General features: G+C 35.4%; 1 protein-coding gene across 5 annotated transcripts; it reads right to left on the bottom strand.

Moving 5' to 3' along the window:
* Positions 1–29643: 29643 nt before the first annotated feature.
* On the bottom strand, positions 29644–117324 carry Vps51 (vacuolar protein sorting 51). 5 transcript variants are annotated; one of them, XM_089092903.1, is made up of 16 exons: positions 117304–117324; positions 97147–97291; positions 92649–92783; positions 90327–90428; positions 87419–87679; positions 70791–70861; positions 66958–67066; positions 64602–64699; positions 61835–62041; positions 58092–58320; positions 55477–55707; positions 48477–48620; positions 45992–46173; positions 42561–42732; positions 40446–40558; positions 29644–29898 (listed from the first exon to the last, which is right to left on the bottom strand). In XM_089092903.1, the coding sequence occupies exons 2-16, from the start codon at positions 97276–97278 to the stop codon at positions 29787–29789; spliced, it is 2298 nt and encodes a 765-aa protein (XP_088949029.1). In that variant the 5' UTR covers positions 97279–97291; positions 117304–117324; the 3' UTR covers positions 29644–29786. The 5 variants fall into 5 exon arrangements, with proteins under 5 accessions (XP_088949029.1, XP_088949026.1, XP_088949028.1 ...); XM_089092900.1 differs by lacking the exon at positions 117304–117324 and adding an exon at positions 116923–116999; XM_089092902.1 differs by lacking the exon at positions 117304–117324 and adding an exon at positions 116947–116991.
* Between the last annotated feature and the right edge of the window lie 15525 nt (positions 117325–132849).

Here is a 132849-nt window from a genome sequence, read left to right on the forward strand (position 1 = left end):
TTTTATAAGGGTCTATGTTGTTAAATTTTGCTGAAAATTGTTTTCCAGCATACAAATAGCAGGCCAAGCTTTAAATTATTAAAAAAACGAAAAGATTTAAAGTATGATTTTCTTTTTCCATGAAAAGACTATGTCAATATAAAACGAACAGAAATTAATTAAAAAAACTGTTTCCAAAAAATAAGTTTTTTCAAAGAAAAGTAAAGAACTACATTAAACCAAAAGTGAGCAAAACTAAAATCAAATAATCTACCAAGCGTGAAACTACCACAAATCAGCATCGATAAATAAATGAAACACAAAATGAAGTGAAATTACAATAAATGGCCCAATCAAGTTCAAAACCAGCAAAAATAACACAGGTTGGGCTCAAAACCCCTATGCCTTACCAAGGTCAGAACATAATTTGCAATTCACTGACAAAAATACAAATGAATATGAATTGTCAGTTTAATATACACATACTGATATTTAGTAATCAAGATGTTAATATTATTTGATTTATTAAATTTATAAAAGTAAAAATATTTATATTTTTTCAGTAAAGTAAAAAGTATGTTCTGGCCTTGGGAAGGCACAGGGGTTTTGAGCCCAACTTATGTTAATTTCTGCTCGTTTTGAGTTTGACTCAGTTATTTATTGTTGTTTTTGTTCGTTTTGGTTTTCATTTATTTATCGATGCTGATTTGCGGTAGTTTCCCGCTTGGTAGATTATCTAGAGCTAGTATAGAAATATATCTATAGAAATGAATTACATTTTTTTTGCACAGTTTGCAGAGCACACTGAAGTTGAAGTAACCTTAAACTTTGACTTGAAACGTTATAGCTTGACCACTTCTTTCAGAAAAGAATTTCGGAGGGCTTTTCCATTTTAACGAGAAAGGAGGTTAAAGGTGCAGTTTAGTTCTTCCTATATTGTAGGGTGCCAAAAAACTGTGACGAAGGTGGAGGTTTGTCCTCCCTTATAAAATACCTCAATTCATCATAATCACTGAAGAAGCCGATGTGCAGTAGTTTGCGGCACTCCAAGGTGCAATACTTGTATCAGATCCCGCGAGTGGCAGTTTACGCTCGTCAAGTTCTGGCTGTACCGGCCACATGTGCCCCAGCTAAACGGCTTTTTAGCACGACAGGACTGATAGTGACTGCAAAAAGATCAATGGCTCCAGGCAGAGTGAACAAACTCACTTTTGTTACATCAATTGTAACTGAAGTGATGTAACTGCGGATTTAAAATTGTTTGTGTTTTTAAGCCATGGTATCTGACTTGTTTACAGTGTTTTTTCGATGTTGTTATATTTTTTTTTTTCAATTACTTTTCTTATCTATTTTATGAACAGGATATGTTTGAACTTCAAACTTTGAAATTTATAAACACATTATCCGAAATAATTAACTATAAGAAAATTACTAAAAAAGGGGTTTTATAGGATCAATGCGATGTCAAACATAAACGCAACATAGGTTTCCCTGGGTCTAGTGGCTAAAAATGAGAATTCTAGTTGGTCTGATCGACGGTGAACATAAACACTATCTGCACGGCCCAACAAAGGCCTGCTTTGTCATATTGTTCTTGTATGTTTTTAGACAACCATTTAAAAATCCTTACTAAAATCGAGGTTGAACGTGCTTGGTGAAGTGGAATTTTTATTATTATTTTTAATCAGAAAATTTGGCGCGCCGGGGCGCACCGCCGGTCTAAAATCGGCGGCGCACCACCAAAAAAATTTCGGCGCGCCTGGCGGCACGCCGCCGCCGATACTGAATCACACATTCGCCGCCGTCATTTCGGCGTGGCGCGGCTTCAGGGACTACTCATAACACTGTTGAGTTTTCCTGGTTGTATTTCTTGATTAACTGTTCTAACATTCCAGTATCCAATACGAAAACACTCGGCCGTTTTCAAGAATCCTGTCCGGGGGCGTGCATCAGTCGTCATCACAGAAGAAGAAGAAGTCAATCCAAGACTATCTGTTGCTGTTTCTTGAGTAATCAGTTTTTACGATGGCGGGTTACTAGCCCACCAACCAACCAACGAATTGGAACAAAATGGTCAGCTTAGATTAGTATAAGCAGGGGTACCGCGAGCAGGTTGCTGACCACCGCCCCCAAAGATAGTAATTAGAGTAGTTAGAGGTAGAAAATGTCTTTTTTTTTTCTTTTACGCATGGGGACTGAAGGCAAGTGAGTAGCCTAGTACATACAGTTTAAAAAAATTGTAAACAATCAGTAAGTTTCATTTAAAGGTGGAAAATTTTATACGTAATTTTGTAAGCGTATCCTGTTTTGTCTCACGGACAGGGGATTGAGTTGAAACTTCTAGGAAAGTTTTTTTTCGGGAGTGAAAGGGGTAAGAGGACTTGGAATTTTGTGCTTGGAGGAACGGAAGATATTTTTTCTTGAGTCCTTACATCACAGTATATGATTTTTTTTTCTTTTTTATTTTTGATGTTCAACGGGCTCTTCGGCTTGTCATCAACAATTGTGCTTTGTTTACTGAAATTTTATGCTTTACCAACTTCAGAGTAAATATTCGAAAGGTCATTTTTCGTGAAAGAAAGGCACTTTTTAAAATCTTATGTATAGAATTCTCATATCTGGTCATATGAATTAATAATTGACGTAATTTAACCAATTATGATGGCGAGGACAACGAGGTATAATAGAACACACAAATAATTATATTCAGTTGCAATAAAAGGGGTTAGTTTTGGACTGATCTTGTTTCTTTAATGTGATTTCCCAAATCAGCGTCTATTCAAGGTCTAGCTCTAGGACTCTGGCACTGAATGCTCTGAGTTCAAAATCTGGAATCGTGGAGTTTCAATTCTCAAGCCCAAGGAAGTGTACACCGGAAGTGTTGGAACTTCCCCCCTCCCCTATATACTGAAATAAACTCTTTTTTAAGGAATGTAGTATCCTACTAAATAATACTGATAAACACTAAAATCTAAATTTTTAGGAGAGCTATTTTGCAATCTGTAAAAAATAATGCTTCAGAAGGCTAAAGCAAGGCATGTAATCAGGAATAAATTTTAGGGTCAAGCAATTTTGCGGAACTGAAATAAAAAAATGGAAGAATTTTTTGAAAATATACGAATTACATGGAAAATCTAAAAAAATCTTGTAATTTCGGGAGGTTCAATGGCGTGCTGGGTAGGTTAAAGCACAAGAGGTTGGACACAGACCTATAAATGGAAGAAGTAGTATGTACATAATGAATTTGCGTACGCCCCCGTACATCTCCATGTTATTTGCGTACGCCCCCGTACCAAACAGGTTTTTCTGGTAGAACCTTATACTTTGCGTACGCCCCCGTACCAAACAGGTTTTTCTGGTAGAACCTTATACTTTGCGTACGCCCCCGTACCAAACAGGTTTTTCTGGTAGAACCTTACACTTTGCGTACGCCCCCATACCAAACAGGTTTTTCTGGTAGGTATTCTATTCTACAGGGCATTACACCTTTGCCAAAGAGATTTACGCAATTTAAGGACAAGTTTTTCTGACGTAGATTTCTAGTTCATGATATACAAGTTTTTTTTTAGGTTAAATCCATGGTCATTCATCTGTAAGTTGATTAGTAGGTTTTTCTTTTTTTTAAACTTGGCTAATAGGTTTTTAAACCTATTACTACGAACGCTACATGCATTCCATTTTTGGAACTAGGAACGAGATTGTGTGATGCTATAAGACTGGTTTCGTTTCATGGGTTCATTAATAGAAGGACTATGTTTTTGAAAAGGGTAATTACTTCTTTAGTTTGCGAGATTTGTGAATTTTTTGCGAAAAGGTATTTGCGTAAAGGTATTGCGATGGTTAAGAATGCCTCACGGGTAATTAAAGAATGGGATGCTTGCATCAACAATACAAAGAATATGCTCAGATACTTAAGAGATTTGACGCCTACAAGAGACATTGGTAGAAGGTATTCAATAGCTTAATTGAAAAGTAACGATAGAATGACATTGTGACTTGACCTAGCTTTACCTAGTCGATGTGTACTGTATAATACACAAGTGAAGATTTGCACAGTGTTGTCAATTTTAAATAGTTTAGAAATAAAAAAATTAACAAGAAATGGCTGAAAAGTGTTTTGAGGGAGTTGAGTTGCACGAGAGTTCAGTTACATGCGGATTCAGTTACACGGGGATTAGTTAAATGGGGTCGAGTAGCACGGATGTTCAGTTGTACAGGGTTTCGGGTATACAGGGGTTCCGTTACCTGGGGGGTTCAGGTGTACGGGGTGTCGGTTAGACAGGGGTTCAGTTACATGGGGGGTTCAGTTATTTTTTCTGATTTTGTGTGTTTTCGCAAGAAAATAACTGGTCTTTTAGCAAACTTAGCCAAAGCTACCTGAAACTCTGCATAAATATCTTCATTTTTAATCTAATTGCATAGCTACTAAAGGAACATTGAACATTTTTTCTGATTTTGTGTGACCACCCGGCGCCCCAAAGACTCCTAAGCCTCCATTATAATACTTTTTTAGGCTTTATTATATCTTTTCAGAACAAATTATTATTTTAGGGAATTATTTCAGTGAAACAGTTAGAGACATTTGAACGGTGTTGTGAGGTCCCTTACCACAACCCCAAAGGGCTCCGAGGGCCCCCCCCCCACCCCCCACGCACCCCCCCGACCGCAAAGGGTAGCTAGTCCCCCCACGGCCCCCCCGCGCCCCGATGCCTCCTGAGTCCCCCATTATAATACTTTTTAAGGCTTTATTATATCTTTTCAGAACAAATTATTATTTTAGGGAATTATTTCGGTGAAACAGTTAGAGACATTTTAAGAGATGATTTTAGAAAAGGACTTGAGGGTGAAACTCTGTGGTCGTTATAATACACAAGTTCCATTTGAACGGTGTTGTGAGGTCCCTTACCACAACCCCAAAGGGCTCCGATCCCCCCACCCCAACCCCGAAGGAAGCCCCCGGACAGCAAAGGCTCTCTGGACCCCCAAAGGACCCCCGGCGCCCCGATGCCTCCTGAGTCCCCCATTATAATACTTTTTTAGGCTTTATTATATCTTTTCAGAACAAATTATTATTTTAGCCAATTATTTCGGTGAAACAGTTAGAGACATTTTAAGAGATGTTTTTAGAAAAGGACTTGAGGGTGAAACTCTGTGGTCGTTATAATACACAAGTTCCATTTAAACAGTGGTACGAGGTCCCTTACCACAACCCCAAAGGGCTCCGAGCCCCCCCCCCCCCCCCCCCACGGACGCCCCCGGACAGCAAAGGTTCTCTGGACCCCCAAAGGACCCCCGGCGCCCCGATGCCTCCTGAGTCCCCCATTATAATACTTTTTAAGGCTTTATTATATCTTTTCAGAACAAATTATTATTTTAGGGAATTATTTCGGTGAAACAGTTAGAGACATTTTAAGAGGGTTGTGAGGTCCCTTACCACAACCCCAAAGGGCTCCGATACCCCCACACCAAACCCGAAGGAAGCCCCCGGACAGCAAAGGTTCTCTGGACCCGCAAAGGACCCCCGGCGCCCCGATGCCTCCTGAGTCCCCCATTATAATACTTTTTAAGGCTTTATTATATCTTTTCAGAACAAATTATTATTTTAGGGAATTATTTCGGTGAAACTCTGTGGTCGTTATAATACACAAGTTCCATTTGAACGGTGTTGTGAGGTCCCTTAGCACAACCCCAAAGGGCTCCGATCCCCCCACCCCAACCCCGAAGGAAGCCCCCGGACAGCAAAGGTTCTCTGGACCCCCAAAGGACCCCCGGCGCCCCGATGCCTCCTGAGTCCCCCATTATAATACTTTTTAAGGCTTTATTATATCTTTTCAGAACAATATATTATTTTAGGGAATTATTTCGGTGAAACAGTTAGAGACATTTTAAGAGATGATTTTAGAAGAGGACTTGAGGGTGAAACTCTGTGGTCGTTATAATACACAAGTTCCATTTGAACAGTGTTGTGAGGTCCCCTTACCGCAACCCCAAAGGGCTCCGATCCCCCCCCCCAACCCCCAAGGACCCCCCCGTCCACAAAGGGTCTCTAGGCACCCCAAGGGGCCCCCCGCGCCCCAAAGACTCCTGAGCCTCCATTATAATACCTTTTAAGGCTTTATTATATCTTTTCAGAACAAATTATTATTTTAGGGAATTATTTCGGTGAAACAGGCCCTCATAGGTGTTTGTTGTCTGAAACCTATAGTTTGGGATGAATAGTTTGCTATTTCAAGTTTTTCTGAGCTAAGGTTTCTTAGTATTTCATAGCTGTGTGTTGTCTGAAACTTATGATTTGAGGTATGTAATTTGCTATTTCCGACTTTTCATAACCAGATTTCTTAGTCTTTCGTAGGTGTGTGGTGTCTGAAACCTATGATTTGGGGTGTGTGGGTTGCTATTTTTTGACTTTTCTGAGCTGGATTTCTTAGCCTTTGGTAGGTGTGTGTTGACTGAAACCTATGATTTGGGAATGAGTGGTTTGCTATTTTTGACTTTTCTGAGTTAGATTTCTTAGCATTTCATAGGTGTGTGCTTTCAGAAAATTATGATTTGGGAGGTGTAGTTTGCTTTTTCGACTTTTCAGAGCTAGGATTCTTAGTCCCTCATAGGTGTTTGTTGTCTGAAACTTCTAGTTTGGGATGAGTAGTTGGATATTTCAGACTTTTCTGAGCTAAGGTTTCTTAGTATTTCGTAGGTGAAGCTTCCAAGTCAGTTTTAAGTTCACCAAGACATAAAAAATTTAAAGTTCAGTTCTAATTTTTCCATAGAAGATAGGAAAAGTTATACTATTATTGTGATTATTTTCTATGAAGATAGAAAGTTTCAATTTAATTCTAAATTTTCTTAAATTCAGTTCCAACTTTTCTCAAAGAGATGAGAAAATTTAAAGTTCAATTCAAAATTTTCTCAACGAAGTCAAGGACAGTTCAAGTTCCCTACCGAATTTTACCAAAGAACACAATTCAATTCTAATTTATCCAGAGAAAATAAAAATCTTCCACTTAAGTTCTTTATTTCACAAAGACATAAAGAAATTTAAAGTTCAATTCTAAATTTTTCAGTGGAAGATAGAAAAAGTAATACCATACTTGTGAATATTTTCAAGGACGATAAAAAGTTCTGGTTAAATGCAAAATTTTATCATAAAAGTGAAGAAGAATTCAAGTTATCATCTGAATTTTACCAAAGAACACAATTCAATTCTAATTTCACCAGAGAAAATACAAATCTTCCACTTCAGTTCTTTATTTCACAAAGACATAAAGAAATTTAGAGTTCAATTCTAAATTTTTCGGTCGAAGATAGAAAAAGTAATACAATACTTGTGAATATTTTCACGGAAGATAAAAATTTCTATTTCAATTTAAAATTTTATCAATGAAGTGAAGAAAAGTTCCAGTTCTCTACTGAATTTTACCAAAGAACACAATTCAATTCTAATTTCTCAATAGAAAACAAAAATCTTCCACTTAAGTTCTTTATTTTACAAAGACATAAAGAAATTTAGAGTTCAATTCTAAATTTTTCGATGGAAGATAGAAAAGGCAATACCATACTTGTGAATATTTTCCCGGAAAATAAAAAGTTCTAGTTCAATTCAAAATTTTCTCAACGAAGGGAAGAAGAATTCAAGTTCTCTACTGAATTTTACCAAAGAACACAATTCAATTCTAATTTCACCAGAGAAAATAAAATCTTCCACTTCTGTTCTCTATTTCAAAAAGTCATAAAGAAATTTAAAGTTCAATTCTAAATTTTTCGGTGGAAGATAGAAAAAGTAATACCATACTTGTGAATATTTTCACGGAAGATAAAAAGTTCTAGTTCGATATAAAATTTTCTCAACGAAGTGAAGAGAAGTTCAAGTTCTCTACTGAATTTTACCAAAGAACACAACTCAATTCTAATGTCACCAAAGAAAATCAAAATCTTACACTTAAGTTCTTGATTTCAAAAAGTCATAAAGAAATTTAAAGTTCAATTCTAAATTTTTCGGTGGAAGATAGAAAAAGTAATTCCATACCTGTGAATATTTTCTCGAAGAGATGAAAAATTTTAAATACTGTTCCAAATTTTTCAAAGAAGATAAAAAAGTTCAAGTTCTCTTCGGAATTTTACGAAAGAACACAATTCAATTCTAATTTCTCCAGAGAAAATAAAAATCTTCCACTTAAGTTCTTTATTTCACAAAGACATAAAGAAATTTAAAGTTCAATTCTAAATTTTTCGGTGGAAGATAGAAAAAGCAATACCATACTTGTGAATATTTTTCCGGAAGATAAAAAGTTCTAGTTCAATTCAAAATTTTCTCAACGAAGTGAAGAAGAATTCAAGTTCTCTTCTGAATTTTACCAAAGAACACAATTCAATTCTAATTTCACCAGAGAAAATAAAATCTTCCACTTCAGTTCTTTATTTCACAAAGACATAAAGAAATTTAAAGTTCAATTCTAAATTTTTCGGTGGAAGATAGAAAAAGTAATACCATACTGGTGAATATTTTCCCGGAAGATAAAAGTTCTAGTTCAATTTACAATTTTCTCATCGAAGTGAAGAAAAGTTCAATTTCTCTTCTGAATTTTACTAAAGCAAATTCTTTCTTGAATTCGCCTCCTGGATAAATAAAAAAGACATTTCATTCAAGAAATTATGACAAATTCTAAGTAAGTAACAAACTTTTTCTTGAATCCTCCTCTTGAATGCACAATACAGTTATTTCGTTTAAGAAATTACGAAAAAATTGTAAGCAAGTAACAAACTCTTTCTTGAATACACCTCGTGGATACACAATGCAGAAATTTCATTTAAGAAATTATCAGAAATTGTAAGTAAGTAGCAAATTCTTTCTCGAATTCGCCTCCTGGATCTATAAAAAAGACATTTCATTCAAGAAATTATGACAAAATTCTAAGTAAGTAACAAACTCTTTCTTGAAGTTACCTCATGGATACATAATGCAGAAATTTCATTTAAGAAATTATGAAAAAATTGTGAGCAAGTAACAAACTCTTTCCTAAAGTCACCTCGTGGATACACAATGCAGAAATTTCATTAAAGAAATTATGAAAAAAATTGTAAGTAAGTAGCAAATTCTTTCTTGAATTCACCTGCTGGATAAACAAAAAGACATTTCATTCAAGAAATTATAACAAAATTCCAAGTAAGTAACAATCTCATTATTGTTTTCACGACTTAGATACACGATGTAGAAATTTAAATCAAGAAATTATGACAAAATTCTCAGTAAGTAACAATTTCTTTCTTGAAGTAAATTCCTGGATACACAATACGGAAATTTCATTCAATCAATTATCAAAAAATTATTATAAATTGTAAGTAAGTAGCAAATTCTTTCATGAATTTGCCTCTTGGATAAACAAAAAAGTCATTTCATTCAAGAAATTATGACAAAATTCTAAATAAGTAACAAATCCTTTCTTGAAGTTACCTCATGGATACACAATGCTTTATTGTTTTCACGACTTAGATACACGATGCAGAAATTTAATTCAAGAAATTAAAAAAAAGAGAAAGTAAGTAACAAACTCTTTATTGATTTTCACCTCTTGGATACAAAAAAAAGAAGACATTTCATTCAAGAAATTATGACAAAATTCTAAGTAAGTAAAAGTGGCGCGCCACTCTAAGTGAACCTAGATCAACCCAACTTTTTGGATATCTCTCTCACTAAGACTCTGTTTGTGTGTCGTGTCTGTGTCTCGTCTCTATGTGTGTGTGTCATCACAGAGACGTTACAGAGACGACACAGAGACGTCACTTTTTTTGCACTGTGTAGGAACCAGTGGGGAATCCCCACTCGTTTGGAAAGGTGCCAAGGAAAGGCAAGCAAATAGCATGTAGTTTCAAAACGTGTTTAATCACGTGTAGAGGTCCCATAGAATGAAATTTCTGTATTGTGCATGTAAACGGCGAATTCAAGAATGAGTTTTTTACTTACTTAGAATTTTGTCATAATTTCTTGAATGAAATGTCTTTTTTTTGTATCCAAGAGATGAAAATCAATAAAGAGTTTGTTACTTACTTTCCTTTTTTTTAACTTCTTGAATTAAATTTCTACATCGTGTATCTAAGTCGTGAAAACAATAAAGCGTTGTGTATCCATGAGGTAACTTCAAGAAAGGATTTGTTACTTATTTAGAATTTTGTCATAATTTCTTGAATGAAATGACTTTTTGGCTTATCCAAGAGGCGAATTCAAGAAAGAATTTGCTACTTACTTACAATTTATGATAATTTTTTCATAATTTATTGAATGAAATTTCCGTATTGTGTATCCAAGAGTTGACTTCAAGAAAGAAATTGTTACTTACTGAGAGTTTTTTCATAATTTCTTGAATTAAATTTCTACATCGTGTATCTAAGTCGTGAAAACAATAATGAGTTTGTTACTAACTTGGAATTTTGTTATAATTTCTTGAATGAAATGTCTTTTTGTTTATCCATCAGGTAAATTCAAGAAATAATTTTCTACTTACTTACAATTTTTTCATATTTTCTTTAATGAAATTTATGCATTGTGTATCCACGATGTGACTTCATGAAAGAGTTTGTTACTTGGTCACAATTTCTTCATAATTTCTTAAATGAAATTTCTACATTGTGTATACAGGAGGTAACTTCAAGAAAGAGTTTGTTACTTACTTAGAATTTTGTCATAATTTCTTGAATGAAATGTCTTTTTTATTGATCCAGGAGGCGAATTCGAGAAAGAATTTGCTACTTACTTACAATTTTTGATAATTTCTTAAATGAAATTTCTGGATTGTGTATCCACGAGGTGTATTCAAGAAAGAGGTTGTTACTTGCTTATAATTTTTTCGTAATTTCTTAAATGAAATAACTGTATTGTGCATTCAGGAGGATGATTCAAGAAACAGTTTGTTACTTACTTAGAATTTGTCATAATTTCTTGAATGAAATGTCTTTTTTAATTATCCAGGAAGCGAATTCAAGAAAGAATTTGCTTTAGTAAAATTCAGAAGAGAAATTGAACTTTTCTTCACTTCGTTGAGAAAATTGTAAATTGAACTAGAACTTTTATCTTCTGGGAAAATATTCACAAGTATGGTATTACTTTTTCTATCTTCCACCGAAAAATTTAGAATTGAACTTTAAATTTCTTTGTCTTTGTGTAAAAAAGAACTTAAGTGGAAGATTTTTATTTTCTCTGGAGAAATTAGAATTGAATTGTGTTCTTTGGTAAAATTCCGAAGAGAACATGAACTTTTTATCTTCTGTTAAAAATTTGGAACAGTATTTTAAATTTTTCATCTCTTCGAGAAAATATTCACAGGTATGGTATTACTTTTTCTATCTTCCACCGAAAAATTTAGAATTGAACTTTAAATTTCTTTATGTCTTTGTGAAATAAAGAACTTAAGTGGAAGATTTTTATTTTCTCTGGTGAAATGAGAATTGAATTGTGTTCTTTGGTAAAATTCAGTAGAGAACTTGAACTTTTCTTCACTTCGTTGATAAAATTTTAAATTGAAATAGAACTTTTTTATCTTCCTTGAAAATATTCACAAGTATGGTATTACTTTTTCTATCTTCCACCGAAAAATTTAGAATTGAACCTTAAATTTCTTTGTCTTTGTGAAATAAAGAACTGAAGTGAAAGATTTTTATTTTCTCTGGTGAAATTAGAATTGAATTGTGTTCTTTGGTAAAATTCAGAAGAGAACTTGAATTCTTCTTCACTTCGTTGAGAAAATTTTGAATTGAACTAAAACTTTTTATCTTCCGGGAAAATATTCACAAGTATGGTATTACTTTTTCTATCTTCCATCAAAAAATTTAGAATTGAACTCTAAATTTCTTTATGTCTTTGTAAAATAAAGAACTTAAGTGGAAGATTTTTGTTTTCTCTGGAGAAATTAGAATTGAATTGTGTTCTTTGGTAAAATTCAGAAGAGAACTTGAACTTTTCTTCACTTTATTGAGAAAATTTAAAATTGAACTAGAACTTTTTTATCTTCCGTGAAAATATTCACAAGTATGGTATTACTTTTTCTATCTTCCACCTAAAAATATAGAATTGAACTCTAAATTTCTTTATGTCTTTGTGAAATAAAGAACTGAAGTGGAAGATTTTTATTTTCTCTGCTGAAATTAGAATTGAATTGTGTTCTTTGGTAGATTTCAGAAGAGAACTTGAATTCTTCTTCACTTCGTTGAGAAAATTTTAAATTGAACTAGAACTTTTTATCTTCCGAAAAAATATCCACAAGTATGGTATTACTTTTTCTATCTTCCACTGAAAAATTTAGAAATGAACTTTAAATATCTTTATGTCTTTGTGAAATAAAGAACTTAAGTGGAAGATTTTTATTTTCTCTGGATAAATTAGAATTGAATTGTGTTCTTTGGTAAAATTCAGTAGGGAACTTGAACTTTTCTTCACTTCATTGAGAAAATTTAAAATTGACCTAGAACTTTTTATCTTCTGTGAAAATATTCACAAGTATGGTATTACTTTTTCTATCTTCCACTGAAAAATTTAGAATTGAACTTTAAATTTCTTTATGTCTTTTTGAAATAAAGAACTTAAGTGGAAGATTTTTATTTTCTCTGGATAAATTATAATTGAATTGTGTTCTTTGGTAAAATTCGGAAGGGAACTTGAACTTTCCTTGACTTCGTTGAGAAAATTTTGAATTGAACTTTAAATTTTCTCATCTCTTTGAGAAAAGTTGGAACTGAATTTAAGAAAATTTAGAATTAAATTGAAACTTTCTATCTTCATAGAAAATAATCACAATAATAGTATAACTTTTCCTATCTTCTATGGAAAAATTAGAACTAAACTTTACATTTTTTATGTCTTGGTGAACTTAAAACTGACTTGGAAGCTTCACCTACGAAATACTAAGAAACCTTAGCTCAGAAAAGTCTGAAATATCCAACTACTCATCCCAAACTAGAAGTTTCAGACAACAAACACCTATGAGGGACTAAGAATCCTAGCTCTGAAAAGTCAAAAAAGCAAACTACACCTCCCAAATCATAATTTTCTGAAAGCACACACCTATGAAATGCTAATAAATCTAACTCAGAAAATTCAAAAATAGCAAACCACTCATTCCCAAATCATAGGTTTCAGTCAACACACACCTACGAAAGGCTAAGAAATCCAGCTCAGAAAAGTCAAAAAATAGCAACCCACACATCCCAAATCATAGGTTTCAGACACCACATACCTACGAAAGACTAAGAAATCTGGTTATGAAAAGTCGGAAATAGCAAATTACATACCTGAAATCATAAGTTTCAGACAACACACACCTATGAAATACTAAGAAACCTTAGCTCAGAAAAGCTTGAAATAGCAAACTATTCATCCCAAACTATAGGTTTTAGACAACAAACACCTATGAGGGCCTGTTTCACCGAAGTAATTCCCTAAAATAATAATTTGTTCTGAAAAGATATAATAAAGCCTTAAAAAGTATTATAATGGAGGCTCGGGAGTCTTTGGGGCGCCGGGGGCCCCTTTGGGAGCCTAGAGAACCTTTGAGGACCGGGGGGTCCTTCGGGGTTGGGGTGGGGTATCGGAGCCCTTTGGGGTTGCGGTAAGGAGACCTCACAACACTGTTCAAATGGAACTTGTGTATTATAACGACCACAGAGTTTCACCCTCAAGTCCTCTTCTAAAATCATCTCTTAAAATGTCTCTAACTGTTTCACCGAAATAATTCCCTAAAATAATAATTTGTTCTGAAAAGATATAATAAAGCCTTAAAAAGTATTATAATGGGGGACTCAGGAGGCATCGGGGCGCCGGGGGTCCTTTGGGGGTCCAGAGAACCTTTGCTGTCCGGGGGCTTCCTTCGGGGTGGGGGGGGGGCGATCGGAGCCCTTTGGGGTTGTGCTAAGGGACCTCACAACACCGTTCAAATGGAACTTGTGTATTATAACGACCACAGTTTCACCGAAATAATTCCCTAAAATAATAATTTGTTCTGAAAAGATATAATAAAGCCTTAAAAAGTATTATAATGGGGGACTCAGGAGGCATCGGGGCGCCGGGGGTCCTTTGAGGGTCCAGAGAACCTTTGCTGTCCGGGGGCTTCCTTCGGGGTGGGGGTGGGGGGATCGGAGCCCTTTGGGGTTGTGGTAAGGGACCTCACAAGCCTCTTAAAACGTCTCTAACTGTTTCACCGAAATAATTCCCTAAAATAATAATTTGTTCTGAAAAGATATAATAAAGCCTTAAAAAGTATTATAATGGGGGACTCAGGAGGCATCGGGGCGCCGGGGGTCCTTTGGGGGTCCAGAGAACCTTTGCTGTCCGGGGGCTTCCTTCGGGGTTGGGGTGGGGGGGGGGGGTCGGAGCCCTTTGGGGTTGTGGTAAGGGACCTCACAACACCGTTAAAATGGAACTTGTGTATTATAACGACCACAGAGTTTCGCCCTCAAGTCCTTTTCTAAAAACATCTCTTAAAATGTCTCTAACTGTTTCACCGAAATAATTACTTAAAATAATAATTTGTTCTGAAAAGATATAATAAAGCCTTAAAAAGTATTATAATGGGGGACTCAGGAGGCATCGGGGCGCCGGGGGTCCTTTGGGGGTCCAGAGAACCTTTGCTGTCCGGGGGCTTCCTTAGGGGGTGGGGGGGGGGGATCGGAGCCCTTTGGGGTTGTGCTAAGGGACCTCACAACACCGTTCAAATGTCTCTAACTGTTTCACCGAAATAATTCCCTAAAATAATAATTTGTTCTGAAAAGATATAATAAAGCCTTAAAAAGTATTATAATGGAGGCTCAGGAGTCTTTGGGGCTCCGGGTGGTCACACAAAATCAGAAAAAATGTTCAATGTCCCTTTATTAGCTATGTAATTAGATTAAAAATGAAGATATTTATGCAGAGTTTCAGGTAGCTATGGCTAAGTTTGCTAAAAGACCAGTTATTTTCTTGCGAAAACACACAAAATCAGAAAAAATAACTGAACCCCCCATGTAACAGCACCCCTGCAGCACCGCCCCCCCGTACAACTGAACCCCCATGTAACTGAACCCCTGTATAACCGAAACCCTGTACAACTGAACATCCGTGCTACTCGACCCCATTTAACTAATCCCCGTGTAACTGAATCCGCATGTAACTGAACTCTCGTGCAACTCAACTCCCTCAAAACACTTTTCAGCCATTTCTTGTTAATTTTTTTATTTCTAAACTATTTAAAATTGACAACACTGTGCAAATCATCACTTGTGTATTATACAGTACACATCGACGAGGTAAAGCTAGGTCAAGTCACAATGTCATTCTATCGTTACTTTTCAATTAAGCTATTGAATACCTTCTACCAATGTCTCTTGTAGGCGTCAAATCTATTAAGTATCTGAGCATATTCTTTGTAATGTTGATACAAGCATCCCATTCTTTAATTACCCGTGAGGCATTCTTAACCAACGCAATACCTTTACGCAAATACCTTTTCGCAAAAAAATCGCAAATCTCGTAAACTAAAGAAGTAATTACCCTTTTCAAAAACATTAGTCGTTCTATTAATGAACCCATGAAACGAAACCAGTCTGATAGCATCACACAATCTCGCTCCTAGTTCCAAAAATGGAATGCATGTAGCGTTCGTAGTAATAGGTTTAAAAACCTATTAGCCAAGTTTAAAAAAAAAAAACCTACTAATCAACTTACAGATGAATGACCATGGATTTAACCTAAAAAAAACTTGTATATCATGAACTAGAAATCTACGTCAGAAAAACTTGTCCTTAAATTGCGTAAATCTCTTTGGCAAAGGTGTAATGCCCTGTAGAATAGAATACCTACCAGAAAAACCTGTTTGGTATGGGGGCGTACGCAAAGTGTAAGGTTCTACCAGAAACACCTGTTTGGTACGGGGGCGTACGCAAAGTATAAGGTTCTACCAGAAACACCTGTATGGTACGGGGGCGTACGCAAAGTATAAGGTTCTACCAGAAAAACCTGTTTGGTACGGGGGCGTACGCAAATAACATGGAGATGTACGGGGGCGTACGCAAATTCATTATGTACATACTACTGGAAGACATAATTTTATTTCTAAACTTTTTATCTGTCAAATGAAAAAAACAACAATTTAGCTTCAATTAATCCTATGAAGCTAACATTAAAATGCTAAAAAGTCAATGTGCTTCGTAGCAAGTTTACAGAAAATCAAACAGTTCGTGGTAACAAACGTAAACAAGGAGCGGCTCGGCCCAATAGTACCCGAAACTAAAAAAAAAACTTAAGCTTGATAACAATTGACACATCAAAAGAATTGGGTTTTATGCTGATTCCAAATATATAAAATTAATTAAGTTTAATATTATCCATCAGAAGTAACGAGCCTGAGAAAATTTGCCTAACTTTTTAAAAAGGGGGAAAACACTCCCCCAAAAACCAACTGGTCTTAATGAAATGACACCATCAGATTCAGTATATCCGAGAACCTTATTGTAGAACTTTCAAGCTCTTATAAACAAAATATAGAATTTTGTATTTTTTGCAAGAAGAAAGATCACGGATGCACGTTTATTTGTTGTTGTTTTTCCCCCATAGGGGATCGCATCAAACCAATGGTCTTAGAAAATCAGGGGACGTCTCAATCGAATGAAAAAAGTTCTAATGCTCTTTTATAGTGACCAAAAAGATTGGAGGGCAACTAGCCCCCCTATCACCCACTTTTTTTCACAAAGACATCGGAAAAAAATTTTAAGATAAGCATTTGATTCAGCATAGTTGAAGTGTCCAATAAGTATGCCTTTGGGGATGACCAGATCCCACATATCCCCTGGGAAAAGGACTGTAAGTCACGCAATTTGCCCAATGTTCATATATAGAATTTGTTATTGGGAAATCTACAGACATTTTGGGGGGGGGGAATTTTTAACGAAGGGGGATTTCCTGGCATGATTTGAAAAACGGTCAGAAATTAAATAGAAAAACAAGTTTTTTCGACTATAATGAGCAACGTTAAAATTGAAAACAAACAGAAATGATTCTGTATATGAGGAGAACTTCCTCTTTGACAGAATTCTTTAAGAAAGACCGGTCAAACACAAGGGCCTATGATTTTGAGTGAGAAGTGTTTTTAAGAACTTTAAGACTTTAGTGTAATGAGCGAGGGTTGAGGAAGGGGTAGTCTCCCTCACATATAGTATATTTTCTTTTGTTTTAAGCTTTAACGTTGCTCCTTACTTTCAGTTTAAAATATCTTGTTTTTTATTTAATATAAACAAAATTCAATTCTCTGTACGAACACGAGCTTGATTGGTGAATACACCAAAAGCTAACAGCGTTTTCTTGTTTCGGCTTAAGGAGAAAAGTATTTCCTTGGTTTACGTTTTATTTTAATGAGAGAATAATTTCTGTTGACCCGCTTTTGCACTCATCCTCTGAAGTGAATCTTGGGGGTACCACAGGGTTCAGTTGTTGACCGAGTGCCGTTTTTAGTTTATGCAAATGATCCTCTTTATGTAGTAAAAAAAGCCTGTGAGTTACTGCAAACTGTGTCATTCTAGACCTTCTTACGCCAGTAATAGTGACTCCGGTTTACCATATTCAGATTCTCTTGTTTCTTTCGCTGATGGTAGTACCCTTAATTCTTCTGAGAGAAATGAAGCTGCACCTCCTCAAATTTTACAGATTCGTTAGAGTAGCCTACTTTGGGGTTTGAGGCTTATGATTGTGTCCTAAATTTTTCCAAGTTAGTTTTTTGAACATTCTCACGTGTTTCTTAGACAGAAATCAGGAAATCATTGGTTAAATAACCTCTTATTAGTAGAACTAAAGATCGTTACGTTAGATTCTTAGTTTTTTTTTTTTTTTTATGAAACGCTGTCCTTTAAACGTCATACTGATTTAATTAAAGTGAAGGCGTGCAAAAGTCTCGGTATTTCAGTTAGTTCAAACCCACTTTCCGTGTAGTCCAGGAAGTGTGTGAAAAAAAGGGTGTAACCCGGAACAAATTGCAATAGAAATGATTCTTTGACTACCCGATTCAGAAAAATGTGCTGATTCCGAATATGCAAAGCTTGCTCGTCTAGCTGTTTCACAAATACATTTTTTGTGGTTGAGGTAAATAACGAGGAGGAGAAATATGTCTTTTGCAGAAATGCGTAGAACCACGAAAAACAATATGCATATAGGGGTAATAAAGTACGCTGAATCTGAAAATGATCTCTAACTGCAAGGATAAACAATGGTTATCAGTATTTAAAGGGGAAGTATGCGGGAGGAGGGTGAATTTTCTCATCTAGTGTTAAACCACGCTGAATCTGAAAGTAACCGGTCTTAAAATTTAGATGGCAACTATCATCATGTCGATGGTTTAACTAACGATTAAAGCATCCTCGACTTTTTCAGTTATATACTATACAAATGTGATAAAAAAACGAAATATCAATATTCATAGATCTTCGTTATCTTCGGGATCATCAACTCCGAGAAACTCAGTTGTAACACAGTTCGCACAACTTGTTCCCTTGCAAGCTCCACAGGCCGAGGTGCATTTCATGCCATTTCTTTTGCAAGTGCATTGCATATTTGAGTCTCGGTAGCAATAATGGTAAGAGCTTTCTATTAAAGTGGCTGATCGAAAGTCAGTACTGGAGTCGCACCGTATCTGAAACACTGTTCGCAAACGAAGCTGAATTTGGAGTAGATACAATAAGGATCACTTGAGCTAATATCTATCATTGATATTAAGAGAATGGAGACTATCCCTGTCTAAGAACCTGACTGCGTATGAACATACAGCTCGCTCATAGCTCCCTGTCAACTAGGCAAGGGTGCAGGATAAAGTCTTGACATCTTCCATAGCAGGTCGCAATATTTTGAGGGATCCAGAATCGAGGCTTGTGGTAGCGGATCGTACAGAAGTTTATGTTGTCCTAGTGTCTGTCCGAGATACTTAATGGGAATTCAGTTCGGATATCTGTCTTTACCTAATAAACTTTCTCCTCTCAAGTACTGTTGAAGACCTCAACAGTGGCGTCACAGAAACAATTATGCCCATGCCGTGAAAAGTGCCGTTACCATCAAGGGTTCAGCCGTTGTGGTCAACGTTATCAGCTATGTGCTGCATGCAAAAAGTTCCTTCCAGTCCTTCTATGTTTATGCTGTTAGAAACTGCAGCGTTACGCTCGAAGAGCTTCGTCTCGTAATATGATGAGCTGAAACCCATAGCACTGAGCATGTCACTTAGAAAGCGGCTGCCAAACTGATGATGCAACTGGACAGCTAATCCAATCTGAAGAGGTGGTCTGATTGCCTTTGGCCGACAGGCTTGTAACATGCACTGACCTATTGACTCAACCTTCCTTTCTGTTTTGTCTCCTACGAAGAAACTGTTTAGAAAAAGTCACAAAGATGAGGGCAGGTATTTGATATTGTCTATTATCTCCCAGTTGTTTTCAGAATTAGGATGCACATCTAGTTTTTGCTTACTACGTTGGGCATCACTTTTGATTATAGCTGCAGCAGATCGGGCGAGAGCTTCTTTCTCCTGTTCCACGTCGACATTTTTTGGTTTTAAGTAATACTCGTGGAGAATGGCATGAGCTTTGGCTCTTAGCGTAATGACGTTCTGTCTGCCGTTTATCTATGCAAATACTGCGCTTTCACCAAATCTCTCTCGCATCTTCTTTTTCATGTATCTTTCACTATATCCAGAATCCTGTGAATCGCCCATGAGCTCGTTCATCATACTAACAAGATCATTTATTGTTAGTTGTTGATCATCGTTAGCCTGGATAAACTTGACAACTTTCTCGAACGCCTAGTTCTGGTTCAAGTTCTGTGGTCGACCAGATTTTTGTTTTCCAGACTCTGAAGGAATTCCGCTATACTTGTTGAGGGATATTACGTTCCGTTAGAAAGTTTGAGTGGCATGATTTGTGGTGAACTACATCAGCAGTGCGTAAATCCGCAGTGGTAGCAAGTATTCTAGTCTTCACTGCTCCTGACCAGTCATCACTTCTCTTTCCACAAACCTCTCTTAGTGTATTTTCAAAGTCTCTAGTTCTAACCCTGAAACTGTCTTCCTTCTTCTTCGTTATGTCAAAGGTAACTGGCGTAGAGCAAAAGAAACAATCGAATTTGAAGTTGAAGTTTCCAGATAAACGGGAAGATACTTACATCAGACTTCGTGTCACCTGTGACAACGATGACTAGTACTGTTCAATGGATCTCTTTTTAGTGAAGCTAGACCTGCATGACTTACGGACAGGATCCCCAATAACTGCTGTGACATCTTCACGCTTCCTTGATCGACTAGCTTCATTCACCGAGTCTGCACCTTTCTCTCCCAAAACGACCTTTCCCGACTCTTCCACTATTTCTTCTTTGCAAGTGATACAATTCATATCGACAATTTCAAATTTAAGAGTAGTTTTCTATATTCATCGTTCAACCTAAAAAGATAAATAAAAGTTTTAATTTTACGTTCAAATAAAGGTGATTTTCATACTCACCGTGATCTAGTACCCTATTCTAGACATCAATTCTGTTCTTGTACGCCTTTATATGGAAGCACAAATTTCACCTCCTCAAAACCAACCCCAACATAAAAAAAACATTTGTGAAACAGCTAGATGAGCAAACTTTGCATATTTGGAATCAGCGCATTTTTCTGAGTCGGGTAGTGAAAGAATCATTTCTATTGCAATTTGTTCCAGGTCAAACCGTTCCCTTCCTGGACTAGTGGGTTCACTTTGAAAATCTTGTTTCTTGAAAATCTCGCTTTTAGTCCAGCTCTACGCGTTTCCCACAGTCTAATAGTATGCCTGTCAACTTTTCTCTCTTTCCTGGAACCCCTTTCTAAGGTTTATATTAGAATAATAAACTCGTTCACGAAGCCTGTGGTTTGGAAGATTTACTATTACTAAATTTAGAATTTATATTGTACATCCTAAACCCAAATTCTTCAAAGTGCATGTTTTACCCTTTTTCAGCGCCATGGTCATCTCCCCAAGCCCCTCGGCATTTTAAATGCTTTGCATTTGATCACAATAGTTATCAATCTTCGTAATGTAAATCCTACTCTAATTCCTTTCAATCCATTCGCAAGGTTGGATTTGGAACTCCATGCTCTAGTTGCAATCCGTATCATTTGAAATAAGTTGCCCAAATCAGCACTCCTTTGGTGTTAAAAACAAAACTACAAACAAATTTTCGGCCTTTGCGCAGGGCTAATCTTTTTTTTTTATTTAAGTTTTTGTGTGGTTAGATCGACAGGAACGTTCCAGATTCGCTGTGTGACCAGTATTAATCATGGCCTAATCTAGCAAAATTGATGGCATAATTTCATGAAATTTCTCTCTTTCTTTTCCCACTCTTTCGTTGTTTTTGTTTTGTTGGTGTCAGTGTTTAAATAAGAACCTTACCCCTCTTTTACAGGCCCTGGAGCCTTTGTAGGTATTATAGCTATTTATTCATTGGTCCGCTCTTTTTTCACAAATACATCTTATTTTATTATTATCATCACTTTTTTTGTTTGTGAAATGGGTTATATCTTTATGTAAGTCACCTGTTTCAAGTATGTCTTTCTATCTTCTCTCCTCCCCCAGAAAATGGATGGATACATGGCAGCTTGTATATAAGAAACATGTTTGTTACCTTTAATGCACATGTCTTTCTTTTATGTATTTTATTTCTGAAATCAAATTGGGCTTGTTGGTGACCTGTTGAAATTAGAGAAGTATCCAAAATATCATCTTATTTATTTTCATATTTTTCTGTTACCATTTTTCTTCTTTTTTTTTCTTTCAACTCACTCAGTTTCTTTAATCACTTAGACTTTTTAATACTTTAAATAGTTTTAGAAACAATACTTGAAATATTTTACGGCTACTAAATTTTTCGCTGATACACCCGTGCGTTTTGTATTGTTCGTCAATATAGCTTGGTACTTTCCCTTCGATACCTCACCCAACTCGGATCCTATAATTCCCCAGTGTTTTGCAAATAGGCCCTAAGTCCACTTTTTTCCGAAAATTAGTAAAGTATATCGTTTGAAAGAGATCGAAGAGATCTATTGGTTGGTCTATCCAAAATTGGCTTATCTTTAATCCTGACCGAACCATAATTGTTTCCTAAAAGGGCGTTAAAAAGAGCGTAAGTCCCTTATCCTCTAAGTAACAAACAATTCAGCAATTTGGACATTTCCAGCGAATTCCTATCAGGAATCACTACTAAGAATCACTCTTTAGAGTTTCAAATTTCTTAAATTCTGATTTGTGAGAAAGAATTTTCATTTTCGTTTTTATTTTGCTCTCTTGTAAAATTAGGAAAAGTTGACTTAGGCCATTTCTACCAAACGCCAGGGAATTATGCTATTTGATTATTTTGTAGAATAGGGAATTCGATGATGTCAGATTAAAGTAATTTTAATACAATGCCTGCAGCTGGGTTGCTGTATTTTTATACACTAGCTTTTGTGTACAAGTATCGTAATGGGGCCTTCCAGACTCTTTACAGTAGTATTTCGCGAGGGGTTTAACTTTCATTATCATGGTACTTGGACAAGAGGATATACTGAGGCTTCTCGCCTAGTTTCACGTAGAACTGCTTTTACTGTTATATGTATAGGGGGGCTAGGTATTGGAATAGCCTTAACCCTAGTGTTAAATAATTAAATATTACCCGATTTAAATCTGAGCTAAGCATGGGGCTGTTCGGTAAGTATAACTTCGGAAAAGATGGGAATTGAATGGCAATAAAATTTATTATGGTGATTTGGAATTTTTTCTTTATTCTTTTAGGGTTATTGTTGCTTCGAGATTATGACATTATGTAATTTCGTTGATTGTGTTTTAATCATGTTTTTATTTCTTGGTACATGGTTTTACCCTCCAACTCCTTATACGAAATATTTTTGCTGTCATTTTTTTGCTTGTTAGTAGCACAACCTTGCATGCAACACTTTTGGTGTGCTACCAACTGATTTTGTTGGTATTTGTTTAAATATATTCTTATTACAAAAAAACCACGTCCTAAAGTCATATTAAGTCCTACCGGAAGTCTGTTTTATTTTACAAGCCTCTTTGTCACTTATTCGATCCTACTTATTTAGGTTTTTGGGAGGTCAAGTGAAGTAATTTATCTATCTTTCGACAAAATCATATTGTAAATTCTAATTTTGAAAAGAAAATAATCAAAATTTCGTGTTAAACTGCTTTTACTGCTATACATAGGGGGCTAAGCATTGGAAGAGACTTAACCTTAGTGTTAAAGAATTAAATATTAATCGAATTAAATCTGAGCTAAGCATGGGGCTGCTCGGTAAGTATAGCTTCGAAAAAGATGGACATTGAATGGCAATAAAATTTATTATGGTGCTTTGGAATGTTGAGAAGAAATTGAACAACCAGTAATTAATTATCATTAATGATAACTGAGTTTTGGAATATGGCTTTATGTTTTGTGTAGGAAAAACCATACTTTTGTCCCAAATTTTATAAAATAATTATAAAACTTCAGAAACTAAATTTAAAATAGTACAACGTGACCGAATCATGACCGAAGAGTAATCGGTATTTTTTAAAAAAGGCGTAAGAACGTTGAAAGCGGACAGAGCAAAAAAGCAGGCAAACTGCTCTTTTTATTTTTGCAAGAGAAAGATATACAATAAAAATTGAATATCTCTGCTTGCTTGTAAAATTATTCTAATTCTTCTTATAAGCCTTTGATAAAAAAAAGTTTAAGGTATATCTATAAAGTAAAAGTTTAATAGAATTTCTCATTAAATAATCTTACCAGCACTAATATTGACCTTTCGCGATTTTAGTTGCCGATGACCTTTGATGCATTAAATCGATATTTAAGTTGGCTCATCCTATAAAAAAGCATTTATTCCCAAAGTTAGATGTAGGCCAATATTATTAAATGGGAATTGACAGGGACGACCAATTCAGCTTATCGTATTACTAATCCTTTGACAGCTGGAGCATACTATCCTGTGTCTAATTAACAGGTGCATTTTGAACAGGTTGACAATAACGAACAAATAAGCCATACCTTTAGATATTTCTGGAAAATTTTTAATGCAAGTCGCATCATAATTTTCTGACTGTTATAGTAATGGAAAAGTTGAAAGTAAACAATGAAATCTGAGGGGCGGAATGGTAGCCTCCTTCACTTTAACAAATCCTTAATAGTTAGTAATTATTTTTAAAAGCACAAACAAATCAATTATAGCGCACTAAAAGCGTCGCTTGCAAGGGCGTGCTGCAAAAACAAATAACAGAAACCAAACATGAATAGTTCACACACAATAACACTAAACAATATCATGGATCCCGAGGCAATGGCACCCTTAAAATTGATAATAAATACAAACAACCGAATAAATAAATAAACGAATGTTTTCCAAAATGATATCATCAATTTTATTCCCGTTCAATCTCAATCTGTTTTGGGGGTATAGTTATTGAGTAGCTCTGTGCGTAAATCAGATTTAAATTGATTAATATGTAATTATTTAACACTAGATTAACACCTAGGTTAACACAAAGATTAGCACCTCTGTATATAACTAAAGCAGTAGTCGTACTTGCAACTAGGGGGGGGGGGGAGTCTCAATATCTCTATTCTTCTCCAAGTACCGTGACAATAGATTTTAAATATATTTTGTAATGGATATATTTTGAACTGGAGTCTCCCAAAAGACTCCAGTAAATAATTTCGGAGACCACACTGCCTTTTCATGACGATAAATAAAAGTTCAAATAGGGATAAAAATCCTTTTAATAGACAGTGATAGAAATTCACAAAAATACCAGATATTTCGGTCACTACATAGTGACCGAAATATCTGGTATTTTTGTGAATTTCTATCACTGTTTACTAAAAGGATTTTATCCCTTTTTGAACTTTTATTTATTGACTCCAGCAAAGTAGCCTGGAAGGCACCCATTGCAATATTTATACATAAAAGCCAGTGTATAAGAATCAAACAATTTAGCTGCAGGCATTACATCAAAATTATTATATACCGACTTCATCAAATTTCGAATCCAAAAAATGATCCAACAGCATTATTCTGTGGTACACGTATTGGGCGGGGTATCGAAGAAAAAGTACCAAGCCATACGGACAAGCAGTACAAAATATGCGGTGTATCAGAGTGAAATATAAGATCGTAAAATATATGACGGAAAAATATGCTTGAATTTACGAACAGGGAGCACTACGGACCCCATTCCTCCCTCATTAATTACCCCTTCCTACCTACCTCCCTATCCTTTACAAAGCAACATACTCCAGGTATGCTCTACCCAAAACGCCCCTCCAACCCAAAATTTTACTCCCGACCAATCAAACCATCATTACAAATGTTATTGCACCAAAACTATCCCACAATCCCCTCTTACTCATATCCCTCCCAGTCACAAGCCCCCTTGCATACCCTACCCGCTCCATGTGCCCAAGATGCTGTTGACTGGTTCTGGCCTCCATCCGTCATTTGCCAAAGCAATCCAACCTCCCTCCTCCCAGAAAGTTCCCACCCCACTTCCATTTCCCAGCACCTTCTTACCTTCCCATCTCCCCCTTTCCTCCCTACCAAAAATCCTCCCGATTCAACTACTTCTTACCCTATATCCATGAAACCCCGCCTCCGACCCATTCGTTTCACCCCGCGTACCCACCCTACCAGTGTGACTCAGGTCTGAGACCTTTCGCATTTAATAATTGTCTTGTATTAAATCCTAATTATTCGCACTTCCCGACAACTGAAAACAAGTCGCACCTTCCTCATCATGCTTCGTCTGTATCCTCGCCCTTCCTTCCACCTCCAAATCCCCAAGGTAAATCCTTCTCTTACCCTACTTCTCCGCAGCATCATAATATTAAATTGAAACCCCACCTAGGAAATTCTCAAACACATCAAGTATCCCTGTCGAGATTCCCCAATCGGTTTGTTTTTCCAAAACTTTTGTTTACTAATGCTGAAAGTCTTAATTTTGAAAAGCTTACCGAACTCGAGTTGCTTTCAAAATCAAATCTAATCGATATTATAGCTATTACAGAAGTACAGTCCCATGACCCAGGGTCTCTGCACCTGATAAATTATACGAAGTTTATTAAACTCCGTCCTTTAGACTACCCACTTGGAAAAAAAGGTGGCGGTGTTTTGTTCTTTACTAAGAGTAACCTTTACCCAAAGCTTATTCGAGTCCCTAGTTTATCCGAGTATGATGAAATCCTCTGGCTAAGTATTAGACTAAAAGTTCTTCCTTGTCCATTTAATATTATTACAATAGCTGTTTTCTATTACTCCCCAAATCAAAATATCGAGTCAAAACGTAAATTCATCAAGCAATTGCAGACAAGTGCTGATTTTGTTATTTCTAAATGCCCCAATGCTGGTCTATTTTTTGTTGGCGATGCAAATGACCTTAAAAAGGATTCTTTTTGTTCCTCACTTAAAGTTAAGAAATTTGTTAAATTACCAACGACTCGGGGAAATACCTCTCTTGATGTTATTTTAACTAATATGTATAATTTTTACAACCCTCCCTCAGCTTTGCCTCCATTAGGTGGGAGTTATCATTTTTCGATTCTTTTATCCCCCTCCTCAAATTTTAAGTATTCTTTCTCGATAACTTATGGCAGTTATCGCCCTCTTCAAAATTCTGGTCTTCTTTCTTTTGGTATGTGGCTGAATACTGAAGATTGGTCCGATGTTTATAGTTTAAAAAATCTTGATGAGAAAATGACTTTGTTCCACACAAAGCTAATCGACAAATATCAAATTTGTGCCCCTGAAAAAAAATTTAAAAAGTGCTCCAGTGATAAACTCTTTATTAACCAAACTATAAAAACACTAATTAGAACCAAATTGAAGCTTTTCAAAAATGGTAAACAAGATAAAGCCAATAAACAAAGAAAATCAATTAAAAGAGAAGTTCGCAAATTGGGAAAATCTTACTAAAAAATGAGGTCGAAGTATTGTTTACTAGTAAACCCAAAAACTGATACTCAGAGGTTAAAAATCTATGTGGCAGGAGATTTGAACAGCTTAGCTTCAATCTACCCGAGTCCCCTGATATTACTGTCAATAATCTCAATAAATTCCCCTCTTCCATTGTCCAGAGCCTTCCACCACTGTCCGACCAATTACCATCAGGAGCCCTTTCCCGTTCTTTACCCACTGTTTCCCCGTCTGAGATAGAAAGAAGAATTCAAAAACTAAGAAAGACAAGTATCTGTCCTTTGGATATCCCCTTTCCTCTTATTAGTGCCTTTGGTGATTTCTTGTCTAAGCCCTTGTCTTTCCTGTTTAACAAAATTACCGAGTCTGGGCAAATTCCTACAATTTGGAAACAGGGTTTCATAGCCCCTTTGAAAAAGAAAAACGGAAAGCCTGGTTTTGAAGGCGTTCAGCCTATAACTCTTACTCCTATTTTCTTGAAACTTTATGAAGGATTACTTGCAGATTGGCTAAAGGAAAAAATCCTACCTCTTACTGACTTGAAACAATTTGGGAACCTAAAATCCACCTCTACTTCCCATTACCTCGTTTCTCTTATTGATCACATCGGGAAAATCCTTGAAAAGCCTAATTCCTGGCTAAATTTAATTTCCATTGACCTTCAGAAAGCATTCGACCTTGTTAACCACAATATTTTAATTGATGAACTTGTTAACAAGTTCAACTTTGATCCCTTACTGGTGAATTAAGTTGCCTCCATCTTAACAAATAGATCGGAAGTTGTCAAATGGCAAAACCATAATTCAAATCCTCTCCCTGTCCATAACGGCATACCCCAAGGTACTCTCGTTGGTCCCCTCCTTATTTCAATAATGATTAACAGTTTTAGAAAGGGATTTTGTTACTGATGTAGGTTTTTTGATTACTTAACGGCCGTTGAAAATCAATTCATAATTCTAAAACTCGATCACACGAGCTTCATTAGATTCATTGGTGATAAGGTACTGCTCTTTAACATGACAGTAGACGCCTCTAAGCCCATAATAATGCCGATTTGTTTTCTCAAATCCTCGCCCTGTTTTCTTAATTCTATCCCTCCTGAAATTTCTGTGTCCTCATTTAAACTACTTGGCGTCACAATTTCTTCAAATTTAAAGTGGGATATCCACATTAAAGACATCATCCATAGAGCTAATGTGTCTATCGCCCTCCTAAATAAATTCAGCGTCCCCCCTTCCCACTCCTTATGAATTTACACGTCTTTTGTCCGCCCGCATCTAGAATATGCTTGTCCAGTTTGGCACCCTGGTATCTCTCGCGAAGAATTGGAAAAAATTGAATCAATTCAAAAAAGGGCCTTGCAAATAATTTTCAAAGAAGGCAAGGTAACATACTCTCTGCTCCTAGAAAAAGCTAGTCTGAAAACCCTTGACCGAAGACGGGTCTCGTTGTGCCTCCGTTTTGCAAAAAACACAATAATCAACCTTCGCACGGGAGGCATTTTCCCCAAACGCCACTCCCCATTCAGAATACGGCAACCGCGAACGGTTTCTGAGCCACTTCTTGTTTTATTCCTTCTTTGTTACGCTACATCCAGATACGAAAGAATTTTTGTCCCGTTCATTACGGAAAAAATGAATAAAATTTCTCAATAGTTTCTCCCCCCCCCTCTTTTTTTTGTTAGCTGATGGTACTGCCCAGGTTCATGCACTCATTTGCTTGCCCCCCCCCCCCCCCTTTTTTTTTTTTTTTTTTTTTTGACCAGTTTTTATTGTTTTTAACTCTTTTACTGATTTACTGTAGTTGAATTATTGACATTTTCTTAGTATCCCTTTTAATTTAAATGCATTTATGTCTCGCTCTAAGTTTAGTTTGACCAGTTTTTAATGCATTTATACCTCGCTCTAAGTTTAGTTTGACCAGTTTTTATCTTTTTAATTTTTTAATTGACTTTTTGCAGTTTTAATTATTGACTTTTAAATGATTGTTCATCATGGTTTTCTCTATTTTGCTGCTGCTCTTTGTATTTTTAGTGTAACAGTTTTTATCAACTCCTAAGTCTGAATTCGGCCCTGTATTGGCCTTTGATAGTTAATTTTTTGAAATAAATATCTTATCTTATCCTAAGAGAAGTATTACAAAATTAGAACGTTTAAAATGACATTTTAATTGCATTATAAAAATGAAAAAAACTGTGCCTGAAACAGTTTATTGTAAATAAAACTGCTCAAAAGAGAGTAATATTACGAAATAGGATGCTTAAACTTTTTTAACCTTATTGTCTTCTAAAAATGTTGACAAAAATGAGACTTTGTAGAGCTGTTTAACGAACAAATTTAAAAATTTTCCAATTTATTTTCTTCTTGGGACTTACACACTCACACTCTGTAGCAAACAAAATAACTTTTACTAATAGTTTTCGTGAAACAGTCACAAGAAAGTTGAAAAGAATAACAAACTTCGGGTATATATACCAGGCTATGAAAGAAAATGATTTTAGAAGATTTTTCTCCCAAAAAGGACTTTTGAAGATATAAGATTTATACCCAATGATCACCGCAAAGATATTATTCCTCTGATACTTCTTCACGGGCAGGGATACCCATTCGAGCCTGTGCCTCCCTCCCAATATTTCAAAATCATCTCCATAATTTCTGATATTATTCATATAATTTACGTGCCTGTATACTCTTTTTTGAAGCAAAAATTTAAAAATACGTTGTAGGTTAACATTTTTAATAAAAACGAAAGAAGAAAAACACCGACTTCTTCAAATAACTTTTCTCTTATAACCGGCCCACCAAAAGTAATTTCAACAGTGAACTCTGATGAGCGTATATGAAACGGAATGAAAAAAAAATGTTATGCTACTCTTTCACTGATAGATTCCACTGCTGACGGCGACAATATAGATGGGTCTATGCATCTGTTCAGTGCTGAATGCATCACATCATCAAGCATAGTACTGACAACACTGAAAAATTGAATCGGGTCAGACATCCATTTCTAAAATTTGTATGATAAATACAAACTTTTATACACGAGGAGAGGGAATAATAATAAAAAAAAAAAAAAAACAACACACAACAAAAAAAAAAAAAAAAAAAAAAAAAACATTAAAACTCAGTTTTGCTGGTCATGAGCTAAACCCTGATAGATAATAGTAAAAAAAACATTAATTACATTATACACAGTGGAATAATGTACGAATTTAACTTTGGAACATGCTTTGGTGTTTTTCACTGTAAGGGTACACCCCCACATGAAATACATAAGGGAAATTTAGTTGTCACTTTTTACAGGTTTAACTCCTTAACTTTGTTCTTTATAATAGGCTAATTAACTCTCAAATTTTGCTTTCAAATTCATTGAGGCTTAGATGTTGCTCAGTGACAAAATCAAAGACTTTTATGGTGCAACTTAGATATTCTTCAATAAATCCACAAACTCCTTCTAATACTAATATCTTAGCAACACTTGATCCATCAATTTATGCTAAATATGTTACTTATTAATTGGATTCACTTCCATTATATTTTATTAAGTGACATTTTGCTAAGTTAATTTTGTTTACAATTTTGTAAACTTTTGTATTTATAAAATTGCTATTTTATGTGCAAGTTTTTGCTTTAAAAATTAACAGAGAGAAACAAAAAAAAGGTGCATGGGTTCAGCAAACCCCAAACTTTCTAAGCATGGGGAAAGAATCTAGCAGCTGAAGCTTTTAGACGATGGATAAAAACTAAAAAGCGAGCAGAGACGGTGGGGTATTGCAGAGGTAGACAGTTTTAGTGCTTGTAAAAAAAAATTCAAAGTGACAGCTGTCACAAGCAACATCATACCAATCCATACCCTATCCGCAAACATGTCCTCATTCTTATCGTTCAGTCAAATCATTTGTTACTCTCGGGCTGGCATCTGCACTTGATAGAACTAAAGTTAGCTATCAATAGGCTTTGTGAATTTTTGCTGCTATAGCATTAGTCACTTTGCCGTGATCCTAGTGAGGTTACTCCAAAAGAATGTTCAGTAAGACAAGACCGAAAACGGCATTCGGAGACAAAACCTGCTATAAAATGAAATAAATTTTTACCTTACATACCAATGTTTCACTGGGATGAAAACCTGCTACTTTTGTTGACAGTAAAAGAAACTACGGATAGATTGACGGTGATTTATTTCTAAGAAGAGCAGGATGATGTTGGTGGCTGTCATAAAGCTGTATTGTGGAATAAGTTTAGGTCAAATAAGAGTAGTGGATGAACCGTTTCAGCACTGAGATACATACATAACATCAAATACTCAGATAAATAATGTTAGAGCATATGTTTTTAGAGCAGAATTTAAAGAAACAGCTGTTGAGCTGTAGCTGTAGCCCCTATTACAAGCTTAAAGGTTCTAGAAATGCCGTGTAGCGGGGTCAATGGGAGAGGGCAGGGGACGGGCCTAGTCTCTTTCCCCCTAGAATTCAAAAAATACCGTTTTGGGGCCTTTTCATAGAAAAAAGACCTGTGTTTTCATTGAAGAATTAAAAATAAATGACAAACTAGACCCCCTCCCCCACTAAATTAAAAAAAATATATTTTGGTCCTACCGTAAATTTTCATGAATTAACGCCCCTGATGCTAGAAGCATCGACTGAAGACGCCTTAAGAGGACCACAAGAGGTTGCCATGGATACGGAAAATGATAAAAGCACATGCTCTTAACACCGAAAAAAGTGTTGTTTTTTTATACAATGAATCCAGTCAAGGAAAAAATGAATGCCTTTTTGAGGAAATAGTAGATAAGTTTCAAATCAAAAAACAACTACATGTAACTACTTTGGATAAGTACGTTGTTTCACGATTATTCATTTTAAACTGTTGTTGCTAATGGACCAGGAGCCTACCACAGAGCAAGATGGATTACAAAAAGCACATATTGTCGGAAAACATACATGTACTGTTAACACTTTCAGGTCAGACCTCAAAAACTTTAAGGACTTCGACGATCTAACGTTTGATTTTCTCCATCTAGTTGAAGGCTTGATTAACCGTCCTTCAAAATTTTCGCTATAAGACATGGTTTTGAATCTATTTTAAATGCCTAAGTACAGGATCACGAATGAAGAAGTCAACAATGTAGTGCTGAAGACTTTTATTCACCTCCCGTGGCGCCTCATTGATATTTTAGTCCGTTGACTATTTTTGGCGATGAAAACTACAGATCTAACAGTGTGCAGCATTATCATACAATGGTTAGCATAAACATAGCAAACTCATTACTCGGAAAAAAGGATAATACCCAAAGAGAATTCCACATTTTTTATCAATCAGCATCAAGTAGTTATTCTGGCATTCACTATTCAACTAGATTTCCTTGGGAACCATCACTCAGGAACTTCAATAAAATATAGGGGATTGTCTCTGTTCCAACATTGAAAGTTCGAAAGCGTTCCACTTGAACACGTGAACGAGGTGCATCCCCAACAGAATCATTTCATGCTCTCATTACTGACAGCAGGAGCAGAAACAGTTTTTACAATAGGTCGTTCTTAGGCGCGACTGTAATCCCCCTATGTTGTAAAGACAACGGCCGCTGGCTGCTTTGCTGACAAACAGTCTCAAACAATGGAATATTCATCATTTTTGTTATTAAATTGTTATTTTTTATTGAAAAATATATTTAATATATATTTAGAAATTTTATATTTAATAATGGTTATTTTTTTGTTATTATAGTTATTATACTTGGAATACTTTTACATTTATAAAACCAACTACAATTTCCTTAGTCTTGTTTTGTTAAATCTCATTAACTACGTGACCAATCTTTAACTGAAATGATTTTAATTATATCCATTTTTGCAAAATACTTCAAACTTTACACGTGTTGAGTAGCTGGTAAACATAGTTGAATCCTGATTATTGGAAGAGGACAGTAGGAGATTAAACTTTCAAAACTTGGCATTGAGTTAGAGAGTTGTAAGTACAAAATTTAATTTTCGATTGTATGTTATTTTAGAAAATTTTTACTGTCCTAAATATTAACAAGAACTAACATGTCAGCAGCTTATACTAAAAGAACGCAAAAGGCCATAAAATGCCTAAAATAGAGTGAATGCCTAAAATGAAATTGTCATTTTATAATGAAAATACTCCCATATAAGCTATTTCTCGAAAACTAGGCGGGGGGGGGGCGTTGTGAAGCAAAAAATCTAGGAAAAATATGTCCCATGCCTGATCTTTTTGTCTATAAGATCAGATTGGCAAATGTACCAATAGGTACATCAAAAGAATCGATTTTTATGCTGATTTCAAATATATAAGTTTCATCAAGTTTAGTCTTACCCATCCAAAGTTACGCGCCTGAGAAAATTTGCCTTATTTTCAAAAAAAGGAGGAAACAACTCCTAGAATATCGTGAAAGAGCTCATTCAAACGGAAATTAAAAGTTCTAGTGCCCTTTTTAAGTGACCAAAAAAATTGGATGGCAACTTGGCCCCCTCCCACGCTTATTTTTTTCCCGAAGTCACCCAATCAAAATTTTAAGATAGCCATTTTGTTCAGCATAATCGAAAATCTAATTAATATGTCTTTGAGGATGACTTAATCCCCCACCGTTTCCCGGGGGAAGGGCTGCAAGTTATAAACTTTGCCAATTGTTTACATATAGTATTGGTTATTGGAAAGTATACAGGCGTTTTAAGGAGGAATTTTTTTCTAGTCGGAGGGTCGGGTTCGAAGTAGGGGTTACGGGGGAGGATCTTTCCATGGAGAATATTTCCTTGGGAGAAGGGACATTTCCATGAAGGAGGCGCCAGATTTCCCAGCATTATTTAAAAAACGATCAGAAATTAAATAAAAAAAAAACAATTTTTTTTCAACTGGAAGTAGCTAAGGAGCAACATTAAAAATTAAAACGAACAGAAATTATTACGTATATGAGAGGGTTCGCCCCCTAGTCAATACCTCACTCTTGACGCTGAAGTTTTCTTTAGTACTTTCAAAAGAGCTATCTATTCAATTAACCGGCCTTTGTGGTTCAGGGGTTTGTGATTCGAACAAAATTCGAACTTTAGCGTAAAGAGCGAGGTATTGACTAGGGAGCGAACTACCTTATATACGTAATAAAAACATACGAATATAGAAATTCGTTACGTAAGTTACGTCAGAACAAAATTTCGAGAAAGCCAATTAGCCAAAAAAAGGAAAATTAATTTGCGAATTTCGTTTTAATTATTCATGTACGGTGAGCCAAAATCAAAGCTGTATTAACTAAAAAACGTTCAGAAATTAACTAAAAAAAAAACAAGTTTTTAACTGAAAATAAGGAGCGACATTAAAACATAAAATGAACAGAAATTATTCCGTGTATGAAAAGAGCTGTCCCCTCATCAACGCCCCACTCTTTACGCTAAATTTTGACTCTGTCTCAAAACTTTATTTTTTAAAACAATACAAAACTTTAGCGTAAATAGTGAGGCATTGCAGAGGGGACAGCCCCTTTCATATACGGAATAATTTCTGTTCGTTTTATGTTTTAATGTTGCTCCTTACTTCCAGTTAAAAAAAAAAATGTTTTTTTTTAGTTAATCCCCTAAAGGCATCAGTGCAGGCTGTAAGTTAGAGAATTCGACCATTGTTTACGTATGGTATATATTGTTGCAAAAGGTGGGCATGTTTGACCTTTAATTTCCAAAAAGACGAAGTGTATTCAGGTGAGCCTTTCAGAGAATGCTGAGGGGAGTATTGAATTAAATCAATACACGTTATGTGCATAAGGGTTGTTAAAAGATCGTAGCCCAGGAATGACTAAGTATATTAATTTGGAACTTTCAGGAAATGATAAGCGAGATGATCAATTGACCAAAAAGGCAATACTTACGCGTTACTACTACTAGTACTGCAACTACGACTACTACTACTGCTACCACAAATAATACTGCTACTACTACTACCACAAAAACTACTGATTCTGTAGCGAGTACTACCAAGGCTGAGGATATCGAAAGAAACATCTGAGGAAACATTGAGGGGGCAGTTGAATTAATCCAAAACATAACATGTGCATACAGATTGCAGAAGAGCATGTTTGCAATATTTTTGGAACGGCTTACCTTATCAACAGGAAAATTATGGGGCATTTATGAGTGGGATGTTCAACTGACCAAAAGGCAACATATACCTGCTACTACTGCTACTAATGCTGCTGCTACTACCGCTAATACTATGAAACTAGGACAATTAAGGCTACGAGTATGAAGGTCAACATCTGACAGAATATTAAATGGGAAAAGCTTATCAAAAGGGTGCATCTCAAAAATGGATTTGGGTATTAAGTTGGAATTTTCAGAAAATGCTTAAAGGAGAAGATAAATGACAAAAAGGTAATATGTGCATGCCACTACTAAAACTACTACCACTGCCACTTTAACTGATACTACTACTACTGCTACGACTGCTTTCACGAAACTACTCCAACTACTACTTCAATTGCAATAACTTGCAAGGGTTAGAGTATTAAGATAAAAAAGAAGTCAAAAGGGGGTCAAAAGGGTACCATCAGCAATATTTTTGGAACGGCTTACCACAACTAGGTGAAACTTCCGGGGCATCACGAGGGGGATGTTCAACTGACGGAAATGTGCATGCTACTACTGTTATTAATACTGCTACTACTTCTCCTACTACCACCACAAGTACTGTGATGCTAGTAATATTAAGGCGAAGTCTATGAAGGTGAAAATTTGAGAGAATTTTGAGGACAAATTTGAAACAAATCTAAAGACACTATGTGCATTTAGATTGTCAAAAGAACGGTACTCACGAGTTGATTTGGGTATTAAATTAGAACTTTCAGGGAATGCTCAAAGGGGAAGATCAATTGACAAAAAAGCAATATGTGCACGCTATTACTAATACTGCTACTCCTACTGCATTTACTAGTTTGCTATTAGTATTATTCCAACTACTAATGCTATTGCAACTACTTGTCAGGCTAAGAGCATTAAGATGGAAATTTCAAGAAGTATATTAATATACAGGTTATCAAAAGGATATATCAACAATGTCATAGCAACGCCTAAGTGCATCAAGTTGGAACTTCCCGGATTAATGAGACTAATGTTCAATTGACCAGCAGGCAATATTTTAATACTACTGCTGCAACTAGCGCTAGTGCTATTACTTTAGATACTACTACTAGCACTACTAATACTGGTACTGTAATTACTATTACAACTATGCCTAAGGGTATGAAGGTGAAATTTCCAAGGAATTTTTAAACGGGGAAGGTAAACTGAATCTGAACAGACCGTGTGTATGCAGGTTGTCAAGAAGGCACATCGGCCATATCTTAAGAACGGTTTTGTGTGTGAAGCTGAAACCTACAGGGCTTGTCGTGGGGGATGTTGAACATACCAAAAGACAATATTTGCATCCTAATGCTACTGCTTCTGGTCATACTACTACTACTACTACTACTGCTACAATTGCTAGTGCTACTACTATTAATTCTACTGCTACTACTACTACTACTGCTACTACTATCATTACCGGTGCTACTACTACTACTACAAAATCTAAGGGTATTAATACTTACATTTTGGGCAATATTGAAGCTGTGTTTGAACTAAATCGAAACACACTATGCCCACACAGGCTGTCAAGAGGACATATCAACAATGCTTCAGGAATGGTTGATGGTATTAAGTTAAAACTTTCATCCTATGTTGAGGGGGATGGAGATGAAAACCAAAGGTGCTATGTGCATACTGCTACTACTGCTACTACATATATTGCTACTACAGATGCTAAGGGTTTTAAGGTGAAGCTTTAAAGGAATTTTAGAAATATTTAGGAATATTTATGATGTTGAACTAAACAAAAACGAACTTTGAGCATGTAGATTGTCCAAAGCGCGATAAAGCAATATCTCCACAACGGCTTACATTATTAAGTAAGACATTTCAGGGTAAGATGTGGCGGATTTTGAATTAGCCAGAAGACACTATGTGCATACTTTTAACACTACTTCTACGGTTACTAAAACTAATGACACTAAGGGTATTAAGGTCAAACTTTTGCGGAATTTTTAGGTAGAGTTTCAATTAAACGCAAGACTATATGCATTCAGGTTTTCAAAAGGGCGCATATATAGGCAGCACCGCTCTATTATAGCTAGTAGTATCATTGAAACTTTTAAAGGGCCTAATTCGATTGCAAATGAAAAATCCTAGTGCCCCTTTTAAGAGTCAAAAGTGATTTTAGGGAAAGCAGTATTCTCCTCCTTAGCCCATAATTGTTCACATTTCCAATCAAAAATTTGAGACAGCCATTTGGTTCAGCATAGTTGAATGATCAAGTAGCTAAATATTTAGGGATATTGGCTATGAATATCCCCCCCCCCCCAATTGTGCAATGTGCCCAATATAATTTAAAACCAAATGTTGCTTTAAAAATAAATCAAAGGACACTGTCTTTATGCTGGTTGCCAATAAGACATCTCAGAAATATCCCAAGAATGACTGAGGGTATTAAGTTGACAATTTAACTAAATCACAAGTTCAAGTGTATCCAGGTTGTCAAAGAGCAGATACAATTTTTTGTGAATGGTATTAAGTTTTATTTTCCAGGTCAACTAGACGAGGTATAAAAGTAAATTAAAAAATACTTTTTCTTTCAAGATTTTCAAAAGGGTGTATGTAGTTAAAAATTGTTGAAAAAGTTTCTCCAACATACAAATAGCAAGCCAAACTACGAATTCTTACAGAGAAACCGAGAAGATATAAAATATTATTTCCTTTTTCCATGAAAAGGACTATGTCAATAAAAAACGAACAAAATTTAATTTAAAAAAACCTTTGTATTTTTGACAAACCCCAAGTCTTCTTAAGACCAGAGAATAATTTGCTCTTCACTGAAAAAAAAATACAATTTTTGATTTATTGAAGTTAAAAAAGTGAAAAAATATAAAATGTATTTTGTTTTCAGTAAAGAGCAAATTATGTTCTGGTCTTGAGAAGGCAGGGATGTCGTCAACCCTACTTATGTTTATTTCTGCTTGTTTTCGGTTTCATTTATTTAGTGATGGTGATCCGTGGTAGTTTTCTGCTTGGATGATTATTTGACTTTATTTCTGCTTATTTTTGGTTTAATGGAGTTCTTTACTTTTCTTTGAAAAACTGGTTTTGTGGAAAAAGTTTTTAAATTAGTTCAAGAAAGCACACTCTACTGGTGCATTATAAGCAACATAACTAATTTCTAGTGAGGAAGTTAATACGGCAGTATTGCACCCAAAATTACACCACTTCCTTTTTTAAATGATTGCCTAGTGTTGTTTATACCATTAGAAAAAAAATGATTCATAGTGTTGTTCACATATGTTGATTTCTAATTCATTTGCCATTTTATGAGCAAATAAAAAAAATGTATTGATCAATCTTTCTTACAAAATTTGTTTTCACTTTTTTTTATAATAAATCTTTATATATATTGGTACTTGTCTAGAATCTAGGTATACACGCGAGAAGTGAAGTTTCGTTAATGAAGAAGTGAAGTTTCTAATGAAATAAAACAAAATAGGATGAAAATATAATAATTTACAAACAAATTTGGGCTATATATTTGCACATTGGGGGCGGGGTGGAGGGTAAAGCATAGCATATATTAAATACGTAACCTAATATAACCTAATCTAACCAAACTAGCTACCTTTTAGTCCCCCTAAACCCCAAAAACTAAATTTTAAATCTTTGTCACGGAGTGAGTAACACCTCACAAACATGTTTATCAGTAGTGGCTTTGATATTTCGATGCGGTCTTTCTTTCGTGTGTACCCAGATTCTAGACAAGTACGGATATACCTAATAAAAAGGCAAAGTGGCATAGGCACACACCAATGTCTCCAGAGGGAAAGGTTAATAATAAAAAAAATAGCAGAAATGTGTCACATGTTCTAAATAGTACAAAATTTCATTACGTTTTGTAAATGCTTGTTGTATGACAGATATAAATTCCACCTCCATTTTTATAAGAGATTGCGTTCTTCAAGCTTCTAGTATTAATAATTTGAACTTTGGCTGAAATAATCACAATTTACAAAAATCATTCTTCAATGAAAAAGCGTGTCTTGTAGGTTATTCTTTCTCAGGTTGTGGGCCCATGTGAATGATAAGTTTAGCTTTAATTCTAAACTGAGCTATAATTGGTCTCCAATTATTTTTTTGGGGTCTCCTCTCTTTTATCTTCTGTTAATTTGCTTTCTCGTTTGATAATTTTTTGGTCAAAAAGATCTCTGCGTTGCTTGGCATTATTTTTCATTTATGGGGTGTTTTTTTTTTCCTACTGTGTTTTATTTTTGTTTTCTCGTTAGATCTTTTTTTTTTATTTTTGTGTTACGCGTAGTTCTCCTATTTCCCCTAATCTTTGCCCTCTCGAAATAAAATTCAGTGTACGTGCCTGTATATTAGATAATGGCGAAGACCGCACTGTCTTTCCATCATAAAAAAACAAGAGAAGACAACGAGGAAATCTGTGAAGACGGTGAATAACAGAGTAGTAAAACCTATTTGGATATTTCGGCTATATGTTCAATAGCCGTTATCAGCGAAGTACAATATAATACGAATAGACAGAAACAAAAATACTAAAAAACCACATCGAACAAACAAATTTTTGAACCAAAATCATAAAATAAATTTCTTACTGAGTCTAAGCCTCCTCATCTTATATGGATATCGCTAAGACTTGTTTTGTATGCATCTATATTTTTTTTTTTTTGTAACAAATTTAAAAATAGAGATGAATGTTAACCTTTCTAATAAAAAAGAAATAAGAAACCTATTTCTTGAAATAACTTTTGTTTTATGACCTCCCACCAAAAGTGATTTTAAAAGCCAGCTCTGATGAACGTGAATGAAACGAAATCACAAAAATTTATGCCACTCACTAATAGATTCGACTTCTAACGGCGACAATATATATAGATCTATAGATGAAGTTTGTTCTCTATCTATTTAGCCGCGTTTTCAGGCTCAGCGGGTTCGAACACGGGTCGTTCTCGTCTAGTTTCAAGTTTCTAGTTTTTCGTCTAGCTCCAGCGAGTTCGAAGTTTCAACCCCCTGTTTTCCTCGAGAACCCGCTTTGTGAAAACGCTTGATGCACTAGACGAGAACAACCCGTGTTCGAACCCGCTGAACCGTGAACAACCCATCTTCGAACACGGGTTGTTCTCGTCTAGTGCATCAAGCGTTTTCACAAAGCGGGTTCTCGAGGAAAACACGGGGTTGGAACCTCGAACCCTCTGAGCCTGAAAACGCGGCTTTTATGTATTAAGGTGACACACCAAGCTTTACTCTCCGTTGGCTAGGTCGCAATTTGTTGTAATTACTTTATTTAATAGATCTTTGATATTCATGTTCTTTCCTCAACTTCTGCTTTTTACTTTTTATAGATGATCGCAACATATGAAATACCAGAGGCTACGCGAGGCCATGAAATTACAAACAATAACTAACAAATAACCCTTTTGACCAACCTTTCGTCATTTACAAAACGCCAAAGGTACGAGTGAAGGAAATGACAATCCACCTGAAACTGGTGCAGTCCATGCCTGTCTATGGTTATAACGCGAACACTTTCTAGCATGGCCTGCAAGTAAAAAAATTTCGTCTGAAAGATGAAATTCAGCATAAAGTAAAATGAAAAAACAAAGCTCTATAGTGCAAATCGGTTACTCTAAAATTGAATTTCGCTTAGGAACTAACTAATAGCAAAATTATTACTTCATTACATTCAACACAGCTCTATTTTAAAGGATTTTCATAAGGGCTTTACGTTTTATCTGGTTTTTACTGAATTTTTACCAACATATTTGAAATTACTTCTTTTTTTCACTAAGGTTAGGCCGGTTATGTTAAAATACTAATTGAAATACGAAAAAACCGCCATTGTAAGGGAAAGAGCCTTCCAGAGGAGAGTACATATGATGACCACATTAAAATAAGGAAAAACCTGCATTATCTAAAATTTTTCTTTGAGTTTATATAACTGTTTGGGCCCCCTGCCCCTGATTACCATTTAAATGCCCCCTTTCTCCTGTATATGTACCTAAAAGGCAATATTTTTTTGCGATTTAATATTATCTCCTACAGAATAGCCTAGTTTCAATTGCACTTTAAATGTATTAGTTTTGCCAGGGAAAACATGTTGGCTTCAATATTCTGTGTCAGTCATCGCAGGGACTAGCTGAATTCTTGTCGATTGATCCTTAATTTATCGATACTGTAAATTTGGTTTGAGGGTCCTATTGGACTGATTGGCTAGCGTCTACACTGGTTGGCTAAAGAGGTGAGTTAACCTCGTTTGTGAATAGATATTTTTTAGTTAGTTCATCATTGTAGTTTATCTAAGGCATCCAAAAAGCTAATTTGTGCTGGATTTGGCAGGGTGGTTAAAAAACGTGAGTTACATTTTATTCGATTGTAATTAATTACTCCCCAGAGATAGTATACCTGTAGTAGCCATATTGGACGTAGCTGTGGCGACCCTATAACATAAATAGCAACGAGGGCAGTACTTATAGAGCCCGTAGATCGTCACAAACAGTCCACGAGAGATCACGGCTGTGGTATCACGGCTTACACTGGTGGCGCTAGAGTACAAATAATAACTAACTAGCACGAACTCGGCGAGCTTCATATTTGCTCGTCGGACTTAACTGGTTGCTTAATGGTTTTGCCCATTAACTGGTTTGCTTTACACCATTTACACTTACTTTTAAAATTAATTCAATTGAGAAACAGAAAAAAAAAAACAGGAAAAAACCTAGGGGTTAAAAAACTTTCGTTTTTTAGGCTTAAATTTTCAGCAGACGAACAAATCAGGAGGAATTGAACTTGCCGTTCTTTTTACTAGCTGAATTTCACAAAGAAGGTTTTAAAACGAATCAGATTTTAGTCAGGCTGTAATTTGTCTCCGTAGAAATAAGGAATAATATGATTGGCTTACGAAAATACATCACTGATAAAACCAAATGAACTGCAGTACCCTTTTCACAATGAAATTATAGAACTTTGGTAATGCACTACTTACTCTTAACTGAATGCTTGGTATATCTTTTATGTTCTTTTTCATCTAATAAAAAAAATGTTTTCTGTTTATGCCTAAACCAGTGGGTCCCAATCTATTTTGGACCATGTCCCACCTAGTTATTTCTAAAATTCTGATACCTCCTCCTGTGATGTTTAAATTTCTTATTCAGAATTCTACGTGTATTCACCTGAAGGAATCTGAACATGCCCTTACCTTGGTATCTAATAAAGAAATACTGCCTGAATACAACACCTTTTATACAATATATAACATCATTGCAATACTGTAACTTATCTTTTTTGCTCTTTAAGTGTATTTGAATGTAACGTTTTTCACCAGAATGTTTTTTTTTTTAATTAAGGCTCTATAGTCAGCCGAAGGGTGCACGTCCTCTCCATGCTCACCCAAATATTGCCGTGCCCAAAGAGGAGGGCCTGCGGCCCACATTGGACACCACGGGCCTAAATGTTTACCAAGATTATTAATAGTAAAGAGATACTTGAAAAATTAACTTCGCTTAAACAGAGTAAACTTATAATTTAAATTGAACAATACTTACTTTGAGTAAATTTTTAACAATTGCTGTAACGACAGACACTTTGGTGAAGTCGACAGGAGCTGTAAGGTCAACTTTCTCAGAGAAAAGCTTCTGTATATTACTCATCAATGACCTGTCAATATGACTGCTTGCGCTTGTCTGGGATAATCCACGAGTTTGTCGTGCAACACTCCTGATTTAATAATAGCAATAAATAAACAATATAACCTAGCTTGTTCGCACACAAATAACTAAAGGTCAAAGGTTTAACATTCTCGAAAGGCAAGATGAATCTTCGAAGAGGAGATCAGGGTAGGATTATGAAGAAGGGGGTACCATTTCCAAAAATGATAGCTTTTAGACCTAAGCATCAGCTGTTATTTCCTTTTGTTCCCAAGGTTTTCATCCAAAGTTTCCCAAGGGAGTAGCCACAACGTGTATCTTCTGTCTGCAGTTATGTTTTATGCTACTTTCCTGACATTCTTGGAGCTTTACATCCATGGGAAATGACAATATGATAAAAAAAAGGCTTGGTTCACTTTAACACTTTGCCCTCCATACCTTTGTAAAGCAAATTTACTGAAACTTCTTCATTAGTTGGGCTAAAGCTTCTTGGACAAGAGACTCATTTCGATAAAATTGGTCCCACGCAAGACACCTCAAATAAAATGAAATTTTGAAAAAAAAGTCAAGGGGGGGGGGGGTAAGCATCAGTTTTAAAACCTTGCGAAACAGCTGGTGTTGTTGGGTTGACATTTTCAAGGGATACCGGTGGAGAGGGCAAGGAGGCCTGGAATTATGAGTCGAGGGACAAAGAGGGCTAAAAGTTTGGTTATTAGACAGATCCATCTTGGTAGTATACGTTCTTCGCGAACAAAGAAGACAAAAAAACTGTGCTTTTTCTGTTACATTTAAGGCATAAATTTACGTATATCAGTACCGATCCATGATTTTGGGAAGTGTGGCGAATAAAATTTAAGGCCCTTTATTCGACAGACTTGCAGATTTCTATAACTTTAAAAATACACTTATATCTTGGAGTTTTCGTCTATTCCTTTTTCTAAAAACAAATAATTAATAATTGTAAAAAAGAAGTGTAAAAAAACAAAACAAATATAGACAATTAATTGCAAGAGTTTCAATTTTGATTGCGTTTTTTAGGTCTTTTTTCGACAGATTTGGATCAATGTGAGTGAAAACTACACAAAATTAAATTACGCATAGGTCCCAAAGGAGAAAAGGTGTCCCTTCCTCTATCTAACCCTGACTCGTACATCTGGAGCATCAAAACACTGAACTGCCATCTATACTCAAGCTACCCTAGACTCTACACATGTCTGGCTACAAAATTCCTATGTCCCTCTTCAAAATAAATGAATTTATTTTACAACTATACTACCCATCTCATTTTTATGAAACCGTGCCATCTCTCTCTACCAAGGTCAGTTTTATAAGGCAGAGGAGGGATACACGGTCCTGTTCGAGCTAGGGGTACTACAAAATCTGTTTGTACCACTCATATTTTAATCGTCTAAGACTCAGACTGGATGGTTAGAATAACGAGACTTGGGAGGAACTGCAAGATCCAGAAGATTATATAGTAATTTCTAACTGAGTTTTTTTTCAGCTGAATACCAGGGCACATTGTCCCACACCCCAGCAAAGAGGTATTTCAGCCAATAAATTTGAAATTAGCTGGTCGTCATGGCATTTGGCAATTCTTTTTTACGAGGTACTTTCCATAAACCAGCATGGAAAATATAGAGATAAGTGGTCCAAATAAACATGAATAAATAAATTTTAAACGAGTAAAATTAAATTGAATGTTCAAGTCAAACTTGAAACGAACAATATCCTTCAAACAGGAGTTTAGCTATTGACCTTTTACTCCTTCCCTAACCGTAAAAGTAGAGCTTGTTGCGTCATTTGCGCTTTCCTAAAAACAATATATTACAAATTTATTTCCTTTTACATTTACAACATTGAAAAATAAAAATAAATGAGGGTGATATAAAATTTTGAATTGCTGAGTTTCTAAGGATTAGTATTATTATATATTAAATCATATTAAATATCTAATATTTTATATTTAATATAACATTTTTTATAAAACGTAAGTATTTAAAATAATTTATAATTTTTAAATATTTAAAATATTAAATATTTAAATTATATTAAATATTAAATATTTATATTAAATATTTAGTTTATTTTCATTAGTTCTTTCCAGTCATCTTGATTATTATAGTGATTTTCTATTTATTTTTCGTCGATACTATGACGTCGATTTTCAAATCTCGGTGTCAATGGTTATTTGGTTTGGAACGGGGGGTAAATGGTGTGACTTTGTAGGCTCAGCTATAGTCAACCCAGTTCTAAATGGGTACCTGGAGAAATATTGGCGGACAACACGAGAGGCTCGGATGATTTGCCCCCAACAACACATTGCGCTCCCGGACGAAAACATTGAATTAGGAGATCGGTAGCTGCGCAACGCAGACCATTGGTCAGCATGCGAAAACGTTTTTTAAGTTTTAGATGTTAGGAAAAACAGAAGCATAGTGTTCAAGATACATATAGTTTTCAATAAAACGCAAATGAAGTAACAAGCTTTATACTTTTACCGTAGGTAAGGAAGAAAGGGGGAGCAGCCATACTCCTGTTTGTAGTAATCTTTGTCCTTTCAAGTTTGACTTCAATATTCAATTTAATTTTTACTCGTTTTAAGACTTATTTATTCCTCTATATCAGTATCTGTTATCTTTATGTTTGATATGGTCATTTCTTTCATTTTTTTTTTTTTTTTTTTTTTTTTTTTTTTTAGGTAAGTAATTACCGTAATACAATATATGTACGTTTTGAGTTTCATTTATTCTTTAATAGTAATTTCTAGTTGTTTTGAGTTTGAATTATTATAGAAATTTGTTTTTGCTAGTCTCAAGTTTAATATTGCGCATTACTGTTCTTGAAAAACTTCCTTTGAAAAGAAGGATTTGTATCAGTCTTGGCTTTTAACAAGGTCAGTAAAGCCTCTAGTTTGAGCCCAAACGAGCCCTATCAAACTAGCGATTTAACTTAATAGGAAAAGAGAGCCACTCTCAGAAAAATTCTGATTTTACCACCATTTTAACATAAAGAAACTTTTTTTTTTGTAAAATAAACCAGCATAACCATATCCTTTAATATTTAGCTCTAAATAGTGCGATAGGTGGAGAGTTGCGGTGTAGTGAGCTGACTTTTCCCAACCTAGAGTCAAAGAACATTTTCACAGTCTGTTTCTTATTCGATTATTTCATGTTTAAACGTGTCACGAAGTGAAGTTCTTTGAACAGTTAGGTATGGAAGCAATTCAGCTTCACTAGTTACAAAGAAAAAATAAAAACGATACACCGAAGCAATTTCCAAGTTAGAACTGACAAATTTACATAATTAAAAAGTAGCGATTGTCTTACCCAAAGTAGCTTAGTCTAGAAGAGTCTGACCCTCGATCATTACGACTTCCGTCTTCAAACACTGATCCTACTTTAGCGTCTATTTTGCCAATAAGTTCTACGATACGCTTAACAGCAGGTCTTGCGGATCTTGGCTCCGGATAGTCCATCCAGTTTCGGTTTCCTATTGACTTTTCCATAAGCTGCAATAGATATCATACGGGTCACAAGTGGTTTTGATGCTAATAAAGCTATCAGTTTTAATTACATAGCTCCGTTTCATAATTAAGTTGAAAATTTCCCATGCTTCTTACCCACTGCTCTCATTATACCCCAAGCTCCTGTTATATATATATACACACACACACACACACACACACACATATATATATATATATATATATATATATATATATATATATATATATATATATATATATATATATATATATATATATATATATATATATATATATATATATATATATATATATATATATATGTATATATATATATATATATATATGTATATTTTTTGACGTAATAACTTTAAATTAGGTGATGTTTTCTTAGAACCACACAACCGTTCTAAGACGAACAAATAAACTTTCAAATAATGTTCCAGTGCCAAACTATCTAAGGAGGAAAAAAAAAGAAAAAAATGCCGTATATGCAGAATATCGTGGTTCAAGCAATTTATCGTGTTTTTTAAGTCAATAGATTTTCCTCCCTATTCAAGCCAAGGGACGGTAAGTTTCCTATATAGGGGCTTTGGACAAGGCCGTTTTAATAATGTACTTCTTGTTTTGATCTGACACTATTTTCAGGAGTTATGGGCTATTAAATTTCTTAGTATTGGACGTGATCGTCTCTTACTAGGTTGCTAGCTACCGCTGCAACCGGCTGCAGAACATCGTGCTTGGAGCCACTTTTCTTGTTTTTCAAGCCAATGAATTTTCGTCGTTATTCAAGCCGAGGGACAATCAGTTTTCTATATAAGAGTATTGGACAAGGTGGTTCTAATAGTGTACTTTGTTTTTGATCTGACTCTAGTTTAAGGAGTTATACGTTTCTGTATTTCTTAGTATGGAACGTGATCGTCTCTTACTAGGCTGTTAGTTACCGCTGCAATCCGCATTAGTAATTATGTGCCGTGGTTTGTTCTTTACTAGGTTTCAGCTATATCCGATGATGGAATTTTTTAACTAATTGTAGCTGGAGCTCCAGCCATGATTACTATCCGCTACAGTTCAGTCTTTACTTTAAAAGTGATTACAAACAGGAAAAGGCCTATGGCTTTTTCTATTTGTAATAGTAAGAGATGAGTCTCAGAGATTCAAGCAGCTAAGTAACTCTAGTATATGTTGTGGTTTGTTTTTTATTGGGTTTCAGATATCTGTACAGCTTTAATACTGATGAAACTTAGAAACGCTCCGTTTATACTTAAGTGTGCTGATCCTTTACATTAAAACAGGAAAAAGCCTATGGCTTTTTCTTGGTTGGAATAGTAAGAGACGAGCATCAGTATGACACTACACCCGATACAAGTAATTATTCTAAAGATGCTTTTATTATCTTAACTTTTAGTAAGTAGTGTGCCGTAGTTTGTTCTTTACAATGTTTCGGCTATATCCGATGAAACTTACATAGTCCTTATTTATAATGAACTATGTAAATCCTTTATGTGAATACCAATGAAACTTACATAATCCCCATTTATAAGTAACTATACCGATCTTTTATATTTGTATAAATATTTGCAATTCACACTCAAAAAATTTCTATTACATTTTGTAAATATTCGACAGCATTTTCAAGAACTTCAACTTTAAGCGTAAAACTGGTACACAGGTAATGCTTCTTGAACTAACCACGCCTACTTTCCAACAAAGCAGTCAATCACAAGGTAGCAGCAGCACAAAAGATCCTAAAGGAATGAGCATTATATTCTTTATGTTTTTTTTTTCTTTATACATATGATCCCAGATCTAAAGTTAACTGTGTAGAGTAATGGAGGGAATAACGGAGACCCGGGAGTAATAAACGTCGATTTTAATGTATTTACGATACCCAGATGAGACCCTAACATGTCAGGTCCTTACTGCAATGCCTCCCTCCTCTTGGATGAAAACACCGGGAGGCTAAATCAAGCAACGACAGAACGTCGTGAAGAGGACGTCAAACTACTAGGCGGTTTCCAGGAATATGGCTACAAGTGCGACAAGTCGTGGTTTAAACTCTTTCGGCCGCTGATAGAGAGAGAGATCACTTTGGCAGAATCTGGTCCAGCAGCTTCTTGGTGCCGAGTTGGACTGTATAGCTTATTCCTCGTCTTAAGTAAGTAAGTGTCTGCGTGTATTTATCGAAAATTCATGAATATGCAAAATTTCAGCTCAATAAAACCATGGAAAACGGGTAAAATATTGATTACATAATGTAATACATACACTTCTATGACCTCCAATGACTAACTTACATAAAAACTTAAAAAAAAGCATAAACTCACGGTGATCAAATTGTCCCCTTCTGATACCACATATTGGTTTAACAAATTGAGGGATGTTTTTCTGAAAGCGGTTGTTATGGTTGCCGTTGGGGTAACATTTGTTCCACTAGGACTCACTCGAAATTGCTCAGTTGTATAATTCAACTAGGAAAGGGAAGAGAATTTTAAAGATAATAAATTATTTTGCTTTGTTTTGGCCATACGTGAATCTCATAAACGATTATATGCTTAAGTAATCTTCTATATTAAGACATAAACAATTAAATACCCAGTTCAAAATAAAAAGCATTATGAGATTAGAACTGGGCCCCATACTGCCAAACAGAGATCATCAACTGGGCCATCACATAGCAGACAAAAATATAATTTCCTATACAGTTTTTGTTTCTGTAAAGTTAAGGATTGACACTGTAGCTCTCTGATTGACTGACCTTAAAAAAATTCCAAAAGATATATTGAACGTCAGTGCTGGCTCTAGCTAGCTCCGGAATTTAACTGCAGGCTTTTGTTTTAATTGACAATCCTGATTCTCAAATTGAGAATCGGACTGTCAATTTCGATTTCTATTCTCAATCTGACCGTGGATTTTGACTTCGATTCAAAATCTGGCAATTAGATTCTCGTTTGGAGAATCGAGGGTTATCGATTTTGGATTCTCAGATTGTATGAAAAATTAAAAAGCTTACAACGTTCATGTATATTCTGCTGCTCAGAAGAAGCAAATCTTTTTTTTTGAAAGAGATCGTACGGCTAGTTTCTTTCCTTTTATCAATTTCGCTTTAATAATTGATGCTACTATCTTTGATAGGCCCCAAGACTATCTGAGCTCTGATTTTTCGGTACGGGGGGGGGGGGGAGAGAGTGAAGATCAGGTAGATTTACATAAATGGGTGATGTGCCAAATAACCTTCCCGAAATTATAAAAAAAAATTGGTAAGTAATTTCGACCTTTTTCAAATTTTCAAACATTATGTCAAAATACAATTTTTTTACACTATCTAATTCCGGGGATTTCCAACAATTTGTATTGTAAAATTTGGTTTGACAATCCAAAGGGAGAAACTAGATTGTCAATCAAAAATGCCTTGAATCTTATTTTGAATCGGTTCAGCGTTAGCTAAGATTTCGGAATTTGTTAGATGCACGCATAGCTAAAACACAATCTATGGATTTGAAAATTATCACAAAAATTAGGCACTTAAGTTGTCCTAGTTCAGAACATACAACATTCGTGCCCATAGTGTAAATAGAGGGAAATAGGAGAGACGCAACCGATCTAGTGACGGTTTACAGAAATATTTCACCAATATTGTCACGCGTAGATATATTTGTTATGTAATTTTAAATAAAAAAGAAGAAAAATTCCTGAGGGCCTTACATCGCTACCACTAGCCAATGCAGTCTCCCAAGCCATGAGGTAGATGGAACCTCTCTACATATTCCATTATATTTTTGTTCATGCTCACTCATTTTCGTTCGTACTTTTTGCTTGTTATACATGTGCCCATTTTAATATTTATGTGTATTATCATTCCGCGTTATCCCATTACCGTCTTAAGTGTTGTATTTTTAAATGAATTAACGCAGTGCACTCAGTGTCGAATTTTTGACAGTCAATATTGGCCACTGAAAAGCATCAGTTTGTCGTACTATCTCAAAGCGGACAGTGATTCTTTTATGCGGTTTTTGGTGAATTAACAGGTATGAGAATTTTGTATATTGGGTACTGTTGCGCTTAATGGTACACACGAAAGAAGTCAAGTTTGGTTAATGTTAGTCAAAAAATAAAATGATTATATAATAGTTTAGAAACAAATTTGGGCTATATATTTGCACATTAAAGCATAGCATATATTCGGGGATAAGCATATATTGCATATATTGGGGGGTAGGGGGTAAAGCATAGCATATATTAAATACATAACCTAACCTAACCTGGGTCCCTTGCCCCCCCCCCGAAACCCCAAAGACAACAGTTTAAATATTGTAAATTCAATGAGAAACCACGCTCTTCGATCAATTTAGATAGCAATTACCTGCTTTACGGGTCTCCATCTCTGCATTCCTTCGACAGTCTATAGCGCTGTGTACCAATTAGTGCAACAGTACCGTATACTGTTTAGCAGAGATTTTGGTAAGATTTTTGGATTAAAAAAACTAATTAAACTGAGTAAAGTTATTAAATTAGTATGTTAAAAAGTTTGAAATAATGTTAGTAAGCCCGTAGAAAAATAATGTTGGAAAATTAAAGTATAATCTTAGCAAGATATTAAGGAATGGAATTAATTGTGAAATGATTGTGATAAGAATGCAATGAGAGTGAAATGAATAGTCCTGTGGAATGTTAAGTGTTGGTTCCTTTTCAGGGTTTTATTTCTGTTTTGTTCTACTGTTTTGAGACTTGGTGATATCAAATTAAAGCTGTCAAGCTGATATTAAGTTTCCTTTATTGAGAGAGATAGAGAGTAAATCATTTTTATAACTTTTTTTTTTCTTTAACTTCTGCCTAATGTATTTGTGCGCTAATGCGTAAGCAGCACTTGCTATATTCGCGTAAGGGCTACTGCGGACCCGTGCGCTAATGCTATATTTGCGTAAAAACCGTGGACCGTGGTTCCCTCTTTACTAGTTTGGAACTTTTACTGCAAACACGATTGAATTTGTTCTGTGTTCACTAAAATCATACTTAAAGGGGGCGGGGTGTGTGTGTGTCTTCGAAAAAACGGTGTATTTCCAGACCACTGTTTCCAATATTATAGAAAGGAAAGAGGAGTCCTCTTAACAAATGTCATGGAGAAGTACACCCCCTCCCCCAGATTTATAATTTGGTTTCAGTGTTTGCCGTCAATTGTTATTTTGTTGCTTTTCGAATCCCAGGGATTATTGTTTTTTTCTTCTATTTACCGACAAACTATCATAATATTGATTTGGATTTTAATTTCAATATTGCATTTTCAGAATAATAGCAAGTTGTGTCGAGATCCATGAGATTTCTATTGGCTAACTTTCGGGGATTTTAACTGAAACATTGCTATCTCTGATGTCCGCTCCTTCGCTCTTTTATCTTTGTTTTCGGTTTTTACTATAGTTTCAAAAGATGCGGATTTTACGTATGTCCATAATTCTGGTTCTTGCTCTAATCTAGACCATGTGCTGGTCTCAAATGCAGCGTTATTACCACAGCCTGTTCATATTGGGTTGGATATGCCTATTAGTGACCATTTTTACCTTTCTTTTTATTTAAATATTCAAATTCCATCTTTTAAAATTATCCATCGTTCTAGTCAAATTGTAAATAAAATGATCTGGGATCGGGAAAAAATGTGGAAGTATCATGAAGAATCAGATGCACTTTTAGCTAAAATAATTGTAAATTATTCTAAGGATGTTGATCAAATTGATATAGATCTATTTTACCTTGAAATTGTTCATAGTTTAAAAGTCGGGGCTAATAAAGCATTTTTAGAACTGATTCTTTCCGTCGTGGATCTCGTGTTTTAGGTTGGAACCTTAACCCGATTTTAAAGCAAAGCCAAAAGAATGCTTCTCAAGCTTGTTACCTTTGGAATTGCGCAGGAAAACCGCGATCTGGACCACTTTATGATGGTATGAAATTAACTAAACATTATTTTTGGGCCGAGTTGCGTTTGCATAATGAAATTATAAAAGATGAAATTGGTTCAAGGATTATTAGGAGTAAGAATGAGCTTTGGAGTTTGGTCAATTCAAGACGTCGTAATAATAATTGTTCACCAGATTCTAATAGTTCTCTGTAACTAGATGATTGGATAACTCATTATAATCAATTATTTTTCACCCGGTGATGCGGCAGTTGAATCACGGCTTGACTCTTTATTATCGGAAGAAATTTCAAAGCCCCGCCCAAATAGTAAAATATCTGTTTCTGTTGAAGAAGTAACGGTAGCAATTAAAGCTCTAAAATGTAAGTATTCTTTAGATCATGATAGTATACATTCAAACCATATAAAATGGGTATCCCCCAAAGCAGTCCTTCTCCTCGCTACTCTTTTTACTACTATTCTTTCTTCTGGAGTTCTTTCAACTAGCTTTTCTCGTGCTACCACTTCACCCCTTTCAAAAAAAGGAGGGAATACGAATCGATGTTCTGATTACAGGCCAATTACTGTTTCGTGCCAGATTAGCAAAGTTTTTGAGTTAGTTTTATTAAAGTATTTGGAGTCTTGTAACCAAGGCCTGAATCAAACTGGGTTCCGTAAGGGTCTAAGCATGGATGTTGCTCATACCCTCCTTTCAAGAATAATATCATTTTGTAAGCAATGGGATAGAGTTTATACACTTGCGTTAGATTTTGCGGCGGCGTATGATTCAATTATCCATTCTTGGGCTATGACTGCGCTTCTGAAGAATAATGTCCCACTACCAGTAGTTTTGGTTTTAAAAAAGTGGTATGGCTCCTCTTGTATTTGTATTAAGTGGAAGAATCAGTTTAGTGATTATAATGTTAAGTTATGTAGGGGGCTGAGACAAGGAAGCATTATTTCTCCTTTGATTTTCAATATTACTGTTTCGGGGCTGTTTGATCAAATTAAGTTGACTTTTATTTATGGTAAAGGTTATGTTCTGTCGTGGATTACTTACGCAGATGATTTACTCCTTTTGTGTCGATCACTTCAGTCACTTCAAGAAAATGTAGATTTTTTATCAGAGGTTTCTAGTTAGCATGGACTTCGTTTTCGCCCTGAAAAGTGTCAGTTTGTAATTTTTGGTCCTAAGGCTAATGATCTCGTTAATTCGGAAATTTCTGTTTTTATTTATGATAGTATTTTAAAACCTTTGGAATCTTTTTTATATCTTGGTGTATCTTATGGACCAACTTTAGCTCAATGCCATGCTTCTATTTCTAAAGCAGTTAAAAGTAGAATAACATCTAGTTTTGGGGCTGTAATTTGTCTTCGCGATCTCCTTTCTTGGAAATCACTGGCTTGGGTATATAATACAGTCACTTTGCTTAAGATTTTAGTTTTTTCATAGCGTCTCCCGTTTTTTATAATTATTAATATTTAGCATTTAAAAAACACGATTTTTAAATTTTCTAAGTTCCTTTTCCGCTTTTCTAAATCTGAATCAAATACTTTTTTAATGAATGCATATAAAATAAAAAACCCTGTTGATGTTTTGGAGAAAAAGCAAAAGAATTTTTTATCCAAATTAAATGTTTTTTCTCATAATTTATATAGAGCTGCGCACGAAGCTTAATGTATTTTATTTGATTTAATTTTTGAATGAAGTGTTAATTTGTGAACTGTTAATTTATTATCTATTGAATGAAGTGTTAATTTGTGTTGTAATTTTGATTGAAGGCCTTTGCGTATTTGTTGTTATATAGTTTAATATAATTTTATGGCCTGTTGATTAGCGGTTATTATTTTTATTTATTTCTTTTTTTTACTCTTCGTATTCGGAGGAAATAAAAAGTTTGAATTGAATTGAATTGAATAATTATGGGAGTGATAAAAGAAAGTAGTTGTAGTACAATATAGGTACTAGAACGATATGATACAAAATACGTAATTTCTTAAACGGCTATGTGCAGAGAGGTCAAATAAAAACATCTTTACAGAACTTCAAAAGGGATTTTGGGAGGAAGTTCAAGGGTCTTTATTAGACAATAATTACAACCAACAATGCAATAAAAAAACAAACTGAAGATAGCCCGTCCTTAGGTCAAAGAAAACCAGTCGGTAACCTTGTCTATTTACTAGCCATGAAAGCAATGACCAATCAAAATTCGCATGAGCACAGAAATATTTAACCCTTGCGGATTAGCTTCCTTTTTCTTAACGTTGTTCAATTATTTCTTCAATAAAATCAAGATATACGTTTCATAATTTATAATAACCGATAATGAAAATTGTCATCAAAATTGGAACTATACCAAAAGCAAACAAGATCTAAAACCATGGAAACATGGAAACTTTGGGAGGGGGGAATGTTCCTACTTTCATTGATTTTAATTGATTAAAAATTAATTAATTGATTTCTAATTAATTATTACGGCTCATTAATTGATTCTTGGTTCAATTATCTCGGCAAAAGTGGTTCAATGGTTGATCTCTTCAGCGATTCCACCGTAAGGGGTTATTATAGATCTGAGGTATATAAACTTCAGAATGCCCTTCAATAGATAGCCATTGAGTATGATGATAGTTCAATCTGTTTTTCATGTACTTATTACCTGTTTCTGTCGCGACCTAACTCACATTAATTACTTTCACCGTGCTGGTTTCAGACAGAAAAACCTAACAGAAAACCAATTTAGAAAATAATAGACTACAATTCACTTGGTAAGTCGACATGCGCAAATCATGCTAAGTCAATGAAAAAAAAACAAACAATAAAACAAACCAAATTGATGCCTCGAGTGAGTAAATACTCGCAAGTCTATAATCTTATTAATTTGAGTATTCTGTGGTACGCAAGCTGATAACAGATTCATGTTTGATTATTGGGGTTTAATCTGTAAGAATTCTTTATTTCTTCATCAACAAAGTGATACGCCTAATTAAAATGTTGAAAATTTCAGATACAAAAATAGGAAAAAAATATTTTTAGCATCAACATACTACTGAGGAGGAGGTGAACTCATTAACCCTTGACTCTCAAGTACAAAAGTACTTAAGACCCAAAATTTGAATGAACCGAACAAACTGAAGCATTAATAAAATTGTTGAGCATTAATATACTACTCAGAAGGGACCACACCCCTTACACCTCGAATTCTAAGTACTAAAGTATTTGAAGACCAAAAATCTCTAGGGACTGCAAAACTTGCAGTGTGGAAATCAACTTAAAGCGAGCATTAATATGTTTGGCAGGAGGTGCCAAGCTCATTGGCTTTCGACGCCCCAGCTGATTACAGGCTTCATGAAGATTCATGAGTTAATGAGAATAACTCTTGTTAACAGAATAATGAGAATAAGCCTTATGAATACGATTTTATATTCGCAAACAAACTTACCAAGTGCTGAACTGTAGACGAACTTGCATCAAAACACATTCTTGACAAAACGAGTAGTAGATCTACAGAGGCATTTTTTGCATCACTTTCATTATCATTGTGGAACTGCTCGCATCTTCCAGCAATATGGGATAAATATTTGACAATAGTACCTTCATGAACATCTTGCAGACAAAAAGGTATGTAGAAATAGGGCATATTTATAAAGGTGATGCTTTGGTCCAAAAATGGCTGGAAGAAAGATGATTTTGTAAAATGGGGTCACTTGGAAACTAACACAAAGAGATTGTAGCCCTCTTATTCCCCGCAACTCAGAAATACCTTGAAAATAAGGGAGAAGAGTCCCATAAAAATATTGATAAGCTTGGACCTCCTTATCCCCCTCCTCTCTTTTATCACAGCTAGAAAACATTGCATTCTCTTTGCACTCTCATTGCACTCACTCTCTTTTATCACAACTAGAAAACATTGCACTCACAACTCGGACCTGCATTCTCTTTATCCCCCTCCTCTCTTTTATCACAACTAGAAAACATTGAACTCTCTTTGCACTCTCATTGCACTCACTCTCTTTTATAACAACTAGAAAACACTGCACTCGCAACTTGGACCTGCACTCTCTTTATCCCCCTCCTCTCTTTTATCACAACTAGAAAACATTGCACTCACAACTTGGACCTGCACTCTTTTTATCCCCCTCCTCTCTTTTATCACAACAAGAAAACATTCAACTCTTTTTGCACTCTCATTGCACTCACTCTCTTTTATAACAACTAGAAAACACTGCACTCACAACTTGGACCTGCACTCTTTTTATCCCCCTCCTCTCTTTTATCACAACAAGAAAACATTCAACTCTTTTTGCACTCTCATTGCACTCACTCTCTTTTATCACAACTAGAAAACATGGACATGTGCTCTCTTTATCCCCCTCCTCTCTTTTATCATAACTAGAAAACATTCTGGTCGACTATCCATGGACTGGTATAGATGTGAGGCTATTTTCAATGAACTTTCTATTTCAGGACAACGAAATGCCAAACTCAACGATACCCAAAGGCACTTCTGACACTTACTTCAAAATATTATTCGATAAATTTTCTACCGATTCTTTAATTAAAAACAAATTTGATCCATTTGGAAAACATCATAATTCTCCTCATTTCTTTCCAATTCTAACAGCTTGCACTGAAGAAAACACTTGATTAACTAATGAACTTAATATGTTGACCTTAATTAAATGCTTTTTGTTGTGACACTTTCTCTAATGAAACAACCACACAACGTAGCAATTGAGTCTCACATTTATAATTTTTCAGTTTCATATAAAGCTTAGTACTTTTTTTTACTGAATTATAATCTTTAGTCCAAAGACGTGCTTTTGTCGTGATTTGTCCTCCCCTCACCTAAGAAAATATGCTAAGCCTCCCTATTCAAAATCTTTTTCTCAAACGTTCCGTCCGATCCCGCACTTTATGCATCAACTTTTCTATAATACATTAGTATGAGAGAATTAAATGAATAGAATTTCGGAGTGAATTTAGTTAATTATCGAACTATTCTTAATGCGAATAAAAAGTAAACCTAATAATAATAATACTAATAAAATATGATAAATATTAAACAACAATAAAAGATAATAATTGAAACGAAAATATATTAAAAAAAGGTTGTTTTTTTTACAAGACAGGGAATATGCATATATAAAAACTTATTTATACAGAAATAACAATAGAAGTCCGAATATCTCATCTTCACGTCCGGAAGCCTTTATCATCGCGAAAAATAAGAAAAAAAAAACTTAGCTTATGCACAACATATCAAAACAACAGATACTATATACAAACAGAATGTCAAGCGAAAGAGCTCACTTATAGACACAATCCTAATATACGTAATCAAAAAACTTTATGTACGTTTTTTGATTAAGCATATTGGAATTTTGTTTATGAATGAGCTTTTTTCCGTTTGTCATTATTTTTATACGTCAAATATAGCATTATGATATTTTTCATTCATTCTTTATACATCATGCCTGTCATCTATATATCCTTCTGTTTATATATATGTAAAAAAAAACATTGTGTTTTTTGTATAATATGTATTGGAATTTTGTTTACAAGTGAGTTCTTTTTTTATTTTTCATTCTGTTCATATATAGTATTTGTTTGCTTTGTTTTTTATTATGTTTAAGCTAGATGTTTAGTTTTTTCTTCTTTTTTCCCCATTGATAAAGGCTTCCAAAAGTGATGCCAAAATTTTGGACTTTCGTTATTATTTTAGTATAAATAACTAAATTTTAGTTTATTTTCACTGCCTTATTAAAAACTTTTACTCGTTTTTTAAATATTTTTAATTTATTCAGAAATACATATATATATATGTATATATATATATATATATATATATATATATATATATATATATATATATATATATATATCATAAGAAATTAAGAAACTAATTCTAAGAAATTATTCATATAAAAGATGATAATGTTAAAAAAAATGATGTTAAAAAAAATTGAGTACAGTGAATAAATCATAAGAACAGCTGGATATTAATAACTAATAAGGAAAGTTTTAAGATTCGGTTCAATAAACTCAATAGCATACCTCGAGGGTAGAAAGGACATTTTTTACATCTTGATTAGCTGCATTCAAAATTTGCGATACCAAAGATGGTATATAAGTGAGACTGGTAGTTCCATCTTCTTCCTGAAGACTGCTTGTAGCAATGGCCTCTCTAAGGAGATTTAGCGATGATTCAAAAGATATTTTTAAATCTTCTAGAAGACGATCACAGAGACTTCGAGCTACTTTTGAAATCAAATCTGTACTCGCCCTGTAAATCAAAGTCAATCAATATCGATGTCAGTAACAGTATCTAATACAATTCCGTGGAATCAAAACATGTTAACTGAAAGTTCTGAATTTGCCTTAGAAAATTGCGCCTTAAATATAAATAATATAGAAAATTATAGACAAGCAGGAAAATTTTAGGGGAATACCCGATAATCTGGTGTTTGCTCCTCCTCGTAGAAAACTAAAAACATATCAAAAGTACACAACATTATAGCCCTTGGAATAAAAATGACGCTTTTCTCGAAAAAAAAATTCTCCCGCTTAGAAGAACTCTGAAGAGACCTGACGCAACACGGAAGATGACTTCAGATCTTCTATAAGACGACGAAAGAAACTTCAAGGTAAATTTAAAATCAAATCTGTACTTGCCATTTCAATCACAATCAGTACCAATATCTTTAAAACACTAAAAATCGTTTTTTTTTTGCCCAGCCAGCAGTGATGAGTCTCACTTTTTTCCTTTTTTTCACCAGGTAGGATAAAGGACATGTTACTGGCATACAACCTGGCACTCTTATACATGTGCTACCCATCATTAGAATGCAAAGTTCTTTTCAACGTTTACAGTTTTTTGAAGATATCGGTAGATGATTCACTTATGATATCTGCTCTGGGGCAATTAGAAACAAAGCTCAATATCCATTAAGGACAAATTCAAAATTTTCCCTAAAAGTATAAAATAAAAGGACAAAGAGGGAAGTATGTATTTCGGTAAGCAATTGAAGTGTAATATAAATAATAAAAAGTATTTCCCTGAAAGTATATAATGAAAGGACAAAGAGGGAAGTATGTATTTCGGTAAGCAATTGAAGTGTAATATAAATAATAAAAAATATTTATCACTCGTGGAATTTTTCTTTTCAAAGTACCATGTACCATGTACCATGCACCATGCACCATGTGCTGTTATGTAAAACACATGATAATGAACATATAACTCTTGTTCGGAAGATTAAAGTACCTTCAAGTAACCATCGGGCATTGAAACTCCAAAAAAGGACTTGATTTTTGTGAAGTCTTGACAATCTTCTTTTATACTACGGAGGAATATACCCTATATAAAGTACATAAGGTATAGGGTAAAGTATATAGGGTATATATACCATATAGACTACTGAGGAATATACCCTATATATAAAGCATTGACGAATATAGTTTTGAATAAATTCGTCTGAGCATTCCTGACTTTGATTTCATTTCGTGACAAACTATTCTTGGCTATTCTATACTATTCTTGACAATCTTTTCGTTGTTGGGTACAACCAAAACAAGATGAAAAATATAGAAAAAGAGGTGTACTATTTTAAAAAGATATTATTTAATATGAAAAATGATATATTTGATAGGAAAAATAATATTAAAGTGTTTACGTTTTCATTAATAATAAGAAAGGCCCAAATATTTTGGCTTGATATTCAGAAGGCTTGATTAACGGAAACAAAAAGGAAGAAAAAAAGCGTACAAACTATACTAAATTAAACAAGTCCATGCAGACAAAAGAGGAAAAAAAGAACAAAATAGAAACAATAAAGCTACCATCTGAATAAAGTGCAATATGATAATTATCACTGCTGCATTGCATTAAGGCAACAAAACGACGAAGTTGCAGAGTGACCAGAAGGGGCACATTTGTGCTATTTTGACACTTTTTTGAGGCGGTTGCACATCAAATTTTTCAATCGACACATTTTTTTTTAGGGGAAAATCGTTAATTCGGCGCATTTTCACTTTTAGGTGGCGTAACCTTAGACCAAGCAACTGGCAACACTGTTAGGTTGTCTGTCTGATAAATGTAATATCATAATGCAAACAAGACAAGAAAACAACAAAACAGACTACGATTGGTTGTTGGACTGATAGAAATCTAGTAAAATAAAAGTATATGGATTAAAAAGAAATTACCTATACCCCAGTTTAATTATGACTCAGTATAGGTCGAAATAACCAGGCATTTGTAATTTTTGAAAAATAAATAGATTTTCATTTTGAATTTCATTTCTCTTTTAGCAGGGAAATGACAAAGCAATGTGGCTTATGAAATAGCTTACATTATTAGATCTAAGTGAAAAATTTAATGGGTTAATTCAAGGAACAATTTGAGCATGATTAGCGTAACAGTAAATAGACTAGTTAGCCTGGTTATATACCTGGGAATAAGAGAAAAGATTCTTGCGCTAGCCAAGCAAGATTTATTTTAGAAAATTGTGGAGAAGCAGAGTTGTGGAATAAGTGGAAAGGATTCGGGCTAGAAAAGGGGATGGTAGCCAAATGGGAGAGGGTTTACTTAGAGAACATGTATATCAAGAAATGGTAATTCGACATAAGAGCTTCTCCACCTCTCTCTCTTTATGCACAGAATAAGGAAGCAGGTGGAGAGGAGCTTTATTTTAAGGTAAGGCTTAACAGGGAGGAATCAAACAGGGTAATATCGGAAAGAAGAATTTTTTATGACTTGGTGATAAGAGAGAGTATTTGGTAAGGATGAAATCAAAGATAGGTCTTTATCTTTGCCCTATGCGTGGGAATAAGGAGAGTGATTTGATTCATCTTTTGGGTTTTTGTTAGAAATGAAATAAACTAAGAGACAAGATTTTTCTTGGTTGGTGTGAAAGGGAAAAATGGGTGTATAAAAAATGTATAAAATAAAAAAATAAAAAAAGGGTATAATAAGCTATAGAAATTTCAGGGGGATTAAGAAGTTAAGGAAGTTAGGGGGAACAGGCCTGGTGTATAGGGATGATTTTCTTGAACTTATTTATTCATTGGTTTGGATTCAAGGGTATTTTTTGTAATATTTTGTATTTATAAAGGCTTTTTGAAATCCTGTGTTCGTATGGACTGGGGTACGAGTTCTGATGTCACTGATTATTTGGTTTGAAATGGCGATCAGTCTGTAAGATCATCCAGAGTCAACCAAGCTCCAAATGGGTAGACTACATGGAGAATTCTGGGAGAAGAACACAGTGCGAAGGCAAAAAATCAGGATATCGGTGCCTGCGCTACGCGAACAACTGGTTATTACGCATAAGGATTTCAGTAAGAATAAAGGTTTCTAGTGTTAATAAATATCATGTTATAATAAAGCAAAGCCAAAATCCTCTGTGTTGTAACTGCAATCTAAACTTATTAGGCGAAATAATCACAGAAATATAAAGCTTCTAATACTGTGCTATCTTTAACTACCAGTAAATTCTCAAAACATTCTATTTACTAAAAAAATAATCACAGAAATATAAAGCTTCTAATACTGTGCTATCTTTAACTACCAGTAAATTCTCAAAACATTCTATTTACTAAAAAAATAATCACAGAAATATAAAGCTTCTAATACTGTGCTATCTTTAACTACCAGTAAATTCTCAAAACATTCTATTTACTAAAAAAAATAAACAGACACGAACCTAACAAAATTTTCAGTGGCATTTGTCTCAAGAACCCTATGTCAATTGAAGCCATCTCAAATTTAAAATGCTTCATACAACAGAAACTTTTACCTGCCAAAATCCACATCAGGAAGAGTCTGTCCCAGAGTTTGAAGCTTATTATAAAGCTTATCCAGTGATCTGACAAGGACAGACACATTTTCTTCTCCTTTTCCAGCCTTTGGACAATCAAGGCCGTAGCGCTTTTCCAGAACGTCAAAGTAGTTCTTCACGAGAGTCATTGTGAAATTAATTAAGGTCTTCTCGCTCTCAATTGGACTAAAACAGAAGAAATCAATAAAAAACATTGGAGAAACAGTGTGCAAAAAAACATAAAATTACATTTTTAAAAGATTCAAGATTCATTTACATTAGCTATTGTAATTATGGCTAGTGCTGCAACTAATTTATACTACATTTTACACAGTGGCGGTTCTGGCCTCTCTTGCGCCAAGGGCAAAATATTGATTAGCAACCCCACCTCCCTGTCTCCCAAAAACTTTCAGGCCAAGTTTTCATTTATTAACACACTTTTCATTTATTAACAAAATTTCCATTTTCTACAACATTTTTCATTTATTTAAATCTGATTCTTCTTACTTTAGCCTCTGCACAATTATTAATTATCTCTTTTTGATTGATTGATTCTGGGGAAAAACCAAATTTTGCATTCAATTTGCCTTTACTTACTGCCAACTGCACCCTCTGCTTTCTTCTAATAAAAATAAAATCACAAAATAATTATAACCGTTAGATCATTTCTTTGAAATTCCCCACTCCTTAAATTTCTGTGCCCAGGGCAGTTGCCCCCTCCCTAAAACCACCTCTGCTTTTGTAACATGATAACGCTAAGTACGATTTATCACTTAACTAGCAAAAAAGGAACGAATGCATTACCAAAACATTATGCCCTGCAGTGCACAGGCAGTTCAAGTAAGCCCTGCAGTTCAAGCTCGTTCTTGTGGCGTGTTTGTCTGTTGACTGGAGTCGTAAAGGAGGAAGGGAACGGTGTTTATCTTTCACAAGCACAGTGTCCAAATTTATATATCAGATAGTACCTGCGCTCTTTAGGGCTTGAGATTCTTAGAGCTGGGAGGGCAAATTCGTAAGTGACATACTTGGTTCCTAGGATGATTTTTAAGGCCCTTTTTTGCAGTGTTTTAATTTCATCGTTGGGGTTGTCGAGGTTATGGAATTGTGATCCCCAAAATGGACATGCGTATTGAAAACAAGGCCGTACGTTACATGTGCACGCGTGTTTTTAGGCCACTACTTTTAGCCTGGAGAAGGGTTCTTCGGAATAACTTCTTCAGTGATGGTTGTGATGGCTTGATGACAATGTCTTATTAGGGAAGCACAATATGGCTTTTTTGCCGCCAAATTGCCAAACATGGTTGATACTTTTGACGAAAAAAGAGCCAAATGAAAACTTTTCCTTTAGTATAATGATTGGTGCACCGCTGACTGAAAGGGATCCACGATTCCCCAAAATCAGAAACCCTGAACCCGTTAATAGTTGTTCTTGAGATGGCATTGCACATGTTAGCTAAATGTTTCCCATGTTTAATTTGTTGGGTCTTTTCTTCTTCTTGAACATCTCCAAAATTAAATAAAGTCTATATCTCTATCATTGGGACCAAGATAAAAAATCAATTTTTTTTAGAAGGGAAGGGGGGTCGAAACACCAAAGTGTCTTTTCTTCACTAATATTTATTTTGGGGGGAGAAGTACCCTTTGATTGATTTTTACCTTATCATATTTTTTTAGCTTCTTCTACAATGACACTTTTTTTAACCAGTTAACGAACACTCGATTGATACTCTTGACGGAAAAATAACCAAATAAAGACATGATAATTATGCGTTTGCGTTTTTATCAAATTTGCAAGGCCGTATCCTGGGGGTGGGGGTTAAGGAGGTTTGACCCCCCCCCCCAAAATGTTTGTCTGATTTGTAAAAACGTAACAAAAATGGACATAAACAAATTTTGTATACGTTTTTTGAGTTTTTTTGTGTAACCCCACCCCCCCACCCCCCAAAAAAATAAAAACACATTACAAATTTGTACTTTAGTGCACGGAGTATCGACAAGCCCCTGACTGAAAGGCATACCGGGCCCTGCAAGCGGCAACCTTTCAAGCGTCGGCTGTCACTTTTAAGTGTCCGCGTTATATTCAACACAACAGCGCTAACTTAAAAGAAACTAAAGTTTGTGTGTTTATTAGTGTTTTACTGAAAACTCAACTACTGCTTTACTGAAAATTAAACTTCCTTGAGTTTTTTTTAGAGAACTATAATTGTACACTCAAAATTATCATATCATGGCCAGTAAAAACTCTTGAAAGCCTTAAAAACAGGTATTTTGTCTTTTTGCGGGCTACTTACAGAATTTGTTGCTCATTTAAGAATATTCTGAGGTTTGGGGGGTTCAGTTTAGTGTCTTCATTAAAGCAATAGTTTTCAGAATTCTACCAATAAAGGAAATACCACGATTTAGTTTATTTGCGCTAGTTGTGTAGATATGTCTTGTATAATCTGCGAAGCAATAAATATTGTTCGTTTTAAGTTTAAACTTCACTATACTTCAACTTCACTATACTATACTTTTTTTAAATGGATCTCAAGTAAATAGGATACTTGGCTTTATTGAAATTCCCAAACCCAAAGCTCAGGTTCCTTTATATTACTTTCACTTATTCTAAATTTGTGATTCAATGGTAACTTTAAATAGAAATTTGTATGCTTGGGTTTTAGATAATTAACCTGGGTCAACCCCTCAACCCAGAGCCATGCCAGAACCCGAAAAATAGAAAAGGGAAGTAAATGTAATTGCGACTTACCTACAGCATTCCTTGAATAAATTTTTGTACGAAGTAACAATGAGACCCAAATTTGTTATTACTGTATTTGATCCCAAATCAATAAATGCTAGCAAATCCTGCAAATAAAGTACTTGTCTTATATGTAAGATTATTTGAAAAAAACTACGTTTTCTAAAGAGTTAAAGAGGCTGAGTCACAAGTTCGAACCTTAAAACATACAGAGATTAGGAGGTACTGTTGGGGGGCTGCCGCCCCCCAAACCCCCGCTTTTGCAGCCTCTTTTGTTAAGTTTTTTATTTTGGAGGCCTTCCGCCCCCCTCAATCCCCGCTTTTTTCCTTGCAAAGAAATACTATTCAACACGACCGAAGGATGCTTGAATTTTTTACCGTAAGAAAATCCTTTTTCATCTCTTTGATTAGCAGATCTGAGCCTGTTTGCTGGATTTTTTACAGGAGATTTTTTCTTACCCGATAACAAGCTATAATGTGATGAGCTTGGTACTACCAACTGATTGCAGGCTACGGGACTTAAAAAACCTTAACAAAAGAGGCGGAAAAAGCAGGAGGTTTGGGGGCGTCCGACCCCCAACTGTATCTTCTAACCCCTGTACGTTTTAAGGTTTGAAATTGTGACTCAGCTTCGTTAACTCCTTAGAAAACGTAGTTTTTTTTTCAAATAATTTCTGCACGTTTTTGTCCAGTTTATTCCTTATTATTGCTTGACTAACTGTTAGCTGATCGTGTCAGGAGTTAAAGTTGGGTGGCTGTCGCCCCCAAAACCCCCGCTTTTGAAGATTCTTTGCTAAGGCTTTTAATTCCTGAATACTCAAATCAAATGCACAGTAAGATTTTCTTTTTTCAACTTTTCTTCGAGCATGCGAGTATACTGCATGTTATCAAAGAAGTGGAGACTTAACTGTAAGCTGAAGGCCGACTGTGATATTCTTCTAGAGACGCTGTTGAGCCGAAGGATTTAATAAATTGGATTTAAAAAAGAAACTGAGTTTCTTTTTTAAACTTTAAATTTAAGAGATACTACTTTAAATTCAATATATAAAAAAATTACTCTGACGGGGAATCGAACCCGGGTCTTCCACATGAAAGACAGGAATGGTGAGCATTGTACCATCAGAGACTTGTTAAATTATTTTTAGTCTCTGCAATCTATTTTCGACGCAAGCAAATAGAAAGTAAGATTTTCGTTTTTCGACAAAAAAAAACTCCTGGGAAAGAGCTGGAATTTTTGGAAGCTTGCAGTTGGTCTTGTCAGGTTAAGAGGACTATTTTGATCTAATTTAATTATGAAATACTTTGCTTTTAGGAATTTCAAAAGTTAACATGGGCTCTTATAGGAAAACGAGGTTTTTAGTAAATGTAAATTCGGGGGATAATTTTTTCGGTCTGAAAATATCAAAAGGCCCTAACAGGTCGAATTTCGCTTCGAATGAGTCCTCATTCACCCGGATCCGTTGCCAACTGTGGCCTCTAGGCGTGTCATATAAAAAAAAAAAAACTCGATATTTGGTTTTTGGAAAACAGGGAAGGAGTGATCGCTCCAAGGCTGAAATTTTGAGGATAAGCTCCCAGGCCCTAGGAAAGCTTATCCTCTAAATTTCAGCCCGATCGGACAACGTTAAAGGGGGGCTGTGGTGGGAAAAATTAACATGGGCTCTTATAGGAAAACGAGGTTTTTCGTAAATGTAACTTCGGGGGATAGTTTTTTCGGTCTGAAAATCTCTCACTCCCTAACAGGTCGAATTCCACTTCGAATGAGTCCTCATTCACCCGGATCTGTTGCCAACTGTGGCCCGTAGGCGTGTCTGATAAAAAAAAAATTGATGAACATTAAGTAGCTATATTTGGTTTTTGGAAAACAGGGAAGGAGCCCTCCCACTTACTTTTACACTTTACTTTTACATATCAAGATAACTGGTTACAATTGTAGCTCTCTAGGAAAACTATTACAAAGATGGCAAAATAAGTCACTAAACACAACAGGAGCTTACAAGGGCAATTGTATCATTCTCGTTCGACTTTTGCCAGACACATCTTAATACGAGTCTTGAACAACCAGGTTTTACTTGGAATAAACAATGAAGATTTGGCTGACTAAAAAATTAACAAGGATTTAATGTAATATGAAAAAAGTCAAAACAAAACAACAACTCAATAATGTAGTTGTTTCGCACTTAAATAATTTCTACAAACTCTTTTCTTTCTTTCTATCAAACTCTCTTTTCCTCATGTCTCTCTAACTCTCTCCTCCTCCGATCTCTCTTGTCAAGCAAATTGATTACTTTAGAAGTTGTCTAAGAGAACCCAAAACAATAAAAAAAATGACAAAACAAGTAAAAAAAACATGAAAGGAGCTTACAAGAACATTCGTATCATTCTCATTTGACTTTTGCCAGACCTCAACTTCCTTGGAAAGCTCAGCAATTTCGATAGATAGACACTTTCCACCGCTTTGGAGAAACAACGACCTACAAGTGATTACAAATCTTAGACTGTTAATTAGATTTACAATCACTCCGTCACTATGTTGAGCGTTATATAAAGCGCTTAAACGTATATTTCTTGATTATTTTTTTTAAGCCAAGATTAAACAGTTATCGCTTCATCTTTGAGAAACAAAACACAAAGCATAATATTCTACAGTCTGAAAACACAGGAAGGAACTTATTAATAGTTTAAAATAAATAAAAAAAACATCCAAAAACAGACAATAGTGCAAGCCGATTATAGGGCTTACGATATAAAGTATTGAAACACACCCACAAGAACCCATAAAGTATGAAACACATCCTGCGACAAGCAAAAATTATAAACTGATACCCGAGGAGGAAAACATTGTCAGAAGTATTTTTTTGGGTTCAAATTTATTTCATATATGTAATTTTAATCCTAATAAGTTTCCACTGAAAGCGACATCCATAAAAAAGATTGCATATTTGAACTGAAATAAGAAAATTCTCAAATAAGAGCTCATATCTTGATACCAGCGAGTATAGCGCATTTGAAAACTTGATTTTCAAACTTCTTCTATAATGGAATAATTGGAACAGGCTGTAGCTTTAAATCCATTGGCAAGCATATCGAACCGGCATATCTGCTCGATATCAGTTCGGAACGATGGGAGTATAAAGCTTAATTGACTTTCAATTCAGGCATCTAGTGTCTCTTACAGATATAAAGATAAATTCCTATGTTTTCATCAATTTAAAAAAAAAGAAACGCAGCCACTCTTAGATGGTCAAATGAACTGTCCAAAGTGGCTCAACTGATTAATTAGATCACATACTCAACAACACAAAAATGAAGACAATAAAAGTACACAAAAACTAAATAATGTTCTTCACGCTTTCGCCCTGTATCCTGACTAAGAGGAATCTTTTTGACCAGTGATTTAAATGATAAAACCGATCCAGAGCCTCTAATGCTGTCCGGGAGCTACAGCCACGTGACGAAACACATGGACTGACTTCAATATATTTCTCTACCAGCTTATTTGCATTCCTAGTATGATAACAACGGTAACCAGAATTAATAGAAAATATACCCTCAAAATAGGCTAGCGCAACACCATTCAAACATTGGTATACCAGTGTTACTAACTGGTGAACTTATCAATATCCATGGAGAACCTTTTTTCGTACCCAAATGCCTATCTTGACGAAAAAGGACTAAAATTTGGCATCAGACACGACAATAGAGCATAGCAGGAAAACAATTTTGGCAATTCAAACCATGCATAAAGCACGCAAAATAAAATGCTCGAGACACATGGTTCTACAATAGCGGCTCTTGAAATGTTTGTTTTTTTTAACTCTGTGGAACTAAGGTGTATTCGAGCCCAATTGCTATTTTATGGTACTAAATGACAGAAATTGATAGTTTGCTCCGGTGTGATCTCTAAAACACAAACACCTCTTTCTAAAATTCAATTTCTGCCCTCTTAATATAATAATGACGGTTTTGGTAACCAGGGGGAGGGGTAAAAACACTTCATCCCACAATATTTATTTGCATATTAATGCGCATAAAAAAACATCCCCAAAAAGTGCCCCCTTGTCCTTAAAAATAAAAATTTATAGGGCGTTGCATCAAAAATGCCAAAAAATGATTTCTCATGGGATATTTTTGCGAGCAATCTATGGCTATTTTTTTCTTTTTTTTTTTTTTTTTGCTCGATAGAATTATGGCCCAATTTCGAGCGATATTGTTATTTCGGGAAAAATTGTTGTTCTATGGTACTGATTGACAAAAATAGACAGTTTGCTACGGCGTGACCTCTTTCCATACTTAAAAAGACACTAAAACTTTCAACCTCTGTTCGAAAGACTTTCTCGATATTCTACGACTACTGGTTTGATACCACAATTTGACTATGACCACTCGTTGGACGAAATTTCATGATTTTTTTTAATGATTTCTAAATTTGAATTGCCGATCATTTATTTGTTTTATGTTTTCCTTTTTTATGTTGCAGACTTGGATAGCCGATCATTTATTTGTTTTATTGTTTCTTATTTCTGTTATGAATTTAGATTTGGACAGCCTAGCATCTATTTGTTTTATGTTTTCCTTTTTTATGTTGCAGACTTGGCGTATAAAAATAAGCACAAAAAATGTGGAATCCTTGAAACTAAAAATTAAAAATTAAAACTGTCCCAGAATCAATATTTCAAGGAAGTAATTACTTCAAGGGATCTCCTTGAAGTAATGAATTTGGGACTGTTTTAATTTTAGTTCAAAGATCAAGCATTTCCTTGTCTTATTTTATTTTTATATGTGCTTTGTTCAGGATGGCTCATGGTATAGAGCCGAAGTATTCATTGAGGGTTAAAAAAATGTCACTATCTTAGATTAATTCCCCATTGTTTAACCTGTTGCTGTTTGTATGGTGGAAAGGCAGTGTGGTGTTCGTCGTTATTTGTTGTGTCTTCACCTAGAAGTTTCGAGTGAAAAGGGTGAAGAAAGGGAAAAAAAGGTTGAAAAAGAAAGCATAGTAGCGCCCAGATAAAATTTGACTTAAAGACGCTTCGAGATACCCCCTGAAAATTAAAAAAAAGTTTTTTCTTTGACTTCCCATAAAGTCATAAAGGGATCGCGAGATTTGACTCGACTTGATTCACACTGATGGCCCAGATGACTCATAAACATTAGCCAAAACAACAGTATACGATCACTCCTAAATCAAAAATTACAAATAAACACGTATACCACATCCTCCCTCCCGGAAAAAAAACAACAAAATATCAAATATCGGAAAAAATACAAAATAAAATACAAAAGTTTCGTAAAAAAAGCCCCATACTTCCAATCTATGTTCACAGACATATTGAATTAGATGATTTTATATTAAAGAAAATCAATCTGTAACTGACCCGTTCTATTACAGTGAGTATCAATAAAAAAAAGGGCTCAATCATCCAAAAGCTTCAATTGGAACGAAGCTCATTGGTAATTGTAAAAAAATAGGCAATAGAAAATGATGTTTAAAGATTGAAACAGGGATATTTGAAACGTTTTATCCTACTACAAGGAAAAGTAAGTATAAGAATAGACTTTTACTTAAATTGAAACTCTTATAATGAGAGGCAGGGCTCTTTGCGACACACTGAACCAGAAAAAAAATTCTCTGAACCGGTTTTGATCTCCAAACCGGTTTATTAAATTAGTAGACATATGAATACGTGTGTTTCCCCTGTGTGAATTCCTATAGGATAGAGTTCCACAAACTGGGCCTGAAAATAAGGAAGAAAAGCTACCTCTGGTTCCACTTTTGTTCGGACTGACGAAATTGCAGCGTGTCAAGATCACGCTCAACAAGTATTAGTTGTAAGGCCAAAACAACTGTTTGAATGAATCGAGCTCTAATCGAACCCCCTCGTAAAGTCTTATATCATTTATGAGACAGTTTCCGCAATTAAAAATACTGGAATTTAACCAAAGATCAGAGATTTTCATGAAATTTGGTCTATATACATTGTTTTGATTCTCGCCACTAGACGACGCTTCTACTCATGTTGTAATTTGTTTTTATTAGACTAACATAAGTCTTTCTTAAGTTAGAACCGCTTAATTAAGTTGGAATGGGTAGACTAACTTGTCAAAACTGAGTAACTAAAAAAACGATAAAGGTTTACGGCCTAAGCTCTTACTATGCTTAGAAAATGTTAAACAAGAAGAAAAATAGTATATCACCTTAATTCATCAGGATTTTCATTAAGCTTCAGTAAAAGTGAGGTGGATTCTGATATTACTTCGACCGTTGCCTACGAAAAAAAAAATATACTTTAACTTTTGTTATACAAAAATGTAATAAACCTAAGTTCCAGCAGAGGATGGGTTCAGCATAATGGATGGGTTCAGCAATTTGTTCAGCATAATTGAAAAGTCCAACAACTATGCCTCTAGGGATGGTATGATCCCCCACAGCCCCTGGAGAAAAGGCAATTGGAATTGGGGGATAATTTCCTGTTGGAAGGGAAGTTTCCGAGGAGACCTTTCCATGGAATATTTTACACAGGGATAATTTACCGGGATTCATCTAGGAATCTCGTTTTGCTTGTCTTACTTCCTCTTTCGTGAACCAATTTTACACGGAGATGTTCCGGCGGAATTATCCAGGGAAAATTGACTGCGGGGTTAGAATTCTTTGGGAGAATTTTTCCGTGAGGGGGATTTCACACAGGACAAATTTTCCATGGGGGGACATTCCTTGGCAGAAAGCTCTCCATTGAGGGGCGGCAATTTCCAGAAAAAATTTTCGACGAGAGGGGAGGGGGATCACAAGTATGATTTGGAAAACAATCAGAAATAAATAAATAAAAATTCAAATGAAAAAAGAGCCTTCCGGGAGGAATTACTCGCAGGAAATTTTCCTGGGATAATTTTCAGCAAGGATGGAATTGTCCAGAGGTAGTTTTTGGGGATGGGGGGTTCATGCAATAGGAAATTTCTATGGAGTTATTTTGGAGGAAACTGATATGTTTTTTCAACTGAAAGTAAGGAGCAACATCCAAAATTTAAACGAACAGCAATTATTCGATTTATGAGATCCTTAACCCCTCGCTCTTTGCACTAAAATTTGACTTTTTATCCCAAATTCTTTAAGAGCGACTGCTGTAATGCCAGGCCAGTTTAATTGAAATAAAAAAACTTTCTTTAGTTGGAATAAAAAGTTTTTTTAAAGTACTAAAAAACTTGAACGTGAAGAGCGAGGGATTGAGCAGGGGACAGTCCCCCTCATACACTGAACAACTTTTGCTTGTTTTAAGTTTAATATAGATCTTTAATTTCAGTTAAAATACTTGTTTTTTTATTGAATAATATAAAACACAACAATGTACTTACTATAGAATTAGAAATATCAAAGTCGAAAAATTTTTTGGCGCAAAAAAAAATTTAGTACGCATAAAACTTCAAGTGGTTATTCTACGCTGTATTTTACGTTTGCCAATTTTACCAATTAGCCAATTTGTCTTACACTTTCGATTTTAATTTCAATGCAAAAATTTAAGAACGAAATTGAGCCTTGGTGCAACAAAGTGATACGTTGCCTATATCTTAAAAAGTTTTTACATAAATTACGGGGAACAGATCCATCCTTGTCTTTATTCGTGATTAAGATGATTGAAAAAGTCCATAGTCATACCCGCCTCTTCTTAGCATTGTTATTGCCTATTTTTTCTTTATTTTTCTTTCATTTACTATCTTCTTCTTTATTATCTCTCCTTTCCTTCCAAAGAAAATCGAGAAAGATTACGCATGTAAACGTGAATCGCTTCAAATCGAAGATAAATCATGCTTGCAACGACAGCTGCAACCTAGAACTGCAATAAAATAGAACGATGTTCTGTCTAGCCCAATAAGAACGGTAGTAGAGATGGGGGTCCGACTCGTGTCACCCACCCCTGCTGCCACCTATAACTTTTTTTAACACCATATATTGGCATAGAACCACGTGGTTTATGGTTTTCTCACTGAGAATGAAAAAACAGGAATTTTCTCACTTGAAAAACCAGGAATTTTGTCTGTTTTATGGATTTTGTCAGTGAGAATGAAAAAACAGGAACTTTCTCACTTTCATGGATGTCAACAGCAATTTATGTATGTTTCATGGTTTTTGTCAGTGAGAATGGAAAAACAGTATTTTTTTCACTTTGCTGTCAGTCATTAATCAAATTGTTTCCGGGCATAGTTTAGTAATGTCTGACAGGTACTGCTCCAGGAATAGATCCATGTCATTAATGTCTTTGCCTCAGAAACAACTCTTTTGGTCGAACTCCAAAGGATATTAATAACCAAACGCCATGAAAACAATTCTCCATGAAACATCTTAACGATGAATTGTTTTAGCGCGGGAATCAGGTTTCTTATTAATTTGAAATGCATTAGCGCAGAGATGTCAAAAACAAAAGGAACACGCTGAATTACGTTTAGGGATAATTTTGGCGAAACTTTTTTAGACAGGTTATGGAATTATATCGGCGAAAGATTTTTGAAGAGATTTTGGAAGAGGATTTGAGGGTGAAACTCTGTGGTCGTTATAATACACAAGTTTCATTTGAACAGTGTTGTGAGGTCCTCTACCCCAACCCCAAAGGGTTCCGATCCCCCGACCCCAACCCCAAAGGAAGCCCCCTGTCCTCAAAGGTCCCCCAAGCTCCCCAAGGGCCACCGGCGCCCCCCAAAGGCCCACCCCAGCCCCCCCAAGACCCTCCCCCGGCCCCCCAAAGGCCCATCGAGCTCCCAAAAGACCAACGGGGTCCCAAAGGCCCTCCACCGGTCCCCAAATGTCCCCCAGGCTCCCAACTGGCCCCCCGGACCCCCCAAGGCCCACCCCCCGCCCCCCAAAGGTCCACCGAGCTCCCAAAGGACCGATCGGTCTTCAAGTGCCCCCCAGAACCCCAAAGGCCCTCCCTGTGCCCCAAAGGCCCTCCCCCGGTCCCCAAAGGTCCCCCGGGCCCGAGAAGCGCCGCCGGGCTGCGCCGTGGGCCAGGACAGCGCCGCCGGATGTGCCGCAGGGCTGCACCGCAGGTCAGGAAAGCGCCACGGGGGATGCGCCCCAGGGAGTCACCACAGGAACGCGCCGCAGGATGCGCCGCAGGGATACGCCGCAAAAAAAAGGAAACTAAAAAGTAAAAATTTCGAAATGTTATCCCCCAAACGCCCTCCTCAGACCCCCAAAGGCCCTCCCCTGGTCCTCAAAGGTCCCTCGGGCTCCCCAAGGGCCAACCGGCCCCCCAAGGGTCCCCCAAGGGTCCCCCAAACACCCGCCCTGGGCCCCCCAAAGAGTCCCCGCTCCATTTTTTTTAATACTTTTTTATGGCTTTATTATATCTTTTCTGAACAAGTTCCATTCATAATGTCATTCCTAAACCCATTTTCCAAACTCAAAGAGTCCACTCCCCAAATCATAAATACTTTCTTGAATTTTTTAACATTGTATTTTTTTAACTTTTTTACGTATCTTAAAATGACATGAAATATGCTTACGGCTCTACCAATCGTACTCTGTGCTTGTTCATGGACACGACGTGGCTTTCCCACTGGTACTCTATGGCAGGTTATCGACACTACCCAGTTTATTGCATGCATTAAATCAGTATTTTTTACGCAATGGAAGGATAAAAACACAATTCATATCTGTACAAAAGTGAGGATGAATTATTCGACGAACGAATGTGCACATGATAAAATCATTGTCGTATTGAATGCTGACAAGGAGAAATACCTGAACTATGAAACGAGTACAAGCGGTAACACTATTGGAAATGTATGCATGCGTTTTCATGACAGCGAGAAGTCAGATTTCTTTGAACTATCGAAATCATTCAAAATTGCTCAGGGTGGATATGCGAGGGTGAGAGCACCAGAGATGATAGTGCTAAAGGAGAATGCCAACTTAAAAATAATTATTGATGATCGGGGGCAACTCCTTGCTTACAGTTCTGGTAGCACGATACCTATTGATAGATCCTATTCCCATCATTCTGGTATTAGCATTTTAAAGAGAACAAGAAGGAGAAGACAGGCATACTCCTGCAATAATGTCATTAATCATATCTTGTCAATATGCCAAAACTGCCATCTATGTAAAAATAATGTGAGAATAGACAGTGAAATCACAGGCAGAATAAAAAGGACATTAGCAGACAATATCATCAATGAATATAAAGATGAATTGACGGAAAGTGAAGCGCAAGTGTACTAATAATGTGTAATAATGTATTTAACTTATTTTTATATTGATATTCTACATTTCATTATCTCATTAAAAATATTTTATGCATTATTTTGTTAAGTGTTCATTATCTTAGGGTATGCTAGAACGTCAAACGCTCAGAATATCTATTAAAAAGGTCAGAGATGAAAGAAAAAGAATTTTTAGAGATATAGATACAACTAGCAGGCTCAATGTTTCATAGAAGATAGAAAAGTTCAAGATATCTTCTGAATTTTACCTAAGAACACAATTCAATTCTAATTTCACCAGAGAAAATAAAAAGCTTCCACTTCAGTTTTAAGTTCACCGATACATAAAAAATTTAAAGTTCACTTCTAAATTTTTCTGTAGAAGATAGGAAAATTTATGCTATGATTGTGATTATTTTCCATGAAGATAAAAATTTTCACTTTAATTCTAAATTTTCTTAAATTCAATTCCGACCTTTCTCAAAGAGTCAAATTTAAAGTTCTGTTCTAAATATTTTCCCGGAAGAAGAAAAGTTCAACTTCGATTCTGAAATTTTCTCAATGAAAATGAAATAAGTTATTGATCATTTCTATTTTCCCAAAATAAATATAAAAATTTTCCACTTCAGTTCAGATTTTTCTCAAACAGATGAAAAAATTTAAAATACTGTTCCAAATTTTTCATAGAAGTTAAAAAAGTTCAAGTTCTCTTCAGAATTTTACCAAAGAACACAATTCAATTCTAATTTCACCAGAGAAAATAAAAATCTTCCACGTCAGTTCTTTATTTCATAAAGACATAAAGAAATTTAAAGTTCAATTCTAAATTTTTCTGTGGAAGATAGGAATAATTATACTATGATATTTAATTATTTTACATGAAGATGAAAAGTTTCACTTTAAGTCTAATTTTCCTAAATCCTGAAATGACATGAAATATGATTACGGCTCTGCCAATCGTACTCTGTGCTTGTTCATGGACACGACACGGCTTTTCCAATAGTACTCAATGGCAGGTTATCGACACTACCTAGTTTATTGCATGCATTAAATCAGTATTTTTTACGCAGTGGAAGGATAAACACACAATTCATATCTGTAAAAAAGTGAGGATGAATTATTCGACGAACGAATGTGCACATGATAAAATCATTGTCGTATTGAATGCTGACAAGGAGAAATACCTGAACTATGAAACGAGTACAAGCGGTAACACTATTGGAAATGTATGCATGCGTTGTCATGACAGCGAGAAGTTAGATTTCTTTGGACTATCGAAATCATTCAAAATTGCTCAAGGTGTGTATGCGAGAGTGAGAGCACCAGAGATGATAGTGCTAAAGGAGAATGACAACTTAAAAACAGTTATTGATGATCGAGGGAACCTCCTTGCTTACAGTTATGATAGCATGATACATATTGATAGGTCCTATTCACATCTTTCTGGTATAACTATTCAAATGAATGCAAAGCAAAAAAAACAGGCCTACTGCTGCAATAGTGTAATAAATCATATCATGTCTACCTGTCAGAACTGCTATCTATGTAAAAATAATGTGAGAATAGACAGTGAAATCACAGTCAGAATAAAAAGGACATTATCAGACAATATCATCAATGAATATAAAGATGAATTGACGGAAAGTGAAGCGCAAGTGTACTAATAATGTGTAATAATGTATTTAACGTATTTATATATTAATATTCTACATCTCATTATTTCATTAAAAATATTTTATGAATTATTTTGTTAAGTGTTCATTATTTTAGGGTATGCTAGAACTTCAAACTCTCAGAATATATATTAAAAAGGTCAGAGATGAAAGAAAAAGAATTTTTAGAGATAAAGATACTACTAGCAGAATCAATGTTTCATAGAAGATAGAAAAGTTCAAGATCTCTTCTGAATTTTACCAAAAAACACGATTCAATTCTAATTTCACCAGAGAAAACAAAAATTTTCCAATTTAGTGCATTATTTCACAAAGACATAAAGAAATTTAAAGTTCAATTCTAAATTTTTCAGTAGAAGATAGGAAAAGTTATGCTATGATTGAGATTATTTTCCATGGAGATAAAAAGTTTCACTTTAATTCTAAATTTTCTTAAATTCAATTCCGACCTTTCTCAAAGAGTCAAATTTAAAGTTCTGTTCCAAATATTTTCCCGGAAGAAGAAAAGTTCAAATTCGATTCTGAATTTTACTAAAGAACACAATTCAATTCTAATTTCACCAGAGAAAATAAAAATCTTCCCCTTAAGTTCTTTATTTCACAATGACATAAAGAAATTTAAAGTTCAATTCTAAATTTTTCGGTGGAAGATAGAAAAAGTAATACCATACTTGTGAATATTTTCCCGGAAGATAAAAAGTTCTAGTTCAACTTAAAATTTTTTCAACGAATTGAAGAAAAGTTCAAATTCTCTTCTGAATTTTACTAAAGAACACAATTTATTTCTAATTTCACCAGAGAAAATAAAAATCTTCCACTTCAGTTCTTTATTTCACAAAGGACATAAAGAAATTTAAAGTTCAATTCTAAATTTTTCGGTGGAAGATAGAAAAAGTAATATCATACTTGTGAATATTTTCACGAAAGATAAAAAGTTCTAGTTCAATTTAAAATTTTCTCAACGAAGTGAAGAAATGTTCAAGTTCTCTTCTGAACTTTACCAATGAACAAACTTCAATTCTAATTTCTCCAGAAAAAATAAAAATCTTCCACTTCAGTTTTAAGTTCCCCAATGAAATAAAGAAATTTAAAGTTCTATTCTAAATTTTTAGATGGAAGATAGAAAAAGTAGTACTATGACAGTGATTGTTTTCCATGAAGATCAAAAGTTTCACTTTATTTATAATTTTTCTTAAATTCAGTTCTGATTTTTCTCAAAGATATGAAAAATTTAAAGTTCATTTCTAAATTTTTCTCTAGAAGATAGGAAAAGTTATACTACGACTGTGATTATTTTTCAGTGAAGATAAAAAGTTTCACTTTAATTCTAATTTTCTTAAGTTCACTTTCCGATTTTCTGCAAAGTGATGAAAAATTTAAAGTTCTGTTCCAAATTTTTCATAGAAGATAGAAAAAGTTATAAATTGATTTGAATATTAGACATTAAGATAAGGACCATCAATTTAATTCTGATTTTTATCGAATAAGTGAAAGATGTTAAAGTTAAATTATGAATTTTATTAAATAATTGAAAAACTATATCTCAATTCTGAATTTTACAAATGAAAATTAAAAAAGCTTCCACTTCAGTTCTTAATTCCTCAAAGACATAAAAAATTCAAAGTTCTCTTCTGAATTTTACCAAAGAACGTAATTCAATTCTAATTTCTCCAGAGAAAATAAAAAGCTTCCACGTCAGTTTTAAGTTCACCAAGACATAAAAAATTTAAAGTTCAGTTCTAAATTTTTCCATAGAGGATAAGAAAAGTTATACTATGATTTTGATTCTTTTCATAAAGATGAAAAGTTTCACTTTAATTCTAAATTTTCTTAAACTCAATTCCGACCTTTCTCAAAGAGATGAAAAAATTTAAAGTTCTGTTCCAAATATTTTTCCGGAAGAAGAAAAGTTCAATTCCGATTCTGAATTTTCTCAATGAAAATGAAATAAGTTATTGATCAATTCTATTTTCCAAAAATAATATAAAATTTTCCACTTCAATTCAGATTTTTCTCAAAGAGATGAAAAAATTTAAAACTTTGTTCCAAATTTTTCATAGAAGATAGGAAAAGTTATACTTTGAGTGTGAATATTCTTCATGAAGATATGGAACTCCACTTTAAGTCTGAGTTTTCTCGAAGAAGTGCAAAATGTACAAGTTCTCTTCTGAATTTTCTTAGAGAAGAGAAAAAAGTTAGCTCAATTCTGAAATTTACCATTGAAAATGAAAAAGCTTCCATTTCAGTTCCTAATTTCTCAAAGACATAAAAAATTTAAAGTTCAATTCTAAATTTTTCCATAGAAGATAGGAATGGCTATACCATGATAGTGACTATTTACCATGAAGATAAAAAGTTTCACTTTATTTTTATTTTTTCTTATATTCAGTTCATTCATCTAACCACCAAAAACATTAGGTTAGGTTAGGTTAGGTATAAATAAATATTAATAAATAATTAGAAACATTTCTCCATGTTTAAGTTAGGTTAGGTTAGGTAAACTTATCACGAGCGCTCATGATAAGCTAACCTAACCTAACTTAAACATGGTAAAAATATTAAATTAGGTTAGGTTAGGCTAGATTAAGTTAGGTTAGTTTAAGTTAGGTTAGGTTAGCCTACGTACGCGCGCGTACGTAGGCTAACGTTAGGTTAGGTATAAATACATATTAATAAATAATTAGAAACATTTCTCCATGTTTAAGTTAGGTTAGTTTAGGTAAACTTATCACGAGCGCTCATGATAAGCTAACCTAACCTAACTTAAACATGGTAAAAAGATTAAGTTAGGTTAGGTTAGGCTAGATCAAGTTAGGTTAGGTTAGGTTAGGTTAGCCTACTTATGCGCGCGTACGTAGGCTAAGCTAACCTAACCTAACTTAACCTAACCTAACTTAAACATGGAGAAATGTTTCTAATTATTTATTAATATTTATTTATACCTAACCTAACCTAGACTATTGTTTATGGTGGCTAGATTAATGAAGTGAATTTAAGAAAAATTAGAAATAAAGTGAAACTTTTTATCTTCGTGGTAAATAGTCACAATCACGGTATCGTCATTCATATCTTATATGGAAAAATTTATAATTGAACTTTAAATTTCTTATGTCGTCGAGAACTTAGGAACTGAAATGGAAGCTTTTTCATTTTCAATGGTAAATTTCAGAATTGAGCTAACTTTTTTTCTCTTGTCTAAGAAAATTCAGAAGAGAACTTGTACATTTTGCACTTCTTCGAGAAAAGTCAGAATTAAAGTGGAGCTCCATATCTTCATGAAGAATATTCACAATCAAAGTATAACTTTTCCTATCTTCTATGAAAAATTTGGAACAATGTTTTAAATTTTTTCATCTCTTTGAGAAAAATCTGAATTGAAGTGGAAAATTTTATATTATTTTTGGAAAATAGAATTGATCAATAACTTATTTCATTTTCATTGAGAAAATTCAGAATCGAAATTGAACTTTTCTTCTTCCGGAAAAATATTTGGAACAGAACTTTAAATTTTTTCATCTCTTTGAGAAAGGTCGGAATTGAATTTAAGAAAATTTAGAATTAAAGTGAAACTTTTTATATTCAAGAAAATAATAAAAATAATAGTATAACTTTTATTATCTAATATTGAAAAATTTAGAACTGAACTTTAAATTTTTTATGTCTTGGTGAACTTAAAAATGACGTGGAAGCTTTTTATTTTCTCTGGAGAAATTAGAATTGAATTATGTTCTTTGGTAAAATTCAGAAGAGGACTTTGAATTTTTATGTCTTTGAGGAAATAAGAACTAAAGTGGAAGCTTTTTTTCATTTTCATTTGTAAAATTCAGAATTGAGCTAACTTTTTTTACTGCTTTAAGAAAATTCAGAAGAGAACCTGAACATCTTGCACTTATTCGAGATAACTCAGAATTAAATTGATGGTCCTTATCTTCATGTCTAATATTCAAATCAATGTATAACTTTTTCTATCTTCTATGAAAAATTTGGAACAGAACTTTAAATTTGTCATCTCTTTGCAGAAAATTGGAAAGTGAACTTAAGAAAATTAGAATTAAAGTGAAACTTTTTATCTTCACTGAAAAATAATCACAATTGTAGTATAAATTTTACTATTTTCTAGAGAAAAATTTATAAATAAACTTTAAATTTTTCATCTCTTTTAGAAAAATCAGAACTGATTTTAAGAAAAATTATAAATAAAGTGAAACTTTTGATGTTCATGGAAAACAATCACAGTCATAGTACTACTTTTTCTATCTTCCATCTAAAAATTTAGAATAGAACTTTAAATTTCTTTATTTCATTGGGGAACTTAAAACTGAAGTGGAAGATTTTTATTTTTTCTGGATAAATTAGAATTGAAGTGTGTTCTATGATAAAGCTCAGAAGAGAACTTGAACTTTTTTTCACATCACTGAGAAAATTTTAAATTGAACTAGAACTTCTTATCTTCCGTGAAAATATTCACAAGTATGATATTACTTTTTCTATCTTCCATCGAAAAATATATAATTGAACTTTAAATTTCTTTATGTCTTTTGTGAAATAAAGAACTGAAGTGTAAGATTTTTATTTTCTCTGGTGAAATTAGAAATGAATTGTGTTGTGTAGTAAAATTCAGAAGAGAACTTGAAATTTTCTTCACTTTGTTGAGAAAATTTTAATTTGAACTAGAACTTTTTATCTTCCGGGAAATATTCGCAAGTATGCTATTACTTTTTCTAAATTCCACCGAAAAATTTAGAATTGAACATTAAATTTCTTTATGTTATTGTGAAATAAAGAACTTAAGGGGAAGATTTTTATTTTCTCTGGTGAAATTAGAATTGAATTGTTTTCTTTAGTAAAATTCAGAATCGAAGTTGAACTTTTCTTCTTCCAGGAAAATATTTGGAACAGAACTTTAAATTTGACTCTTTGAGAAAGGTCGGAATTGAATTTAAGAAAATTTAGAATTAAAGTGAAACTTTTTATCTCCATGGAAAATAATCACAATCATAGCACAACTTTTCATATCTTCTACTGACAAATTTAGAATTGAACTTTAAATTTCTTTATGTCTTTGTGAAATAATAAACTAAAGTGGAAGATTTTTGTTTTCTCTGGTGAAATTAGAATTGAATCGTGTTTTTTGGTAAAATTCAGAAGAGATCTTGAAATTTTCTATCTTCTATGAAACATTGAGTCTGCTAGTAGTATCTTTATCTCTAAAAATTTTTTTTCTTTCATCTCTGACATTTTTAATAGATATTCTGAGCGTTTGACGTTCTAGCATACCCTAAAATAATGAACACTTAACAAAATAATGCATAAAATATTTTTACTGAAATAATGAGATGTAGAATATTAATATATAAATACGTTAAATACATTATTACACATTATTAGTACACTTGCGCTTCACTTTCCGTCAATTCATCTTTATATTCATTGATGATGTTGTCTGCTAATGCCCTTTTTATTCTGCCTGTGATTTCACTGTCTATTCTCACATTATTTTTACATAGATGGCAGTTCTGGCAGGTAGACATGATATGATTTATTACACTAGTGCAGCAGTAGGCCTTTCTTTTCTTCTTTGCTTTCATTTGAATAGTAATACCAGAACGATGGGAATAGGATCTATCAATAGGTATCGTGCTACCAGAACTGTAAGCAAGGAGTTGTCCCCGATCATCGACACTTATTTTTAAGTTGGCATTCTCCTTTAGCACTATCATCTCTGGTGCTCTCACTCTCGCATATCCACCTTGAGCAATTTTGAATGATTTCGATAGTCCAAAGAAATCTAACTTCTCGCTGTCATGACAACGCATGCATACATTTCCAATAGTGTTACCGCTTGCACTCGTTTCATAGCTCAGGTATTTCTCCTTGTCAGCATTCAATACGAGAATGATTTTATCATGTGCACATTCGTTCGTCGAATAATTCATACTCACTTTTTTACAGATATGAATTGTGTGTTTATCCTTCCACTGCGTAAAAAATACTGATTTAATGCATGCAATAAACTAGGTAGTGTCGATAACCTGCCATAGAGTACCAATGGAAAAGCCGCGTCGTGTCCATGAGCAAGCACAGAGTACGATTGGCATAGCCGTAAGCATATTTCATGTCATTTCAGAATTTAAGAAAATTAGAATTAAAGTGAAACTTTTCATCTTCATGGAAAATAATTACAAATCATAGTATAACTTTTCCTATCTTCTACGGAAAAATTTAGAATTGAACTTAAAATTTCTTTATGTCTTGGTGAAATAAAGAACTGACGTGGAAGCTTTTTATTTTCTCTGGTGAAATTAGAATTGAATTGTGTTCTTTGGTAAAATTCTGAAGAGAACTTGAACTTTTTTAAATTCTATGAAAAATTTGGAACAGTATTTTAAATTTTTTCATCTGCTTGAGAAAAATCTGAACTGAAGTGGAAAATTTTTATATTTATTTTGGGAAAATAGAATTGATCAATAACTTATTTCATTTTCATTGAGAAAATTTCAGAATCGAAGTTGAACTTTTCTTCTTCCGGGAAAATATTTAGAACAGAACTTTAAATTTGATTCTTTAAGAAAGGTCGGAATTGAATTTAAGAAAATTTAGAATTAAAGTGAAACTTTTTATCTACATGGAAAATAATCACAATCATAGAATAACTTTTCCTATCTTCTACATAAAAATTTATAAGTGAACTTAAAATATTTTAAGTTTTCGTGAACTTAATACTGAAGTGGAAGCTTTTTATTTTCTCTGGTGAAATTAGAAATGAATGGTGTTCTTTTGTAAAATTCAGAAGAGATTTCTTGAAATTTTTCATATTATATGAAACATTGAGCCTGCTAGTAGTATATTTATCTCTAAAAATTCTTTTTCTTTCATCTCTGACCTTTTTAATAGATATTCTGAGCGTTTGACGTTCTAGCATACCCTAAAATAATTAACACTTAACAAAATAATGCATAAAATATTTTTAATGAAATAATGAGATGTAGAATATTAATATAAAAATACGTCAAATACATTATTACACATTATTAGTACACATGCGCTTCACTTTCCGTCAATTCATCTTTATATTCATTGATGATATTGTCTGCTAATGTCCTTTTTATTCTGCCTGTGATTTCACTGTCTATTCTCACATTATTTTTACATAGATGGCAGTTTTGGCATATTGACAAGATATGATTAATGACATTATTGCAGGAGTATGCTTGTCTTCTCCTTCTTGTTCTCTTTAAAATGCTAATACCAGAACGATGGGAATAGGATCTATCAATAGGTATCATGCTACCAGAACTGTAAGCAAGGAGTTGTCCTCGATCATCAATAATTATTTTTAAGTTGGCATTCTCCTTTAGCACTATCATATCTGTTGTTCTAACTCTCGCATATCCACTTTGAGCAATTTTGAATGATTTCGATAGTCCAAAGAAATGTAACTTCTCGATGTCATGACAACGCATGCATACATTTCCAATAGTGTTACCGCTTGCACTCGTTTCATAGCTCAGGTATTTCTCCTTGTCAGCATTCAATACGACAATGATTTTATCATGTGCACATTCGTTCGTCGAATAATTCATCCTCACTTTTGTACAGATATGAATTGTGTGTTTATCCTTCCACTGCATAAAAAATACTGATTTAATGCATGCAGTAAACTAGGTAGTGTCGATAACCTGCCATAGAGTACCAGTGGGAAAGCCACGTCGTGTCCATGAACAAGCACAGAGTACGATTGGTAGAGCCGTAAGAATATTTCATGTCATTTTAAGATACGTAAAAAAGTTAAAAAAATACCATGTTAAAAAATTCAAGAAAGTATTTACGAATTGGGGAGGGGACTCTTTGAGGTTGGGAAATGGGTTTAGGAATGACATTATGAATGGAACTTTTTCAGAAAATATATAATAAAGCCATAAAAAAGTATTAAAAAAATGGAGTGGGGACTCTTTGGGGGCCCGGGGAGGGTGTTTGGGGGGCCCTTGGGGGCCGGTTGGCCCTTTGGGAGCCCGGGGGACCTTTGAGGACCAGGGGAGGGCCTTGGGGGGTCTGAGGAGGGCGTTTGGGGGATAACATTTCGAAATTTTTACTTTTTAGTTTCCTTTTTTTTGCGGCGTATCCCTGCGGCGCATCCTGCGGCGCTTTCCTGCGGTGCCTCCCCTGTGGCGCATCCCCCGCGGTGCTTTCCTGACCCGCGGCGCATCCCTGCGGCACATCCTGCGGCGCTTTCCTGGCCCACGGCGCATCCCGGCGGCACTTCTCTGGCCCGGGGGACCTTTGGGGGCCGGGGGAGGGTTTTTGGGGCACAGGGAGGGCCTTTGGAGGTCTGGGGGGCACTTGAGGACCGATTGGTCCTTTGGGAGCCCGGTGGACCTTTGGGGGCCAGGGGAGGGCCTTTGGGGGTCCGGGGGCCAGTTGGGAGCCTGGGGGACATTTGGGGACCGGTGGAGGGCCTTTGGGACCCCGTTGGTCTTTTGGGAGCTCGATGGGCCTTTGGGGGGCCCGGGGAGGGTCTTTGGGGGTCTGGGGTGGGCCTTTGGGGGCGCCGGTGGCCCTTTGGGAGCTTGGGGGACCTTTGAGGACAGGGGGCTTCCTTTGGGGTTGGGGTAGGGGGATCGGAACCCTTTGGGGTTGGGGTAGAGGACCTCACAACACTGTTCAAATGAAACTTGTGTATTATAACGACCACAGAGTTTCAACCTCAAATCCTCTTCCAAAATCTCTTCAAAAATCTTTCGCCGAAATAATTCCATAACCTGTCTAAAAAAGTTTCGCCAAAATTATCCCTAAACGTAATTCAGCGTGTTCCTTTTGTTTTTGACATCTCTGCGCTCATGCATTTCAAATTAATAAGAAACCTGATTCCCGCGCTAAAACAATTCATCGTTAAGATGTTTCATGGAGAATTGTTTTCATGGCGTTTGGTTATTAATATCCTTTGGAGTTCGACCAAAAGAGTTGTTTCCGAGGCAAAGACATTAATGACTTGGATCTATTCCTGGAGCAGTACCTGTCAGACATTACTAAACTATGCCCGGAAACAATTTGATTAATGACTGACAGCAAAGTGAGAAAAATACTGTTTTTCCATTCTCACTGACAAAAACCATGAAACATACATAAATTGCTGTTGACATCCATGAAAGTGAGAAAGTTCCTGTTTTTTCATTCTCACTGACAAAATCCATAAAACAGACAAAATTCCTGGTTTTTCAAGTGAGAAAATTCCTGTTTTTTCATTCTCAGTGAGAAAACCATAAACCACGTGGTTCTATGCCAATATATGGTGTTAAAAAAAGTTATAGGTGGCAGCAGGGGTGGGTGACACGAGTCGGACCCCCATCTCTACTAACGGTGTTCTAATTGGGCTTTATTAATGTTAAAACCCAAAAATGAGGTATCATTAGTATCGTTATCCGTCAATTAAGACAAGCCACAACACCAGTTTTATTCGCCTCTTTTACTAGCACTAAGTCGCTTAAGCGTTAAGTGTAAATTAAACCAAAATGTAGGCAAAGCTATGACTATGCTAACGTTGTCTGGGACAATTAATGTTAGTTTCTATAGCCTAAAGCTTACCACTCTTGTTTCAAAACTGTTTCAGCATGGAGTAATAAAGTAAAAATGACTTTTATTGTAACTGATTAAACAAAAAAGTGTCGCTGCGTTATTAGACACGTATGCTGGAATATATTCCATGGACTTCGTAAAATATCTTTTTTTTTGCGTTTTCTTTAAAAACCAATAAAATCTTCGAAGATTGGCGTCCCCCGAAAATTCTTGCGGTTTTACAGCCTAGTGTACCTACCTACCATGATGTACCTACCTAGATGGGCATCAGACAACCGTCGATGCATCATCAATATGTCATCTCATTGCAAACATCAACTCTGAAAGAAAAATAGGAGGCAAAGGCCAGAGGCTACCAAAAACGTGTAGCTATGCTATACGTTTTTGGAATAAATAAACATTTTATTTAAATATATTTTGAAAAACGCAGCGTTGTAATGACTGACATTCACTTGAGGAATAATGTAATTGGCGTGCAAAAATACGTAACAAAGATAAACCAATGTAGATGAAGCACTCTTTTTAATACGAAAGTACGGGACAGCAATCTCTGTTTCTCTTTATTCCAGCGATCAGAAGCTGAATTCTTCAATAAAGGCTATTTTCATTTCAGGGAAAATATACAACAAAAAACAATGTTTGGGCGTTTGCTGTTACTGTATGGGAAGTTTTGACACTAGCAAGGAATCAACCACTCAGACATATGACTGACTCAGAGGTGCTGCACCATAATATGTATATTATAGCATATATTATAGTGTTATGGTGTATATAATATATATATGTTGTATATTATAATATACATAGATTATATATATTATTATCTAAAAAACTTTGAGACAAAACACTCGGGTATTGTAACTTGGATAGTTCCAAACGTTGAATTAGTTCTTCTTCTGTCAATTTTTTCTTTGCAATTTTACTCTTAAGCTTGTTTCGCCGCCTCCCAGGCGTGCCACTCTGGGCGCTTATCCCCTCTATCCCCCCCTAGGCATGGCTCTCGCCACCTTTTAAATCATTAGTATATGAAACTAAACCCTCGTTGCATGAATTAACAATGAAAGTCCTCCCTAGTTCCCCGAGTAGATTATTTTGAATTATTCTTCCCCCTTCCTCCATAGCCATAATCATTGATTGACATAAAAAAATAATATAATTTTATTTGCAAGAAAATTAATACTGAATTAATAATATAAGTGAAGTAACTAATGAAGAAAAAAGAGGTCGTTAAAAATTTATTCACATGTCAGTGTTTAGCTGGAATATGATCAATTTGGACTATCCAGAGAAAGATCCTTTGCTCCCCCTAAACAACTCCTTTTACATCCTTTTCTGCAATGAAGGATTTATATTGTCTATCAACTAATCTCTTAATGCGGCACTTACATCTTCCATGTCAAAGTTCTTTCGAATTTCCTCTTTCAATTCCCCCAGTGTTGCCATGCAATCTGAATCAATCCCTTGGAACGCAGGCATTTCTCTGTATTGCTCCAAAACGATTCTCGACCTTAAGTACAGTTCAACAGCTTGGCTCAAGTTTTTCTTCGTCAGTGCAGTTTTTAACTTAGTAGGCAAGTCATATAGGTGCTGTAACTTCTTCAGAAGAGAGTGTGTTTCAGAAATACGAGCAACATTTTCGCGTTTTGGCTAAAAATAAAAACGATTCGAGAATACATTTTATTCATTTTTTTTGTTTTGTATCATTAAGTCAATTTCATCATTATTTGGCCATGCGTCTTGAAAACACGTCTGAAAATAGTGCTATGCAAAGCCGAAACCTTTAAATTTTTTGAATTCAAAGCAAAGAATAATTTTCCTCGGAAGAAATTTTAAATAATAAAAATGTTTATCTCCAAATGTTCGTGCATTTTAACATGTGGGGAGGAAGGGCCCACAGACGACATGGTAAGACAAGTCACCCTACACGGGACTTTTGCGTCCAGGACCACCCAAACAACTATTGAACAAGGTGACGAAACTTACAAAATGTTGGACCCTGACTGTTTTCATTCCCCGCCCACCTCTCATCCTTATTGATTTTAATGCAAATGCCCCAATGTCTTGCCGGGACTCTTGATCCTTTTCGCCCTTCATTAATGGAATAATTATCCTAAATTTTACCAGAAAAATATCCACTTCTTAGTCATTTCCTAAAAACTATCTGAAATCATCTTGGATCTTACAAAAACAAGCTTCTTCTCAATGTCACGTTTGTGCGGAAAAAATGTGCAGAATTTCATAGGGAAATAGGTTGAGCTTCTAAATGAAATTTTTTTATTCATGGGTAGCGCCCAATTTAAGCATTTACATTAAATTTACGTTCATTTTATCAATGAATCAAATTAATAAATTGTTAAATCAATATGAATTAATATGAATTTTAATTCAATTTTTCAATTTTAAATGAAATTAATTATCGCTTATCAATTTAAGTGCTAATCAATTAATTTTAATCATAGACTAATTTAAATTTCAAATCAAAATCATCGCAAAATAAATTCAATTATTTAATAACCAATTAAATTGCTTATTTAATCAAATTAATATTCAATCGAATTTGTTTGACGATGCAATAATATCAAAGGAGCAAAATCGCGCGTAATTTTAACCTATAAACAGCAAGGTTATATCTATCGTAAGGACTGGGATAACACTTTTACAATGTACAACTAAAGAAAACAATCTTTTTGAAAACTATGTTCCTAGGATAATTTGTAATTTACAATAATGCTTAATTACAATAACACGAATTACAATAAAAATCAAAGATCCCAGCATATTAAATCATTGTTCCAAATTTACTCAACGATTGAAGATTGGCCTCTTGAATTTCAATTCAAGCCTTCAAGATACAGATTTTGGCTTCTTATATCTCAATTAGAAATAGCCTCTTAAAATCCTCCATAACTTTAGAATTTAGCTCCTTAAATCTCAATTTCAGATTTTATTTTAGCCTCAAAGTTTCAAGTTTTTAGCCTTATAATTTTGGAAACAGAAACAACCAGCTGATTCAACCTCCTTCAGGGAGATAGGGAATCAGAGAACGCAAAGAGGGAAAATAATTTCAATACACTCTTTATTAAATATTAAACATTAAATTGAATATTAAATAATACTCGACTTTCAAAAGTAGGGTTGTATGTTTAAACAGAATTTGTCCACGCTAAAAAACCAGCCATGAAAGCAGGGTTTGGAATTTTACTTAATAGAAAAAGGAGAAATAAGAAAAAGTATACAAAAAAAATACAAGTTAGAATATAAAGTTGACATATAAAATTTGAAATTTTATATCATTGAAAAACAAAGCCTTCAAAAAAGGTTGTAATTTCGCATGATAGAGAAACACGACATGAAAATAAAATCGGCAGAAACAGATTTTGGAATTTTAAGTGAAAAACAATGAGGCATGGAAAAAGTATGGAATTTTACATGATAAAAGAAACTACTACTACTACTACTAGCAACTCACCGCAGCACCAAGCCGCCTGAGGCCAACACAGCTACGCACGCTCATCCTCCATCCCAATCTATTTAAAGCCTCCCTTTTTACACCCGCCCACGAAGTTCCCATTTCCTTTAAATCTTTCTTTATGACGTTCTCCCACCCCAGACGAGGACCACCTGCTTTCCGTTTAGCCCTAGTAAGTAAAGAAACAAGAAACGAAATAAAAGACTGGCATTTTATGTGACACCTAGTTGGAAGTTTAGCACAATAGAAAAAGAAAATTTCAAAGTTTGAAATTTTAAGTGAAAGAAAGATGAAGCATTAAAAAAGGAGTTTGAGACTTTTACGATAGAAAAACACCACACAACAGAAAGTATTTAAAAAACAGGACAGAAAAATAGGCATTGAAATAAAGTTTGAAAACTAAGTATGTTCAGGCGTGACATCATGACTGAGTAAAATTTCCTACATTAAATAAATAATTAATTAATTAAAGTTAGAGCAAAAGGTAAGGATCAATATGGAATTTTGGCAATTTGCCAATACTGAAGATTTGGATCTCGATCCAATTCAATCCTGGATTCCCCATCTCTAGTTCCAGGTCATTTTTGCCTGTTCAGCCACTTCGTTTTTATATATTGAATTAAAAATTCATTCCCTTTTTTGCTGAACTTTCCCATCATTTAATTTACCGAAAATACCAGGGCCCAGGTATAGTGACTGTAGTTTGATAATTTTCTCGTTTTTTTTCATTGTCTGCTGAAATTATTTTTATTTTACTAGCACAAACTTCTTGATATAAGCGTAGAAAATGTCTTTTCAGAAAGACTTGATTACATAACGTATTACCTGTAGACGACTGTTAATTTCCAATGAAAATGAGCTGAGATTTTCCATTCTAGCCATCAGGTTACTCATTCCTGTTTCCATTTGCTTAAAATCAGAAGTCATCTGAAAATACACAAAACAAAATGGAAAATAATCTAAACCATCAAATCGCATAGAATGAGGCAAGAAAGCAGAAACGAAGTACAATTTTTCATTTTTCTTTCACATTATTTGTCTTTTCTTTTATTTCTTTTTGTTTAAGCTGATTTGAGTGATAATACCGATACAAAACTAGCTGAGCAATGTTGAGCCAATCATTGAAGATAGCAACGATAGTGACGTGAAGAAACAAACCAAAGTTCCCCCTTATGAGACTGCGTGTACTTATCTTACTTATCTGCAAGTACTTAGTGCTGACTTGTTTCGGTTAAAAATCCTTCGAACTCAGCTGTACATACAGAAAGGGGACTAATTGGATAGCGACGTTCAGCTGGATGGCTGGCTCAGTCGAGTTGAAGGGTTGAAGAACATGAATTCGAAGGGAAAATCCCCTGAGCACCAGTTCATCTCAACGGGTCCAATAAACTGAGTTCCCTCATATGAAATATTTGTCCTTGAAGGCTTCCAAGTCTTTGCTTCAACGTGGCGTTCAGGATTCGGTGACATATTTGGCTCCAAGAGATTCTTTCCACAGTTTCCGGATCAAGGATCGACTAAGACCTTCCATCCTATCACCTTACATCTGTAGCGCAACCACCAATGGGTTCTAAGTCAAACTTAAAATGAGGACACCAGGTTTTCTTTTGACCGACGGCTTGTTTAATCCATGATGGAAGAACTTTTAGACACTGCTTTGATACAGTCTTGTCGGGGAATTGTCGAACGTACCTGACTGAAGCCTTCTGAACTTGATAACGCTTTACAAGGATGGGCGGGTTCAAGCTCTGCATCAAATGGTATCACTGCCGATGTGTTGGGATCATCTCACCTTCGACACATACTGAAAGCATTTATAGCAGAAAACCTCCAGGATTCGGGATTTTAAAGCCTTTGCCGGCCAAGTTTCATATCGGTAAAATAGCATGCACACAACCATTGCAGCGAAATTGGGTAGCATGATTGTTTTTGAATAATTTGATATTTGCTCCATAGGTATTCCTTCAGATTGAAGGTTGATGATAAATGAGCTTAAACCTTTTTTTTAAAGTTGCTATCTGTTAATGATCCCAGCAACAAGAAGGAAGTTACACCTTTGGTGGGTTCCCCATCTAGAAGGAAGGGTGTATGATCAACAACACTCGTTCTCATCACCTTTGTTTTTGTCTGGTTCATATATAGGCGATTGTATTTGTTCCTACTTGATCAAAAGTCAGGCATAAATTGTGCTCCTTGGGAAAATACAGCAGTAAGGCAGCTATCTGAACTCCTTGAAGCCGTTCATCTGCTTCGAGTGTACGAGTAATTACGAAGTAAAATATGGTTAGAGACAGAATTTCTTCTCACTTCCTGTTCAATACTGGAAATTAAAGACAATTTTCCATCCGTTAACTTGAGCCTGTGAATAGAAATAAGACGCCAAATTAGGTGGATTGTATCCACAAACAGAGGGGGGAGGGGATTTCTGACTTGAATCTTTTTTTAAGTTGTCCTGCAGTTTTCCGGTGTCCAACAGGAAACTAAGACTGAGGAAAAGGTAGTGTTTTTATACATTTTTTTTCCTTTACGATTCTGCCTATATTAATCAACCAATCAGAGTATTACTTTATAAATAAAATGGAATAACTGGAATAGTTGTTGGTGACGTCTCCATCATTATGAGACATGCTCAGTTTCGTCATTTTAAAACTTCAAAAATTCGAAAACCAGGAGCAGAGCTGACCCAAAAGCTTCGAAAAAAATATATAAAGTCTGTGCTAGATACGATTACAGCCATGGTCTTAGGTACACACAGGTCGAACCCTTGAAGGGTTATATTTCTCAAGGGGAGCAGAGTTTAGAAATTCAAAGAACTACCAATTTGGGCAACTTTTGTTCAAAGCTTTTAAGGAAATACATTCCCCTATTCCCTCGTTTGGACAAATCGTAGCTTTCATTTTAAATCTAGTTTACATGAAATTACAGAAAGTGAAGCAATGTTAGTTAAAGTCCATGGATAACATCTAAATGTCCTAATGGCAATTCATACTCCGCAGGTCGTGTCTTTAGCACCCTTCTTTAGAATTATTCTTTCAAAAATTTAAGTTTGACAGAGAAGGAAGAGACTGACTTTTTTTGTTGCATTAGTAGATATTGTTCTGGACGTGAAAGTAACTCTCCAAAAATATAAATCCGTAATGTAACTACCTGCTTAATAGTTTCAGTTGCTAGGATGAACTTGTTATAATTTTCATAGACCAAGGTCTGCATCTCTGAATCTAGTGAAGTGATATCTTTTCCAAGCATTGACTCTGTCTCCATTAGTTGCTTTAGCGAGAATCCCTAGAAAAATTAAAAATTAGCTATTTTTGATGATATTTGCATTGAGTCAAACTACAAGTTAAAAGAATTGCCATGTAGAATATCAGAATTACTGCTTTTAAATCCTTCCAATGAAATTGGAAAAATGAGTCCCACAGCGCTAGAATTGAGATTTCATTTTCTTCCTTTTAAGTTTTTAATCAATTTTGTCGCATTAAAGAAACTTGAAATTTGGCTTACACAAGAATGCTTTTTTTTTAAACCCTTCGAGATTGAGCCCACAATGAATCGATTGGTCTAGCATACAAATTGACAAAACGCGTCAAAACATTTCATAGATAAATATGGTCTATGTCGATAACAAGGCAACCTCAGTGCAATCAAAAAAATAAAAAAGCCGAAGAATACTCATGACAGAGCACCAATAAATCCAGTAACGCACATTCTGCCCATAAGAGTTCTAAAGCACCACGGCCTTTCTCAACCTAATTCACCCACATTTGGAGTATATATCTCTTTGGGTCCTTTTCATTTCCAAAAGGGCTGGTGAGTTGGAGTATGGAGAAGCAAATAATATTTGTTACTCCTTATTCCCGGTATTATATAGCACGCTATAGAGACACGGGATTATCAACTAGACACTACTTAGTTATTCCCGCATAATCGTAATAACTCACAAAATGTCAATATGAAATTTGTAATAATGCCAAAGTTCTTTGCTTTTTCATTTTTCAAATACACAGTAGAAGTTCGATATACAATAATGAAAAAGAACATCCTACCCCAGAGTAGAATCAGAAGTAATAAAAAAAAAAACAGTAATCCCCAGCCTTCAAGCATCTCATTTTGTTTCTTTGATGTTTAGAAATACATGATTGTAAAGAATGAACTTCCTTCTCCTCTTCTAGAATGGAAACATACTAATAGATATGTAGGCTATGTTTTTCTCCAAACGAGTACTCGTCATATTTTTTAGCTTAGAAACATACTTCCAATGAAGTTTTTGATAAAAGAATAATGATCGTAATGTCTTGAAGGCAAAGAAAATGGACCTATTTATAATTAATTTAAAAAACTTTTTCCGCAAAATAAGTTTTTCAAAGAAAAGTAAAGAGCTCCATTAAGCCAAAAATGAGCATTGGAATTGCAACGAGGATGACCATGATTTTTGGGTTGACTCATGACGGACAATGTCCACTGACTTGTGTGCAAAACAGGAGACTGAATTCGCTTGGACTTACAGGTGACCTAAGCCTAATAGGGACCGCCCGCCTAGAGTCTCAGGTGAACGACCCAATTTATAAGCTCAGACAGTTACGCTAGCAAACAATTAATTAAAAAATTTTTGACCGACATGTCGCCTGGACTTGCAGGCAAAAACGCAAGCTAAGTCTAATAGCGGGACCTGCCCGCCTAGAGTCCCAGGGAGGTAAGCCAATTTTTAGAGCCCATACAGTCAATTATGTTTAAAATTTATTTCAAAATTTGCAACCAGAACTCTGTTTGTTAATTCACAGATATTATATGAAAAAGTAAGTAGCAGGGGGTCACTATAGAAAAAGTAGTGAAAAATGACATTTGCTCAGAATGCTGGGGTGAGCTTAGGCAATGGATAGGTACCATTTGGAAGGTGGTTAGAGACGCGGGCACCCCCTCTCTGCCTATCCTGAAGAGAGAAGCTTGAATGCTAGTGGAGACCGAAAGAGTAGTTGTAGAAGGATTATTAGTTTTAGCAGACCAGCAGAGCTGGAAGTTTACTGTAAAGCAAATTTTTGATTTTGTTGGTTGGTTATTTTCTGTACAGCTAAGTTTTTCCAAATTTAGCATTACAAAAACACCATGTGTTTTTGTTCTGGTCAATAAAAAATGGCCAGGTTGTTTGTTTGATCTTTTGTTTATATTTTACGATAAGTGTTTTTATGGATTTTTTTAAGTTTAAGATGGGCTTCTAGTAGCGTTCAGTAGCGTTTAAAGCTGAAATTTAAGAAAACCCACAGCTTGTCAGGTACCTATAACGTTGATAGACTCCGGGATGAGAACTTGAGAAGAAAATTCTAGGAACAGTTGGTCATTAAACAGGAGAGTTGAAAATTAGACAAAGTAAAAAGTGGATGGAATGATTTTGAGATAATAGTTTGCGAAGTATTTGCGGCAGAAAATAGTCTCTGCGCGTTGACTTTAAAGCTATATTTCACGTCGTAAACTGATTTATTAGCCCCATGAGCTAAATTAATGGAATCAATTTTTAATTATTAACATTTTTGTTCGTATGTTCGGTTGTACTATAGCCTAATGTCTTAACATTTCTGCGAAAGCAAGTTAGAAAAGAAGCTCGAAGTGCTTATGGAAAGGATTTAGGCCAGATAGAAGAGAGACGGGGTGTGCATAAGAAGTTTCTGAACTATAGATCTTACAAGAACAAAATGAAAGTAAAAGCGAGCAAAAAGAATATTAAAGTATTAATTAAGGGCATATGAAAAGCATGCTATTCATATAATTACTTTGGGGTCTGGAAGATGCACCCACACAGTACAGTAGTAAGAAAATATACTGACATGTTAAGAAATTCAGAGGAAGTACTTAGTCCAGGCTACTCCAAGTTGAATATTGGAACAGGCCACAGGTACTGACAAAGAGAGCGTTAAGAAGAGATGGGTAAAAAAAACTTGGGAGCGAGGTAAACCATGATAAAGTTGCAAGAAACTATCTATAAGAAAAAAATAAAATCTTTGGTATTTTTGAAGCAGATGAACATTCATTTAGTAGAGAGGAGTAGAAATGATGCTAAAAGGGTTGAAACACAGTAAGACTTAAAGCAGGTAAAAGAACAAATACAGTAAGTAAAATATCTCACAAATGGTGTTTAATTTCCATCATAGTTGGTTTAATGGTTTCAATGTTATTAATCGTAGTCTAAGAACTGGTAAAGACTACCAATTTAAAAATCTCCCAAAGTTAAACAAAATAGTAATTTTCGTCATAAACTATCAATAATATGTCTCATTTTGGTGAGATTAAAAGTTATACAAGAGCCAAGTTAAATTTGCTTTCAATATATTAAAAAAAATAAATAATTTAAGATGTTTGAATTTAAATAATGTATAATAGTAATGTAGTGCTGGAAACAAGGAACTGAGCAACCGGCCTATACTCTCAATTTGGGGGGGGGGGGGGGTAGATTTTACTAAAAAGTTAAACACATTTTTGCTTGAGATTTTAAACTTGTCATTATTTCAATAGCCTACTGTCTCCAAAACAATTGCAATACATACATTAGTTCAAAATAAGTCTTACACTTGCACAAATGGATCTCTGGAAACATCAAATATATATGAATTGATTTGTTTCTCAAAACCATCAAAATTAATCTTTTTCAAGATAACACTCGCTATGTCTAAAATGAATGACGATTTCACATTTGAGACTATATTTTGAGGGGGGAGGGGGTATACCCATAACTCCTTGCAAGCTTTACTGCTGCTCATTGCTTTCATGTGAAAACACTTTTTATGCTAGTATAATGAGCACTGTTATAACACCAGAGAGGGTTCACGAGCCAAAAATATTTGAAGGAGGGTGGAGCCAAAGAATTTTGTCAACAAACTGGTAACTTTTACCGACAGATTTGTAAAAATTACAATTGAATTTACTTGATTTTTTATGCCTGAGACTAATCTTCAATCATTGATATTACACCATTAATTTCCAGCCTGTTAACCAAACAAAAAAGAATCAAGCCAGTAAAATAGCGACGCTTTGCGCCGCCATTCCCCCGACACACTTTTCTTTGTTTACTGGTTGGAAACTTGGGGGCATACATGACGCTCCTGATTCTGGGCTGGGCCATACGACTTCTGATTCTTGCTCGTACATTGGGAAACGGTATCCCTAAGCTAAATGTATGCTGCAAGGCAAAAGGGTGTCTGTAAACACTATTTTTAGAAGGAGGAAGTGATCTTGCAAAAAAAAAAAAAAATCCAAAGGAAAGCAAGGGTTTGAAAAGATTTTATTCCCAGAAAAGTATATTTTACACCAAAAATATCACAAATATTTCCCAAACTTTTAAGTATTCTTAGCCTGTCACGAGGTAGGAGGGAAGAGTCATATACCTGATATGCCCCATCCCTCGATTTTACAGGAGCCCAGGCAAAGAAACTTCAGTTCCTAAGTCCCATAACAGAACATATTTTCCCTGATCAAAACTACTTAATCGTTACACAATTTCCTGCTATAGAGCCTTGCGGGGGGGGGGGGGGTATTTGATTTTTGCTAAACATTTTTTTTTTTGTTGTATTGATAAAACCTTATTTTACCAACAAATATTTAGGTTATCTGGAAAATAATCTATTCAAAGAGTTATAAAACTGAAAACTAAGTTACATACCTTTGTTAAATTTTCTACATACGACTGGGGCTGAAAATGTTTCGAATCAATATCCAAGGAATTCTGTTCTGATTCAGAGGAAGTGAACTGTTCTGCTGGTAAAGATCTCATGTTTGTACTCTTTTCTGTCATTTGTTATTGTTTTCTACAAAAAAAAGTCCACTATGATTTTTTTTATAATATTTAGAATTAGCAAACAAAGCAAGCAAACAACAAGTCAAAAATTCCCATTAAATTCAGTAGCTGAAGATTGACATTCAACTGCTTCTTTGAATCCAAGGATTTTTTTTTTCATAAGTCTTTGTCTATTCACTTTTTTTTATGTGATAATATTTTTTATTCTTGCTCTTAAAATTTGAAAAGAACTACTGTATTTAGTTAGACAGCATCTCTTAAAATTTAAAAAGAACTACTGTACTTAATTAGACAGTATCTCTTGCAACTTTGATGAGAAACATGTGACAAAAGGGAGAGGTAAAAAATAACTATGTTGCTAAGGCAGGGGAGAGATCTGCAGCTACCCTTAGTTGGCTTTGCTGACAGGTGTTGCAGGAGCAAAACTTTGGTTTTGTCTCTTCTGCTTCATTCGAACGCTGAAGTTGTTGCCCCCCTCAAAGCACTAAAAATGGAATGTCTCAAGAAGAACTTTTTATTAACCAAAAAAAAGATAACAATTTTATAATAGATGGTCTCAGAACATGCTGTATTCCTAAAACCACTTCTATTCTCTATTTCCTGACACCTGATCAATTTTGTTAGTTTTGATATGCACCATGTATAAAAGCTAATGCTCTATTGAAAGTGCAGCATATTTTACCTTCATGAAGCTGTAAAATTTTGAATTTTCCTTTTTTATTTTTTTTCACCAGTACTCGTTCAAGAGTACTTAGCTGTCGCAAAAGACATTTCCATCGCCAAGTAATCATGTCAACTAGTGATTGTAGAATTTAGGGAGAGGCTCATTCAAACGGAAACCAAGAGTTCCAGTACCATTTTACAAGCCAAAGTGATTAGAAGGCAAACAAGCCCAACGCGGCATTTGAACTCATGTGCTGAGGATACTGTAGACAAATTTGGACAAGATATGCAAAGATAGCCCTTAATTATGATCATTTTAGCAAAAAGGCACTAGCAAGGTTGTATACTGCTTTCAGTGACTATTCAATTCATTTTAAGTCTGGCCTGTACATACTAAATAGACCAGATGATCTTAAGGAAGTTAGTATAATTTCGTTCAATATAAGCTTATACTAAATCTACCATTTTTGTATAGAAACAGAAGGATAGCATCAAGGTATGGTGCTACTGATACAGTACTGTTATTTTGTGCAAACAGCAGAGTGAGAGGCTTGTCCAGAAAACAGCCTTCAGCTGTGTCTCTTTTCACCTTTTGTAAAAAAAATTTGAGTTTTGTTGCTCAGTAGTCAATTTTGTGTTTCTGGTTGTTTATTTCCTTTTTCTCTGTATTCCTGTTTCTCTTTTTCTCTGCTCGTTTTTAACCTATGTATGTGTGAAAATCAATCAATCATCATTACATTGTACCTATACCACCTAATGTAATATATGCTGTTGTTTCTAAAATTGCAGCATATACAAGCAATGACATAACTAGCATGGGTCCTAATCAAGGTGGACTCTAAAAATGGCACCCCCTCTGAGTGCAAAGAATAACCACACCCCTTCCTTGCTTTACACCAGACTATTTTGGAAATTAATGGGCATAACATTAACACTAATTGACTGCATAATTTTTATTTTTTTAGGTGAGCATGATACTTACAAAAGAGTGATGATTATTACATAAAGAATAAACGATTGGAATATGTCCATGATGCTATGGGATGAAAATAAATTAATAATGTAAACTCAAGGTTTGGGAGTCAATATGTGGTTTGGAGGTGTATTCTCTATTGTCAGCCTTGGCTCCTACTGGTGTATTCTTCTCTTTTGTTAGTTGGGATTGGATGGATCAATGAGTGGATGAGGAGGGATTGGTACTAGTGCATAGTGCATGGGATGTAGGAAGGTAAGTATTTGGTGGGGTTGGGTGTGTGTGAACTGGTGTGTCCAATAGAGTGTGGGATTTGAAGTGTAAGTGGTTGTTAAGTATATATTTGGGAGGTGTTTTTAAATCCCGGATTCTTTCAGTGTATCGAGTTTTCAGTAGAGCCAAGGCTAACAATAGAGAGTATGCCCTAGAAAGAGGCACAGTTATTGGACCTTTCAATCATGCTGAATAAAATTGTTATCTAAAAATTTTGATCAGATGTCTTAGGGGAAAAAAGGGACAGGGAGCTAGCTGCCCTCCAACCTTTTTGTGTCTTAAAAAGGGGATTAGAAGTTTTAATTTCTGTTTGCATGAGCCTTTTTCCAATCTTTTCAAACCATTGGTCCAATACAAACACCCCTCAAAAAGAAGAAAAAGAAAACAACATCCATCCATAATGTTTCTTCTGACAAAAAATGAAAAATTCCAAATTATTGTAGATAGGAGCTTGAAACTTCTATAGTAAGGTACTCTGAATTTGTTGAATCTAACAGTGCTATTTTCATTAAAACCCTTTGACTTTTTGGGAGTGTTTACCCCTTTTTTCAAAAACCAGGCAAATTTTTTCAGGCCTGTACCATTTGATGGGAAACATTAAATTAATAAATTTTATAAATTTGGAATTAGCATAAAAAGCCAATTCTTTTGATGTGTTAGTGTTATAAATTTTTTTTAACAGTTTTGGTTACCACTGGACCAAGTTGCTCCTTACTTATAGTTGGTTACCACAAACTGTTTGATTATTCACATTTTCTGGGTATTAGTTACCCAGCAATGCCTGACATGTAAGTTAAAATCCTAAGATTTCAAATACTTTTCAATTCAAAATACAATCTTTACCTTACATGCAGGGAAAATTTTCTGAGGGAAAATTGCCAGGTGAAGGGGAATTCTCCATAGGAGGAGTTTCCTGCAGAGGTATACTTTTAAATTAAAAAATACAATCCTCACTAATACGCCGGGAGGGGGGGGGTCCACGTGAGAGGATTTTCTGTGGAGGGAATTTCCTGCAGGAATTTTTAAGGTGAAGATTTTGATTATTTCTTTAAGCCTATGTTTGTTTACCCAAAGAAATCAAGATCTTTAGAGTCTTCCAGTTTAAATCTGAAACTATTGATTCAGTTTCTGGAAAAAGCAGTTTTGAAACTAAGAAATTGACCACAAGTCATCAATTCAAACTGTGTACTGATTGTTTATTTAAACCTAATTTTATCAACCCTCAAAAATCAAGGTTCATGAGCCTTGTAGTTTAAATTTGAGACTGATGGTCCAGTTTGTTAAATTAGAAACTGCAAGTCACAAATTTATAAGGCCTTATACTGGCTAGTTGCAAAAAAAAAAAAAAAAAAACAATTAAAAACACAGGTACTTAAACATTGATAAAACTCCCGTTTTCATGATCCATTTCTTTCAATGAACTATTCAGTCCCAGATTATAAATTAAAAAAAGTAATACTAGAAAGTTTAATCCAAATCATGGGTGTAAAACTTTGTAGGTTATTTAGACATGCTAAATGACCTATGTTATTTAGCACCCCATGTTATTCAGCACAATAAAAAATATTAGCAAAAAAAACTTTCTACTAGCAGACTGGACTTGCTTTCTAAGTTTGGCCAATTCTTGTCTGCTTGTAAATAATGGTATGGCATCTTCCCACTAGCCATGAATAATGAAATAAAAAAAGAAAGATAAGCTTGTTTTGCTTTTCAATTTGTAAATAAATGCCTAGGCAAGGGGGGAGGGGGATAAACATATACAAGATTCCATAACTGGGGTAGAGGCATGGTAAATATGTAAATTGATGCTATTTTTATGCTCTTTCCAAATATGATACTAGATGATTCTCAAAGAAATATAGATAGTAGTGTAAATAGCCCTGTGTCTTCTAATGTTGAAATAAGTACTATTGATGAATCAAGTGAATCTTTTTACAGTGCGAGATCAGTAAGCTGTATTCTTTCCGAGCAGACTGTTTTCATGAGTGATGTTTCAAACCACAGCAGCATAGAGTCTGGGGAATGTAATGATCTGGATAATAGCCCGAATAAAAGTTGCACGCATTGGATGAACAATGGTCTGAAAGTTGTTTTCAGTAACGTAGATTGTTTAACGTCAAAGCTCCATGAGATAAAATATGCCGTTTCGACGGAAAAAGCAGACGTTTACGCTTTCTGCGAGATTAAACCTAAATGGACCAACACTCCTCTTGGAGATACCCAGATCCAGATACCCGACTATACCTTGGTCACCAACTTATCTAAAGAAAGAGGAAGAGGAATAGCCGTGTACATCCGAAGCTCTCTGAAGGTAGGAAGCATAGATATTAATTCAGATTATTAACCATATATTGAACAAGTGTGGATATCTGTCCTCCTGCCTTGTAGGCCATTTTACATTGGTTGCATGTATAGAAGCCCCAGTTCCCCTAGCCTTGAATCCTCTTTACTTGCTATGAGTACTTCAATTGATATTAAAATGAAGCTATGAGGAAACATAATTATTGTTGGTGATTTCAATCTCCCAAATATTCAATGGGTCAACGGATTCGGTTTTTCTGAAAATAGTTTAATAAGACCATTCCTGGAGTACCTATTTAATCATTCTTTGTACCAGGCAGTTAACTTCCCGACAAGATATAGAAATAGCCAGAACCCTTCGCTACTTGATCTACTACTAGCAAAAGACCAAGAGTCTATAATAAGCATCGCGCCCCTACCACCATTTGGAGCTAGTGACCACATTGTCATAAGTTGCAGTTTTAAACTGTATCCCCAAAGAATAGAATTTGCAAAAAACGTGCACACTGATTACAGTCTAATTTGTCAGGAACTGACTCAATGTGATTGGTCTTTCATTGAGAATACAGATGTGGAAGAGTCATGGACAACTACGAAAAGAAAATTACTGAAGGCTATTGAAGATCACTCTTCTACAAAATGGAAAAGGAAACCAAACACCCTCCCGTATATTACAAAAGAAATAAAAATGGCTAGGAACAGAAAAAAGAAATACTGGAAGCTGTACACAAAGAATCAAAGCCAGGCTGACTATTACACAAAATGTAAGCAGGCGCGTAACCAGCTTAGAAGTCTCTCTAGAAATATCACCAAGAAATATGAGGAATCAGTGGCAGCTGCAACAAAAACTAACCCTAAGAAATTTTGGAGGTATGTGTCATCGGGTAAGCCTGGAAGGCATTCTGTCACTCAACTTGTACAAGACGGATCTAAAATCTGCGACCCAAGGGAGATAGCTAGTGCATTAAATAAGCAGTTTATTTCTGTATTCACAGTTGCAGATAATGCCCCACTTCCAGACCCCCCACAGTACAAAATTCAAAAAAGTATGCCGCCCATCAATATTACTAAAGTAAATGTAGAGACTCGACTAAAGAAGATTAACCCAAATAAATCAACAGGACCTGACAGAGTGCCCCCTCGGCTCTTAAAGGAGACGTATGCAGTACTATCACATCCTCTCACCCTACTATTCCAAAAGTCCCTAAATACTAAATCTATTCCACAAGACTGGAAGGAAGCTTACATTACACCTGTTCATAAAGGAAGCACCAGAGATGAAGTCAGTAACTATTAACCAATTAGTCTCACCTTGGGAGTGGGAAAACTTCTTGAAGGCATAGTTAACTCAGCCATTATTGAACACCTAAATGCGAACAAGCTACTATCTCCTAGCCAGCATGGCTTCCGCCCCAGTCGATCAGTTGATACTAACTGATTGATGCTTACGAACATGTCACAGAACTTATGGACACGGGATCCCCAGTTGATATGATATTATTAGACTTAGCGAAAGCGTTTGATAAAGTATGTCATAGGAGGCTAAATTCTAAACTCCACGCAATAGGCCTCCACGATGAAGTCATAAATTGGACAATGCAATTTCTTACCAACAGGAAGCAGGTGGTAAGAGTATTTGGGGATGGTGGATCAATTTTCTTCTCTGAATCAGCAGATGTAGAAAGCGGAGTACCCCAAGGCACGGTTTTGGGCCCAACTCTATTCAACATCTATATTAATGATGCATCTTCAATCATAAAGAATAAGATATGCTTATATGCTGATGATTCCAAAATAATCGGTCCGATTTATGACCCCCAAAGTACCAAAGACATCCAAGCAGATCTCGACACACTCTCAACGTGGGCAAAAACCTGGCGACTAGAATTTAATATCCAGAAATACAAGGTCATACACTTTGGAGCAAAAAACCCTCTCAGCCAGTATTTTATGGAATCCAATTGTGGTTCTAAACAGCCACTTACAACCAGTCACTGCGAAAAAGATCTGGGAGTCTTGGTTGATAACAAGCTCAAATTCAACTTACACATGCAGTCTGCAGTAGCCAAAGCCAACCAAACTCTCGGTATAATAAAGAGAACATTCTGCGGTAGAACTCCAGCAGTGGTTACTAAGCTCCTAAATGGCCTGATCCAACCAAAATTAGAATTTGGGATGTCCATTGCCACGCCAGTTAACAAGCTTGACCAATCGATTATGGAATCGGTGCAGCGGAGAGCAACGAAATGCATAAGGAGTTTTCAAAATTTGCCATATTCTGCAGACTTCAGAGGCTCAAAATACCATCTCTCACATACCGACGTAAGAGAGGAGATGTATTGATGACATTCAAATTGATCTGCAACCACGATATCATCCCTGACTTATTCCAGTTAGATAGTTTGTCAAGAACAAGAGGGCACCCCCTAAAGCTCTACTGGAAACGCGCTAATACCAGGCTGCAAAACAAATTTTTCTCCAACCGTGTGGTTGGCTTATGGAATTCCCTTAGCCAGAATGCAGTCATTTCCCCTAATACTGAAGCCTTCAAGTCAGCTGTTGACAGAGATTGGTGCAGAAAGCCATGGCGCACAGTTTGGGATGCGCCCGATGAGCTGAGCCACCATCATCATTGACCGGTGTCTACAGGATTCGTCCTTATCGCTGGCTAGTGCGATTTAAGGTAATTTAAGGTAATATAGAATTTTGCAAAAACAAAAAAAAACAATTAAACAAAAGAATTCTTACTTTATAATATGCAGCCTGTTTTATCAATCAGATTATCATGTTTACTTTCACTATTATTGACATTTATAAATCATTTTAAATTAATATTTGATACCCAACAGATCTAAATTCTTTTACAATCAGATATAATTCTAATGGATTTGACAGGTCAAAAAACACTCCACAAAAAAAAAAGCATTGCTGAATATTGTCCAAAATGGCAGTACGGAAAGATATACTAATTGTCAAGTTTATTGAATATGATTGTTCTTTGTCAATACCTGTTGAATGTAAGAGTTAAAAAGAATTAATTATAATTCTTTGGTATGGTATGTTTTTAACCACGTTTCTTAGCCTGTTTCTTGTGCCAAAAATAAGGAATTAGGTCTCACTTTTGAGTCCATTAAAGGGCTGGAATTTGCATTTGCAGGTGAAGTAAAGAGATAGTAAATGAAAATAGGCCAGGCTTAGCCTATCCTACCTCAGCTTGAGCAAACTCTTCTATTTTCTCTAAGCTGGGATAGGTTGGGGTACTTGTTTGTTATTGGAAACACATTCAAGAATTATGCTTAGGTTACATCTCAGGAAACAAGTTTTATAGCTGCAGAAACAAGTGATGGATGATACAATGCATTGCACTAAGACAGAATACATTGGGCTTGTATAATTTGGGCTATTTATTTGCACATTAGGGGTGGGGTTAGGTTATGTTAGGATGAGATAGGTTTACCTTAATTCACACTTTGGAGCAATATTAAGATCCATACAGGATCTACTTTGCTCTGAGCCAAGGATGGCAATATAATGTAATGTAACTGTGTTAATGGCCCAGTGACATGGAATAAGAGAGATTTGCTGGAGAGATACAATTTAAGCCCACTTGGTAACAGCCACCACAAAGTAGGTGTGATCCATAAGAACCATTCTCCAGTGGTTTAGAGTTGACTCTACTTCACAACAGCAACTTTAAATAGAGTGTGCAAGATGGTTGAGAATAATTTTGTTTCTATGATTTCGTTTTTAAAGTATTATTTTATCATCATGTTTTGTTATATTTCATTAGAATTAACCTAACTTCACTTTTTGGGTGTGTTTCCAATAACTGGCAAGTAGCTAGGTTGGCTTTTGGTTGCTATCTTTTAAGTCAGGGAGCCATCTTCAACTGACCATTATTCTGTAAATTGCAAAGAGAAAAACACAAGCCATTGCTGTCTCTAGGCCAGGTACAACAAACAATTTACAGATTAAAATTCAAATTTAAAGTTCTGTTTTCTCTGGAAACACAGGTCTTAGAGTGGCATTTCTATAGAAGACTCTTTTGATGCATTTTGTTGGCAAATCTGCTAGACATTTGATGCATAATATTGGCACATTGGATCCAAAAGACAAAGAGGAATCAAAGCAGGAAAAGTTCTAAGACATAAACAAGTGAAAATTGTTTAATTTAGTTTTTTAGAATGATAAGCTTGTAATGGAAGTACTAGCCAAAAACCAGTGCTTATACTTAATGGCTAAAATATTCAAGCCAACCTAATCATACACTAGGGCTATAGAGAAAATTTAGAGTAATCTAAAAATGAAATAATCCATGTTGTAGGTAGTATAACAGATTTTACAGAGATTTAAAGTACTGAGGACAATAAAAATGTAAATCTGATCATATAAATTGGTTAAGTGAAAACTTGTAAAAAACATACAAACACGCTAATCAATCCATTTGTTCATGCTCTTTCTAAATATAATAATTTATTAACCTGTAAATGCCCCCTCCCTACCTGATGGCCCCACATAAAGCCCAAAAAATATTTCAAACTAAAACAATGAATTTTTTACTTTAGAATACCCATAATGTTTCTACTAATCAGATTATAATGTTTCCATCCACTATTTTCCACTTTTTAAAACCATTTCAAATAATATTTCAATAAATTATGCACTGGATGATACACAGAGAAGATAACTAGTTCAACCTAAGAACTATAAAGTATGTCTAGATTCATGTAATGGGGAAATGCACTATTAGCAGGGCCATCACATATGGGGAGTGGGGGCAAGGGTGTCCCAAGGGAGGAGAAGGGAGGGGTGTGCTGCCCCTCCAACAGTTTTGGCATTTGGTAAAATTTTTGCTGAAGGCAAAAATTTACCTTAAAATTACCTTAAATCGCATTGTCCAGCAAAATAAGGAAAGATCCTGTAGAGTCGCTGGTCAGTGACGATGGGGAGTCACTGGTTCGGCGGCGTCCCACTCTGTTTTCCATGGTTTGGTGAACCAATTCTTATCAATGGCAATCTTGAATGCATTGACAGAGGGAGCAGTGACAGCTGCACTGGAAAGACTGTTCCAGGGGCCCATCACTTTATTGGAAAAGTAGTGGTTGCAGAGTCTGCTGTGAGCTCTCTTCCTGAGCAGCTTCTTACTATGCCCTCTTGTCCTGAATGATTTGTCAAGTTGTAAAGGACTCTGAGAAGAGGAATCAGCATGCAGTAGCTTGTAAGCCATAATGACATTGCCCCTCTACCATCTGTAGACGAGTGTTGGGAGCTGTAGTTTGTTCAGGCGGGATGGATAGTCAAGGTTCTTGCATCCATCAATAGCTTTGGTTGCGCGCCTTTGAACAGACTCTATTTTCTCTTGGTCACTCTTATTCAGAGGCGTGGCAACACACATCCCAAACTCCAGCAATGGTCACACAAGACCCTTGTACAGCTCCATCATGACTTTAGATGATCTGCTGTGTACTGTATGCTTAATTATTCCAAGGGTCTGAGATGCTTTGGCAACCGCTGTTTGGGTGTGTTTGTTGAATTTTAACTCTTCATCGACGACTATTCCCAAATCTCTTTCAGCTACTGAGGAACCAATTGATTGTCTAGAGCCATCCCCCCCACTCATATGGTACTGCCACTTCTCATTCTTTTTCCCGAAATATACTGCCTTGCACTTCTGGATGTTAAACTCAAGCTTCCATTGGCGGGCCCAAAGGGAAAGTGCATCCAGGTCTTCCTGTATGGTGGCTCTAGTCGGTGATAACTCCGAGGGCCCAATAAGCTTTGAATCATTGGCATAGAAGCTCATCTTATTTTTTACAGCCCGTGGAGCATCATTAATGTAAATATTGAAAAGTGTTGGGCCCAAGATCATTCCCTGGGGCACGCCACTATCAGCTCCAGCAACTTCTGAGAAAAACTCTTGCTAATTATCCCCAAACACTATAACTCTCTGCTTTCTTCCTGAGAAGAACTGCATCACCCATTCAACAGCCTCCACATGTATCCCGGTTGCTAAAAAGTTTAGCCTTCAAACGACGATGGCAAACTTTGTCAAAAGCCTTCGCAAAGTCTAATAGAATCATATCAACAGGGATATCCTGGTCTAGCAGTTTAGTGACCCATTCATATGCGTCAATAAGATATGTCTTAACCGAGTATCCAGATCTGAATCCATGTCGGCTATTGGGAAATAGTTTGTTTTGAATTAGGTCTCTCATAACAGCAGTGTTTGCAATTCCTTTAAGGATTCTACTGACTGTCAAGGTGATGCTAATTGGTCGGTAATTGGCAGCACAGTTCCTGCTTCCACCCTTGTGAACAGGTGTAATATTTGCATTTCTCCAATCTTGAGAGACTTGTTTCATGTCACGAGACTTCTGGAACAGTTTAGCTAGGGGGAGGGTAAGCTCTGCATGAGCCTCTTTTAAAGTTCAAGAGTGTACCCCATCAGGGTCAACTAACTTATTTGGGTTCAATCTTTTGAGCTGAGATTCAACATCCAAAGTGCTGATAGTAATAATTTGCATCCGTTTCTGAATATCATATTCAGGAATTTTTGGCAAGAGGTCATTATCTGGAGGTGTAAAAACTGACTTGAACTGCTGGTTCAGAGCTTCAGCTATATTTCCAGGGTTGCTTATGGTATTCCCATTAACTGAGAGTTTGGTTACTGCATGTCTTCCAGACTTTTGAGTTGAGACATATTTCCAAAATTTTTTCGGATTTGTTTTTGATGCTGAAGCTAAAGACTCCTCATACTTGCTAGTAACTTCTCTTGTAAGGCAGCAGACTTTGTTTTGTATTTGTTTGAATTTGTCATGATTTGCCTGCTTTGGGACGTCCTTGTACCTTCTCCAGAACTTCTTTTTCTTCTGGACTGCTAGTTTGATTTCTTGTGTGATGAAAGGGAGCGTTCTTGGTCTTCGTTTCCAAGTGGTTGTCGTGTGTTTTGCAATTGTCTCACTGAGGACCCTTTTCATCTCAAGCCAAGCTCCCTGTACATTATTCTTTTCGACAAAAGACCAATCTTGGTTAGCCAAATCTTCCCTGACCTTGTTGTAATTTGTAAAAACATGTTTTCTAAAATTATTTGTCTGAGGGTACAACTTTAGTCGACAAGTTATGGCTATATGGTCGCTTGGGCCAAAAGGTGGCTCTGAGTCTATGCTTTGGATTGCCTCCTCATCTTTGACAAATAGGAGATCTAAGAGAGATGGGTTCTGGCCCTCTCTGTACCTAGTCAGCAAATTGATTGTCTGGTACAATGAATGTTCTTGCAGGCATTCGAGGAGTGTGCCAATCTGGTCATTGTTATCTCCTGTAGCAGCATAACCACTAATCAATTGGATCTGAGGCAGGTTGAAGTCTCCAACAATTACAATACTATGGCAAGGACGACTCATCACCAAACTTATAGAATTTGCAATCGTGAGGTGAGAACTTTTCTGACAGGGAGAGCTTGGGCTTCTATAAATACAACCTATAATTAAGGGGTGACCCTTTACCTCAATTTTTATCTGGACCTGCTCCACCCACAGCTCATACTGAGAACCAAGATTAAGGTCTCCTACCTTCAGTGATGATTTGATGTACAGGACAATTCCTCTTCCTTCTGGTTTTCACAGATTTGAGATTATTCTGAATTCGGTAATCTGGATTTGTAAATCAGTCAGTGGCACTGAAGTATACTTTGGTTTAACTTCAGTGAAGGCAAACACACACACTTCAGGTCTTGCCGAAACTACAGCTTTTATTTCATTCTTTTTTGTGGTTATGCAATCCACGTTACTGTAAAGCATTAATAGTCCATCTTCATTTTCAATATGGGCATCACCAATATCACTAAATTCCGACTCACAAGATTCGAAAGTGGAACTATCCAAAGGTTCTCCGCTATGAGTACTTGATAATGCACTTGCAAATGATTCATCATTATTGATCTCAAATGTGGGGCTTGCATTTGAATCACTCACACTAAAGTTTCTATGTACAGTACTATTTACATTGTTTTGACATTTAGCAAAATTCTTGATTCCTGCAGAAAATTTGGCATAAATCAGGTATCAATTTGGTAAAATTTACAAAGATAGCCCCCCAATAAAATGAGTCTCAGGACACCCCTGGGTGAGGGCACTCCCCCAATACTTTTTTTCACTTGGTAAAAAAAAGCAGTTGGTAAAATTATGGTGTATTGCACTATAATTTTTCTAACACCACTGAAATTCTTTGTTCAGTTTAATGAAGATCACAAAAATACTGACATGTCATCTAGCCTACAGAAATTTTGAACTTGATTGGTAAATGCAGCAGTTTTAACAACTCCTGCCATGATTTTATAGATGGTGCCACAATTTTCTATTTGATATGAATAGCAAAATAGTGACATGATATATAATGAAATCTGGGTAAATTTTCATCAAATCATATTATTGACTTAGAATAAAGTTAATATACCACTTAAAACTTAAATTACCTTAAATCACAGCTTGGAGTGAAATTAAGGACTTGATGCATTTTTTATCTTTCCAAACAAAGTAATCATTTTTGTGTATGAAAATGAATGAATTTTTTGAATTTTATTGAAATGAATTCATTGAAATTCATTGAAATGAATGAATTCATTGAAATGAATTTTACCCCCACCCCTATATATACCAATTCAGGGTATATATTTGCACATTAGGGGGGGGGCAAATTTTATTTCTGATGTAAATGGAGGGTAAGTTTAAACTTTACCCCCACCCCCCTAATGTGCAAATATATAGGCCTACCCTGAATTGGTATATAGGGGTGGGGGTAAAATTCATTTCCAACAAAAATGATTATTATATTTGGAAATAGCATAAAAAAGGCATTGAGTGGTATATTCACTTTATTTGTAAGTCAATAATATGATTTGGTAAAAATTTACTGAAATCTGAATCATGGTTGGTAAATGCAGCAGTTTTACCAACCTCTGCAGTGATTTTACATAGCCTATTGTATTCAAAATGGATATTATTCTAATTATTGGAAAAAAACCAGTTAGGCTAGTAAAACTGACTAGCCATTTGGTAAAATCTCTCCCCCCCCCCCTTTTAAAAAAATTGGCTAGTAACAACCCTGACTATTAGGGCTATGTATAGAGGTTCTGTGGGGCAAATGAAATAATTATTAGGCTATATTTTGAATATCTATGTCAATAACGGCGTCTTGTATATATTTACCAAGAAACTTAATAATAACACTGAGAATAGGCCTAAAACAAAAATAGGATAAGTACCATATCCAAGAATGTTATTTTCTTTGAAAGAGGAAGGGGAAGAGGTAGGTAGTTCAAAATATAGTCCTGAGGCATAATCTAGGGTCAATATCTACGAAATCATATTATTGAGTTAGGACAAAAGTGAATTCAGGGTTAGGTTAGGTATAGCCTATATAGGGGGGGGGGGGACTGAAATTCATTTCCGATAGAAATGCTTATTATATTCGTAATAAGCATAAAAAAAGGCATCGAATGGTGTATTCACTTTATTCCTAACTCAATAATATGATTTCGTAGATAGGCTATTGACCTAATCTAGTTTAGGTTTATGGAATATTCCTGAAAGTTTCATTCATCCAACTAGGCCTATATTCCAAGACCGCAAAAGTCCTCGTCTAGAATTTTACCTAACGTAACAAATTTATTCTAGCCTAGTAGATTTGGATCGACCAAAGAGGTTCATGCAAAGCCTCTCTTCTTCTTCTTCTTCTTCAATTATAGGCTTCGGATGAATCCATTTAACCTTTTTCGTATTGTCTGATTATGTCAGGGGTGTCCTGGGAAATCAAATATAGAGATTAGACTATTATTATTCAATAATAGACTTTATACATCATTGATGAAACCACCTATATTTAGGCAGTTAAAGACAGCTTTGAACAATTCAGCATCATCAGTTGAAGAGTGTCTCCTTTGTGTTAGTTGGTCAATATTAGGGGTTAGCTTGAGGCGCTTGAGTATGGCAGGTAAAGTTAGCCATTCTTTTTTATGGTTGAGAGTTGCCACAGGGCAACCAAAAAGAACATGGTTGATGGTCTCATCATAGGTTTGACATAGGCGGCAAAGAGGGCTCATTACTGTTGAAATGGTTGTGTTTTGATAGTGGTAAGTTTGGCTGTTAAGGCCAGTAGCATTTGATCGTATTCTGTGGTACATCTATGAGTCTTTCCGGGATGTAAATGGAGAAAGGTTTGGTGGACATTGGTTTGCTAGATAAATTTTTAGGCGCCAATGGTTTACATCTCTTACTGGGATAGGTCTTCCAGAAATTATTTCAAGCTGAAGGGCAGATTTAGCTATTTCATCTGCCTTGTGGTTCCCTTTTATACCCATGTGACTTGGGATGTACTGGAATTTTGTGGATATACCTTGTTTAAGTAGTTGGTTCAATAGTACAAGAGTGGTGGAGGTATCATTGTCTGGGTAATCTGAATGTTCTGGTGATATTGAGGCAAGGGCTGATTTTGAATCTGAATAAATTATAAGCGGGGTGTTTCTTGGGGGGTTTGGCATCTTTATAATGGTTTCCAATGCAATGTTGATGGCAGCTATTTCAGCTGTCATGATACTCACATCATTTTGGAGCCTTTCAGCAGCTGCTGTACCTAAAGATGGGAAGTGGACTCCACAAGCAGTCCTGAAATCTGTTTTTGAGCCATCCACAAAGATTGGGAGGTGGTGGATATATCTCTGAGACTCAAATTCATGAAATAATGATTTTACATAGGCAAGGGAAAGGTCTGTTTTAATAGCTGGCGCAAACAAAAGGTTCACTTCTGGGTAGAGGTTAGCCCAGGAAGGTATCCGGGGGTAAATTTGAAATAAAGAAGATGAAGGTATGGGGTAGGTCATTTGGGTGGTTGCAAATTCCCGTGCAAGGCCCCTAAAAGCTCCAGGGTTTCTTAGCCAGTCATGTAATCTATGGGAACGTTTACCTTCAATTTTTGTAAAGTAGCGGGCAAGTAGAATGTCTCTACGCATGGCAATAGAGGTGAGACCACTTTCACTGAGGAGGAAGTTGGTTTTGGTGTGATTCCTGAGGCCAAGTATAGCAAGGATCATAGTATTCTGGACGGTCTCCAGACTGCATAGTAGTGTATTTGAGCATGAGCCGTATACAATTAGTCCATAATCAATCTGAGATCTAATATAAGTCTTATAGAAATTTATTAGATTTTTTTCATGGCAACCCCAAGGGGTATTGAGTAGCCTTTGTAAGATACGCATTTTTCTGAAGCATTTTATTCTCACATTTACAATGTGGAGCCTGAAGGTTAGTTTTTGGTCTAGAGTGAGGCCAAGATATTTGATGTGTTGTTGCTCTTGGATGACAACACCATTTAGGGTTAGTAGGGCAGATTGGGGATTTCTCCTGTTATGAAATTGTACTATAGCTGATTTTGATGGGGTGGGTGGTGGGTATGCATGAATTGTTGGAGAAACATTCAAAGGCATAAAGCGACTTTTGTAACTTGGATTGGGCTAGTTCAAAATCATTTGAGGTAGACCATAGGACTATATCATCTGCAAACTGAATATTTGTTTGGGGTAGGTTAAGATCCCATAAATATAGTGGAAACAGGAGACAGCTGAGGACAGCACCTTGGGGAAGGCCTTTGGAGACAGACTTTTTGGAAGTGATGTAGGAATTTACTTGGAGAACAAAAGAGCATTCAGATAGGTAACTTTTAAAGAAATTCATTACAGGTATTGGAAAACCCATTTTTGATAATTTTTGCAGTAAGAGTGGATGTTGGATATTATCATATGCATTTTGGAAGTCCAAGAAGGCTGCAACTAGAATTTGGTTGTCTTTCAGACACTCAGATATGGCGTTGGTTAGGCGAACAAATGCATCAATGGAAGAATAATATTTCCTAAATGCTGTTTGGGTATGTGGGATGAGGTGGTTAGACTCAGCAAACCAATACAATCGGGAGTGGATTATCTTCTCATATAACTTTCCCAGAACTGGGGTAATCATAATGGGTCTGAAGGAGTTGGGGTCCTCTTTGGGTTTATTTTGTTTTAATATGGGGATGATGAGTGATGTTTTCCAAGCAGATGGGAAGAAGGAGTTGCTCCAGGCATTGTTGAAGAGAGATAAGAGTACTTTTTTAAACTCTATTGGAAGGTGTTGGAGTAAAGATGGATGGATCTGGTCATGGCTGCAAGTTGTTTTGGGTTTGATTGAATTGATTGCCTTATTCAGCTCAATCATTGTAAAATCTTGGAGTAGATACTGGGACCCAGGCAAGTCAAAATGGGGCGTTAGGCTGATCTGAGGTAGATTATGAGAGGTGTTTTTGAATTTCTTCTCATAAAAATCTGCTAAAAATTTTGCCTTTTCTTCGTTGGTTTCCAGCTGCTGACCATTTAGAGTTAGCTGGTAATGGAAGGGGTTCTGTGTGGAGAATTTGCCACACATCTTGTCTAGGAATTTATGAATCTTTGACTCTTGCGTTTTGTGGGACACAGATAAGAGAAAGTTTTTGCAAGCCTCTTCTTTTGCAAGTTTAATTGTTCTCTTAAGTTTTGCCTCTGCTTGTAGCTTTGCAATATATTTTATAGTGGATGGATTTCTCTTGAAGGATCTGATGGCATTCCTTTTATTGTGCCAAGTCTCTTGGCAAGAGGATGTCCACCATGGCTTAGGGGGTTTGTTATTTTTCAGTGTTTTAGGGCATTGGGACTGGGGTATTGTAAGTTTTGCAGCATCAAGAAGTAGTGATGTGAGATTTTTGGAGAGTTGGTTTGGGTCAGTGGAGAGTGAAGAGTAGTCATGGTTTGAGAGAATGTGGGAGAAGTTTGGCCAGTCAGCTTTTTGCCACACATAGTGGGAAATGAAATTGTCAATGATGGCTGGGTCACCAATTTTCGTGCATATGGCAAAATGGTCACTTAGGAGGTTGTCTATTCTGTTGACAGTAGTTTTATTTATTAAACTTGATGAAACTAATTGAAGATCAATAGTTGAATAACTCCCACTTCTTTTGCTGAAGTAGGTATTTAGGTGTCTAGGAGTCGCTCGTACTATATTGGTAAAATTGGTGAGGAATTCCTCTATATATTTTCCAGCATTATTTTGAGGTGAATAACCCCAGATAGAACTATTGGCATTGAAGTCCCCAACAACCACTAGATTTGAATTTGATAAATTATTAGAAATAAAATTGAAAAAATCATGTCCATTGTTATTGCCATTTGGGTTATATAAATTAATAACAGTGACCTCCATGTTTGCCAGCCACAACTTTACACCAATTGCATCAATGTCATGACTGAAATCAGGGAGGCTTATACCACAGAATTTGAGGTGAGATCGTACAAGGATGGCAACTCCACCACCAATTCTATTGGAAGATCTGTCTTTTCTTAGGACATCATAACCAGGAATTTTTAGATTAACTGATGAGTTTAAATGGGTTTCTTGGAGGCATCGCATGTCTATGTTGTGTGAAGAAGTATACTTAAGAAGGTCAGTGATTTTATAGTCATTTAATGATCTCACATTCCATTGCAAAATTGAGGTGGATAGAGGTAACTGAGGGTTAGCCATTGATAGATAGATTTAGTTTATTGAGTATAGTTCTGAAATTTGTGTTGGCTGCGTCCTTAAGATTTTTTGGGAAGTAGGTATTAGCCATCTCTTCTAGAATTGAGGATTTTTGATCTTCTGTGAGGGATGTTCTGGAGAGTGAGTTGAAGTTGAATATGTAAAGGCATAAGTTTGTAAGTAGATTTGGATTTTCTTCTGATATTTCCTTTGGCGATTTTGATGAGGTTGGTTTTGTAGGTTTACTTATAGAAGATTCAGGGTCTTGGTCTCTGGCTGGAAGGGGGAAAGTCTAAGGTCTTGATTCCAGGGAATGTTTTTTGTGGTTTGGTCCTTGTAGCTTTTTGCTGTAGAGTTTTTTGATTAGGTTGTGTGTTTGGTTCAGAGAATTCAGGTGTATCTGCATTGTGCACCATGAGTTTCATTTTTGCAAACTGGAATGGGATATTTTCTTTTTCAGACAAACAGAGAGCCATTGATCTTGACTTGTATTTTGGGCATCCAGATCCGTTGTCAGAAGACTGGAGGCCTTTGCACTTAATGCTGAATAATTTCTTGTGTGCACTGTTTGATGGTTTTGGATGAGGGATGTGTTAGCAAAGGTTGCACCTCTTCAGGGGTTTTTTGTAGTGCTGTGTTGTGTATCCCTTTATAAGAAATATTCCACACTGTATTGGCTTAGTCTTGTACTCTTTGTAGGGCTTTATCTGGCCAAATAGGGATATAGGTTCACTGAAGTTCTCTAGGGTGGAGTCCAGGGTGAAAAGTTAGGATTTAGATGTGTATATGCCATCATTGTTGGGTTTTCCAAGTCTGGTGACTTTTGATACTGATACTTTTTGGCCTTTGCAGTTCATAAGGCCATCCTTTAATTCAGTTTCAGGAATACCGTTAGGTATATTGTATATGACAATTTTTGTTTGAGCAGGGGGAGGGCGAATCCATTGCTTTGAATCGACTTTAATGCCTCCAAGGGTGTTAAGTGACAAAAGAGTTGTTTTTGCATTTTCAAATCCTGCTTGAATAGATATTAAGATTGAACCATCTCTGTTGATGGTGAGGTTGAAATTAGTTTTCAGGAATTTGAAGAGCTCAAGTCAACTTGTTTGGATGTTTTTATTTGGAACATGTTGTCAGGAGAGGTAGGCAAAATGTGGATGTGGTGCTTTTCTTCAAAAAAAGATGGGGGTGTAGTAGAAACTGTCTTTGATGGGGAGAAACTGGTTAAACGTTTTCTCTTGGATCTTTTAGGAGTGACGGTTTTGAAGCCATCATCATGGAGATTTGAGTCCTCAGAGTGGACAGTGACCATGGTTTCATTGGAGTCTGAGTCCTCAGAAAGGTCACTTGGTAATGGGGAGATGGTGCCTAGCATTTGGTAATTAGTATCTCCCTTCTCAGGGGGTAATTTCATTGCGATCATGGTTGAGATAAATTCCCCACTTTATATAAATAAAAATAATCAAGAAAACTTCACTTGATAGTCCTGTTTTCACAAAATTTTCGAATTCTCTAACACAAGTATTTTCAATATGCTTCTTCTTTTCTTCTGGAAAAGAAATTTTGTTTTTGTTGAGTTAGGACAAAAGTGAATTCAGGGTTGGGTTAGGTATAGCCTATATAGGGGGGGGGGGGCCTGAAATTCATGTCCGATAGAAATGCTTATTATATTCGTAATCAGCATAAAAAGAGGCATCGAATGGTGTATTCACTTTATTCCTAACTCAATAATATGATTTCGTAGATAGGCTATTGACCTAATCTAGTTTAGGTTTATGGAATATTCCTGAAAGTTTCATTCATCCAACTAGGCCTATATTCCAAGACCGCAAAAGTCCTCGTCTAGAATTTTACCTAACGTAACAAATTTATTCTAGCCTAGTAGATTTGGATTGACCAAAGAGGTTCATGCAAAGCCTCTCTTCTTCTTCTTCTTCTTCTTCAATTATAGGCTTCGGATGAATCCATTTAACCTTTTTCGTATTGTATGATTATGTCAGGGGTGTCCTGGGAAATCAAATATAGAGATTAGACTATTATTATTCAATAATAGGCTTTATACATCATTGATGAAACCACCTATATTTAGGCAGTTAAAGACAGCTTTGAACAATTCAGCATCATCAGTTGAAGAGTGTCTCCTTTGTGTTAGTTGGTCAATAGTAGGGGTTAGCTTGAGGCGCTTGAATATAGCAGATAAAGTTAGCCATTCTCTTAGTTTTCAGATTTCACTACCATTGAGTTGCTTATTTAAATGTTTTACAATTATCTTGAAAGTTGCCAAGTAAATGAAATCTTGAATTTTTCGTTGGATTAGAAAATGTAAACGAGGAGCAGTCCGTTGAGTATAGAGGCTTGTTTTATTACATGAACCATTATTCCTATCGCTAAAGAAACCATCTATTCGTTCTATCGCTAGCAAGTGCGATTTCAGGTAATCTTTTAAGGTAATTAATTTTAAAAACTTTTTCACAAAATAAGTGATTCAAAGAAAAGTAAATAGCTCCATTTAGCCAAAAATGTGCAGAAACAAAGTCAAACAACCTTCCAAGCGTAAAACTGCCACTAATCACCATCAATGAATAAATAAAACACAAAAGGAACAAAAATTACAATAAATAATCGAATCAAACTCAAACCGAGCAAAACTTAACATGAGCAGGGCTGAAAACCTCCATGCCTTCTCAAGACCAGAACATAACTTGCACTTTACTGAAAAAAAAAACCAATGACCGTGGATTGTCAGTCTAATACACATAAACTGATATTTATTCCTTAAAATTTTAATAGTTATTTATTTATTAAAGCAATAAAAGTGATTTTTTTTCCAACTTAATCATGACGATCAAAATGACTTAATCAAATTAATCAAAATGATGAAACTCAACTCAGCAGCAACTCTATAAGAAAATTAAAATAAATTTAAAATAAAGCAAAAAAAGATCTTGCTTTACTTTTAACAAAGCTGAACATTGATACACAGTCATATGAAGAATAAATCAACAACACAACATATATCAATACTCCAATGGAATGTAAGATCACTCACAGAAAATAAGCTAAATGAACTAATATCTTTTATGAATAATAATGCCACTAATATTGCTTGCCTCCAGGAAACTCATTTAACCCAAAATCAACACATTAAGTCTCTGGGATATACTATCCTCAGAAAGGACAAAGCTTCAGAGAGAAAAGGAGGTGGGGTAGCTTTATTAGTGAAAACTAATATAAAATTTTGTGGCATCAATTTTCCAGATGTTGCAAATGATGTTGACGCAATTGGTATCAGTGTTTGGCTGAATAATTCAAAAACCTGCATAATAAGCTTTTATAACCCTAATGGCCAAACTACAGATGCCAAGGATTTCTTTAATTATATAAATAATTCTAATATGTTAAAAAATATTATTATTTGTGGAGATTTCAATGCCCATAGCCTTTTGTGGGGGAACAAACCAGCAAATAAAGCTGGTAAATTAATTGAGCATATGACTTCAAATAATAATGAATTAGCTGTTGCTACCCCTCCAAACCTGAATACATATTTCAACCCCAAAAGTGGCAGATTCTCCACAATTGACCTACAAATTGTTTCATTAAATTTTTTGAATAAAATTTACATAATTAAAATTGATACTCTATGTACTGACCACTTTGCTATAGTTTGCTCCCTAAATGAACCTGCTGAAACTATATCTCATAACTCCAAATATATCAACACTAAAGCAAATTGGTCTATGTTCCAAAATAAGCTAAATGATGAAATTACAAGTTTCACCCAAATTTCATGCATTTCTAACACAAAAGTTGACACACATGCTGAAGCCTTGACATCTTTACTAATAAATACAGCTACTCATGCTATCCCCAGGACAACACCTAAGAAAACTTTCCCTAAACAAATTCCTAAAGCATGGTGGACAAATGAGTGCCTAAATAAATGGAGAATAAAAAAGGCAGTTAGGACGGAATTCATAAAAAAACATCACCTACTACATATTTAAAAAAATTACAAGCAGAATCTAATCTAAAAAGGACTATAATAGATGCTAAATATAAATACTGGAATAATTTTGCAAATAGTCTCTCCAGAGAAACACATGAGCCAATTATACACAAAGTTATAAGCCACATCTGTGGGAAAAGACTTCCCCCACCCACTCATGTATGAAATTATACATAATAATACCCACTATGACAATGACAATGGAAAAGTTAACCTATATGCAACTCTTTGTGTTTATAAGCTTACATCAAATAATCAAAGAAAACTGTCCCCAGTTCCTATGAACGAAAATTACAAACCAGACCCAGGATCCAAGTACAAAACTAATCCATTTTCAATCCAGGAATTGAATAATTCAATACATCATATTAGGACCAAAACTAGCGGCAGCTACGACAACATACACCCTACATGGATAAAGAATCTCACACCTTCATACCAACAAGAACTGCTAAATTGTTATAATTACGCTTGGGCATCTTCTATGTTCCCCAATATATGGAAATGTTCGTCCCTCCTACCAATCCTAAAGAAAAATAAACCCAAAGATAACCCTGAGTCTTATAGGCCCATAATGATTACTCCTGTGCTGGGGAAAATAATGGAGAAAATGATCTATCACAGACTCCTCTGGTTTGTTGGGAAAAATAACATGATCCCTCACGCTCAAACTGGATTCAGGAAACACCACTCCTCAACAGATGCTTTCATTTTGCTAACAAATGCAATAAATGAATCTTTCTCAAAAAATAATGCCCTAGTTGCAGCTTTCCCAGATTTTGAAGGGGCATATGACAATGTGAACCACCAAATCCTTTTAAACAAACTTGCAAACCTTGGAGTACCCCCTAAGCTAGTATCTTTTATTAAATCCTTAATAGAAGTGCGAAGTTTCATTGTTTGTGTTGGTTCAGCCTCTTCACCCCAAAAAACAATAACCAAAGGCCCTCCTCAGGGAGCAGTCCTCAGTTGCCTCCTATTTGCCCTATATCTCTGGGACATGAACCTACCCCACACGAATCTACAATATGCTGATGATCTGGTGCTATGGTCATCTGGCAACACCTTTCAGATAGCACAGTCAAATCTGCAAAAGTCACTTTTCCAGTTTGAAAAATTCTCTCAACATTCAGATTTACCCATTGCACCCACTAAGTCAAAAATAATCCAATTTCACCGGAAGCGAAACCATGTTAATGTAAAGCTAACTCTAAATAAAACAAATAATTAAGAAGATAATCGTGTTAATTACCTATGTCTCATGCTTGATCAAAATCTTAAATTCCCCATCTCCATTTCAAACAAAATACAAAAATTATATAAAAGAATAAATATACTTTAAAGACTTCTTTCAACCTCCTTAGGCTGAAATAAGAAAACCTTACTCCAGTTTTATAAATCATATATAAGACCCCATATTGACTATGGGCTCATCGTCTATGGTGCATGTGCAAAGACCCAGATGCAAAAAATTGAAACAACACAAAATGATATAATACGCCTGATACTTGGTCTTAGGAAACCCATAAGCACCAAGTTTCTGCTTATGGAGAGTGGATTAACAACAATAAGGGAAAGACGTAGCTTTCTCTTGATAAAATATCGTAAAAAATCGAATCAAATAGCTCAGACACACTACATAATTGGTTAAGAAATCCAGCCATGTATAGAGGCATTGCAGATGAGTATGCCAATATTCAGAAGAATTTCCCCATACCAGCAAAGTCTATTGCACCTACTTTCCCCCAATCCCCCCCATGGAATTGGTCAAGTCCCATAATAAATACTGAGTTCTGAAAGCGGAATAAAGATTTAAACCACCTTGCTTTTGTCCAGAAAAAATTTGCAGAAATTAATACTATTACCTATAAAAATCACTTCCGAATATTTGTTGATGGGTAGAAAATGAATGACAAGGTTGCAAGTAGTGTTCTCCTTCCTCACCAGAAAATTGCAATGGGGAAGAGATTATATAATAATTTATCTATAATGTCTGCTGAGTTAAATGCCATAATCATGTTATTAGAACACCTTAAGGAAAACCAACCTTTCATTGCAAATTCAAATAATATTATCATATATTCCGACTCTCTATCAAGCCTTGAGTTGCTGGCCTCAGCTCCTCAATATAAGTTGGAGATTGACACTTATCATTGTCTCAGTATTATTGATAATCTTGCTTCAAGTGGCATAAAAACTTATTTTCAGTACATTTCTAGCCACTCTGGCACAAGTGGTAATCATCAGGTTGATGAAATAGCAAAAAATGCTATAAATATTGACCAGCCAAGTGGGAGACCAATCCCAATTAGAGATATTTACCGATGGAGGCTATCAGATATTAATTTTAATAAGATTAATCCTATCTTTTCCCCCTTTCCCAATAAGAATCTTTCTAAAATTTATCATAGAATTCGTTCTGGAACGAATGGACTAAATTTCTTTGCATTCTCATATAAGTTTTCTAATTCAAGTGGTTCAATTCCCCTGTCCCCTTTTTGCAGGCATTGCAATAGGAATAATGAAACAATTGACCATTGCCTATTTGAATGTAATATGCTGACGTCTGCATAACATACCTTGCTTTGTAAACTGTTAAAATGCTTCAAACACCACAAAATCTCACTATCAGCCAAGAGCCTAGCCAACTATACATGCACACAGACCACAGAAATCGATATCTATCATCTTATATTTGAACTCCTTGAGTCAAAAGATCTACTGAAAGATATCTGACAATATCTAATAAATAAGAGACGACCAAGCCAGTAGCTCTGTAGCCCACAGAGTGAAGCAAAAAGAAAATTGCTAAATAGTATTAACTGAATAGCCCGCCTGCTGTGAATTAGAAGAAGAATGACGATCAATGCTTATGGATTATACAAAATACAAGTTTAAGAAAATAAATGAATAATCGAATAGTCAGTTGGAAACCAATATTTTAACCTTATTTTAAATCTAAAAATCAATAGACAGAAATTATTACTTTCAAAAACATTGAAAATTTATTCTATTTTCAGTAAACTGCAAATTATGCTCTGGTCTTAATAAAGCACGGGTGTGGTTAGCCTTATTCATGTTAGTTTTTGCTCGTTTTGAGTTTGACTCAGCTATTTATTGTAATTTCTGTTCGTTTTCATTTTCATTTAATGATTGATGGTGATTTGTGGAAGTTTTATGCTTGGGAGGTTATTTGGCTCTATTTCTGCACATTTTTGACTTAATGGAGCTCTTTACTTTTCTTTGAAAAATTTGTTTTGTGGAAAGTTTTCTAAACTAATTTCTGTTCGTTTTATTGAAATTGTCTTTTTCATGGAAAAACGGTAATATTTTATATCTTTTCGAGTTTTTTTCATAAGTATCCTTAGTTTGGCTTGCTATTTGTATTTTGGAGAAAATTTCTCAACAATTTTTAATCCTGATACAAATAGTATTGTTTAATTTAAGTTTATAGCTCCTCAAGTTGACCTGAATAATAAAACTTAATATCATTCCAAAAAATTCTATCTATGCTCTTTGAGCAGTGTTGGGTCAAGTACTCCAAAAACGTATTTAAGTAGAAGTACCAAGTACCAACCAAAATAGTAATTAAGTATCGGTATTAAGTACTCGAAGTACATTGTACTTAAGCACGTACTTGGCTTGAAGTACATGGCTTGAAGGTTTTTTTTTGCATGGTAAAGAATATGGTTAGGTCGTCAGGAGAGAAACTGATACTAGTTGTTTCATTATTTCCAGTGGAGAAGTGAAAAGGAACTCCATTCTAGTACAATACCACCCACAACAACTCAGCTTCAACCATATTAGAACTTTTATAGCAAAAAAAAACTAAAAAATTGGTTTCTCATTCTTTATAATAATATAAACTGTCTCAAAATTATACCAGTATCGACTTTCATAACCGCTTCATTGGGTGAAGATGACGGGTGACATAACAAGCCTGGCATATCCAATCGTTATGTCAAATAGGCTTTCAACCTTTTTCAGAATTGTTTTTTCTTATGTTTCCCGTCTGAACGCCATATTAAGCACTATTCACATTGGTGTGATAAGAGGAATAAGGAAAATGAAGCTTGGGTCTATTTTATCGCAGACACCACCAATCAAAATGCTTAATTGATGATATCAACGCGTCAAAAAAGATATGGAAGTCAAAATGAACAAAATATTAGCTTTACATGGCTTTTTTATTATATTCGGATGTAGTGAGGTAAGATTGCAGATCACACCAATGTGAACAATGCATTACATTTACTTAAAAAACTAAAGTTCAGTCTTCATTGACAGATTCTGGCACCAGATTCCAAAATCTGGACCAATGAAGACCGGTCGTCAGCAAATAACTGGTCTTAATTGATCCGGATTCTGGCGCCATAATCTGTCAATGAACATAATCTGTCAATGAACTTAAACCATAAAAACTTCGTTTAAACAGTTGCCATAGCACTCTGACCAACACCACAGTTTAATTTCCTACTACTTCGAAAAAAGATGTATGAAATAAAGTCCTTAAAATAATGAGGAGTCGTGACATCTTTGTTTACTTTTAGTAGCAAAAGCTTCTCAAAATAAGCATCTTTTAAGCGGTTTCTTTTTGCAGTCAATACATCTCCTGCAGCGGAAAATAGGCGCTGAACAGGTGCAGATGATGAGAGAGGGGTATTAAAATTCTTAAACAGTTTTCTAACTTTTGAATAGTCTTTCAGAGAATCAAGGGTCCTCTTTTTGTCTTGAAGGAATTTTAAGAATTCAGCTTTGAGACTAGTTTCTATATTTACTTCTTGATCACTAACAGTATCATCATCTTCCATAAACGAATATAAATCATTAGTCTCATTTTTACCAGACTTCTCAGCACCTTCAGCCAGCTCATCACTGGAGACAAACATGGCCAATTTTTGCATTTCTAAGTTCACTATGTCTATTGTTCTATTTTTTACCCTTGCTAGGCTAGAGTCAACCATCGTAATTTGAAACTCGGGTGAGAGCAAACAGCTATAACTAGTTCTCTGAAGGCTTTCTCTTCCAATTCCATTGAGAAAACATGCGAGAAGAGTCCATGCCAACCACCTAAAATGGTCTCTACTAATGGCAAAGCATGCTTGAGGATACGGATATTCTGAAGTCCTTTTACTTTAGTCTCCAAACCATAAAGTACTAGCAAAACAGCACCAAGATAGCAATTTTTTTCGCCTTGAAAAAATCTAAGGCTTGGTACAAGGGATCTGTAATAAGCAAATACTATTTAAGCAGATCCTTCTCCACCGGCTTTGACTTTGGAAGATTCAGCTCATCACAGGCACTGGATAACTTTTCTGCATCAGATATGTCTACCACACTCTTTACTGCATCCTGGAGAGAGTTTCAGCGTGTAGCATTTGGTACGAATGGACGCCTTCCAATAATTTCCAAAAACTTGTCGGGAGCTTTTGTGCTATGATTTGCCGTATTCCATATGCTTTGTCATTTGGACATGGCGGATTCATAAAGTCTTTGAAATGAAAAATTAACAAATTCTCGCACACTATCTTTTTGTGCAACTAGGTTCGGTGTATGACTGCAGCATCTCAAATGCTCTGGGAGATAAAAATTTTCACTATAAATATCATCTATGCTATTGTCGAGACAGCGACCAACAGAGTTTATGGTAACAGTGTCTTCATCACAGTCAACCCCATCATCAAAATCTTCTGAAACACTAAAAACTGGCAGTTCACTCTTTTTCTCTGTCACTGATGGAGCAGCATACTCCCTGAAAGCTTTAACAAAATTGCTGCCATTATCCATGACTGTTTTGACTATTTTTGTCTAACATAAGCCAAAGTCTTCATTGATTTAGTTTAGATGGGTAGCACAAGCAGAAAAATCATGGGATTCCAATAAAACGTCTGCACGCAATCGCAGCCGACTTCCTTACATAATCAGAGTCAAGCCAATGGGCCTTAGCACCTATGTAGTTTTTTTTATTTGTGCTCCAAATGTCAGCAGTGGTGCAAAGATAGTCAGTTTCACGAAATATTTCAATCAAGGATCTTTTCATTGCTATATGTTTCGATCCAATAAACGAATATAGGGCTTTTCGTGTCATTACGGTTGTATATGGGGCCAATCCTTGAACCATTTTTCTGAAGGCTGGTTTCTCAACTCTGCTTAAAGGGTAAGTAAACTCAACTACATAGTTTAATATCAAATCATCAACTGGGCTTTTACTCAGTTTCACTAGTTTCTTTTCGAAAAATTTTCCACTTGTGCTTCTTGCTCTTTCATAATTTGGTAGCGTTTCAGATCTACTTGTACTTGGAAGAGAACACAAATCTTGCAGTGCCTTTTCCATTCTTTCTTCATTTTCTCCATCATTCAATAGGAGTCTTTTCCTGTAAGAAGACAGTTTTTCTGCTTCCTCCTTGTATTTAACAAATGCCTGATGCGAGCGAGGGTGGACAGGTTACCAAAAATGGCTTACTCAGTTCCAACTATAAGGATGACAACTCCAATGTCCAATATAATTGTATGAGGAATTTCGTATTTGGACTAGATTTTCACACATTCAGCAGGCCAGTGACTTTTTCAGGAACTATCAGCATTGATTTACATTCAAACTCGCCGCCTGAAAAATAGCTGCTTCGCAATTCTACATAAAAATCCTGTTCTTGATTTATACTAAGCCCAACATTTTGAAATTTGTTGTAATTTCCAGACGAATTTAGAGAAGTTCAAGACAAAATGTACTTGGTACTTAAGTACCGATAAGTACAAGGAAAATTTATTTAAGTATGTACTCAAAGTACTCTTCAAAATATGTCTTTAAGTACGTATTTAAGTATTTGGAACTATACTTAAGTACATGTATTCAAGTACCGGACCAACACTGCCTTTGACAACGTAAATACACTTAAACTCCTTTGATTTATTTAATTGTAAGAGCAGAATCAGTAATAGTAGCCCCGAAAGTCTCCAATTAATACCCCGGTCGTTTTCAATATATTGCTGAGGTTTCTTATCGACAACCATGCACACAGTGCCTTTCGATGTAGTTTTGAAGCAACATTTAGTTTTAAACCATAACGGGCCAATTGCATAATTGCAAGAGATTGATATACCCAAAATATCTCAAGAGACATAACTGCTGGACTGTTCTACTATGCTGAACAAAGTGGCTGTCTCAAAATTTTGATTGACTGTGTTTGGAAAATGAATGGACTCGGGAGGAGGGCTGCTTGTCCTCTAATCTTTTTTTTTGCTCTTAAAAGGAACACTACAACTTTTAATCTTGAACCGAACTAGCTCCTTTATAAGTTTCAATGATATTTCTAGCTATTATAGAGCGTCGCTGCCTACCTGAGGGCTGGGGGGGGGGGGAGTTGTCATAATCAAAGACATAATTGCCGAACCTTTAAACTGCACTCAACAAAATGGCTATCTTAAAATTTTGATTGGATGTGTTTGGGAAAATGGTAAGCGGGATAATTTCGGGAACCACACTGCCTTTCCATGACGATAAAATAAAAGTTCAAATTAGGGATAAAATCCTTTTTACTAGACAGTGTATAAAAATTCACAAAAAATACCAGATATTTCGCTCACATATACAGTGACCGTAACCGTCTTTTTATTTTATGATAAGCGAGGGGGGAACTGGTTGCCCTCCAGTCATTTTCGACCATTAAAAAGGACGCTAGCCCTTTCAATTTCTAATTGAATGAGCCCCTTTTGAAGTTTCTACGACAACTTCCATACGAAGTGCCCTGCTCTAGAAGAATATATATTGAATATAACATTGAATATAAAACATTGTGCCCACATCGCTCTTTACTTAGGCAGCGCTATTCCTCTGCCTGATTCTTAACTTGTTATTTCGAGTTACTTACTTTATTGGTCATAGCATCAACAACAACCAAAAATCACCATAATTACGACGATTAATGAAAAAACTAATGGAACGTAGATTGACAGCTTAATATATTGATATTCATTCCCGAAAGTCCAACCAATTTTGGGTTTATATACATTTTAAAAAAGAAAACGTTTAGATTGTATTTTGTTTTTAGTAAAGCGGTTTTGAAATTTTATGTTGTTTGTTTTTAGCCTTACTCCTGTTTGTGGTATTTTAGTTTTGTTTTATGTGAGTTCATTATTTATTGCAATTTCTGTTCTTTTTGGGTTTCATTTATTTATTCATAGAGATTTAAGTTCGTTTTGCGCTTGCCTTACTATTTGAATATAATTGTACTGGTCTTAGGCTTAATGTATCTCTTCTTGTCTTTGAAAATCGTCTTTTGTGGAAATTTTTTTTTTAAATTGATTTCTGTTCGTTTTTAATTGACATAGTTTTTCAATTGGTTAATAAAAGAAAATTGGTAAAGCTCATTTATGTTTTTCTCCTTAAGACCGAAAATTTTGGGTTTCTATTTACATTTTGGTAAAAATTTGCAACAAATTTTAGTACTAGCTGTACTAGAACTTAGGATGTATGGGTAGGCGGAATTTTGTTCATGTAAATGGATTGAGAATCTGCATAAGCTTTGGAATCCCATAGACCTAAAGCCATAGACTAACATCATGTCACAATCTTGAATATAACCAAATATAATTTGACAATCTCTCTTGGCATGCTCCAAAAGTTTCAATTTAATTCCCTTAGCCGTTCCAGAGATATCGCACATACATCCTTTTGACAAACCTGCATTCATGCATTATCTTTTGAGTTAGTTTTACACCCTCTGAAAGTTTTGGACTTGATAAAGTTAGCAGTTTCTAAGGTATCATAGATGTCCTTTTAACAACTTTTAGTGAACATAGTGCTTTTTCATTTATTTCAACATCCCCAACAGCATGCTCTGTAAGTTGCAACGTAATATACCTAGTTGTTCCTAGGATATTACACCTACATCCTTTTGATAATCTGGATGTACGTAATGTATTTTGATTTCGATTCACAACCCCTTCAACTTGCCCTGAAAGTTTACACTTAATACCTTACTCTGTCCCTGAGATATTGCATCTATGCCATTTTGACAACCTGGATGCATATAAACTCTTTCGACTTGGTTTACAGTGGTATTAGTAGTAGTAATAGTAGTAATAGTAGTGGTGGTCGCAGTAGTAGTCCCAGTCACAAAGTCATAGTCGTAAGTTATTGCAGTCACAGACACAAGTAGTCCCAGCCGTAATCGCAATAACAGTAGGATTTAGTCGCAATCACAAGCAGTCGTAAGTAATCGCAGTGCTAATTGTCGCAGTAGTAGTAATCTCAGTGGCAATCATGGTCGTAGTAGTAGCAGTACTCGTATTAGCCACATACTGTCTTTTGGTTAGTTCAACATCCCCTGAGAGTTTCAACTTAATACCATAAGCCGCTCCTGACATATTGTTGGAACTCCCTTTTGACAAACTGCATGCACAAATTATGTTTTAATCTAGTATAACATCCTCCTTCTCATTCCTAGAGTTTTACCTTAAATACCCTTGTTCATTTTGGACTCGAGATCAAAAGTGCCCCCTCTCCCAGTAGCAAAGCCTATGTATAAACAATTACAAACGTGAATAACATAATTCCCTTTCTCCAGGGGCTATAGGCGGTGAGGGGTGGGGGGGGGTATGTAATCCCCGGAGGCATAGTTATTAGATCTCTCAACCATTTTGAAAAAGGGCTATCTCAAATTTTGATCTGATGTCTTTGGGACGAGGGTAGCTTAAAGGGGTGTGGGAGGGATTTGGGAGCCCACCAATCACTTTTGAATCTTAAAAAGGCGTTAGAACTTTCAATTTACAATCGAATGATCTCTCTGCGAAGTTTCTAGGACAACTCCTTGCATCCGAAGAGGCCGGAGGGAAAGAAAAATAAAATAAATCTTTCGTCAAAGCTTTGTTCGAAAGCTAATAGATAAATATTATTTGATGCGCCTTTTCCAATGAACTGGTCACCACCATCCCAAACTCCACTCTGAGCCTTTAAAGCAGCACCGTATTCCTTATTATTTTATTTTACACTAGTAGAACTAATATATCAGGTGAAAAAGACAAATTAAGACATTTGATTGCACATTCATTGCTCTTACTGAATATAATAATCACTGCTGTCAAAATTGTCCCCAAGTATTAAGGTGGTACAGTAAGTTGGCAATGTTAAGTCAGTATGGCACAATAATTGCCTTTAAAACGTGATAATATCCATGACACACTTAAAAGCTTTTACTTATTTGGATTTGTTAATCCCAGTTACTACAAAAAAGGCTATTCATAGATTTTTAGCCCTATGACATAGTGTCTAATCTTTTCTTTATCTATACATATTTTATTTTAAGTAATCTAATTTACTTACTATTAGCTAAAAGTAGCATCTATAGCATACAAATTATTTATGCTGCACTCATTTAAAGCCCCAGAGCGTTATTCTTAAGCTGCTTAGCGAAGCCAGCTTAACATTGTAAATCTGCTCAATAGCAGATTTACAGAACTGGATTTAGAAAGCAGATTTAGAACTGGGAACCAATTAACGTAAGTTTATTGAGAAAAGTAATGAGGACAGTGAAAGCGTCGGCAATTTTCAAATAACTTGCTTTTGCAGTTGATACTTAATATAATTTTCCCTAGTTGGGATTTTAAGTCAGCTTCGCTTCCCTTGGATATTGACAATTGGTACTTTAATTTTCTTTGAAGACACAACGCGTCGCAAATAATCCCTTTATGAATTTATGTCTTGCAAGACGCTTATTAAAAGCAGACACAGCATCAAGGTGTGCGTGGCGAACAACGCAGACAGGATCAAGGTATGCACGGCGAACGCCCCTTTGGTCGACTATTGTATAAAATAGCGGTACTTAGTTGATATTGTACAGCAGTATCAGCGTTTTGTTCTTATATAATTGCTAACTGTGAATTACAGCTCGTCCTCGATAACTAGGCATTTACTTACTAGTCACAAATTAATTTTTCCTACTTGAGAAGAGGCTCAGTCTCTAAGAGTCTCCCTGAAAAAGACTATGTCAGTATAAGACGAACATAAATTAATCAAAAAAAATTTTTGCACAAAATAAGTTTTCAAAATAAAGTAAAGAAGTCCATTAAACCAAAAATGAACAAAAATAAAATCAAATAATGTACCAAGCATACAACTACCACAAATCAGTATCAAAAAAAAAACAAAACAGAAATCAAAATAAGTCAAACTCAAATCGAGCATTTCTGTTCGTTTTATATTGACATAGTCTTTTTCAGGCAGAAAGACTGAGCCTTTTCTGAAGTTAACAAACCATCCCTTCTATAAAAAGTAGAAAGGGCAATAGCCCTTTCAATTTCCAATCGAATGAGCCCTTTTTAAAATTTTCACGACAATGCTTTCTATAAAAAAAAAACATTATACGCCCCCAGGGCATAACTTACAACCTTAGCCTTGAGGGCTTGTCATCCTCAAAGACCTAATTTCCAGAACTTTCAACTACGTTCAACAAAATGGCATTCTCAAAATTTTTATTGGATGTGTTTGGAAAATGGTGGGCGTGAGAGGGGAGTTAGTTACCCTCCAATCACTTTCGACTATTAAAAAGAGCAATAGCCCTCTCAATTTCTAATGGAATTAGCCCCTTTTGAAGTTTCTACGACATCGCTATCTATGAAAACCTCATATGCCCCCAGGGCATAACTTACAACCTTAGCCCTGGAGGCTTTGGGGGGTTTTTCATCCTCAAATACATAATTTCCAGAAATTTTTAACTACGCCGAACAAAATGGCTAACTCAAAACTTTGATTGGATGTGTTTGGGGAAATGTTGGGCGTAAGAGGGGGGTTAGTTGCCCTTAAATCAATTTCGACTATTAAAAAGGGCACTAGCCCTTTCAATTTCCAATCGAATGAGCCCTTTTGAAGTTTCTACAACATCGCTTTCTATAAAAACCTTACATGCCCCAGGGCATAACTTACAACCCTTGCCCTGAGGGCTGTGGGGGGGGAGGGGGTTGTCATCCTCAAAGACAAAATTTCCGAAACTTTCAACTACGTTGAAAAAATGGCTATCTCAAAATTTTGGTTGTATGTGTTTGGGGAAATGGTGAGCGTGAGAGGGGTTTAGCTGTTCTCCAACCATTTTCAACTATTAAAAAGCACACTAGCCATTTTAATTTCCAATTGAAAGAACTACTTTTGAAGCTTCTATGACAAATCATTCAATAGTAGCCTTATATATACCAAGGGTATAACTTAGAACACTTGCCCTGAGGGTTGTGTGTGTGTGGGGGGGTTGTCATCCTCAAAGACCACATTTCCAAAACTTTCAACGATGTTGAACAAAATGGCTATCCAAAAAATTTTGATTGGATCTATTTGGAGAAAAGGTGGGCGTGAGAGGGGGGTTAGTTGCCCTCCAATTACTTTTGACTATTTAAAAGGGAACTAGCCCTTTGAATTTAAAATCGAATGAGCCCTTTTTCAAGCTTCTAAGACAAAGCTTTCAATAAAAACCTTATATGCCCCCAGGGCATAAATTATAACCCTTGCCCTGAAGACTGTGGGGGGGGGGGGTGTCCTGCTCAAAGACATAATTTCCAGAACTTTCAACTATGTTGAACAAAATAACTATAACAAAATTTTGATTGGATATGTTTGGGGAAATGGTGGGCTTGGAAGGGGTGTTAGTTGCCTTCCAATGGTGGGTGTGAGAGGGGGGCTAGTTGCTCTCCGTTCACTTTCCACTATTAAAAAAGGCACTAGCCCTTTCAGTTTCCAATCAAATGAGCCCTTTTTGAAGTTTCTACTACAAAACTTTCTGTAAAAACCTTATATGCCCCCAGGGCACAACTTAGAATCCGTGCCCTGAGGGTTGGGGGATGGGGGGGTTATCATCAAAGACTTAATTTCCTGAACTTTCAACTACGTTGAAGAAAATGAATATCTCAAAATTTTGATTTGATATGTTTGGAGAAATAGTGGGCGTGAGAGGGGGGTTAGTTGCCCTGCAATTACTTACGACTATTAAAAAGGGCACTAGCCATTTTAATTTCCAATCGAATGAGCCCTTTTTAAAGTTTCTATGACAAAGCTTTCTATAAAAACCTTATTTACCCCCCGGGCATAACTTACAAACCTTCCCCCGAGGGCAGTGGGGGTGTGTCATCCTTAAAGACCTAATTTCCAAAACTTTCAACTACGTTGAACAAAACGGCTATCTAAAAATTTTTATTGGATGTATTTGGGGAAAAGGTGGGCGTGAGAGGGGGGTTAGTTGCTCTCTAATTACTTTCGACTATTAAAAAGGGCACTAGCCATTTCAATTTCCAATCGAATGAAAGCTTTTTGAAGTGTTTACGACACAGCTTTCTATAAAACAACTTATTTGCCCCCAGGGCATAACTTACAGCCCTTGCTTTGAGGGCTGTGTGTGTGGGGGGTGTCATCTTTAAAGACCTAATTTCCAAAACATTCAACTACGTTGAACGAAAGGGCTATCTAAAAATGTTGATTGGATGTGTTTGGGGAAATTTCTACGACAAAGCTTTCTATAAAAACCTTATATGGCCCCAGGGCATAACTTACAACCCTTGCCCTGAGGGCTCAAGGGGGGGGGGTGCCATCCTCAAAGACCTAATTTCCAGAACTTTCAACTCCATTAAACAAAATGGCTAACTCAAAATTTGGATTGGATGTGTTTGGGGGAAAGGTGGGCATAAGAGGGGGGTTAGTTTCCCTCCAATCACTTCCAACTATTATAAAGGGCACCTTTGAATTTCCAATGGAATGACCGTTTTTGAAGTTTCTACGACAAAGCTTTCTATAAAAA

The sequence above is a fragment of the Artemia sp. Qi Xiang Cuo genome, chromosome 8 (assembly GCF_049724085.1).
Source record: "Artemia sp. Qi Xiang Cuo chromosome 8, ASM4972408v1, whole genome shotgun sequence".
Taxonomy (NCBI): Eukaryota; Metazoa; Arthropoda; class Branchiopoda; order Anostraca; family Artemiidae; genus Artemia; species Artemia sp. Qi Xiang Cuo.

Excerpts from the sequence above, each read along its gene's own strand:
- Vps51 (XM_089092903.1), bottom strand. The coding sequence starts at position 97,278 with ATGACAGAAAAGAGTACAAACATGAGATCTTTACCAGCAGAACAGTTC. Across the intron at positions 55,708-58,091 it reads ATGTCCTTTCTACCCTCGAG|CCATTTTTGGACCAAAGCAT; the intron begins GTATGCTATTGA and ends TCTTTCTTCCAG. Across the intron at positions 40,559-42,560 it reads TTGTTAAAAATTTACTCAAA|GCCATGCTAGAAAGTGTTCG; the intron begins GTAAGTATTGTT and ends TTTTACTTGCAG.